The sequence below is a fragment of the Ranitomeya variabilis genome, chromosome 4 (genome assembly GCF_051348905.1).
Source record: "Ranitomeya variabilis isolate aRanVar5 chromosome 4, aRanVar5.hap1, whole genome shotgun sequence".
NCBI classification, from domain to species: domain Eukaryota; kingdom Metazoa; phylum Chordata; class Amphibia; order Anura; family Dendrobatidae; genus Ranitomeya; species Ranitomeya variabilis.
In genome coordinates, this window is record NC_135235.1 from 21726541 (window position 1) to 21848436 (window position 121896).

Sequence of the window (121896 nt, forward strand, 5' to 3'; positions counted from 1 at the left end):
CGGAAATCTATAGACAATAGAAGTGGATGAAGAAGGAATAATAATAATAAATAATAATAATAATAAAATCAAAACTACCTCAGCCCTGACATAACTGCATAAAAGGGGGGAATTCTTTAAACTTTTTTGCCCAAGAGCAAAGAAGAAGAAACTTTTTCCTCCTCCTAGTTTTAACTACTGCAGCTCTACAGGGGTCGTTCTGTGCTCCATGTTTGTCCCTGGACCACCGCATTAAGGAGCAGAATAACCACTGAGCCTAGAAAAGCTGGATGATACAATTATATAATATTACCTCCCATACATTTACATACCGAGCTCATCCTTATTCATGTCCAGGACACACAGAAATACTCCGCTCCTTATTTATAGGTCACGATACGACGGGTCTGGTGCCAGGCAGCAGCTGGAAAGCCCGTCATTATTTTTTCATAGGATTTATCTGAAGCTAATGGCCTAAGTCATGATACGGGTGATGTTTTCTTTCTGGGCTTGAGAATTTTGCATCAGATTTTTGAATTTACTGAATTTCCATTCTTTCAGTGTTTTCCCTTGACAACACTGACATTACCTCTCCTAGCTAATGTGGAACTGCATTAAAGGGGCTATTTGTGGGCAGGTTTTAGGGTCTTTTTCAAAACTGAGATAGATATTAAAACCTCCCTTTATTCTGGTTTTAGACAGTCCCCTGTACTCGGGCATGCTCCTCTGACATTAGTGGATATGCTAGGTTTTATAATTTAGTTATATTCCTGGAAACGTCCCAACAACAGGTGGGAGAGATGAGATCCGCTGGAAAGGTGCAGCACGGGAGAAGTCCTACAAGGGGAAGCAATATGAAGCAATGACAGAGTGTAAGAACTGTAGGTCACTGGCCAAGTGGAGAACACGTAGGGATTAATGGATGGAGAGCAGATGAAATGTACAGCATGGTGGACAGGATTGACCAGTATGAACATTTTCAGTATTATTCTAGAAGAGGTTAGTGACCAATGTGTTGGGGTGGAATCTTTATTCCCAACCCTACAATAATTGTTTATAAGTGGTTTAGGATGAGGCACGCTTGTAGCTTTGTAATCCCATTGTAGAATATGTGGACACTATTAGATGCTTTGCCAGGTTCCATTTTTGCAGTTCCTTACTGTTTTCTGGATGTCTGTGATCCAGACGTCTACCGTGTGAGAATACAGTCATTGTGTCCATGTGTGTTATAAATGCTTTCCTCATTCAGCAGTCGCCTATCACCCGCTTTCCATCCAGGATAGCGCACTTGTCACCTTGCATTCTGACATCGAGTCCTATAGCTGTCATACACTTTATGGATAACAGTCCTCCTTCTAGACTGGGAAAGTACAACATATCTTTTACTGACATTGCTAAATTCCATCCATCTTTACTGGGGCGCTTGAAAATCCCATGTCTAGTGCTTTCCTCACTTATTGTGCTTCCATGAGCAGGATAGATAGTTTGTTTCATTGATATTTAAGTTGAGTTGTAGGAAAAAACTTCTAGCACTTGTCATGTGTCTTCTTGCTCTGGAGTCAATGCACCATCCTTGTAGTGTTTGACTATTGGTCAATGAAAAGGTGGCATCCCGATTATTTGCACATGGATCAGAGATTGTAGCTTTCACCTTATGTTTAGTCCCTTTTGAAATTGTTTCTGCTGTTCTACTTTTTCTTTTTTAAGTATCCATGTTTGTGACATCTGAAATGAGCTCTAGTTTCCTTCTTGTGCGACCTTGCGTCTATTAGTTTAGGAGTAATGATTAGTATTACACATTATGTGGAGTCTTCCACTACCATCTACATTCTTGGTCTTTACAATGTTTAGTCAGACCTTGTATCCAGTGCATTCATTAATGCACTTTATATACAGTTGTGTGAAAAAAAATGCCCCCTTCCTGATTTCCTACTCTGTTGCATGCTTGTCACACTTAAATGTCTCAGATCACCAAATAAATATAAATATTAGACAAAGATAACACAAGTAAACACAAAATGAAGTTTATAAATGAAGGTCTTTATTATTAAGGGAAAAAGAAATCCAAACCTACAGGACCCTGCGTGAAAAAATGAATGTCCCACACTTGCCTCCTTAAGACATACATTAACTATGGTTTATCACATTTTTGGGAAGCCGAGTTCGAATTCCCTAGCCACACCCAGGCCTGATTACTGCCACACCTGTTCTCAATCAAGAAATCACATAAATAGGACCTGAGTGACAAAATGAAGTAGAACAAAAGATCCTCAAAAGCCATCCTGCCACGATCCAAAGAAATTCTGGAACAAATGAGAAGCAACTTAATTGAGATCTGTCACTATGGAAAAGGTTATAAAGCTATTTCTAAAGCTTTGGGACTCCAGCGAACCACAGTGAGATTTTTTTATCTGCAAATGGCGAAAACAAGGAACATTGATGAACCTTCCCAAGAGTGGTTGGGAATTACCCAAGAGCACAGCGATGACTCATCCAAGAGGCCACAAAAGACCCCACAACAGCATCCATAGAACTTGCAGTCCTCACTTGCCTCTGTTAACGTCAGTGTTCATGACTCCACCATAAGAAAGACACTGGGCAAAAATGGCCTGCATGGCAGAGTTCCAAGACACAAACGACTGCTGAGCAATAAGAACATAAAGGCTCATCTCAATTTTGCCAGAAAACATCTTGATGATCCGAAAGAATTTTAGGAGAATACTCTGTGGACTGGTGAGACAAAAGTTGAACTCTTTGGAAGGTGTATATCTCCAATAACATCTGGCAGAGAAGTAACACAGCATCTCAGAAGAGGAACATCATACCAGCAGTAAAATATGGTGGTTGTAGTGTGATGGTCTGAAGCTGTTTTGCTGCTTCAGACTTGGAAGATTTGCTGTGGTAAATGGAACCACAAATTCTGCTGTCTATCGTCAAGGAGAATGTCTGGCCATCTGTTTATGACCTCAAACTGAAGTGCACTTGGGTTATGCAGCAGGACAATGATCCATAACACACCAGTAAGTCCACGTCTTAATGGCTTAAGAAAAACAAAATTAAGACTTTGGAGTGGTCTAGTCAAAGTCCTGACCTTGATCCGATTGAGATGCTGTGGTGTGACCATAAAAAGGCAATTCGTGCTCGGAAACAGCGTGCTGCATTTTCAGCCCTGATGTCTTTCCTTTTTTCCAGGCACTCATTTGTCTTCCCCATTGATGTTCAGGGGTCTTCAGCAGGTGGTGCAATTGTTGAACTCTGCTAGCATCACTGTTGTTTCCTGGCCGCCAGTCTCAGGTGGAGAAGCTGCGTTTCAGGAAGACTCGGGGCTGGCATGGGGCAGTGTTGCTGCGTAGGTAGGGAATAATAGGAGGACATGTTAGGTGGAGACCTTTGGTGCGGCCTTTGTGTGCTGCAGAACCACAGATCCACGGTACAGCTTGATCTCGATAGCCAATTCTCCATCGTCTTGAATGTAGAGTCCACCTGTCCACGGACGGACTAAGTGGTTAAGGAGACATCACCAATTTTATGTGACTGTTACTAACTTGACTTTTGCAATTCCATCCATTTTTTCAAATGTACAGTTCTGTAGATGTTTCTTTCATACATCTTGTGTTGCCATTTTTCCCTATCCGCCCCTATAGTGTCCATTTCTTTTGGTTCAGCCACATTCGATGCTGCACACGCACTGATCCTGTGCAGGTAAAGAATGGCACCAAATTACCTATGAATGAACTTAGGACTGCACAAAGCATCATACTGTGTCGTGATGTGCGAACGGTGGGGACTTAGTGGCCACTGGGATCCATTACTGGTGCAACCAGCGCATGGGCAGGGCAGGCAGTGATTGGTGGTAGCTTCTCAATGACCAGTCAGACCGGCTTTATGCCGATAGTCACTTTGGCACAACCCGACTTGGTGAAAATTCCTGCGGAAATCAAGGTCCCCAACCCCTGGTTACACGACCAGTGTGAAAGGTTGTGATGGAACTGGAGCCAGTTTGTTTAATGGTTACAGTGGACAAGGCGAGAAGTGATCGGGGCTTGTAGTAGTGTGAATACTGGCAGGTCATGGGGTGAACATGGAGTTAGAGGCATGACTTCGGAGGATGAGGCTGTATACATGTCCACCTCTGGTTACAGCAAGTCCCGTCAGTTCTGCCCTTCGTGCCCATGGTCGGCCGCTCTCCGGTCCTGCAGAGGTTTCGCAGATTTTGTGTATCAGGTGAGATCTCTGTCGGACGCTCCCCTCCACCGCCTCTGAGCCTCGGATTATTCTTAAAATTATTAGCGTTAATCTTCTGAATGAAGAAGCGATGACAGAGGTCTTATATGTCCGGTGTCTGACGGTCCAGACTCTCCGGCCCCTGATATTTGCTTTATCTCCTTCATAGTGGACCACGCGTGACACCATGGCCGCCGATGAGCACCAGAAGGTAGAATAATAAGGTTCCTGTCTCTTTACAGCCATGCCTGTGGTCTCCTCTGAGACTGCTCATGTTCTGCTGTCTCTTTGCTGACTGTCTGACCCTCTGTAGGATCTGTAGTCCGTGTATACGTGGTGGCGGCGCTTCTTTCCTAGTCTCATTCTTGAATTCTCTTGTGTCCTATACTCCAGTCACATCCAAAGCTGCATACATGAACCTGTAGGTTTCCATTTATCGGCTCATTTCTGCCCCCTGTTGGTGCAATGTCTGCACACATTCCCGCCTGACATGGAAGTATTGGTGATTATAAGCTCAATCCTGCAGCTTCTTTCATGTGAACCTTGTATTGTGATGTTCCTCTGTTATTCTGCCCCTGTATCTCCACATCAACAAGGGGAATGGTAACGCCCAGTTGTCAGTTTAATCAGATATTCCACGAGGCGTATCAGAAGGACGGTGTGAGCTTGTGGCGGGGCTGATAGTATTAATAGAGGAACATGGCTCCTCCACCTCTTCTCTCATTTCCTCACCCTTCTATCTGAGCATTAGTTAAACCTGTTTCCTGGAAGCCGGGAGACCGTCAGTATGAAGATCACTACAGCTCCACCAGAGATTATCACTCAGCTCTCCCAAATCTTTCTCATTATCCGGAGGACGTAGCACTTCAGGGGGCTGGGAAAGCTGAGTGACAGATCTCCAACACAACAGGACATGAGAAGTGATGGGAGAAGCTTAGATGTTCCCGGAGGATTTCTCTATATATCTGCACTGATCCTCCTTCCATATGGTATAGTCAGGAGGGGTCCGGTCAGGGGGATCTCCCAGTACAAAGCGGGGATCTCCTGCTCCGGGTGACGTCACCTGATCCCTCAGGGATTTCAGCCGTGAGTGGTTCTAGGATTCAGCAGAACATGGAGTCTCATATTGCAGAAGTCCGAGCTCAGCCCCCGCTATCAGATTATCCGGACCCCGTCCTGCTCTATTTCCAGAGCCCTCACCATGTCCTGCCCCGTCCTCCTGTAATCCTACTATACCTCACTGATCCATCTATATATTATCTATCTATCTATTTATTATCTATCTATTATCTATCATCTATCTATTATCTATCTATTATCTATCATCTTTCTATTATCTATCTATCTATCATCGAGATTATCTATCTATCTATTATCTATCTATCATCTATTATCTATTATCTATCTATAAATCTATTATCTATTTATCTATCTATTATCTATCTATTATCTATCTATTATCTGTCATCTATTATCTATCTATTATCTATATATTATCTATCTATCATCTATTATCTATTATCTATCTATCATCTATTATCTATTTGTCTATCTATCTACAGTGAAGGAAATAAGTATTTGATCCCTTGCTGATTTTGTAAGTTTGCCCACTGACAGAGACATAAACAGTCTTCTATAATTTTAAGGGTCGGTTAATTTTAACATTGAGAGATAGAATATTATTATTATTTATTATTTATTATTATAGCGCTATTTATTCCATGGTGCTTTACATGTGAGGAGGGGTGTACATAATAAAAACAAGTACAATATTCTTAGTCAATACAAGTCACGACTGGTACAGGAGGAGAGAGGATCCTGCCCTCGAGGGCTCACAGTCTACAAGGGATGGGTGAGGATACAGTAGGTGAGGGTAGAGCTGGTCGTGCAGCGGTTTGGTCGATCGGTGCTTACTGCAGGTTGTAGGCTTGTCGGAAGAGGTGAGTCTTCAGGTTTCTTTTGAAGGTTTCCACAGTAGGCGAGAGTCTGATATGTTGGAGTAGAGAGTTCCAGAGTAGGGGTGATGCGCGGGAGAAAGCTATCAAAAATAAAATCCAAAAAATCACATTGTATAAAATTACATGAATTGATTTTCATTTTGCAGTGAGAAATAAGTATTTGTTCCCCTGCTGATTTTGTACGTTTGCCCACTGACATTAACAGTCTATAATTTTAAGCAGGGCCGGCATTAGGGGCAGGCAGAACAGGCAGCTGCCTGGGGCCCCCGCTCCCCCAGGGGCCCCCAGCTAGCGGCAAGTCACGCAGCTGCTATGGGGCCCTTGTGAGGCAGGGGGGCCCGCCTGCCGCCAGCGCCGACTCCCCCGCCGCATTGAACTATACCGGCGTCTGCCGGTACAGTTCAAAGCAATGATGGAGGAGAGACCGTCACCTGACGCTCCCTCTCCCATCATTCCCCGCTCTGCCTCTGGCACAGTGGGTGCGCGTCATCGCGTACTCACTGTGCCTCAGGCAGTGCGGCGGCAGCCGCCGACACAGGAGCAGGGAGCAGCGCAGGCTCGGGGAGAGGTAAAGAGCTTGTGTTTTGTTTTTTTTTTTACTGGACTGTGCGGCCATTCTCGGGATGAGAGAGGCGGGGAGGGAAGGGGGGATGTGGGCAGTGCTGTATACTACTGTGGGCTCTGCTGTATACTACTGTGGGCTCTGCTGTATACTACTGTGGGCTCTGCTGTATACTACTGTGGGCAGTGCTGTATACTACTGTGGGCTCTGCTGTATACTACTGTGGGCTCTGCTGTATACTACTGTGGGCAGTGCTGTATACTACTGTGGGCTCTGCTGTATACTACTGTGGGCTGTGCTGTATACTACTGTGGGCAGTGCTGTATACTACTGTGGGCTCTGCTGTATACTACTGTGGGCTCTGCTGTATACTACTGTGGGCTCTGCTGTATACTACTGTGGGCTCTGCTGTATACTACTGTGGGCAGTGCTGTATACTACTGTGGGCAGTGCTGTATACTACTGTGTGGGCTGTGCTGTATACTACTGTGTGGGCTGTGCTATAGACTACTGTGTGGACTGTGCTATATACTATTGTGTGGGCTGTGCTATATACTACATGGCTGTGCTATATACTACTATGTGGGCTGTGCTATATACTATGAGGGTATATTATATTCTATGGGGAGGCTGTGTTATATACTATATGGCTGTGTTATATATTTGGGGGTACATTATACATTATATTCTATGGAGGGGGCTGCATTATATTCTGTGGGGGGCTTTATTAGATTTTATGAGGGATGATTGCATCATACCCTTTGATGGGGCTACATTGTATTCTATGGGGGGCTGTATTATATTTATATTCTATGAGGGGTGATTGCATCATACTCTATGAGGGGGCTACATTATACTATATGGGGGGCTGCATTATATTCTATGGGGAGGTTACATTATACTCTGTAGGGGGTTACATTATACTCTGGGGTGGCTGCATTATATTCTGTAGGGTGGTGGCTGCATTATACTATATGTGGGCTGCATTATACTGTATCGAGGACTATGGGGAATACATTATACTATATGAAGAACTATGGGGTGCATTATACTATGGGAAGTGAATTGTACTACATGGATGACTATGGCGGTGCATTATACTATATGGAGCACTGTGAGGAGTGTATTATGCCATATGGAGGAGATTATTATTATATGGAGGACTGAGGAGTATATTTTAATATATGGAAGACTATGAGGAGTGTATTATACTATATGGAGGACTGTGGGAAGTGTATAATACTATATGGAGGACTATGAGGAGTGTATTATACTATATGGAGGACTATGGGGCACATTATATTATATGGAGGACTATGGGGTGTATTATACTAAACAAGCAAAATGCTGCATATTCATTGGGTGATTGGATTGTTTATGCCGGAATAAAAATCATTGTTCTCAGCAGCACATCGCCGGTGTAAACTGTAGATGTGCTGCTGATAACATGATACTGTATGGTGATCTGTTAGTGATCGTTCTGTCCCCTTTATTCTTTCTCAGATGGTGGAAAGAGGCCGGGAAACAAGCGTCCAATGACTTCAGTATTGTCAATCACACTCGTTTAGCTGCCTAAGATCAGCGCATGTAAATACAGCAGAAATGCTTCTGTATGATGTGCAATATGTTAGCATTTGGGGCCCCATTTTAAACTTTCCCTAGGGCCCCACTTTGCCTAAAACCGGCCCTGATTTTAAGGGTCTGTTAATTTTAACATTGAGAGATAGAATGTAAAAAATAAAATCCAGAAAATCACATTGTATAAATTATATACATTTATTTGCACTTTGCAGGGAGAAATAAGTATTTGATCCCTCTGGCAAACAAGACTTAATACTTGGTGGCAAAACCCTTGTTGGCAAGCCCAGCAGTCAGACGTTTTTTTGATGTTGATGATGAGGTTTGCGCACATGTCAGGAGGAATTTCGGTCCACTCCTCTTTGCAGATCATTTCTAAATCATTAGATTTTGAGGCTATCGCTTGGCAACTCGGAACTTCAACTCCCTCCATATGTTTTCTATGGGATTAAGGTCTGGAGACTGGCTAGGCCACTCCATGACCTTAATGTGCTTCTTTTTGAGCCACTCCTTTGATGCCTTGTCTGTATGTTTTGGGTCATTGTCTTGCTGGAAGACCCAGCCACGACCCATTTTTAATGTCCTGGCGGAGGGAAGGAGGCTCTCACTCAGGACTTTACGGTACATGGCTCCATCCATTCTCCCATTGATGCGGTGAAGTAGTCCTGTGCCCTTTTTGAGAACACCCCCAAAACATAATGTTTCCACCTCCATGCTTGACAGTGGGGATGGTGTTCTTTGGGTCATAGGCAGCATTTCTCTTTCTCCAAACACGGCAAGTGGAGTTAATGCCAAAGAGCTCATTTTCTGTCTCCTCTGACCACAGCACCTTCTCCCAATCACTCACAGAATCATCCAGGTGTTCAATGGCAGACTTCAGACGGGCTACACATGTGCCTTCTGAAGCAGGGGGACCTTACGGGAACTGCAGGATATTAAACCTTTATGGCGTAATGTGTTACCAATGGTTTTCTTAGTGACTGTGGTCCCAGCTGCCTTGAGATCATTCACAATTTCCCCCCCATGTAGTTTTAGGCTGATCTCTCACCTTCCTCATCATCAAGGATACCCCACGAGGTGAGATTTTGCATGGTGCCCCAGATCGATGTCAATTGACAGTCATTTTGAATTTCTTCCTTTTTCTTATTATTGCACCAACAGGTGTCTCCTTCTCACCCAGCGTCTTACTTATGGTTTTGTAGCCCATTCCAGCTTTGTGCAGGTCTATGATCTTGTACCTGACATCCTTATGAAGCTCTTTGGTCTTGCCCATGTTGTAGAGGTTAGAGTCTGACTGATTGAGTCTGTGAGGAAACACACAATAAGCACCTATATAGACCATAAATCAAACCTAAAATAGGAAAAAATGTGACGTAATGTGTCTTATATGGTCAAGGTGCACTGTGATAGCTTCAGTGTAAACCACTGATAGAAGGGACTAAACCACCAAACCACCGTAAGATAGGAAATCACCAGAGATTACCACAGTATTAGGATTAATAACATGCCTTTATTACATGTATTGGCAATACATAAAAGTTATAAGTTTGTGATAAAATATTTCATACAAGAGATTATTATTTAATAACAAAAAACCGCAGGTAAAATACAATATAATATATGGTACCCAAGATTCCCGAATATACAGGTAGCAACCCCCTAAAAATAAGAATTGCCTTTACTCGCTGTGTTGCACATAAAAAAGAGAGATATATACCCAAGATTATATTATATATATTTTTTAGAAAATGTGAAAAATAAATATGTGTCAAAATTAATAATTTTTTTTTTTTTTTTTAAACGTGCCAAAATCACATACAAAATATAACAAAACCACACTAAATAACCGTGGTGATATAGAAATTGATCAATAAGAAATATATATAAAAATTAATCATATAAAGTGATAGCAGCGTATTTTATATATAAAGTGTCTAAGTGCATGAAGTAATGGTAACTCAGCGAGGTAAATCGGGGTTACTTATTACATATGAGGTGTCCTAGTATACATATTGATATTATATCAGGGTGACTATGATTATGTTCATTACATCTATATTTGCCCAATGGCTGTGGTGACTCATGGATAAACCACCATATATACTAACAGTACACCATATATCTATATGCTTATTTGTATATTTTAGTGGCTAAATGGAACCATTACCATCAAATGAATTCCCATAAGCCAGCTGGTTAGAAATAGGGCAACGCGGCAACACCTGTAATAAGGATTGGGTCCAGGACCTGCGTGCGCATATATAAAATACGCTGCTATCACTTTATATGATTAATTTTTATATATATTTCTTATTGATCAATTTCTATATCACCACGGTTATTTAGTGTGGTTTTGTTATATTTTGTATGTGATTTTGGCACGTTTAAAAAAAAAAAAAAAAAAAAAAAAAAAAAAAATTATTAATTTTGACACATATTTATTTTTCACATTTTCTAAAAAATATATATAATATAATCTTGGGTATATATCTCTCTTTTTTATGTGCAACACAGCGAGTAAAGGCAATTCTTATTTTTAGGGGGTTGCTACCTGTATATTCGGGAATCTTGGGTACCATATATTATATTGTATTTTACCTGCGGTTTTTTGTTATTAAATAATAATCTCTTGTATGAAATATTTTATCACAAACTTATAACTTTTATGTATTGCCAATACATTTAATAAAGGCATGTTATTAATCCTAATACTGTGGTAATCTCTGGTGATTTCCTATCTTACGGTGGTTTGGTGGTTTAGTGATTGAGTCTGTGGACAGGAGTCTTTTATAAAGGTGACTATGTAAGACAGCTGTCTATAATGCAGGTAACGAGTTGATTAGGAGTCTAACTGGTGTGTAGGAGCCAGAACTCTTAATGGTTGGTGGGGATCAAATACTTATTTCTCACTGCAAAATGCAAATAAATGTATATAATTTATACAATGTGATTTTCTGGATTTTATTTGTGATATTCTATCTCTCAATGTTAAAATTTACCTACTCTTAAAATTATAGACTGTTCATGTCTTTTTGTCAGTGGGTAAATTTACAAAACACTGGTCAACGCAATTTTTCTGGCAAAAGGTTTTAAAACATTTTAAGTCAATTTTGGCTGCTGATTACGAATATGAACTCCGTTTTGGCTATCACATCAGGATTTCGAGATATTTTCAATTTTCGATGACAATTACTCCTATCTAATGTTTTATGATGATAAAAACACATGATTTTTGATACTACATTTTGTATATTTTTAATCAAGGAATAACGAAGATGACAAAGTCTATGTACAGCAAATCAAATATACTTACAGAATGAAACTACAAAATATAAAAACACATATATATGGCACACCGATGAATGACAAATTACAGTTATTGGACCTTTCTTTTCTTGGCTGATCTGTGATCTGCGGCTTCTGGGTTGTCTCTCACCAAGCTCCAGCAATAGTCAGCCATCATATGTGAGTCCCATCGGCCTTGATACCGTTCTTCCATTGTTGTAATGTCCTGATGAAAACGCTCCCCTTGTTCCTCGCTCACATCCCCAAGGTTCTCTGGAAATAAAGTCCAAATGGCTGTGTAACTAGTGAATCTTGATCCTCATTCTCCATCCCAGATTTCGCAGACTCATTAGTGGCGCTTCCACAATCTCTTCATAGTTGTCTGCTTTCTTATTCCCTAGAAAATTCTGCACCACATTACAAAATGCATTCCAAGCTCTTTCTTCTGTCTCATTCATTGATGTGATAAAATTTGGGTCTCTCATAAGTGTTCTTATTTGAGGTCCATCAAATATTCCAGCCTTTTTCTTCTCTTCACTAAGACCAGGAAAAGTTGAACATATATAGTTACAGCATTCTCCACTGTGATTGAGAGCTCTGACGAACTGCTTCATCAATCCAAGTTTTATGTGTAAGGGAGGAAAGACAATGTCCTTCCTATCCACTAGAGGATCATGGATGACATTCTTATCGCCAGACGACAAACTCTGTCACTGAGGCCATTCAGTTTTCACCCAATGCTCTGCTGTAGCTCTACTGTCCCAGTAGCACAGAAAACAAGGGTGCTATCATAACAAATGGGAATTATGCATGTTCAAAGAAAACAGAGATATTCTCACATTTATTGGGAGACTAAATGAAAACTAAATTTACCTTAGTGAACGGTATAAACCGGCACTTTTCATACACTACTTATATTTATCATGGAATTCTTGAACATGGGCTATATACCTGTAGCGCAAAAACGTGTTGTGATAGAGAAATTATAAGATCGGATTTGAATTCAGCACCCTCAAATTAGTCTAAAACTGTTCTTAAAGTCCATGCCAGAACATTTTTCTTTTTTTTGTAGACCAGTGAAATCAGCAGGGGATCAAATACTTATTTCCCCCACTGTAGATGTTCCAGGTGGTTCACGCAGTAAAAGGCTTTATTTCTGCATCCCTTGTAGTAGATGGAAGTGAATAAGTTCAATATCAGAAACCCTGGTGTTCTAGGGCAGAGAAGCATTAATATCTGCTTTCCTAGTGTTTAGGGTAGTAAAGAACTTGATTTTTGCACCCACAGTAATCTGTCATTGTGAATGGGATCAACATCAGAGTGCCTTGTTCTCTAGGGAAGGAAAATAATCTGTATCTACATCCCTGGTGGTCTAGAGGAGGAAAATAATGTATATATACATCCCTGGTGGTCTGCACCAATGAAGGAACATTTTTTAGCATCCTTGATGGCATAGGCTAGTGAACGAGTATATTTTAGTATCCCTGGTGGTCTGGGGCAGAAAATGGTTCCTATTTCTGATACATGATGTCCTGTGATCTGCGCACCTTCCCCTGACTATTTAACAGCCATTTAATTGCTATTCCGTGTCCTAAATAGAGATTAGCCGATTATTAGAAGGGTAGGCCACAATTAGAAAAATATAGCAGTTTTCATTCAGAAACAGCGCCACCCCTGACTACGGGTTGTGTGTGGTATTGCAGCCCACTGAAACCAATGGTGCTCAGTTGCACTATTACTCATGGCCCATTGATAGGAATTTTTGGAAGAACAACCTGTTTTTTTTTCTCATCTGTCCTACCCCTATTGTGTATTCTCCCCTACAGCGCACCCTGTAGGCCATGGGAAACATGACGATGTGTCAGTAGTGGAACCGTAGTGCTCAGTGGGGCTCTATGGCTTCCCATAGGCCGATGTCCAGAGACTTGTCTTGGTTTATGGTAGGTGTTCGATACATTGTATCACTGTTCCCATGAGGAGGCTATAGGTGCACGGCAATCCATAGGCTCCTGTATGATTCCGGATCCATAGAGCGCAGGGGACGGTGACGTCTGACAGTTCTGATGATAACTGTGTGACATGCGACCATTGTGGAGAAGACGAGGGAATAGCAGGGTGACAGGTACCTGGGTGTGAAGTCACCGCTGTCAAGGCTGCAGGTAAAATCAAGCCATTAATCAAATAAAAGTCAACTATAATTCCTGGCAGAAAGGGGAACATTCTGCTGTCCGGGAGGGAGCGGTCCTAGCGTGATATATGTGGGGGGAGGTAGGCTCAGGTAGGAATTGGATATAAAATGCAGAGACAAACGGAGACACAAAGTAACAGAAGTCAGTAAATGTAGTAACGAGAGGGAAGTGACCGGGGCCATAGGAAGCCATGTCCATGAGAGCGCTGCTCCCCCAGGTCTGGGTAAGTCCAGAAGTGCGATTCTCCACAGTCTGACAGCACACAACGCAGGAGGAAACGGAGAGCGACTAAGTTATAAGATCCATCAATTTATGGCTGGAGGCAAGGGATGGTACAAGGTTTGTAAGTCTCAGCGGTCATGTGAAAGCTGCAGAATGTCAGCAGAGGCTCGACAGGAAAACCCCTTTAAATTTTCCACCCTTAAATTCAATGTAATTATGGCATTCTCATACCAGTTTATGTGACCACTATCATCCCAAAAGTAGCGCTCGAGATCAGGACAGAAGATTGCAATTAACTTGCAAAGCTTAATTAATAGCATGTGTTATACTCCAGAGCTGCACTCACTATTCTGCTGGTGCAGTCACTGTGTGCATACATTACATTACTGATCCTCCTGAGTTACCTCCTGTATTATACCCCAGAGCTGCACTCACTATTCTGCTGGTGCAGTCACTGTGTACATACATTACATTACTGATCCTGAGTTACATCCTGTATTATACCCCAGAGCTGCACTCTCTATTCTGCTGGTGCAGTCACTGTGTACACACATTACATTACTGATCCTGAGTTACATCCTGTATTATACTCCAGAGCTGCACTCACTATTCTGCTGGTGCAGTCATTGTGTACATACATTACATTACTGATCCTGAGTTACATCCTGTATTATACTCCAGAGCTGCACTCACTATTCTGCTGGTGCAGTCACAGTGTACATACATTACATTACTGATCCTGAGTTACATCCTGTATTATACCCCAGAGCTGCACTCACTATTCTGCTGGTGCAGTCACTGTGTACATACATTACATTACTGATCCTGAGTTACATCCTGTATTATACCCCAGAGCTGCACTCACTATTCTGCTGGTGCAGTCTCTGTGTACATACATTACATTACTGATCCTGAGTTACATCCTGTATTATACCCCAGAGCTGCACTCTCTATTCTGCTGGTGCAGTCACTGTGTACACACATTACATTACTGATCCTGAGTTACATCCTGTATTATACTCCAGAGCTGCACTCACTATTCTGCTGGTGCAGTCATTGTGTACATACATTACATTACTGATCCTGAGTTACATCCTGTATTATACTCCAGAGCTGCACTCACTATTCTGCTGGTGCAGTCACAGTGTACATACATTACATTACTGATCCCGAGTTACATCCTGTATTATACTCCAGAGCTGCACTCACTATTCTGCTGGTGCAGTCACTGTGTACACACATTACATTACTGATCCTGAGTTACATCCTGTATTATACCCCAGAGCTGCACTCACTATTCTGCTGGTGCAGTCATTGTGTACATACATTACATTACTGATCCTGAGTTACATCCTGTATTATACCCCAGAGCTGCACTCTCTATTCTGCTGGTGCAGTCACTGTGTACATACATTACATTACTGATCCTGAGTTATATCATGTATTATACCCCAGAGCTGCACTCACTATTCTGCTGGTGCAGTCACTGTGTACATACATTACATTACTGATCCTGAGTTACATCCTGTATTATACCCCAGAGCTGCACTCACTATTCTGCTGGTGCAGTCACTGTGTACATACATTACATTACTGATCCTGAGTTACATCCTGTATTATACACCAGAGCTGCACTCACTATTCTGCTGGTGCAGTCACTGTGTACATACATTACATTACTGATCCTGAGTTATATCCTGTATTATACACCAGAGCTGCACTCACTATTCTGCTGGTGCAGTCACTGTGTACATACATTATATTACTGATCATGAGTTACAGCCTGTATTATACTCCAGAGCTGCACTCACTATTCTGCTGGTGCAGTCACTGTGTACATACATTACATTACTGATCCTGAGTTACATCCTGTATTATACCCCAGAGCTGCACTCACTATTCTGCTGGTGCAGTCACTGTGTACATACATTACATTACTGATCCTGAGTTACATCCTGTATTATACACCAGAGCTGCACTCACTATTCTGCTGGTGCAGTCACTGTGTACATACATTACATTACTGATCCTGAGTTATATCCTGTATTATACACCAGAGCTGCACTCACTATTCTGCTGGTGCAGTCACTGTGTACATACATTATATTACTGATCATGAGTTATATCCTGTATTATACCCCAGAGCTGCACTCACTATTCTGCTGGTGCAGTCACTGTGTACATACATTACATTAATGATCCTGAGTTACATCCAGCATTATACTCCAGAGCTGCACTCACTATTCTGCTGGTGCAGTCACTGTGTACATACATTACATTACTGATCCTGAGTTACATCCTGTATTATACCCCAGAGCTGCACTCTCTATTCTGCTGGTGCAGTCACTGTGTACACACATTACATTACTGATCCTGAGTTACATCCTGTATTATACTCCAGAGCTGCACTCACTATTCTGCTGGTGCAGTCACAGTGTACATACATTACATTACTGATCCTGAGTTACATCCTGTATTATACCCCAGAGCTGCACTCACTATTCTGCTGGTGCAGTCACTGTGTACATACATTACATTACTGATCCTGAGTTACATCCTGTATTATACCCCAGAGCTGCACTCACTATTCTGCTGGTGCAGTCTCTGTGTACATACATTACATTACTGATCCTGAGTTACATCCTGTATTATACCCCAGAGCTGCACTCTCTATTCTGCTGGTGCAGTCACTGTGTACACACATTACATTACTGATCCTGAGTTACATCCTGTATTATACTCCAGAGCTGCACTCACTATTCTGCTGGTGCAGTCATTGTGTACATACATTACATTACTGATCCTGAGTTACATCCTGTATTATACTCCAGAGCTGCACTCACTATTCTGCTGGTGCAGTCACAGTGTACATACATTACATTACTGATCCCGAGTTACATCCTGTATTATACTCCAGAGCTGCACTCACTATTCTGCTGGTGCAGTCACTGTGTACACACATTACATTACTGATCCTGAGTTACATCCTGTATTATACCCCAGAGCTGCACTCACTATTCTGCTGGTGCAGTCATTGTGTACATACATTACATTACTGATCCTGAGTTACATCCTGTATTATACCCCAGAGCTGCACTCTCTATTCTGCTGGTGCAGTCACTGTGTACATACATTACATTACTGATCCTGAGTTATATCATGTATTATACCCCAGAGCTGCACTCACTATTCTGCTGGTGCAGTCACTGTGTACATACATTACATTACTGATCCTGAGTTACATCCTGTATTATACCCCAGAGCTGCACTCACTATTCTGCTGGTGCAGTCACTATGTACATGCATTACTGATCCTGAGTTACATCCTGTATTATACCCCAGAGCTGCACTCACTATTCTGCTGGTGCAGTCACTGTGTACATACATTACATTACTGATCCTGAGTTACATCCTGTATTATACACCAGAGCTGCACTCACTATTCTGCTGGTGCAGTCACTGTGTACATACATTATATTACTGATCATGAGTTACAGCCTGTATTATACTCCAGAGCTGCACTCACTATTCTGCTGGTGCAGTCACTGTGTACATACATTATATTACTGATCATGAGTTACAGCCTGTATTATACTCCAGAGCTGCACTCACTATTCTGCTGGTGCAGTCACTGTATACATACATTACATTACTGATCCTGAGTTACATCCTGTATTATACCCCAGAGCTGCACTCACTATTCTGCTGGTGCAGTCGCTGTGTACATACATTGTCTGTTTATCTTCCTCTGGTCTTGGCTCTTGTGCTTTTATTACATAATAATGTTCCTAAGTTTATTAAGTCATATAACAGTTGATATCTCCCATTATTATGACTTATTCCTTCATCGGCTTCTTCCCCTTTTTCTTATTATTAGATATTTATTATTTATTACAATAATTACAGCCTCTTTGTATCTTCAATCTTGACTCGGGGAAAGTGTCGGACAGATAATTAATTTATCCCAATTGTCCAATTAATACACACGTTCACCTGAGCTGTCGTCTCGTCTGATGCATCTTCCCAGAAAACATCTATTCATCCATCCACCATGTCTTCTAAGCTGCAGGCATCCAAGTTGTTGGTTCTCAGCTGCAGTACCGGGCACAGCCTATGGGTCAGGGTGGAGCTGTTTTGCATAGAAAGCAGCCATGATTTTCTGTTCCCATACATCCCTGATTACCTATCATCGCTCGCACTTCCAGGCCTCCCTCGGTGCCCGGAGAACTCAAAGTTCAGTTGTTCCTTTTTTTCCCTTTTGTTTTGCAATTGTTATAGAAAAAGATACAATGTAACAATGTCTCGGTTTATTTCCCTGCTGACACTTTTCCATCCATGTTGCACTGAGGTCCCGGTTCAGCCCTTTTTCTCCAGGTCCATCCACCGTCCATCTTCTGCGTCTCCTGCCCGCTCCCAACCTCTCCTTCCTCACTTACTCTCTGGCGATCGCACTGATATTTAATATCTCAGGTTTTGCAAGTGGTCATGTGACACGCTATATATATCTATATACCACTATACCTGAGCTTGCACCGTTAGCCTGCTCCCTCTACAGAAGCTCCTTCACAAACATACAGGCTTGGAGTATGAGGAGTCCATAACTTTGGCCAAGAAATGTATCAAGGATAAGAAAAAAGATTAAAACTTTAAGGAGGGGAGGACAGAAGGAAGTCACTGAGTGAAGACCCCCGTAAACAGCCTACGAAGGGTATTGGGCATTTAATGAAGGGCACAAGAGACCAAGAAGAAGAAGAAGAAGAAGAAGAAGAAGAAGACACAAGACGTTTTATGAGAGACCCATTTCCAGGGACTTAGTGAGACATCTTATAGATTGGAGAAGGGCATGAGCGGCAAAGAGCGATCTGCCGGAGACAGTCGGTAAAGGATTACTAGGAGGTCACTGACAGTCTTGGGTGGTATGGAGAGGACGGAAGCCCCCAAGGAGTCACAAAACAATGGCTGCAAGTCAGGGTGGTGGGGCGATGACCCCCAATACCAATATATGCAACTGCGAGAAAGCTCCACCTATGGGATTCCCAACCAGACGCCTGCTCCAGTGCCGGAGAGTCCCGGGGAGCAGGCACCAACCCAACCCCAGGTAAGGAGAAGGCCATGACTGCGGCTTATGGGGCTAAGGGGGGCTGCATGGAAGTCAGGGACAGGTATGACTGCAGAAGGCTGGAAACCTTATCACGGGAAGCAAAGGACTATTAATAGAAGAGTGTGCGATTCTGAGAAGTGTTATCCGGGGAGCAAGACGAGGTCATGGAGAGTGGTCAAAGAAAGGTTAACGTAGGGAAATATGGAGGGCGCATGGAAAACATTAGTGGAGGGTCCCTGTGGAGACGTGGGGTAAAGACCACAGCATCTAAGAAGCCCCATATAAGTGCACGGGCTCTGTGATATGTCCCCGTGGGATGTGTGGCTACGACAAGAGCATGAACGCTAACCAAAGTCAGGACTACATAGGGGAGCGGGATGTATGTGGACAGAAATTACCCAAGGCTTTCTTGGGCAGCTTCTGTCTATAATTATATATGTACAGCTGGTATAACCTGGGTATCTCCTGTATATAATTATATATGTACAGCTGGTATAACCTGAGCATCTCCTGTATATAATTATATATGTACAGCTGGTATAACCTGGGCATCTCCTGTATATAATTATATATGTACAGCCGGTATAACCTGGGCATCTCCTGTATATAATTATATATGTACAGCTGGTGTAACCTGGGCATCTCCTGTATATAATTATATATGTACAGCTGGTATAACCTGGGCATCTCCTGTATATAATTATATATGTACAGCTGGTATAACATGGGCATCTCCTGCATATAATTATACATGTACAGCTGGTATAACCTGGGCATGTCCTGTATATAATTATATATGTACAGCTGGTATAACCTGGGTATCTCCTGTATATAATTATATATGTACAGCTGGTATAACCTGGGCAACTCCTGTATATAATTATATATGTACAGCTGGTATAACCTGGGCATCTCCTGTATATAATTATACATGTACAGCCATTATAACATGGGCATCTCCTGTATATAATTGTATATGTACAGCTGGTATAACCTGGGCATCTCCTGTATATAATTATATATGTACAGCTGGTATAACCTGGGTATCTCCTGTATATAATTATATATGTACAGCTGGTATAACCTGGGCATCTCCTGTATATAATTATATATGTACAGCTGGTATAACCTGGGCATCTCCTGTATATAATTATATATATACAGCTGGTATAACCTGGGCATCTCCTGTATATAATTATACATGTACAGCCGGTATAACATGGGCATCTCCTGTATATAAATTGTATATGTACAGCTGGTATAACCTGGGCATCTCCTGTATATAATTATATATGTACAGCTGGTATAACCTGGGTATCTCCTGTATATAATTATATATGTACAGCTGGTATAACCTGGGCATCTCCTGTATATAATTATATATGTACAGCTGGTATAACCTGGGCATCTCCTGTATATAATTATATATATACAGCTGGCATAACCTGGGCATCTCCTGTATATAATTATATATGTACAGCTGGTATAACCTGGGCATCTCCTGTATATAATTATATATGTACAGCTGGTATAACCTAGGCATCTACTGTATATAATTATATATGTACAGGTGGTATAACCTGGGCATCTCCTGTATATAATCATATATGTACAGCTGGTATAACCTGGGCATCTCCTGTATATAAATATATATGTACAGCTGGTATAACCTGGGCATCTCCTGTATATAATTATATGTGTACAGCTGGTATAACCTGGGCATCTCCTGTATATAATGATATATGTACAGCTGGTATAACCTGGGCATCTCCTGTATATAATTATATATGTACAGCTGGTATAACCTGGGCATCTCCTGTATATAATTATATATGTACAGCTGGTATAACCTGGGCATCTCCTGTATATAATTATATGTGTACAGCTGGTATAACCTGGGCATCTCCTGTATATAATGATATATGTACAGCTGGTATAACCTGGGCATCTCCTGTATATAATTATATATGTACAGCTGGTATAACCTGGGCATCTCCTGTATATAATTATATATGTACAGCTGGTATAACCTGGGCATCTCCTGTATATAATTATATATGTACAGCTGGTATAACCTGAGCATCTCCTGTATATAATTATATATGTACAGCTGGTATAACCTGGGCATCTCCTGTATATAATTATATATGTACAGCCGGTATAACCTGGGCATCTCCTGTATATAATTATATATGTACAGCTGGTGTAACCTGGGCATCTCCTGTATATAATTATATATGTACAGCTGGTATAACCTGGGCATCTCCTGTATATAATTATATATGTACAGCTGGTATAACATGGGCATCTCCTGCATATAATTATACATGTACAGCTGGTATAACCTGGGCATGTCCTGTATATAATTATATATGTACAGCTGGTATAACCTGGGTATCTCCTGTATATAATTATATATGTACAGCTGGTATAACCTGGGCAACTCCTGTATATAATTATATATGTACAGCTGGTATAACCTGGGCATCTCCTGTATATAATTATACATGTACAGCCATTATAACATGGGCATCTCCTGTATATAATTGTATATGTACAGCTGGTATAACCTGGGCATCTCCTGTATATAATTATATATGTACAGCTGGTATAACCTGGGTATCTCCTGTATATAATTATATATGTACAGCTGGTATAACCTGGGCATCTCCTGTATATAATTATATATGTACAGCTGGTATAACCTGGGCATCTCCTGTATATAATTATATATATACAGCTGGTATAACCTGGGCATCTCCTGTATATAATTATACATGTACAGCCGGTATAACATGGGCATCTCCTGTATATAAATTGTATATGTACAGCTGGTATAACCTGGGCATCTCCTGTATATAATTATATATGTACAGCTGGTATAACCTGGGTATCTCCTGTATATAATTATATATGTACAGCTGGTATAACCTGGGCATCTCCTGTATATAATTATATATGTACAGCTGGTATAACCTGGGCATCTCCTGTATATAATTATATATATACAGCTGGCATAACCTGGGCATCTCCTGTATATAATTATATATGTACAGCTGGTATAACCTGGGCATCTCCTGTATATAATTATATATGTACAGCTGGTATAACCTAGGCATCTACTGTATATAATTATATATGTACAGGTGGTATAACCTGGGCATCTCCTGTATATAATCATATATGTACAGCTGGTATAACCTGGGCATCTCCTGTATATAAATATATATGTACAGCTGGTATAACCTGGGCATCTCCTGTATATAATTATATGTGTACAGCTGGTATAACCTGGGCATCTCCTGTATATAATGATATATGTACAGCTGGTATAACCTGGGCATCTCCTGTATATAATTGTATATGTACAGCTGGTATAACCTGGGCATCTCCTGTATATAATTATATATGTACAGCTGGTATAACCTGGGCATCTCCTGTATATAATTATATATGTACAGCTGGTATAACCTGGGCATCTCCAGTATGTAATTATATATGTACAGCTGGTATAACCTGGGCATCTCCTGTATATAATTATATATGTACAGCTGGTATAACCTGGGCATCTCCTGTATATAATTATATATGTACAGCTGGTATAACCCGGGCATCTCCTGTATATAATTATATATGTACAGCTGGTATAACCTGGGTATCTCCTGTATATAATTATATATGTACAGCCGGTATAACCTGGGCATCTCCTGTATATAATTATATATGTACAGCTGGTATAACCTGGGCATCTCCTGTATATAATTATATATGTACAGCTGGTATAACCTGGGCATCTCCTGTATATAATTATATATGTACAGCTGGTATAACCCGGGCATCTCCTGTATATAATTATATATGTACAGCTGGTATAACCCGGGCATCTCCTGTATATAATTATATATGTACAGCTGGTATAACCCGGGCATCTCCTGTATATAATTATATATGTACAGCCGGTATAACCTGGGCATCTCCTGTATATAATTATATATGTACAGCTGGTATAACCCGGGCATCTCCTGTATATAATTATATATGTACAGCTGGTATAACCTGGGCATCTCCTCTATATAATTATATATGTACAGCCGGTATAACCTGGGCATCTCCTGTATATAATTATATATGTACAGCTGGTATAACCCGGGCATCTCCTGTATATAATTATATATGTACAGCTGGTATAACCTGGGCATCTCCTGTATATAATTATATGTGTACAGCTGGTATAACCTGGGCATCTCCTGTATATAATGATATATGTACAGCTGGTATAACCTGGGCATCTCCTGTATATAATTATATATGTACAGCTGGTATAACCTGGGCATCTCCTGTATATAATTATATATGTACAGCTGGTATAACCTGGGCATCTCCTGTATATAATTATATATGTACAGCTGGTATAACCTGAGCATCTCCTGTATATAATTATATATGTACAGCTGGTATAACCTGGGCATCTCCTGTATATAATTATATATGTACAGCCGGTATAACCTGGGCATCTCCTGTATATAATTATATATGTACAGCTGGTGTAACCTGGGCATCTCCTGTATATAATTATATATGTACAGCTGGTATAACCTGGGCATCTCCTGTATATAATTATATATGTACAGCTGGTATAACATGGGCATCTCCTGCATATAATTATACATGTACAGCTGGTATAACCTGGGCATGTCCTGTATATAATTATATATGTACAGCTGGTATAACCTGGGTATCTCCTGTATATAATTATATATGTACAGCTGGTATAACCTGGGCAACTCCTGTATATAATTATATATGTACAGCTGGTATAACCTGGGCATCTCCTGTATATAATTATACATGTACAGCCATTATAACATGGGCATCTCCTGTATATAATTGTATATGTACAGCTGGTATAACCTGGGCATCTCCTGTATATAATTATATATGTACAGCTGGTATAACCTGGGTATCTCCTGTATATAATTATATATGTACAGCTGGTATAACCTGGGCATCTCCTGTATATAATTATATATGTACAGCTGGTATAACCTGGGCATCTCCTGTATATAATTATATATATACAGCTGGTATAACCTGGGCATCTCCTGTATATAATTATACATGTACAGCCGGTATAACATGGGCATCTCCTGTATATAAATTGTATATGTACAGCTGGTATAACCTGGGCATCTCCTGTATATAATTATATATGTACAGCTGGTATAACCTGGGTATCTCCTGTATATAATTATATATGTACAGCTGGTATAACCTGGGCATCTCCTGTATATAATTATATATGTACAGCTGGTATAACCTGGGCATCTCCTGTATATAATTATATATATACAGCTGGCATAACCTGGGCATCTCCTGTATATAATTATATATGTACAGCTGGTATAACCTGGGCATCTCCTGTATATAATTATATATGTACAGCTGGTATAACCTAGGCATCTACTGTATATAATTATATATGTACAGGTGGTATAACCTGGGCATCTCCTGTATATAATCATATATGTACAGCTGGTATAACCTGGGCATCTCCTGTATATAAATATATATGTACAGCTGGTATAACCTGGGCATCTCCTGTATATAATTATATGTGTACAGCTGGTATAACCTGGGCATCTCCTGTATATAATGATATATGTACAGCTGGTATAACCTGGGCATCTCCTGTATATAATTGTATATGTACAGCTGGTATAACCTGGGCATCTCCTGTATATAATTATATATGTACAGCTGGTATAACCTGGGCATCTCCTGTATATAATTATATATGTACAGCTGGTATAACCTGGGCATCTCCAGTATGTAATTATATATGTACAGCTGGTATAACCTGGGCATCTCCTGTATATAATTATATATGTACAGCTGGTATAACCTGGGCATCTCCTGTATATAATTATATATGTACAGCTGGTATAACCCGGGCATCTCCTGTATATAATTATATATGTACAGCTGGTATAACCTGGGTATCTCCTGTATATAATTATATATGTACAGCCGGTATAACCTGGGCATCTCCTGTATATAATTATATATGTACAGCTGGTATAACCTGGGCATCTCCTGTATATAATTATATATGTACAGCTGGTATAACCTGGGCATCTCCTGTATATAATTATATATGTACAGCTGGTATAACCCGGGCATCTCCTGTATATAATTATATATGTACAGCTGGTATAACCCGGGCATCTCCTGTATATAATTATATATGTACAGCTGGTATAACCCGGGCATCTCCTGTATATAATTATATATGTACAGCCGGTATAACCTGGGCATCTCCTGTATATAATTATATATGTACAGCTGGTATAACCCGGGCATCTCCTGTATATAATTATATATGTACAGCTGGTATAACCTGGGCATCTCCTCTATATAATTATATATGTACAGCCGGTATAACCTGGGCATCTCCTGTATATAATTATATATGTACAGCTGGTATAACCCGGGCATCTCCTGTATATAATTATATATGTACAGCTGGTATAACCCGGGCATCTCCTGTATATAATTATATATGTACAGCTGGTATAACCTGGGCATCTCCTGTATATAATTATATATGTACAGCTGGTATAACCTGGGCATCTCCTCTATATAATTATATATGTACAGCCGGTATAACCTGGGCATCTCCTGTATATAATTATATATGTACAGCTGGTATAACCCGGGCATCTCCTGTATATAATTATATATGTACAGCTGGTATAACCCGGGCATCTCCTGTATATAATTATATATGTACAGCTGGTATAACCTTGGCATTTCCATTGGAATACAGTCTTTCTCGGATTCCTCCAGAGACCCTGTTGTTGTGCTCAGCAGAGAGCTGATCTATGTGACGCACAGTATTTTTAATGGGTGTTTTATAGATTTTTTTTACTCTTGTTTTGATATTTACACAATTATTATTTTTGTTTATGAATCTTTGATATTAAAGTTTTACATTTCTGAATGTATCTTTTGTTATGTTGATACTCAAATCATTTGTTGATATTCTTTACGGTTCGGGTGAAGATCTCGCCTTCTCTATCGGTCATTTTTCTTCACAGCGTTTGTGAACTTTTTATGTAACACTGGACCCCGAGTGTCAGCGTCATTATCCTGTAAGAAATACTAGAATCAAATGTAAAGTTCATAAAACAAATAAACAATAACAAAATCATCACAATAACACATCAACGAGGCATCATTTCCTCAGCTTACTGTCATTCACAACACGTCATAATTACCAGACAGGATCCCTCCACGTGGTGCCTCCTGGTCCCGCCACCTTGTGTGGTCCTCATCTCCTTGCTATCGTCTTTCTCTCTCAGGGACCCATCCTTGAATGACTGACAACCTTCCTTCTGTCTCTCAATTTCCTCCCTTCCATCTCCATCCATTTTCTTCTCTCCTCTTGTCCCGCTTGGGTCCTTTATATCCCATTTTGGGACTTCAGCTGTAAGCTCTCCCATCATCCTGGAGATACGATGTCTCACCTTGTGAACAAAAAGCTGCTCTGATCTACCAGTTCTTTCCCAACAATATACAATGCATGGAAAATGTCATTCAGTGTCACACACTGTATCTAAAGGACAAAGAGACATGAAGGCCAGAAGGTGTCACCCCCTAAACGTTGTAATACAAGGGGGAATTCTTGTGGACACAGGAGCCTTTGGACTTTAACAACCTGCAAACATTGATATGGACCCCTAGTGTCAGTGTCATTATCCTGTACCCCCGAGTGTCAGTGTCATTATCCTGTACCCCCAGTGTCATTATCCTGTACCCCCAGTGTCAGCGTCATTATCCTGTACCCCGAGTGTCAGTGTCATTATCCTGCACCCCGAGTGTCAGTGTCATTATCCTGCACCCCGAGTGTCAGTGTCAGTATCCTGTACCCCAAATGTCAGTGTCATTATCCTGTACCCCCAGTGTCAGTGTCATTATCCTGTACCCCCAGTGTCATTATCCTGTACCCCCAGTGTCAGTGTCATTATCCTGTACCCCGAGTGTCAGCGTCATTATCCTGTACCCCCAGTGTCAGTGTCATTATCCTGTACCCCGAGTGTCAGTGTCATTATCCTGTACCCCCAGTGTCAGTGCCATTATCCTGTACCCCGAGTGTCAGTGTCATTATCCTGTACCCCCAGTGTCAGTGTCATTATCCTGTACCCCGAGTGTCAGTGTCATTATCCTGCACCCCGAGTGTCAGTGTCAGTATCCTGTACCCCAAATGTCAGTGTCATTATCCTGTACCCCCAGTGTCAGTGTCATTATCCTGTACCCCCAGTGTCATTATCCTGTACCCCCAGTGTCAGTGTCATTATCCTGTACCCCGAGTGTCAGCGTCATTATCCTGTACCCCCAGTGTCAGTGTCATTATCCTGTACCCCGAGTGTCAGTGTCATTATCCTGTACCCCCAGTGTCAGTGCCATTATCCTGTACCCCGAGTGTCAGTGTCATTATCCTGTACCCCCAGTGTCAGTGTCATTATCCTGTACCCCGAGTGTCAGTGTCATTATCCTGTACCCCTAGTGTCAGTGTCATTATCCTGTACCCCGAGTGTCAGTGTCATTATCCTGTACCCCGAGTGTCAGTGTCATTATCCTGTACCCCGAGTGTCAGTGTCATTATCATGTACCCCCGAGTGTCAGCGTCATTATCCTGTACCCCCGAGTGTCAGTGTCATTATCCTGTACCCCGAGTGTCAGTGTCATTATCCTGTACCCTGAGTGTCAGTGTCATTTTCATGTACCCCCAGTGTCAGTGTCATTATCCTGTACCCCCAGTGTCAGTGTCATTATCCTGTACCCCGAGTGTCAGTGTCATTATCCTGTACCCTGAGTGTCAGTGTCATTTTCATGTACCCCCAGTGTCAGTGTCATTATCCTGTACCCCCAGTGTCAGTGTCATTATCCTGTACCCCGAGTGTCAGTGTCATTATCCTGTACCCTGAGTGTCAGTGTCATTTTCATGTACCCCCAGTGTCAGTGTCATTATCCTGTACCCCCAGTGTCAGTGTCATTATCCTGTACCCCGAGTGTCAGTGTCATTATCCTGTACCCCCGAGTGTCAGTGTCATTATCCTGTACCCCGAGTGTCAGTGTCATTATCCTGTACCCTGAGTGTCAGTGTCATTTTCATGTACCCCCAGTGTCAGTGTCATTATCCTGTACCCCCAGTGTCAGTGTCATTATCCTGTACCCCGAGTGTCAGTGTCATTATCCTGTACCCCGAGTGTCAGTGTCATTATCCTGTACCCCCAGTGTCAGTGTCATTATCCTGTACCCCGAATGTCAGTGTCATTATCCTGTACCCCCAGTGTCAGTGTCATTATCCTGTACCCTGAGTGTCAGTGTCATTATCATGTACCCCCAGTGTCAGTGTCATTATCCTGTACCCCCAGTGTCAGTGTCATTATCCTGTACCCCCAGTGTCAGTGTCATTATCCTGTACCCCGAGTGTCAGTGTCATTATCCTGTACCCCCAGTGTCAGTGTCATTATCCTGTACCCCCAGTGTCAGTGTCATTATCCTGTACCCCGAGTGTCAGTGTCATTATCCTGTACCCCGAGTATCAGAGTCATTATCCTGTACCCCGAGTGTCAGTGTCATTATCCTGTACCCCTAGTGTCAGTGTCATTATCCTGTACCCCCAGTGTCAGTGTCATTATCCTGTACCCCCAGTGTCAGTGTCATTATCCTGTACCCCCAGTGTCAGTGTCATTATCCTGTACCCCCAGTGTCAGTGTCATTATCCTGTACCCCGAGTGTCAGTGTCATTATCCTGTACCCCCAGTGTCAGTGTCATTATCCTGTACCCCGAGTATCAGAGTCATTATCCTGTACCCCGAGTGTCAGTGTCATTATCCTGTACCCCTAGTGTCAGTGTCATTATCCTGTACCCCCAGTGTCAGTGTCATTATCCTGTACCCCCAGTGTCAGTGTCATTATCCTGTACCCCCAGTGTCAGTGTCATTATCCTGTACCCCGAGTATCAGAGTCATTATCCTGTACCCCGAGTGTCAGTGTCATTATCCTGTACCCCTAGTGTCAGTGTCATTATCCTGTACCCCCAGTGTCAGTGTCATTATCCTGTACCCCAAGTATCAGAGTCATTATCCTGTACCCCCAGTGTCAGTGTCATTATCCTGTACCCCAAGTATCAGAGTCATTATCCTGTACCCGAGTGTCAGTGTCATTATCCTGTACCCCCAGTGTCAGTGTCATTATCCTGTACCCCGAGTGTCAGTGTCATTATCCTGTACCCCGGGTGTCAGTGTCATTATCCTGTACCCCTAGTGTCAGTGTCATTATCCTGTACCCCAAGTATCAGAGTCATTATCCTGTACCCCCAGTGTCAGTGTCATTATCCTGTACCCCGAGTGTCAGTGTCATTATCCTGTACCCCGAGTGTCAGTGTCATTATCCTGTACCCCGAGTGTCAGTGTCATCATCCTGTACCCCGAGTGTCAGTGTCATTATCCTGTACCCCAGTGTCAGTGTCATTATCCTGTACCCCCAGTGTCAGTGTCACTATCCTGTACCCCAAGTATCAGAGTCATTATCCTGTACCCCCAGTGTCAGTGTCATTATCCTGTACCCCGAGTGTCAGTGTCATTATCCTGTACCCCGAGTGTCAGTGTCATTATCCTGTACCCCGAGTGTCAGTGTCATTATCCTGTACCCCCAGTGTCAGTGTCATTATCCTGTACCCCGAGTGTCAGTGTCATTATCCTGTACCCCGGGTGTCAGTGTCATTATCCTGTACCCCCAGTGTCAGTGTCATTATCCTGTACCCCCAGTGTCAGTGTCACTATCCTGTACCCCAAGTATCAGAGTCATTATCCTGTACCCCCAGTGTCAGTGTCATTATCCTGTACCCCGAGTGTCAGTGTCATTATCCTGTACCCCGAGTGTCAGTGTCATTATCCTGTACCCCGAGTGTCAGTGTCATCATCCTGTACCCCGAGTGTCAGTGTCATTATCCTGTACCCCAGTGTCAGTGTCATTATCCTGTACCCCCAGTGTCAGTGTCACTATCCTGTACCCCAAGTATCAGAGTCATTATCCTGTACCCCCAGTGTCAGTGTCATTATCCTGTACCCCTAGTGTCAGTGTCATTATCCTGTACCCCCAGTGTCAGTGTCATTATCCTGTACCCCGAGTGTCAGTGTCATTATCCTGTACCCCGGGTGTCAGTGTCATTATCCTGTACCCCCAGTGTCAGTGTCATTATCCTGTACCCCGAGTGTCAGTGTCACTATCCTGTACCCCCAGTGTCAGTGTCATTATCCTGTACCCCGAGTGTCAGTGTCATTATCCTGTACCCCAGTGTCAGTGTCATTATCCTGTACCCCCAGTGTCAGTGTCATTATCCTGTACCCCAAGTATCAGAGTCATTATCCTGTACCCCGAGTGTAAGTGTCATTATCCTGTACCCCAGTGTCAGTGTCATTATCCTGTACCCCCAGTGTCAGTGTCACTATCCTGTACCCCAAGTGTCAGAGTCATTATCCTGTACCCCCAGTGTCAGTGTCATTATCCTGTACCCCTAGTGTCAGTGTCATTATCCTGTACCCCCAGTGTCAGTGTCATTATCCTGTACCCCGAGTGTCAGTGTCATTATCCTGTACCCCGGGTGTCAGTGTCATTATCCTGTACCCCCAGTGTCAGTGTCATTATCCTGTACCCCCAGTGTCAGTGTCATTATCCTGTACCCCAAGTATCAGAGTCATTATCCTGTACCCCCAGTGTCAGTGTCATTATCCTGTACCCCCAGTGTCAGTGTCATTATCCTGTACCCCAAGTATCAGAGTCATTATCCTGTACCCCCAGTGTCAGTGTCATTATCCTGTACCCCGAGTGCCAGTGTCATTATCCTGTACCCCGAGTGTCAGTGTCATTATCCTGTACCCCTAGTGTCAGTGTAATTATCCTGTACCCCGAGTGTCAGTGTCATTATCCTGTACCCCAAGTATCAGAGTCATTATCCTGTACCCCCAGTGTCAGTGTCATTATCCTGTACCCCAAGTGTCAGCGTCATTATCCTGTACCCCCAGTGTCAGTGTCATTATCCTGTACCCCGAGTGTCAGTGTCATTATCCTGTACCCCCAGTGTCAGTGTCATTATCCTGTACCCCGAGTGTCAGTGTCATTATCCTGTACCCCGAGAATCAGTGTCATTATCCTGTACACCAAGTGTCAGTGTCATTATCATGTACCCCGAGTATTAGTGTCCTGTACCCCGATTGCGGCTAAAGCCTATGCCCACTGCTAAAGAGAAATGAATATTCACTGCGGGCACAGTTACAGCCGAAGCCGCCACCTTCCAGCACACATCCTACTTACCTTCCCTGCGGGCCCTCGCTGCATCTTGTTCCGTGCCAGCAGCTTTTACGGCCAAGCGATGACGGTAATAAATATTAATCTCTGTCCATATATATATCCCCCATCCTGGTATATATGTCTCCCATCCTGGTATATATATCCCCCATCCTGGTACAGTTATATGAAAAAGTTTGGGCACCCCTATTAATCTTAAGCTTAATGTTTTATAAAAATTGGTTTTTTTGCAACAGCTATTTCAGTTTCATATATCTAATAACTGTTGGACACAGTAATGTTTCTGCCTTGAAATTAGGTTTATTGTACTAACAGAAAATGTGCAATCTGCATTCAAACAAAATTTGACAGGTGCATAAGTATGGGCACCCTTATCATTTTCTTGGTTTAAATACTCCTACCTACTTTTTACTGACTTACTAAAGCACTTTTTTTGGTTTTGTAACCTCATTGAGCTTTGAACTTCATAGCTAGGTGTATGCAATCATGAGAAAAGCTGCTTAAAGTGGCCACTTGCAAGTTGTTCTCCTGTTTGAATCTCCTCTGAAGAGTGGCATCATGGGTGTTGTGAATTCCGTTCTGGAGCTCCCTCCTGTGGTTGCTAATGGTATTTTTGTGAGTTCTGCCCTTGGACTCCCTCTGGTGGTTTCGAGTGGTACTGCTGCTCCTTTAGGTAGCTGTAGCAGCTGCCTTCACTAATCGCCTTGCCTGGGTTTGTTATTTAAACCTGCTCTGGGCTTTAGTTCATGCCACCTGTCAATGTTTCAAGATTGGATTTAGTCTTCTCCTTGGATATTTCTCATGGCCTGTTCATTTCAGCAAAAGATAAGTTCTTGCTAGTTCTTGTTAGTCCATTTGCTTGGACCTTATTTCTCAGTTTTTGTTAGGTCTTTTTGTACAGCTCGTCATTATGATATATTCAGGCTAGCTGGAAGCTCTGGGGAAGCAGATTTGCCCCTCCACACCGTGAGTCGGTGTGGAGATAATTTTTTGTGAACTCTGCGTGGATTTTTAGTTTTGAATTCTGACCGCACAGTATCCTTTCCTATTTCTGTCTATTTAGATTAGTATTTGGCCTCCTTTGCTAAAATCTGTTTTCATCTCTGTGTATGTTATTTTCCCCTCCACTCACAGTCAATATATGTGGGGGGCTATCTTTCCTTTTGGGAATTTCTCTGAGGCAAGATAGTTTTCTATTTCCATCTTTAGGGGTAGTTAGTTCTTAGGCCGTGACGAGGCGTCTAGGGAGAGACAGGAACGTCCCACGGCTATTTCTAGTGTTGGCATTAGGAGTAGGGTTTGCGGTCAGAAAAGTTACCACCTCCTCAGAGCTTGTCCATGTGTCCTTTTAACCACCAGGTCATTTCAGTGTTGTTCCCTAACCACCAGGTCATAACACATCCTCAAAACAACTGTCAAATGATCTGAAAACAAAGATTATTCAACATAGTTGTTCAGGGGAAGGATACAAAAAGCTGTCTCAGAGATTTAACCTGTCAATTTCCACTGTGAGGAACATAGTAAGGAAATGGAAGAACACAGGTACAGTTCTTGTTAAGGTCAGAAGTGGCAGGCCAAGAAAAACATCAGAAAGGCAGAGAAGAAGAATGGTAAGATCAGTCAAGGACAATCCTCAGACCACCTATTCTTGACAATAATGTTCATGAATCAGTGACAAAGTTGAAGTTACGCAGGGGATGGATCTTTCAGCAAGACAATGATCCAAAACACCGCTCCAAATCTACTCAGGCATTCATGCAGAGGAACAATTACACTGTTCTGGAATGGCCATCCCAGTCCCCAGACCTGAATATCATTGAACATCTGTGGGATCATTTGAAGAGGGCTGTCCATGCTCGGCGACCATCAAACTTAACTGAACTGGAATTGTTTTGTAAAGAGCAATGGTCAAAAATACCTTCATCCAGGATCCAGGAACTCATTAAAAGCTACAGGAAATGACTAGAGGCTGTTATTTTTGCAAAAGGAGGATCTACTAAATATTAATGTCACTTTTCTGGTGAGGTGCCCATACTTATGCACCTGTCAAATTTTGTTTGAATGCAGATTGCACATTTTCTGTTAGTACAATAAACCTAATTTCAAGGCAGAAACATTACTGTGTCCAACAGTTATTAGATATATGAAGCTGAAATAGCTGTTGCAAAAAAAACAATTTTTATAAAACATTAAGCTTAAGATTAATAGGGGTGCCCAAACTTTTTCATATAACTGTATATATGTCTCCCATCCTGTTATATATGACCCCCATCCTGGTATATATGACCCCCATCCTGGTATATACAGTATATCCCCCATTCTGGTATATATGTTCCTGCATCCTGGTATATATGACCCCCATCCTGGTATGTACTGTATGACCCCCATCCTGGTACATATATCCCCTATCCTGGTATATATATCTGCCATCCTGGTATATATGTCCCCCATCCTGGTATATATGTCCCCCATCCTGGTATATATATCCCCCATCCTGGTATATATATCCCCCATCCTGGTATATATGTCCCTCATCCTGGTATATATATCCCCCATCCTGGTATATATGTCTCCAATCCTGGTATATATGTTCTCCCATCCTGGTATATATGTCCCCCATCCTGGTATATATTCCCCATCCTGGTAATATATGTCCCCCATCCTGGTATATATTCCCCATCCTGGTATATATATCCCATATATCCCCCTACCTGGTATATATGTCTCGCATTCTGCCACTGTTGTCTAATTCATAGAAAGAATTAAATGATTACACCCATCTTCCCTCTGCTCCCCCACCACGTGGTGTCCTCTTCTAAAGCCGGCAGTTGACTTCATAGTGCAAGTGACGGGATCGCACCCCCAGTCACAGACACGCCAACATCAGCTACTGGCCTCTGATTGGCTGACAGCCTGTATTGCAGAACAAGGATCCGTCTGGTCCACTGCAGCTGAGTGTGCATCCGAGGACACACATCCAGTTGAAGTTTGTGCTGGCATCGGCGAGCTCTGTCGTGACCGCGATGGTTACACCCCTGGATACATTAATTGGTTATCATTCATTGGTTCTGACTAATGAAGCAATGTTGCCAGAAGTCTGGTGTAAATTGCTTTGAAAAGTCGAAAAACTTTGGTGCAGCTCGGAGTTGTGCAAACATTTTTCAACTTTTGCTATTTTCTCACCAGTTTTTTTCCAGCTTTGCCAAAATGAGACAGGGGCGCTGTGGGGGTGTGACGCCAGAGCTCCTCTAATTCATGATGAGCGGCGCCTCTCCAGGGACTGGAGTAAGGTTTGTGGCGAGGCGCACGGGGCGCTGCTCATCAGATGCTCTGGATTCATTAAGAGGCGATCCTTTCACGAAACAGAAGCTTCTGATTCCAACATGACCCTTCGTCCAGACTGGGGAGAAAATGGGTCTTGATGAAGTCTTGAAGGTTTTGATGGGATTTTTTTGACTCCTTAGGCTAAGTTCACATTTGCTTTGTTGGGCGCAGCGTCGGCGACGCATACCGACGCATGCGTCATGCGCCCCTATCTTTAACATGGGGGGCGCATGGACATGCGCCGGTATGCGTTGTACTGCGTTTTACGACGCATGCGTCATATAGACGCACAAGACAGGGCGCAGGGGACGCTACTTGTAGCGTTTTCCCTGCGCCAAAAGTCCCGATCTGTAGGATCTTATGACAACGCATGCGTCGCAAAACGCTGCATTGTGTACATGCGTTTTTGGTTGCGTCGCGTCGCCGACTCTGCGCCCAACAATGCAAATGTGAACGTAGCCTAAAAGAATCAGGTCATCTTTGATTTTCAGAACTGCTAGAAATTTTCTAGCAGTTTTTTGACTGCCAAAATGTTTTGTAGCTGATGTCCCCATGGAAGGTTTTTGATCTTTTCTTCTTGGATCCTGGTCCACGGCCACGTCTGTATTCCGTAGCTTCCAGACCCAAACTCTGCAAACTACCTATCTGCCGCCTTCCCCAGCTCCTTCGTCGCTCTGTATGTCATGGTTGTGGTGTGACGGAGTCATGACCGGCTAATCAGAATGGGTGTCGGTGATGCCGGCGAGAAGGACGCGGTTTGCAAGGTGCAGTCCACCGGTCACAGACCTTAGAAGTAGAAGCCGTAGAACTCAGAACTATTGGATGGCGGCTTAAAGGGACATTGTAACCTTATAAGAATATGACATAACACGGGATCACTTTAGGATTGTGAGGGTCCGAATACTGAGACCCCGTTGATCCAGATCTAATGCTGTGCTCCATTCTCAGATCACACGTTGTGTTTTTGCCACATTTCTCCAGCGCTTTTTTCCTGTGCATATACGGCTAAAAACCGCAGCATTGTTCCGTCCCAGCAAAGATCTCTGGAGTCTCATGCACACGTTGCTTATTTTTTCTGCCTTCAAGCAGTTTCCAACCGGCAGCATGTCAATTCTTGCAGCGTTTTCAACCATACTAATAAAAGGGAAACACAAAAACGCGTGTTTTTTATGCAGCTATTTTTGGATGCAAAAATGTCGGGAAGCAAATGCATTGCATTACTTGCACAGCACCCCCGAGGCTCCCTGGCTGTGCAGGGAACTGCGAAACTGACTGGGGCTGGCTGCACAGAGCATTGGTCTGGTGATCCGCTATGGGAAGGGGTGAAAGGGCAGCAGCTCCCTTAGGCTATGTGCACACGCTGCGGATTTTGCTGCGGATTGGCAGCAGTTTTCCATGAGTTTACAGTACCATTTAAACCTATGGAAAACAAAATCCGCAGTGCCCATGCTGCTGAAAAAAACGCGTGGAAACGTAGCGTTGTATATACCGCAGCATGTCAATTGTTTGTGCAGATTCCGCAGCGGTTTACACCTGTTCCATAATAGGAATCCACAGGTGTAAAACCGCAGGTGGAATCCACACAAAAACCGCGGTAAATCCGCAGGTAATCCGCAGTAAATCCGCAGACATCCCACCTACGTGTGCACATCCCCTCATTCTTCGGATTGGCCTTAGAAGTCAGACCCCCCTGAGCTTAAAGTGACGCCATTTCTGAACTTTATGACGTCATTTTATCAGATTAAATTTTTGCTTTATTGTATCTCCAGATAGATCGGTGACAACCAATATGGCCGCCGTTATAGTTTTCACATGATATGGAAACGAGGGATGTTATTGAATAACTGAGGTCTCAGCCATTCAGGATCCTGGGAGAGCTGGGTGACGACCTCCTGTAATGGTGATCTCTCTTTCCTTTTCCAAAATTCGTTACAAAGTTTCTATTTATTAAAGTGGAAAGTTCTTTTAGTTAAAAAAAAAATAAATATATATATATAAAAAAACCTTTGCTTTAGAGAATCACTGCCCCCAAATAGGGGTCTGGGCCCCTTCACGTGTTCCCCCTCCAGTAACTCAATTACCTTCCGCAGCGGTTACCTTTCCTGTCGCCCTGGATCTATATTTACTTGCTCTATATCGGGCTCCTAATAAGAGAAGTCATAAACCTGTCACTCCAGCTCTGACACCAGACAGCAATGTTAAAGGGGAACCAGCCCCTTATGTAACATTATTATTATTATATATTTATATAGCGCCATTTATTCCATGGCGGTTTACATGCGAAAGGGGCAAATATAGACAAGTACAATAAACATGAGCAAAGCAAGGCACACACAAGTACAGAGAGAGAGAGGAACATGGGGCCGACATATTTGGGGCAGTAACATGTCTCTCTTATATGAGTGACTCTATATATAAAAGGAGATTTATCAAAATTTGTAACATTTTGGAAGGATTCCCATATTGCACAATCCCTTTTTTTTAAAAGAAGGATCTGCCAGTGATCAGATGTAATCTGTGGGGAAACTGTTGTGAAATTGGATTCTGGGCTCCCCCGGTGGCCACTTGTGGAATTGTACTTGTGTGCATCATCCCCTCTGTTCACCTGCTCCTATCAGGATGTGGGAGTCGCTATATAACCTTGCTCCTCTGTCAGTTTCATGCCGGTCAACAATGTAATCAGAAGCCTTTCTGTGCATGTTCCTGCTACTAGACAACTCCCAGCTAAGTTGGACTTTTGTCCTTGTGTGTTTTTGCATTTTGTTCCTGTTCACAGCTGCTGTTTCGTTACTGTGTCTGGAAAGCTCTTGTGAGCGGAAATTGCCACTCTGGTGTTATGAGTTAATGCTAGAGTCTTAAAGTAATTTCTGGATGGTGTTTTGATAGGGTTTTCTGCTGACCATGAAAGTGCCCTTTCTGTCTTCTTGCTATCTAGTAAGCGGACCTCGATTTTTGCTAAACCTATTTTCATACTACGTTTGTCTTTTCATCTAAAATCACCGCCAATATATGTGGGGGCCTCTGTCTGCCTTTTGGGAAAATTTCTCTAGAGGTGAGCCAGGACTGTCTTTTCCTCTGCTAGGATTAGGTAGTTCTCCGGCTGGCGCTGGGCATCTAGGGATAAAAAAACGTAGGCATGCTACCCGGCCACTTCTAGTTGTGCGGCAGGTTTAGTTCATGGTCAGTATAGTTTCCATCTTCCAAGAGCTAGTTCTCATATATGCTGGGCTATGTTCTCTCGCCATTGAGAATCATGACAGTTTGACCGGCCAAAAAAAAAAGGGTTAAATTACTGGCTGAGAAAGGAGAGAAAAAAGAAGTCTGCTACAATTTTTTTTTTTTTTTCCTCTAGTTCTGAGTGTGCTCTTAATTGAATCACTTGCTAGTCTGCCTATACTGCAGCCTTCCTCTCTTTCTCTCCTTCTTATCCTTGAATGGCTCTGTGTTCACCTGTTTCAAATGGATCTTCAGAGTGTAGCTACAGGTTTGAATAATCTCGCCACAAAGGTACAAAATTTGCAAGATTTTGTTGTTCATGCACCTATGTCTGAGCCTAGAATTCCTTTGCCTGAATTCTTCTCGGGGAATAGATCTCACTTTCAAAATTTTAAAAATAATTGCAAATTGTTTTTGTCCCTGAAGTCTCGCTCTGCCGGAGACCCTGCACAGCAGGTCAGGATTGTAATTTCCTTGCTCCGGGGCGACCCTCAAGACTGGGCTTTTGCATTGGCACCAGGGGATCCTGCGTTGCTCAATGTGGATGCGTTTTTTCTGGCCTTGGGGTTGCTTTATGAGGAACCTCATTTAGAGCTTCAGGCGGAAAAGGCCTTGATGTCCTTGTCTCAGGGGCAAGATGAAGCTGAAATATACTGCCAAAAATTCCGCAAATGGTCTGTGCTTACTCAGTGGAATGAGTGCGCCCTGGCGGCGATTTTCAGAGAAGGTCTCTCTGATGCCATTAAGGATGTTATGGTGGGGTTCCCTGTGCCTGCGAGTCTGAATGAGTCCATGACGATGGCTATTCAGATCGATAGGCGTCTGCGGGAGCGCAAACCTGTGCACCATTTGGCGGTGTCTACTGAGAAAACGCCAGAAAATATGCAATGTGATAGAATTCTGTCCAGAAGCGAGCGGCAGAATTTTAGACGAAAAAATGGGTTGTGCTTCTATTGTGGTGATTCAACTCATGTTATATCAGCATGCTTTAAGCGTACTAAGAAGCCTGACAAGTCTGTTTCAATTAGCACTTTACAGTCTAAGTTTATTCTATCTGTGACCCTGATTTGTTCTTTGTCATCTATTACCGCGGACGCCTATGTCGACTCTGGCGCTGCTTTGAGTCTTATGGATTGGTCCTTTGCCAAACGCTGTGGGTATGATTTGGAGCCATTGGAGGCTCCGATACCTCTGAAAGGGATTGACTCCACCCCATTGGCTAGTAATAAACCACAATACTGGACACAAGTGACTATGCGTGTTAATCCGGATCACCAGGAGGTTATTCGCTTTCTGGTGCTGTATAATCTACATGATGTTTTGGTGCTGGGATTGCCATGGCTGCAATCTCATAACCCAGTCCTCGACTGGAGAGCTATGTCTGTGTTAAGCTGGGGATGTAAAGGAACTCATGGGGATGTACCTTTGGTTTCCATTTCATCATCTATTCCCTCTGAGATTCCTGAATTCTTGTCTGACTTTCGTGACGTTTTTGAAGAACCCAAGGTTGGTTCACTACCTCCGCACCGGGAGTGCGATTGTGCCATAGACTTGATCCCGGGTAGTAAATACCCTAAGGGTCGTTTATTTAATCTGTCTGTGCCTGAACACGCGGCTATGCGAGAATATATAAAGGAGTCCTTGGAAAAGGGACATATTCGTCCTTCGTCATCTCCCTTAGGAGCCGGTTTTTTCTTTGTGTCTAAGAAAGACGGCTCTTTGAGGCCGTGTATTGATTATCGACTTTTGAATAAAATCACGGTTAAATATCAATATCCGTTACCACTGCTTACTGATTTGTTTGCTCGTATAAAGGGGGCCAAGTGGTTCTCTAAGATTGATCTCCGTGGGGCGTATAATTTGGTGCGAATCAAGCAGGGGGATGAGTGGAAAACCGCATTTAATACGCCCGAGGGCCATTTTGAGTATTTGGTGATGCCTTTTGGTCTTTCAAATGCCCCTTCAGTCTTCCAGTCCTTTATGCATGACATTTTCCGCGATTATTTGGATAAATTTATGATTGTGTATCTGGATGATATTCTGATTTTTTCGGATGACTGGGACTCTCATGTCCAGCAGGTCAGGAGGGTTTTTCAGGTTTTGCGGTCTAATTCCTTGTGTGTGAAGGGTTCTAAGTGTGTTTTTGGGGTTCAAAAGATTTCCTTCTTGGGATACATTTTTTCCCCCTCTTCCATCGAGATGGATCCTGTCAAGGTTCAGGCTATTGGTGATTGGACGCAACCCTCTTCTCTTAAGAGTCTTCAGAAATTTTTGGGCTTTGCTAACTTTTATCGTCGATTTATTGCTGGTTTTTCTGATGTTGTAAAACCATTGACTGATTTGACTAAGAAGGGTGCTGATGTTGCTGATTGGTCCCCTGATGCTGTGGAGGCCTTTCGGGAGCTCAAGCGCCGCTTTTCTTCCGCCCCAGTGTTGCGTCAGCCTGATGTTGCTCTTCCTTTTCAGGTTGAGGTCGACGCTTCTGAAATCGGAGCTGGGGCGGTGTTGTCGCAGAGAAGTTCCGACTGCTCCGTGATGAGACCTTGTGCTTTTTTTTCCCGTAAATTTTCGCCCGCCGAGCGGAATTATGATATTGGGAATCGGGAGCTTTTGGCCATGAAGTGGGCTTTTGAGGAGTGGCGTCACTGGCTTGAGGGGGCCAGACATCAGGTGGTGGTATTGACTGACCACAAAAATTTAATTTACCTTGAGTCTGCCAGGCGCCTGAATCCTAGACAGGTCGTTGTTTTTCTCTCGGTTTAATTTTGTGGTGTCTTACCTACCGGGTTCTAAGAATGTTAAGGCGGATGCCCTTTCTAGGAGTTTTGAGCCTGACTCCCCTGGTAATTCTGAGCCCACAGGTATCCTTAAAGATGGAGTGATATTGTCTGCCGTTTCTCCAGACCTGCGGCGGGCCTTGCAGGAGTTTCAGGCGGATAGACCTGATCGTTGCCCACCTGGTAGACTGTTTGTTCCTGATGATTGGACCAGTAGAGTCATCTCTGAGGTTCATTCTTCTGCGTTGGCAGGTCATCCTGGAATCTTTGGTACCAGGGATTTGGTGGCAAGGTCCTTCTGGTGGCCTTCCCTGTCACGAGATGTGCGAGGCTTTGTGCAGTCTTGTGACGTTTGTGCTCGGGCCAAGCCTTGTTGTTCTCGGGCTAGTGGATTGTTGTTACCCTTGCCTATCCCGAAGAGGCCTTGGACGCACATCTCGATGGATTTTATTTCGGATCTGCCTGTTTCTCATAAGATGTCTGTCATCTGGGTGGTGTGTGACCGTTTCTCTAAGATGGTCCATCTGGTTCCCTTGCCTAAGTTGCCTTCTTCTTCCGAGTTGGTTCCTCTGTTTTTTCAAAATGTTGTTCGTTTGCATGGTATTCCGGAGAATATCGTTTCTGACAGAGGGACCCAATTCGTGTCTAGATTTTGGCGGGCATTCTGTGCTAGGATGGGCATAGATTTGTCTTTTTCGTCTGCTTTCCATCCTCAGACTAATGGCCAGACCGAGCGGACTAATCAGACCTTGGAGACATATTTGAGGTGTTTTGTGTCTGCGGATCAGGATGATTGGGTTGCTTTTTTGCCTTTGGCGGAGTTCGCCCTCAATAATCGGGCCAGCTCTGCCACCTTGGTGTCCCCGTTTTTCTGTAATTCGGGGTTTCATCCTCGATTTTCCTCCGGTCAAGTGGAATCTTCGGATTGTCCTGGAGTGGATGCTGTGGTGGAGAGGTTGCATCAGATTTGGGGGCAGGTGGTGGACAATTTGAAGTTGTCCCAGGAGAAGACTCAGCTTTTTGCCAACCGCCGTCGTCGTGTTGGTCCTCGGCTTTGTGTTGGGGACTTGGTGTGGTTGTCTTCTCGTTTTGTCCCTATGAGGGTTTCTTCTCCTAAGTTTAAGCCTCGGTTCATCGGCCCGTACAAGATATTGGAGATTCTTAACCCTGTGTCCTTCCGTTTGGACCTCCCTGCATCCTTTTCGATTCATAATGTTTTTCATCGGTCATTGTTGCGCAGGTATGAGGTACCGGCTGTGCCTTCCGTTGAGCCTCCTGCTCCGGTGTTGGTTGAGGGTGAGTTGGAGTACGTTGTGGAAAAGATCTTGGACTCTCGTGTTTCCAGACGGAAACTCCAGTATCTGGTCAAATGGAAGGGATACGGTCAGGAGGATAATTCTTGGGTCACTGCCTCTGATGTTCATGCCTCCGATCTTGTCCGTGCCTTCCATAGGGCTCATCCTGATCGCCCTGGTGGTTCTGGTGAGGGTTCGGTGCCCCCTCCTTGAGGGGGGGGTACTGTTGTGAAATTGGATTCTGGGCTCCCCCGGTGGCCACTTGTGGAATTGTACTTGTGTGCATCATCCCCTCTGTTCACCTGCTCCTATCAGGATGTGGGAGTCGCTATATAACCTTGCTCCTCTGTCAGTTTCATGCCGGTCAACAATGTAATCAGAAGCCTTTCTGTGCATGTTCCTGCTACTAGACAACTCCCAGCTAAGTTGGACTTTTGTCCTTGTGTGTTTTTGCATTTTGTTCCTGTTCACAGCTGCTGTTTCGTTACTGTGTCTGGAAAGCTCTTGTGAGCGGAAATTGCCACTCTGGTGTTATGAGTTAATGCTAGAGTCTTAAAGTAATTTCTGGATGGTGTTTTGATAGGGTTTTCTGCTGACCATGAAAGTGCCCTTTCTGTCTTCTTGCTATCTAGTAAGCGGACCTCGATTTTTGCTAAACCTATTTTCATACTACGTTTGTCATTTCATCTAAAATCACCGCCAATATATGTGGGGGCCTCTGTCTGCCTTTTGGGAAAATTTCTCTAGAGGTGAGCCAGGACTGTCTTTTCCTCTGCTAGGATTAGGTAGTTCTCCGGCTGGCGCTGGGCATCTAGGGATAAAAAAACGTAGGCATGCTACCCGGCCACTTCTAGTTGTGCGGCAGGTTTAGTTCATGGTCAGTATAGTTTCCATCTTCCAAGAGCTAGTTCTCATATATGCTGGGCTATGTTCTCTCGCCATTGAGAATCATGACAGGAAACCTAGTAATAAGTGCTCAATTTCCCTGCAGCGCCACTACAGGTGACAAGAGGGATTGCACGGTTTGGTTTTCATATGAATCGATAGTCTGCCATATAATGCAGGGATCTGCTTGGTCATACAGAGAAAAAGACATTTTTTTTGTATCCAATTTCTACTCTTAGTACGTCTCAATCAGAGGATCTTCTCAATTTATGGGTTATTCCAAACAATGCTTAGTATCTGCTTGACTATTGTTAATGTACAGTAGAACCCCAACAAAAAGTTTCTTTCTTGTATCTTGGTGACTTTTCTCATCTCCTTTTGTCCCTCTGTGTATCCAGCATTGCATATCGGAATGGGTGCTCCTATTTTTATCTGATAAAACCACATTTCCCGGCAGCACCCTGCTTCTCCTCAGTGCTGCACGTCCCTCCCTCCGCTCTCCTGGGAGCTTCCAGACACAGATAGACGGATCTCAACAGGGGCGATCATTATTTATATTATGCGACCACAGGGCATCACCGTCACCACATCCAAATCTGTGGCCAATATTCATGACTATTTAGAAACTTCCCATTGCATTGGTGGTTTCTTGTGATCATGCTCGAACCTGCATGTACTGTATAGAAGAGCTGAGCATAGAATAGCTGAGCTGAGCTACAACCCGACTGTCAGGTAAATGAGGATGCCGTGAGAGGAGATAGGAATGTTTTTTTGGACATGGTCATAGGTGCATTTATTTTTCGTGAATTAGAAAGGGTCACAAGGTGCATCTGAGCATGCTCCACCGATAGCATTAGAGCCACCAGATGATAGATCCAGTGGAAACAGATGGTAAAAAAAAGCCCTTGGAGGTCATCATTACAAGAGTGGTGGGAGTGGGGTGACTACACTCAAGTGAAAATGTAAATATAGTTTGCATTGGCACACATGATTGATTCTGAATGTATGGAAAACTGAGACCACATTATGATTTTGGGGATACCTCTTTAACTCCCTAGTAGGATGTAAGTAAATGACATGAAGGGCTGCCAGCTCACTGAGGGATCACATAACAGATGTCTATTGAAATCCATGTAGAGAGAAATGGAGAGTAAGATGGAGAGACGCACAGCAACACAGATTGTATTTCTTTTTCTTGTGCTTTAACTGACTCCAGTGTTTCTGACCACAGCATTCACAGCTACACTGCTTAGTCTTTCATGTCTATTAAATGTTTATCTCACCTCAGAGCTGTATTCACAGATACACTGCCTAGTATAGCTGTATAATATTCTCCATGTTGCCACAGCTTTTTAGTAAGTGTTTCTGGTCACCCCAGAGCTAGATTCATCACTACAATGTTCATTATTGCTGCATTGTGTCCTCCAGGCTTCTGCTTTAAAGCAGCTATTTATTTCACTCCAGAGCTGGATTCACAGCTGCACTGCTCAGTACTTCTATATTATGTCCTCTATGCTATTGATACTTTTTAGCTTCTCTATAGTGTTTATTTACTCTACAAGAATATATTGAGAGGAGCAGTCAAAATGTGACTTTCCCTTTAAGCAAATATTGGAAAGTGGCCATGGATAAGGCTGGAAATCTGTTTTTCTTTTCACCTTTATTTATCAGACATAACAGATGGATTTTGCTGTAGATTTGCTGCACTAAAGGGTGAAATCTGCAATAAAAATCCACATTGCTGCGGACTCTTATGATTTTCAGTGGGCTCCGACAGCTATTTTTTTATTTTATTTTCATTTTTTCTTTTTGGAACAAAAGAGAAATTGAGTACAGTGTAAACTATTGGGGAAAAAACAATGCAATAAAACATAATGTAACCATGTACTGTAATGCAATACTACATCATAGAGCGTAACATAATACAATATGTGCAATGATGCGATGTAATATAATACAATGTAACATTGCTTAAAGGGAACCAGTCATCTTGTACATGGCATCTGATCTGCAGGCGGGATGTTATAAAGCCCGAGGTGCTGATCAGATTCATGGGCAATTATGTGGGATAAGTTTTAGTAAAATTTGCATTTTATTTCATGAAATCCCGGGAGTTTATGAGTCCAGTGGGCGGACCTACTCAGTGATTGACAGTCTTCCCTGTATGATTGCAGCTGTCATTCAAGAGAAGGACCGCCCACTGGACTCATATACATACAAACACCAGAAATTTCAATAAAGAAAATGCAAGTTACAATGAATCTTTTCCAACAAACCCATGTATCATTCTGCTCAGATTCTTTCTCTTTGCAACATCCTGTGCATGTAAAAGGCGACAGGTTTCCTGTTAGGTCCATTATGCTTATATCATATTTTACCGTTTTATATATTTTTTATAATTTGTTGCACCGTATTACATTGAACTGTAATGTATCCTGTGTACCATGTATCATTGTATGTCATAGATTATGTTATTTTATCAGTGACAAAGAGAGCAGCCGAGGGGGGGGAGGGTGTTGCACAGATGCCATGGCTGCCACCATTTGTCACCGATGACATCGGGGAGATCATGAAGATCCCACTGCTGCCACCAGTTTGTCAGGGAGGCGCAACTCTGCTGCCTCCAATCATCAAGACAATTACGCAATTGACTGATGAGTGATGGACGAGGTCACGGCTGCTTCCACTACTAGGCCAGTTATTGGGGAAATCTCAGTGAGCGTACGGTATATACACATCCAATTCCATTGCATATAATATATATATATATATATATATATGTTCCTTGCCAACTCCACAATAACAAAAGGAACTACTCGCTGCCACCACCGATTGTTTATACAGGCTGATTGGAAACCAGTGGCAGGCAGCATATGGCTTCAGAGGTGCGGTTTACAGAGCAAAAGGAACAGAGCTGTTACATTTTATATATGTTATCTGGAAAGGTAGGCAGTGTTTCTAAAACATATACAAAGATGATACCAAATGGCTACAAACAATATTTAATGTATATACAATTGCATAGAATAAAATAGATAAAAGAAAATGTATAAACCTATGTTACAGAAATGGCTCAGCGCTTAGTGGAGGGGGAGGCACTGCTTAGGAAAATGGGAAGAGCCACAGCAAGCTGTACCTTCCAGGAATGACAAATGACCAAACACAAATTCTGCTTTTTATTAGGTCAAGGTTACGTCCACATACCTCCCCTTGGTAAGCTCAAATAGGGTCTGGTCGTGGCATGTGCTAGGTCTTTTAGAAATGTATAAGATCCTTAACTTTTAGGATATCTGTGCCCCTGGAGGTCCCATGCTGGAGATATTGTCGTCATGTTTCCTATTGTTATTTTACCTGTCTATTATTATTATTATTATTTATTTATATAGCACCATTAATTCCATGGTGCTGTACATGAGAAAGGGGTTACATACAGAGTTACAGATATCATTTACAGTAAACACGTTTACAGTGACAGACTGGTACAGAGGGGAGAGAGGACCCTGTCCTTGCGGACTTACATTCTATGGGATAGTGGGGAAGAGACAGAAGGTCAGAGGTGCAGCAGCTCTGGCGATGGCGAGGCGGCAGAATGGTTATTGCAGGCTGTAGGCTTTCTTGAAGAGATGGGTTTTCAGGTTCTGTCTGAAGGACCCGAGGGTGGTGGATAGTCGGACGTGTTGAGGCATGGAATTCCAGAGGATGGGGGATATTCGGGAGAAATCTTGGAGGCGGTTGTGTGAGGAATGAATAAGTGTGGAGGAGAGTAGGAGGTCTTGGAAGGATCGGAGATTACGTGAGGGTTGAGGACAGACTGGAGTGGTTCAAGAGAGTTAGCGGGTAGGCCACAGAGGAGGGTGTTGCAGTAGTCGAGGCGGGAGATGATGAGGGCATGCACAAGAGTTTTGGTAGATTGTGGGCTGAGGAAGGGACGGATTCTGGCAATATTTTTGAGTTGGAGGCGACAGGAGGTGGCAAGAGTTTGGACGTGCGGTTTGAAGGACAGGGCAGAGTCGAGAGTTACCCCGAGGCAGCGGATTTCAGGTGCGGGAGAGTGCGTGATGCCGTTTACCATAGCGTGATGCGGCCCTGCGCTTAGTAACCCGATGTTTACCCTGGTTACCCGGGGACTTCGGCATCGTTGGTCGCTGGAGAGCTGTCTGTGTGACAGCTCTCCAGCGACCACACAACGACGAAACAGCGACGCTGCAGCGATCGGCATCGTTGTCTATATCGCTGCAGCGTCGCTTAATGTGACGGTACCTTAAGTCATTAGTAATTTTTGTCAGGGCAGTTTCGGTGGAGTGGTGGGGGCGGAAGCCAGATTGGAGGTTATCAAGGAGAGAGTTAGATGAGAGGTGCGAGGAAATTTGAGCATGGACATGCTGCTCAAGGAGTTTTGAAGCAAATGGGAGCAGTGATATGGGGCGGTAGCTGAGCATAGCAGTTGGGTCAAGGTTAGTTTTTTTGAGGATGGGTGTGATGGTGGCATGTTTGAAGGCAGAGGGGAAGGTACCAGAAGATAGCGATAGGTTGAAGAGATGGGTTAGGGCTGGAATGAGCATGTTAGTGAGGTTGGGGAGCAGGTGGGAGGGGATGGGGTCAAGTGCACAGGTGGTGAGGTGCGATTTGGAAAAGAGGCGAGTAAGCTCTCCTTCAGTGATGTTGAAGAGGGAGGTTACTAGGGAAGGGCAGAGGTCTGGTATATGGAGTGGTTGGGGTGGTGGAACAGTTAGGGTTTGCCTTGTTTGGTCGATCTTGTTTTTGAAGTAGGTGGCAAAGTCCTCGGAAGAGATGAGGCGGGTTGGAGGTGGCAGTGGTGGGCGGAGGAGGGAGGTAAATGTGCTGAATAGTTGTTTTGGGTTGTAGGATAGTGAAGATACAAGGTTAGTGAAATAGGTCTGTTTAGCGGAGGTGAGGGCTAATTTGAAGTCAAATGTAGCTTGTTTGAAAGTAGTGAAGTCGTCTGGCAGGCATGTTTTCTTCCAACGCCGCTCCGCAACCCTGGATGCTTGTCGAAGTTTTTTTGTGAGATTGTTATGCCAAGGTTGCCTATTGGTTCGTCGCACTGTGCCATGCATGAGAGGGGCGACTGAGTCTATGGCTAATGTGAGGGTGGAGTTATAAAAAGCGGTGGCGCTGTCCGTGTCGTGGAGTGAAGATATGGAGGACAGAGGTAGAAGAGAGTCTCAGAGTCTGTGAATGTCTAGATGTGTGAGATTTCTGCGAGGATGTGGTAATGGCTGGACATGGGGGGTGGGTGAGGAGGACAAGGATGAGAAGGTGAGTAGATGGTGGTCAGATAGGGGGAAGGGAGAGGTTGTGAGGTTAGATAAGGAACAGAGGCGGGTGAAGATGAGGTCTAGTGTATGTCCGTCTGTGTGGGTGGCTGTGGAGGACCACTGAGTGAGTCCAAAGGATGAAGTAAGGGCCAGGAGCTTGGAGGCTGGTGGGTGTCAGTAGGGATATTAAAGTCACCCATGATGATGGTGGGGATGTCAGCAGAAAGAAAGTGAAGGAGCCAGGTGGAGAATTTGTCGATGAAGGCAGTGGCTGAGCCCGGTGGTCGGTATATGACAGCCATTTGGAGATTGGAGGGAGTGTAGATACGGACAAAGTGAACCTCGAAAGAAGGAACAGTTTTTAGAAAGAAGGAAACCCACTCCTCCACCATGTCTGTTGCCAGAGCGAGGAGTGTGGGTAAATTGGAGGCCACCGTAACTCAGTGCTGCAGGCGAGGCCGTGTCAGGGGGCGTCAGCCAGGTCTCAGTGAGGGCCAGAAAGGAAAGGTTGCGGGAAGTGAAGAGATCATGGACCATGTGGAGCTTGTTGCAGACAGAGCGGGCATTCCAAAGTGCCCCAGAGAGGGGAAGCAGGGTGGAGGGGGTCAGTGGCACAGGTTTTAAGTGTGAGGGGTTGCGATAGTTTCTCATAGTGTGAGGATAGGGGTGAGGATTAGTGATGAATGAGGCGGGGGGGCAGGATTGGGGGGATGTGTCACCAGCAGTGAGAATAAGCAGAGAAAGAGAAGAAGGTGGGTGAAGGAGAGTGATTGGCTTATATTATATTTTGGTGGTAGAGGTCTGAGGTTAGAGAGCAGGACTGCAGATGGAGCGAGGTGGGGGGGTAAGAGAGAGGGGGAGATAGTTATGTGGTTTGAGGGTGCAGGGGTATGGGGTTAGTGGAGGAGAGTGAGGATTAGTGGAGCAAAAACGGTGGGGGAAATGTGAGCATGGTTAAAGAGCAGGGAAGAAAAGAAAGGTAAGTAAAGTTGGAATACAGTGATTAGTCTTACCGTCTGGCCGATTTCTGGACTATTTCTGCTATATTTCAGATGATACACTTAAAATATGTCACTTGAAATTATGTCACATCTGCCTAAAGTCAGATCTGACCCACTCCATGCAACGTATACCATTCTAATGTCTATAGAGATGAAACATGGCCTGTATAGCATCATCCATAAGACCGATATTAAGTTGGAAAGGTTACAATGGCCTTAAAGTGATGTGGGTAAATGCGTTATATTCGTCCCTTTTCCACAACGCTGAAAATATATGTCCCATAAATATCGGATCAATGCAAACCCTAATATTCATTCCAGACCACTTGTTCCAAAAGGTCTGGGAGCAGTGCTTTGATCAGAGGAAGCTTATGTAATGCCTGGGAACTGTACGTTCCCACCTCTGCATAAATAAATCTCAGTCGTGGTGTATTTTTTTCCCAGAGCAAATCTCCTGTTGTAATTACCTGGTCACTAGAGGACGTCCCTACTTCAATTGAGGTTGACCTGTCAGTTCTCTCATTTCCCCAGTTATAATTAATCCCATATGTTCAATGTGAGGGTGATATGTCCACTTTCCAGATTTTAGTTTTTCTCTATGACAATCAGTATTATGTTATACTGTATAGAATTATAACAGGTTACACAGTATTGCATCATATTTTATGTAGAATTGTATCATATTGCATAGTATTGTGTTATATTATAGTGCCTTACTATATAACATTGTGTTATATTCCATTATCTATCATATATTGTGTTATGGTTTGTAGTTACCGTCAGTCCATTATTAGCAGCGCTGTCTGCTCCATCACGTCAGGTCCCCTCGCAGCACGCCGTAGTGAAGGACATGCTGATCTTTGCTCTCTGTCACTTATCCTTATTTGTGCCTTACTTTTAGATCATTTATATCTTAGGAGAGCCATGATATTCATCAGATGTGACAGACAGCTGTAATCAGCGCGTCTATCAGAAATGTTTGCTGCCCTCGGAGACCTGACGTTCTATTAACCATCCATATCTAAATACAATGTATCATATTATAATATAGTAGAACATTGTATCACAGAAATACAACACAATATATCACAACACTATATAATAGAGAAACAAGAGGACACCATACTTCATAATATACCAACTATAACAAAGTGATACATTATAATGATATAATACACTACAATATAAGATAATATAATACAATCCTGCCTCACATAATAGAGCACAATACAATATAATATAATGCGATATATGATATTACACAACATAAAATATTGTAATGATAAATAATATAAATATCCAATAAAAATAAGTGAACAATACAATATAATACAATATCATAGACTGGAATACATGAAATATGACTGCAGAATATAACAGAACACGACATAATATATTTAAATTCTATATAATGCACAACATAAAATAATGTGATACAACTATATCGAACATAATAGGGTACAATATAATATAAAGGTATAACACACAATGTGATATACTGATATTATATAATACTATAGATAGTATTATGCAATATTATATAATAAATACAACATGATATTATACTGTTTCACACCGTAGCATCATATGATTCAGCTCAGTGCAATATAATATGATAGAAAAAGAACCTCGTGATCCAGGATTCCCATAAAATGTTCACTTTCCTTTATTGGTAAATTCTAAAATCTTCCTGTTCTTCCACAAAGATATAAAAAAAAGTTTACAGATTCCAAGCGGACAAACCGTCCTTAATCATGACCTCATAATATGGTACAATATAATATGGTACAATATAATATTACATAATCTAATACTATACAAGTCATAATTACTGTTATTGTGAACGGTTAAGCAAGTTGAAGATGAAGATGAAATGATCTTTTAAAAGCGTAAAGGTAAAGATGCATTTCCTTTGTATTTTAGTGAAAAAAAGTGATTTTTTACATTTTAAAAATTAGGAAATGCGGCTGATGCAAAAGTTCAGGCACCCTTGGAGATTTGTGTCCTCAGATAACTTTGACCAAGGTTTCAGACTTTAATTAGCCTGTTAGGGTTATGACTTTTTCACTATCATTGCTAGTTGATGCAAATTTCCCAGCTCTATAAAAACCCAGCCTCCTCTAACCTTGTGCCAAATACAGCAGCCATGGGTTCTTTTACCAGCGGCCTAGCACTCTGAAAATGAAAATGGTGGAGGCCCACAAATCAGGAGAAGGCAATAAGAAGAAGTGTTTTCAAGGTGCCTTTTCCTCACTTCAAAGATGAATTAAGAAATTGCAGTTAATAGGAACAGTGGAGGTCAAGATAAGGTCTGGAAGATCAAGCAAAATTTCAGTGAGAGCTTCTCGTAGGATTGCTACAGAGGCAAATAAGAACTCCTGTTTCACTGCAAAAGACCTTCAGAAAGATTTAGCAGACTCTGTAGTTGTGGTACATTGTTCTATTGTTCAGAGACACCTGCACAAATACGGCCTTCATGGAAGAATCATCAGAACAAAACCTCTCCTGCGTCCTCACCATAAAATTCAGCATCAGAGGTATGCCAAAGAACATCTAAACAAGTCTGATTCATTTTGGAAACAAGTCCTGTGGAGCTATGAGGATAAAATAGAACTCTGTGGCCACAATGATCAAAGGTACAGTATGTGTGGAGAATAAAGGGCACAGAATTTAAGGAAAAGAACATCTCGCCAACCATTAAGTATGGGGGTGGATCGACCATGCTTTAGGTACTAACCATGCAGGGTGCCCAAACTTTGCATTGACAAATTTTCCTTTTTGTAATTTTTAAAAGGTAAAAGATTTTAATTTTAAAATGTAAAAGATGAAAATATATGCAGCGCCCCAGAGACCTGGTCGTTGCAGTAATGTTATTCTTCCACCAGGGGGAGTGATATTACGTCTGGAGGCAATAAAGGAGATCACCTGTCCAGGTATCACACAACCACACTACACACGTCACACTCCAGGCCGCCAGGGGGAGCTAAGCTTCTATCTATTAGGGCACTGCTCACATATAGGTAAAACTGGTGGTTTGGGTAGGAAGTTAGAGAGAAGCTGACTGGAGGGAGGAGGAGTGAGATCCAGACTGTGGTCTGAGGGGGACTAAGGTCCACGGAGCTGCGCCTGCCCCACGTGCGGCAGCATCCAAAGAAAGAGACATTGAAGGGAAATGTGTTGCAGTGAGTGAGACACGAAGTCATAGCAAAAGGAAAGGAAAACCAGAAGGAGTTCTGCCCTGTAAAAGGCTGCCTCCTTCTGAGGCGCAAAGATCCCGGTAGCCAGAACACCGAGGGAGTAAGGATCTCTACGCTTTACTTCAGAGACTGGCAGGACAGTCGATTCCACGTTGGCTGCCCGAACTTTATACACAGGAGGCAAGGTGACAACCTTAAAGAGGACAGGGCATTCTAGAGTCCCTAACCAAAGTCTCAAGTCACTGGTCATACGTGTTTTGTCCTATCCTATCCATCAGGGGGACAGGGGGAAAGAGACTTAACATCTCCAATAGTTGTGAGGACCTTACCAAGTTGCTCAGCAGGGAGGTACTACAACGCACAGGCGCTAGAGGAAGGCTACTGATTTCCACCTGGACAAGGGGACTCTGGATTTGCCTCCGGACCGGCCGGACTCTGCCTACCCTGTGATCTGGTGCCCTGGATTGTGGACACTGAAGCCTTCAGTAAAGGTAAAGAGACTGCAACCTTTGTGTCCTCGTTACTCACTGCGCCTCACACCATCCACCATCACCATCTACACTTTTGGGAAGCCCTGGGGATACACTTCACCTGTGGGAAGGTATGCCATCTAGCTGCCATAACATCACCCCAGTGGACCCCTGAGCAGCGTTGGTCACCCTGACCGAATACCACAGGTGGCGTCACGAACACGATTATTCCTATAAACACTTTATCTTTTATTGGACGCCCCTCAAAGGGCCACGGACCGGGTCAGGCCACCGTGACATCCCCCGAACCGAAGGACCTGGTACCGAGTACCCCATTGCCCTGACGTGGGGGCGCTCCATATAGATATATATTTTTTGCCTAAAATATAAAGGAAATGTGTCATCTGTAACTTTAGGCCTTTTAGAGATCATTTCATATTGAATGTGCTTATCTGTCCACAATAACAGTAATCTTGACCAGGCGGGTCCAAACTTTCACATGCCACTGTATATATAATAAGACGCAATACAATGTAGCAAGACTATAGAACATAATATAATAGTGTTCCCCAAACTGTTACCGAACTACAACTCCCACCGTGCCTTCACGGTCTGCATCTGTCAGAGAAAGATGGGATAGAATATACCATGATAATGAACAGTTCACAATGTAATAGTATAATATGATACATTGTAGCTTAATTCAGTGTAATATTGTATTATACCATATACACAATCTATACAACAGAAAACAGTGCAACATATTATATAGAGAGAAATTATAAGATAAAGTGTTACACAATTGTTTCATGCATTCGTGGTGCAGCTCTGTAGATCGACGGTGAATATTGTCTTACAGACGCCGTTTTTTGCCTCTACTCCAATAATTTGACTTTCTAATAAATGTGGCATGTTTGATGTCCCTTTTCTCTCTCCTTCGCTGGATCCTTTGCTTTGTGCCCCCTGACCCCCTACATTTGCTGCCATGATTGGCGCCTACTTTCTGACGATCCTTTATCTCCATGATGAGAGGTTTAGGCCACCAGAACGGCTGCCGGAGCGGCCGGACGCTGATCCCTGAGCACCGTGACAGAGGAGCGGCCATTGGAGTAATGCAGTGTGTTTTATTTTGTCGGTGTCCTGGGGATTCGGGTAAACAGCGGCCGCAGGCGGAGGACACTGCTGAGCTCGCTCCATTCCTCATCCTCGCTGCACGGGTATTTATAGCCCTGAGATTTACATGAACTCAGAGGCCTGAACTGAACCAGAAGGTCCAGATCCACCGCAGCCGGCGTTATACGGAGGTGGCGACAATCGTCCGGCCAAGGATGGCGCCAAAAACTATTACTGCCTCATCTATAACAGTAGTCTGCCAGCAACACAAATGCAGGAGGTCGTGTGTTATCAGGGGTGCGGGGGTAATCAGGGGTGCGGGGGTCAGGTAGTCAGGGAAAGTCTGAAGAAGTTCTCTAGTTTCACTTTTTTCTCCTATTATCTATCTATTATCTACTATCTATATATTATCTATCTATTAACTATCTACTATCTATCTATTAACTATTATCTATCTATATATTATTTATCTATTATCTATATATCTATCTATTATCTATCTATTATCTACTATCTACCTATCTATCATATATCTATCTATTTATCTATCATCTAATATCTATATATTATCTATTATCTATATATTATCCATCTATTATCTATGTATTATCTATCTATCTATCTATCTGTTATCTATCTCTATATTATCTATCTATATATTATCTATCTATGATCTATCTATCATCTATCTATTATCTATCTATTTATCTATAATCTATCTTTCTATTATTTACAGTAGGGGAAATAAGTATTTGATCCCTTGCTGATTTTGTAAGTTTGTCCACTAACAAAGACATGAACAGTCTATAATTTTAAGGGTCGGTTAATTTTAACATTGAGTGATAGAATATCAAAAATAAAATCCAGAAAATCACATTGTATGAATTATATACATTTATTTGCATTTTGCAGTGAGAAATAAGTATTTGATCCCTCTGGGAAACAAGACTTAATACTTGGTGGCAAAACCCTTGTTGGCAAGCACAGCAGTCAGACGTTGTTTGTAGTTGATGATGAGGTTTGCGCACATGTCAGGAGGAATTTTGCTCCACTCCTCTTTGCAGATCATTTCTAAATCATTGAGATTTTGGGGCTGTCGCTTGGCAACTCGGAGCTTCATCTCCCTCCATAAGTTTTCTATGGGATTAAGGTCTGGAGACTGGCTAGGCCACTCCACGACCTTAATGTGCTTCTTTTTGAGCCACTCCTTTGTTGCTTTGGCTGTATATTTTGGGTCATTGTCTTGCTGGAAGACCCAGCCACGACCCATTTTTAATGTTCTGGCAGAGGGAAGGAGGTTGTCACTCAGGATTTTACGATACATGGCTCCATCCATTCTCCCATGCAGTAAAGTAGTCCTGTGCCCTTAGCAGAGAAATAACCCCAAAACATAATGTTTCCACCTCCATGCTTGACAGTGGGGATGGTGTTCTTTGGGTCATAAGCAGCATTCCTCTTCCTCCTAATACAGTGAATTGAGTTAATGCCAAAGTGCTCAATTTTTGTCTCATCTGACCACAGCACCTTCTCCCAATCACTCACAGAATCATCCAGGTGTTCATTGGTAAACTTTAGACGGGCTGCACATGTGCCTTCTTGAGCAGGGGGACCTTGTGGGCACTGCAGGATTTTAGACCTTTACGGTGTAATGTGTTACCAATGGTTTTCTTGGTGACTGTGGTCCCAGCTGCCTTGAGATCACTAACAAGTTCTCCGGTGTAGTTTTAGGCTGATCTCTCACCTTCCTCATGATCAAGGAAACCCCACGAGGTGAGATTTTGCATGGTGCCCCCGATCAATGTCGACTGACAGTCATTTTGAATGCTGCTGCCAGGATCATATTCCTCACCAACCGTTACACCGATGCCTCTACCTTGTGCCAGTCATTACACTGGCTACCCATCCACTCCAGAATCCAGTACAAAACTACTACCCTCATCCACAAAGCACTCCATGGCTCAGCACCACCCTACATCTCCTCTCTGGTCTCAGTCTACCACCCTACCCGTGCCCTCCGCTCCGCTAATGACCTCAGGTTAGCATCTTCAATAATCAGAACCTCCCATTCCCGTCTCCAAGACTTTACACGTGCTGCGCCGATTCTTTGGAATGCACTACCTAGGTTAATACGATTAATCCCCAATCCCCACAGTTTTAAGCGTGCCCTAAAAACGCATTTGTTCAGACTGGCCTACCGCCTCAACGCATTAACCTAACTATCCCTGTGTGGCCTAATTAAAATTTAAAAAAACAAAAAAACAAACCATAATCAGGTTCCTCGCATCATGTTCTCATACACTTTATGCCGTTAATAGCCTCTGTGTCTGTACTGCTACATACTTAGGCTGTTACCTGGTTCATGCAGCTTTACATGAACACCCGAGCCTTACACTATGGCTGGTCCAAATAACTAAAGCAATTGTTACCATCCACCTCTCGTGTCTCCCCTTTTCCTCATAGTTTGTAAGCTTGCGAGCAGCAGGGCCCTCATTCCTCCTGGTATCTGTTGTGAACTGTGATTTCTGTTATGCTGTAATGTCTATTGTCTGTACAAGTCCCCTCTATAAGTTGTAAAGCGCTGCGGAATATGTTGGCGCTATAGAAATAAAATTATTATTATTATTATTTTGTATTTCTTCCATTTTCTTACTATTGCACCAACAGTTGTCTCCTTCTCACCCAGTGTCTTACTTATGGTTTTGTAGCCCATTCCAGCTTTGTGCAGGTCTATGATCTTGTCCCTGACATCCTTATAAAGCTCTTTGGTCTTGCCCATGTTGTAGAGGTTAGAGCCTGACTGATTAATTGAGTCTGTGGACAGGAGTCTTTTATAAAGGTGACTGTGTAAGTCAGCCATCTTTAATGCAGGTAACGAGTTGATTAGGAGTCTAACTTGTCTGTAGGAGCCAGAACTCTGAATGGTTGGTAGGGGATCAAATACTTATTTCTCACTGCAAAATGCAAATAAATGTATATAATTTATACAATGTGATTTTCTGGATTTTATTTTTGATATTCTATCTCTCAATGGTAAAATTAATCCACCCTTAAAATTATAGACTGTTCATGTCTTTGTCAGTGGGCAACTTATAAAATCAGCAAGGGATCAAATACTTATTTCCCCCACTGTATCTATTTTTTTTATCTATCTATCTATCTATCATCTATCTATCTATCTATCTATCTATCTATCTATCTATCTATCTATCTATCTATCTATCATCTATCTATCATCTATATTTCTATATCTATTATCTATCTATCTACAATCTATCTCTCTCTCTATTATCTGTGTATTATCTATCTATCTATCTATCTATCTATCATCTATCTATTTATCTATCTATTATCTATCTATCATCTATATTTCTATATCTATTATCTATCTATCTATCTATCAATCTATTATCTATCTATCTATCTATCTATCTATCTATCTGTCTGTCTGTCTGTCTGTCTGTCTCTATCTATCTATCTATCTATCTATCTATCTATCTATCTATCTATCTATCTATCTATCTATCTATCTATCTATCTATCTAGCTGTTTCATATTTTCCATCTGAGGGATGAAATGACCTGTCTCAGCCATGGAGGCTGCGATTTGCGTATTTGGTTCATTATTCCCGAATCCTCGGCACTTTCTCTCTATTTCCAACATTACATTTAGTTAACCATTAAGTATCCGCTGGGTGTAACACATGTAATAGATTGGTGACTGCCCGGCTGCCGGTAACTTCATCTATTGTTAGGGAGACGTTCGGTGCCGGTGGGATATAATCGCTGACTGCCATACAACATTATCTTCTTACTTTCCTCGAGAATTAAAGTATTCTTCCACAAAGGATTCCATGATGTGGTCATAGTGTAACCAGCGTCTACCATATTCTGTATGAGAAGTTTGCTGCTTCATCCATGATGGAACTACACATCCCAGCATTCCTTGTGTAATAAACCAAACGTTACTTATGATCCATCACTGATGGGCAAAGAGTCAGTAATACTAAATCACAGAGTCAGACATGTGTATCTCTACAAAAGGGAATAGAAGGAAAGGAGACCGAGCAACATCCGGGAGACCGAGTGACAAGACACAGCCTGTGCCCGTGGTACAGTGGTTTGGATTTCCTGTCCTTGGTTGGTTGGGGTCCTTGTTCCCGGTGTGTAATGGTCTGGTTCCCCTGTGCATGGTACACCGTGGCTTGGATATCCTGACCCTGGTGGTTTGGTGCCCCTGTCCCTGGTGTACAGTGATTTGGATATCCTGACCCTGGTGGTTTGGTGCCCCTGTCCCTGGTGTACAGTGGTTTGGATATCCTGACCCTGGTGGTTTGGTGTCCTTTTTCCCAATGTACAGTGGTTTGGATAACCTGACCTTGGTTGTCTGGTACCCCTGTCCCTGGTGTACAGTGGTTTGGATTTCCTGTCCTTGGTTGGTTGGGGTCCTTGTTCCCGGTGTGTAATGGTCTGGTTCCCCTGTGCATGGTACACCGTGCCTTGGATATCCTGACCCTGGTGGTTTGGTGCCCCTGTCCCTGGTGTACAGTGGTTTGGATATCCTGGCCCTGGTGGTTTGGTGTCCTTTTTCCCAGTGTACAGTGGTTTGGATAACCTGACCTTGGTTGTCTGGTACCCCTGTCCCTGGTGTACAGTGGTTTGGATTTCCTGTCCTTCGTTGGTTGGGGTCCTTGTTCCCGGTGTGTAATGGTCTGGTTTCCCTGTGCATGGTACACAGCAGTTTGGATATCCTGACCCTGGTGGTTTGGTGTCCTTTTTCCCAGTGTACAGTGGTTTGGATAGCCTGACCCTGGTGGTTTGGTGCCTCCCGTCCCTGGTGCATGGTGCTCTTTCTTGGTATATAATGGCTCAGGGGTCCTAGCCCCAGTTTGGGGCTACGGTCTCTGGTGTACAGGGTTGATGGGGATGGAGCTGTGGCGTAATGTGGGTTGCAAATATTTTTTGCTCCCAAGCGCCTGGGAACTGTTATCACTGATTTAGTCCTTTCCACCAGTCACAACAGTTCCTAATGCCTAAACCTAAGCCTAAACCAATCCCCTGGCCCTAGCCCAAATCCCTCAAAAGTGTAAAAATCTAAAAGCAGCCATTAGTGAGAAATGAAGACAGTAATGAATCATTGGTCCCGTACATTATGCATCACTGTCTTACTTCATTATCGCCTAATCTGCCATTTTGCTTGCTGCCTATGCAGAGTGCAGCATTTCATGACAAACTCTTCTCCCCTGATGCACTCTGCATTAGCAGCTCCAGTCGGGACAAGAAGCGGTGCGAACCATCACTAGAGCGTGGAGGCGGTGCAGAGTAGGGATACGGTGTAGGGGGAAATATTTTGCACCTTTGTAGACTTTAGAGCAAGCACCACTATGACCACCCCACACTGCGCCCCTGAGAGGAAGTACAAAAGAGTATTTATCCCATAAATTGGGGAATATTTCTGCAGCATTTTCACTACGGCTGGTGAAGAACTTCTGCCGAGTTTCCCAGCAGATTACAGCTGATCACTAGAGATCCCGGCAGTGAGGCTTCCCATGGTGCACCGCCCCTTTAATAATATGAATCCATGTCCAGGTCTACTCCGATAGAAGAGAGGAATGACAGGAGGGGGATCAGAAATTGTCTCGGGTGATAACAGATGGACTAATTGGATTTATCGTGAATTAGATGCCGCTCATTCTGGAAACTGTAGAAGCTTCTATAATTAGTAACCGGAGTCGCTGGGAGGATTAATAACGGAATAATCTCATTATTGTGATGCTGTCAGGAAGGACATTCCCCCCTGTCAGATTAAAATGGAACATGCCAGTCTGATTGGCATTCCTTCTTCTGGATCCACAGAGCCGGTGCACCACGGCCATTATCCCGGTGATTCATGGCTTGGATTGGTGACTTATCTGCAAGGTCTCTAGGAATTTCTGTCATTTCTACTTCAACCATAACATGCGGCAATAAAGAGAAAAGCGCATATGGGATTAGCACACTTAGTCACGTCCCGATGAGCTGCTCGCCCTAATTCAATGTTCAGTGAAAAACTGAAAGACGCAGTAGAGAAGCAGAAGAGAAGCAGAAGAGGAGCAGAAGAGGAGCAGAAGAGAAGTAGAAGAGAAGCAGAAGAGGAGCAGAAGAGGAGCAGAAGAGGAGCAGAAGAGGAGCAGAAGAGGAGCCGAAGAGGAGCAGAAGAGGAGCAGAAGAGAAGCAGAAGAGGAGCAGAAGAGGAGCAGAAGAGAAGCAGAAGAGGAGCAGAAGAGAAGCAGAAGAGAAGCAGGAGAGAAGCAGAAGAGGAGCAGAAGAGGAGCAGAAGAGAAGCAGAAGAGGAGCAGAAGAGGAGCAGAAGAGGAGCAGAAGAGGAGCCGAAGAGGAGCAGAAGAGGAGCAGAAGAGAAGCAGAAGAGGAGCAGAAGAGGAGCAGAAGAGGAGCAGAAGAGAAGCAGAAGAGGAGCAGAAGAGAAGCAGAAGAGGAGCAGAAGAGAAGCAGGAGAGAAGCAGGAGAGAGGCAGAAGAGGAGCAGAAGAGGAGCAGAAGAGAAGCAGAAGAGGAGCAGAAGAGAAGAAGAAGAGGAGCAGAAGAGGAGCAGAAGAGGAGCAGAAGAGAAGCAGAAGAGGAGCAGAAGAGAAGCAGAAGAGGAGCAGAAGAGAAGCAGAAGAGAAGCAGAAGAGAAGCTCGATGTCATGTAACAGCGTAAGCATGAAAATCACATGAGTGATGCAGCCATGTGATGACTGCTGGAACCAGCGAGCAGAGCTGAATCCCGACAGTGAGGATATTACATGCTGTAAGGATCGGCTACAGGGCTTAATTTTATAATTAAAGGGCTCGTCCAGGTTTGAGATGAAAGTCTGCAGTCCCTCTATGTGACCACAGGCAACTGAATTCTCCCAGCGCATGCACTGCACACTTTTAGGAGTCTCTCTTGCACAAGTATGTGATTTGGATACTTCTGGCTATATTTCGACTAGACGTGTCCAGCCTAGATCAATTCATTTTCATGGAGTGAAGCCACGCATGTCTAGTCGGCACGTGATCACATGTACAGTGTGCGAAATAAGTATTTGATCCCTTGATGATTTTGTAAGTTTGCCCACTGACAAAGACATGAACAGTCTATAATTTTAAGGGTAGATTAATTTTAACACTGAGAGATAGAATATCAAAAATAAAGTCCGGAAAATCACATTGTGTAAATTATATACATTTATTTGCATTTTGCAGTGAGAAATATATATACACTCACCGGCCACTTTATTAGGTACACCTGTCCAACTTCTTGTTAACACTTAATTTCTAATCAGCCAATCACATGGCGGCAACTCAGTGCATTTAGGCATGTAGACATGGTCAAGACAATCTCCTGCAGTTCAAACCGAGCATCAGTATGGGGAAGAAAGGTGATTTGAGTGCCTTTGAACGTGGCATGGTTGTTGGTGCCAGAAGGGCTGGTCTGAGTATTTCAGAAACTGCTGATCTACTGGGATTTTCACGCACAACCATCTCTAGGGTTTACAGAGAATGGTCCGAAAAAGAAAAAAAATCCAGTGAGCGGCAGTTCTGTGGGCGGAAATGCCTTGTTGATGCCAGAGGTCAGAGGAGAATGGGCAGACTGGTTCGAGCTGATAGAAAGGCAACAGTGACTCAAATCGCCACCCGTTACAACCAAGGTAGGCCTAAGAGCATCTCTGAACGCACAGTGCGTCGAACTTTGAGGCAGATGGGCTACAGCAGCAGAAGACCACACCGGGTACCACTCCTTTCAGCTAAGAACAGGAAACTGAGGCTACAATTTGTACAAGCTCATCGAAATTGGACAGTAGAAGATTGGAAAAACGTTGCTTGGTCTGATGAGTCTCGATTTCTGCTGCGACATTCGGATGGTAGGGTCAGAATTTGGCGTAAACAACATGAAAGCATGGATCCATCCTGCCTTGTATGGAGCATCTTTGGGATGTGCAGCCGACAAATCTGCGGCAACTGTGTGATGCCATCATGTCAATATGGACCAAAATCTCTGAGGAATGCTTCCAGCACCTTGTTGAATCTATGCCACGAAGAATTGAGGCAGTTCTGAAGGCAAAAGGGGGTCCAGCCCGTTACTAGCATGGTGTACCTAATAAAGTGACCGGTGAGTGTATATATATATATATATATATACATATATATATATATATATATATACACATAGCCACACACACATACATGTATCTATATAAAAAATATATATATACATAGCCAAACACACATGCATGTATACAGTATATATTACATAGTCTCCTTTATTTTGTATATTGCCGTCCCTTATTACACAGTGCCCTCTCTTGTTATGTACAGCACCATCCCTTACATATCGGATTATATAGAACCCTGTCATGCATTCAGTTTTGATGAAGGTCTGATGTAAGACCGAAAACGTTAAACAAACCTTGAATGCAATAATTAAAGGAACTTTATTTCACCACTTCTCTATGCGAGTGCCAAGTTCTTCAATTTGTTCTTTTTTTTTCATTGTTATCTATTTAATCCCAACTGCCAAAAAGTAACAGTGTCAGATGCTGCCGATTACTGTAACGATTTCCAGTTTCCAGTCTTAGAGTCAGTAAATGATCATAAAGTGGTAACTAATATTGTTGCCCGCTGACATTTGCTACTTGCCTTTTACATTTCCGTTGCGACCAGGCTCATTTATGAAAGCTTTATTCATGAGATACTTGGAAGGTCAGAATCTCGGGACGGGATATTTGTGGAGATACGTTCTAAGCTCGGGAATACATTTTCTATATAAACCTTTGTTCTATTTCTCCAATGGCTCTAACATAAAAAATTAAGTGTAAATGATCTTGATGATAAAATCTCCTACCACGTTGTACATGCGTCTCTCATGCAGATCTCGATTTTCGACTGCAAATAAAGCTGTGTAGTCCGAAACTGCAGTCGTTTGGGCAGATTTACGATAGTCAACCCAATCACCTGCCGATCGGCTTCATGTTTGCCGATTGCCTCTTTGGATAGGCTGACCGCCCTTCAGATGCACACAGAACGGTCGGTAATGGATCATTTTGTGCACATAGGTTGTCATTGTTCTCGGCAGCACATGTTTACACAGAGTGATTGATAAGCTGCCGAAAACAAGCTTAAGGATCATTTCACCCGACGAACAAGCGTTTTACTCCTCCATCGGTGATTGATTTTTGAGCTTTTTACTTGTGGGCTGGTGACCGGACCCTACTATGGTTGTAGCTCATGGAGCCAGAAAGATTATCTGTTGACCCTTTGAGTTTGCCTTGTAACCCGGATTGGAAACATCTTGTGTCTCCTAACAGACCTATGGCCACTATACGGAAGAACTTTCTCAATTTGCTCGTAAAGAAGCTGTCAGATTACTACAAGAGAAGCAAAGTGCGAGTGCCAGCACAACCAAGCCCCCTGATGTCCAGAAGCAATGCTATTCCAAGTGTCATGGTGAGACGTCATCACGAGAGATCATATCATCGGAGCTTTCTCCCTACGTCATGATGATTATTTCATTTTTATTATTACGTTTTTTCCAGCTTGCGCTCAACGGGTGAAGAAATATTTCATCAAAAAGTTGGGAGAAGATTGGATCTTCCTTGTTCTTCTTGGTCTTGTCATGGCGTTGGTGAGCTGGAGCATGGACTATGCCAGTGCCAAGAGTTTACAGGGTAATGCTGGTTTTGTAATTTTCTACAGGATATGAATTATTCTAGAACTTTATATGACTGTGGACTCGATGTGGTTTACATTTCTGATGGATGCAACATAAATATCTAGCTATAATTATGTTTGGTACATTAGCGGCTTGCAGTACAAACCTTTTCATAGACTCCAATGCAACAGCGCTACCCGCTATGCAGTCTCTTGCATTGTTCCAGTTACATTGATGTCCTTTCGGTGTAAGATTCATGGGCGTCTTATCACTTGGACGCCATCCTATTAGCAGTATTTATGGGCTGCAGTACCAGGTCCATCCACTCTGGTATAATGGTCACTACGTGGGTATTGCAATGAATGAAAAAATTCCCTTTCATTATCCTGATTGGTGTTGTCCCAAAGAATAGTTCTTCAATCTACGACTGATGGGCGTCCTATCATCGGTTTGCAGTGGTATGAATGTGAATGTGGCTGACTTGCAGTACCAGGCACAACCACACTGGTTGGAGGTCGCTGTGTCTGGAACTACAGTATAGAAGGCATGGCCTTTTCTTTCTGCTGATGGTTGGAGGTTCTTTAGGACAAGGCATAAATATCAGCCTGGAAAAGAAACCTTAAATATAGTAATAATGTTCTTATCCCATAACATCTCACCTTATTCCTGTTTTCTTGTTCCCAGCATATAAGTGGATGTATGAAAGAGCTTCTCACAATGTCTGGTACCAGTATATGGCTTGGGTGTCCTACCCTCTCGTCCTTATATTATTTGCCGCAGTCTTTTGCCACTTAGTGTCTCCACAAGCCATAGGTAAGTAGGTGTCATGGTTGGCCTTCTGAAGCCATTGGTCGTCTGCTTCTCTTGGCCTTAATCTTACTGTGTTCTGTATGTATCTTTTCTTATTTTATGTCATTATACCACACATAAGTCCTCCTAATTCTTTAATGTTGGTTCCATATTAGTATGTGCCTTACGGAGCCTCCGAAGCATGTAGCATAAACTTCTCAGATGGGTCATCTTTGAGGAGCGTTGTGGGCCATCAGGGTAACTGGAGACTGTATCAGCTGTCTCTCGACAGTGAATTTATCATTAAACTCTATCCCGGTGTGAGTCACTTACCCAGCTAAGACTATGGTCACCCATCGAGGCCAGTCTTATCGTGTGTCCCTACATAACCCTCTGTCTCCACCGTGGATCCAACAAACACAAATATCAACAAGTTATCCTGACTAATTCTTAACGTTGACTTTCGGCTTCTTCTTTATAGACATATATGTGAAGGGGAAGCAGACGAGCCACTCATGCCAATTTGAGGTTGCTAGTGCTCAGCCATGAGGACTGATACCCAAATATTCCAAAATAGAGCTCCTACCCTCCTCATGTTGTCTCCAAAATTGTCCTTTGTGGTGTCTAAGACTGCTCTATTTGGTAGGGATGAATGGGACAATCAACAGTTGCCAGCCATTTTGCCTATGTGAGCCACAAAAAACATACAGTACAGCTCCTCAGCACTCGAGAGATCAGACACCCAACCACCAAACGTTGACGTCCTATCCTACCACATCGCTCAACCTGTTTGCCCCATCTCCTTTCAAGGATCCTTGGATCGATTCCCCAAATCCTTTCCACCTCAATATCCTCTAAGTGTCCATAGACTGGCCAAACACGTAAGGCAAAAGTTGGCCAAAAGTATTGTCTTTGGTTGGCTGTATATGAGGTTCTCCCAATTTTTTCCTAAGGGAAGAAGAAGTTTTGGTCCTTTGTTCCCATGGGAGATAAGAAGATGCCAGAAGGGTCATTAAAAAAATATGTATGATCAGCTGAGGCCAGAGATGGGTGATTATGCCGGAGTCCATATGAACTGTTTAATGACCACTATCTCAAGGGTATAGCAGTGTTTACACGCCATTATGGTCTTTGACCAGTGGAGGACCTCTACTAATCTGAAAGTCCATATCGAGACAACTCATTACACGATTTGTCGTCTCATCAATTGCCCATTCTACTTAAATTTTTGCTAAATATTTCACCAAATTATTATTTTCTAATAAATATTTAATTTCTTTTTCCTCTCTTTTGTGCAATCACTGACTGGAGCGCTTCCATGTAAGTATTAGTAGAAATGAGACCCAATCAAAAGAGAAAAACTCTGCAACAAATTGAACCTTTTTAAGCACTAGGATGTTCTGCTTACAAATCTCCTGTTTTCTTGGACCACCGCTGAGCTGGATCATTCCCAATAAATGCTTAAGTGATTGTAAAAGTCTTTAAAAATGGGGAAAAAAAAGTTTTATTACAGTTTTTGAATCAAGTTAAATTGAGGTTCTCAACTCTTCCTGTTGTTATTTCTTCTAAGGATCCGGCATCCCAGAAATGAAAGTTATTCTCCGAGGTGTTGTACTGAAAGAATACTTGACTCTCAAAGCCTTCGTAGCCAAAGTGATTGGGCTGACGGCCTCTTTGGGGAGTGGGATGCCCCTAGGAAAAGAGGTAAGAGCATTCATGGAGATCACATGGCAAAAACAGGAAAAAAGATTTAAAAGAGATAAAATTTAAAGAATGTTGCAATGATTGAAAAGCAAAGAGATTTAAAGGGGAAATCCACTGAGGTATCATTTTTTATATATATTTTAGGCCCTTTAATTTTGAGCAAATTGATGGGTGTCCAGGTCCTGAGACCCCCACTCATCACTCAAAAGACCTCTTAGATGTCTGTAGCCAGGAAACAGGAGCAGAGTACGGATGCGATAGAAGGCCTTTGAATTTATATTGTATCCATCCTCCGCACTTCTAAAAGGTCTTTTGAGAAATCGGTGGTCTTTCAGGACCCAGGATCCCCTCCTCCACTAATCTGCTCAGAATTAAAGTGTCAAAAGGTATAAAAAAAATTAGACAACAGTTTACTTACCCTTTAAGTGGATTCCTCCTTTAAGTCTAATTTGCTTCTCAAACAATGCAACATTTTGGAAATCTTGTCCCTTACAATCAGGACTCGGACACCCACTAATCTGCTCAGAACTAAAGGGCTGAAAAAGTATTACACAATATACAAAAGTGTACTTACTCTTAAAAAGTTTCGCTCACATAGGCTTCTCAAAAGAAGACACTGATGGGAGTCTGTGAGTTCGGACCCCCCAGCGATTTCTGGACTCTTATCTGTGTGTGTTTAGTTTATAGTTTTACTATTCTGATTATCAAGAATTCAAGAAACATGAGATAGAGCTAATAATAATGAAATTACTCTGTTTGTCCTGTCCCAATCTTAATTTCTCATTTGTGCTCCAGTGGTGCATGCATATCGAGTGTTATCTTTGTGTTTAGTATTACTATTTTGCCTTTTTAAGGATTCATGAAATACAGTACAATAGAGCACTCATAATAATGATTAAATGACTCTACTCATTAAGTCCCAGTCCATATAGCAAAGCTATCAAGTGAGCTACAGATAACAGGAGATGTTAGCTTATTGTGCTCCAGTCATAACTTTAAAAGCTGCAAGACTTTAAGATTTTTCTTAATATGGATATATACATAAAACATACGATGCTGCATAATGAGCCTGTTCTGTGCATTTAGTTTATAGTGTTACTATTTGGCCTTTACAAGGATTCAAGACATACAATAGAACTCTCATCATGAAATGGCTCTGTTCATTCTGTACTAGTCTATACAACAAAGCTGACGAGTGAGCCGCAGATAACAGGAAGAATGGGCTTATTGTATGTGCTCAAGTAATAAGTGTGAAATAAGCAAAATGTCAACATTTTTGTTAATATAAATAATATAGAAAAAACAAGCAAAAATATGTACCATAGAAATCCATGAATAATGTGTTATTTCCACACATTGTCTTTACCTTCGGATCACATGATGCAATACATGTGGACAGGTCAACACAACAACTGTCTGTGTCCAAAGCAAACATTCAGCAGACGCTCTTGCTCTGGATTTCAACTTCATGATATTTCCATCTATAAATAAGACTCTCGGCAGGAGCTCCGTTACTTGATCGGTTGTGATGGGATGGAGAGATGCGCAGGGTGTACTTGGGAGGGATTCCCTATCAGGGGCCACGTTCAGTGAAAATTCTTCTGCAATAACTTAAGCACCAGCTGCCGCCAGTAATGACTGAACGACACAAACCAAAGGGGCTCAACGCAGGAGATAACGCAGCCCTAATATGGTGCCGCCATAGGGATTGTCACCTAGTTTTCCCAAACTCCTGAATGGAAATATACCAAGTTATCCAGGGAGACATTCCCACTAGCAGAGAACGCAATGACTTATATTTACTGGGAATGTCGGAGCCGGGTTCCTGGGATTTACCAAGGGAAATGTTATCACTGTACAGATGATACAACATTGTTAGCAACAAATGTGGATGGAATAAAAGACTTATTGCGGAGTGTCAAGATGGAAAGCTCAAACATGGGACTCATACTCAACACAAAAAAGAAAAAGACATTGACTACTGCCATGTACAACCAGGACATATTTGATATGGATGGTGACGAACTGGAGGTTGTAACGAGGTTCAACCTACTCAGATCAGTGATCAATCAAAAAGCAGTAACGAAGTCAATAGGAGAATCGCTATGGGCAAATCAACATTGAAATCACTGGACAAGGTCTTCAAATCGAAGAACCGTTCACTGGTGACGAAGACTCGGTTCGTACGTAGTCTGGTCTTTTCTGTGGTAACATATAGATGCGAAACCTGGGCGATAAAGAGACAAGACAAAAGAAGAATCGACACCTTCAAAATGTTGTGCTGGAGAAAGATGCTATCAATACCATGGATGGGAAGAAGAACAAATAAATCAATTTTGGAACAAATGAAGCCGGACATGTCACTCAAGCAAAGATCACCAAGATACCGCTTGTCTACTTTGGACACATCATACAAAGAGAGGAATCACTGGAGAAGACGTCATGGTGAGAAGAATAGAGGAAACAAGGTGAAGAGGAAGACCAGTAATCAGATGGCTTTATAGTATCTCGATTGTGGTGGAGAAGACCCTGGTGGACCTATCTAGGCTTGTACCAGATCGATCTTCCTACAGAGCGTTCATCCATCAAGTCGCCATGGTTTAAGATCAAGCTGAAGGCTCTTAAAAAAATAAAAATCTATAGCGCAATCACTGTACATATAGGACAGATCAGCACAATCCATAGGTTATTACTAAGGCAACCCATAAGAAGTAGACTCCAGTGGTGAGTGATTGCTCCAAAGTCACCTGTGCTAATGTTATGCTGGACTCTTAGGGCAGTCATGAAAAATATTACGATGTCCAAAAGATTAAGAGCAATTGTGTTGAAAAAAATGATGTTTCCAGACAGGAAATTGGGACTGAACTGCTACAAAATTGGCAAAACTAATTTTAGTAATCATGTCTAGGGGTAAATTGTTTATCGAAGCTTGTGCCTTCCAATGGTCAAAGCTCTGACCCTGTTATCCACATATACTTGTCAACAGAGTTGAACTATAAGACCCTGGTCTAGCGGTCACATTAGTAGTTCATTGCCGCTGGACCAGCGCACTGCAAACTTTCTACTACCGGCAATTCTTCTGATTAGTAGTCCACTGGGACGTTTGGGGGGAAGGGGGTTCTGCAACACGATGTTGCGGTGGCCAGCTAGTCAGAGGAGGAGTTATGGATGTTGCAGGACGCAGGGTTCTTTTCCAGCAGACATAGACTGCTGATGTGGCCACTGGACCACGGTCCTGGAAAATTGTTTGCTCAACTCTATTAGCCAAGAAGGCAGATTTTCCATAAGATAATTCTAGATTTACAATCAAGAGATTTAACGAGCACCAGGTGAGTGCTCTTTTTGCACCATGGTGAACTTTGCTATTTGTGTAATCTGGTCACTATAATCCAAGGTTGATGGACGACCAAGTCACACAGCTAGCATAGTGTTCCGTAGATCGAACTGAACATATAAAAAATAATCAGACTGAGAAAATCCAGGTAACTGGGGCTTCCAAAAGGCAAAAACTGGATCATATACTGAAATTCATAAAAATAAAGATTTATTAAAAAGACCACGTTTCAATTTGACTAAGCCTTCCTCATGTGTGAGATACCCGATGAAGGCTGGGTACTGCCGAAATGGGTTTGTTTTTTTTAGTAAATCTTTATTTTTTTAAATTCCAGTGAATTATCCATTTTTTGCCTTAAGTCGCACCAGTTACCTGGATTTGTTCCATCTGATTACTCTCTGTAGAAACTCTTCCTAGAAGACTTTTGCACAGCAACCAGGTTGGATGCACCCATCTACCATAGTTCACGAGTAGGTATGAGTGGACCCGTGGAAGTTAGGGTTCAGCCAAACTTTAGACCAAAGTTCAGTTTGTGTACTAGAACTTGACCCGAACTTGAACTTACCCCAGACTTAAACCCCATATAAGTCAAAGGGGACCCAAACTCCGGTGATGTAAAATGGCGGTAAAATGGTCGAAGTAAGGACTAGGGTGCTGAAAAAGACAGCAAATGGGGGTAAGAGAAGGACAAGTGCCCTGCAAACAAGTGTAGATAGGGAAATTACTAAAAATAACATAGAATAAAAATATAAAAAATAATATTGAACCAGCAGGTGGAGGTCCAAGTAGAGGTGTGTAGTTTGCTGTACTTGTTAATAAATAAATTAATTAATTAATGAAAATAAATGATGTGGGGTCCCCTTATTGTTAATAACCAGGCAAAGAAAAGCAGACTGCTGTGAGCTGGTCTTATTATGCTGGGAAGGGGACAATATCCATAGATCTTGCCAGCCTAGTAATATTGGCTCACAGCTGTCTGCTTTGCCTTAGCTGGTTATTAAAATTAGGGGAGACTTCATGTCATTTTTTTGTTGGGTCTCCCATTTTTAAGAACCAGAATAGGCAAAGTAGACAGTTGAGGGCAAGTCCATGGATATTACCCCTTTCCCAACATAACACCAGCTCACAGCTGTCTGCTTTCCATTGGCTGGTTATTAAAAACACAGAGGACCCTATGTCTTTTTTTTTTTTAAATAATTTATTTAGTTTTGTTTACACTGTCCCTTACTAGAACTATCCCTAAGCTAGTCAGAGCACAATGGTGGTGGCACCCGTGATCTAGTATTTATCCAGGGTCAGTCACGGGTGGCGCCGGCCAATCAGCCATGTCAATACTTGGCATGGCTGTGATGGCTGCAGAAATGCCCTCAGCCTTAAAGCTTGTTGATTGGCTGCACTGCAGCCTTTCAACACATTTTATGGAGTATCCGAACTCCGATCAGTAACACAGACTTCTCACAGACATTTGGGGGAAGTCCATGTCTGAAGTTCCAGCACCAGACACCGGTAGAATCACCGAACTTTACAGTTCAGGTTCACTCATCCATATCCATGAGTTTTATGGAGTTGTGCCCGAACTGCACAACCTCAGGACATGAAAGGTTTTTCTTTTAATGGTAACATTAATGCTCACCTACTACGTACAGAAAAGCGCTACTGTCTCTCATATTATTACATATAGTATATGGAAAAATAACAGCAGTTCATACTTAATGGGGCAGAGCACAATTATTGCATGTGCTTTTGTATAAAATGCAATACATGCACAATCAATACCTCATGTGCATCACACGAGTTTTCTGTACTTTGTCTTTTTGCATTGCAGAAATTAAGATAATTTTAATAATAATAATAATAATAATAATAATTATTATTATTATTATTAATAATAATCTTTTTTGGCTTCTCATTCAGCGAGCCGTAGTTTGCCTCGCAGGCAAGAATCACTTGGCTACACTGAAATCACATGCTTCTCTTACAAACATGTTTTGAACCTCATCTCCACCAAGGTTTGATTAGCACATTTTACAATATTGATATCAGATAACCAGCTAGAAGGGATGGAAACGTCAAGCAAAATTATTTTCTAATTAGATCACAGGGGCTTGTTGGGCATGGTGCCACGGGGGGCTCCAACAAGCATCTGTGCCCTGGCTAGGGCAGCAACCGATGACGAAAAGCCAAAATACAATTCTGCTCAGAACTTGAACATGAACGAACTATTGATTAGTCCCTGACTACCGGACCCAGAAGGAGTCTTAGAGCATGACCGGTGTCACAGCTGCTCCTAGACTCCGATCTGTTCCTGCCTTTTATACTTCATCAGTGCAAATTATTATTTCATTTAGCAGACATAATTCTAAAAATGTTGCTATTAATTCCTCCACTTTTGTTCTTTAAGGGCCCATTTGTGCACATCTCGAGTATCTGTGCGGCCGTCCTGAGCAAGTTCATGTCTGTGTTTTGTGGCGTCTACGAGGTAAGGAGCTAAAGTTAACCGAACGCCGTGTTTGCCTTTGTGTCGATTGGCACTTTGCCCCCTTTGCCTGGCAATGACTGGCGTGGGCTCCAGGTGCCTTGGCTTTGACTTGGCAGGAGAACGTTTAGAGTGATTTTAGCTGGCACTAATCTTGTGATAATGTGAAGCTCTCATATTAATTGTTCTACTTTCCACACGTAAATGATTCAATATAATGACATCCCATTATGTGATGATAATTGAACTAACAGTCAAGAAATGCTGATTTTTTTTGCTTCCATCGAGTTACCCATTCTCACTCCCCATATCATTTCCACATTTAAGACACTTTCATCTAAAATAACCCGATCTGTAGTAACAGTAACAAGAAATGTAACATGTTTATTTGTAGATAAAGCTGCTCATAAACTTTATGCAGTTGTTGTGTTATCGTTTTTTGGTCAGTTATTTCTCCCGACTCCCCCATATAGTTGGACTCAGAAGAGGGACCACACACCTTTGGTAAAATCCAACGTGCCAGGACCAACGTTCCCCCATATTGCTGTTCATACACATCAGACAGTTGGAAATCCCATCGGAACTGGTGTTTTTGACCGACTCTTTTCTAATGGTTGCACCTATCCAAATAAAGGGTCTCCTTTTTTATTTGGATTAATAATCCAATGAAAAACAATCATGGCACGCTACGTCACATGTCAAATTACAGAGATACTTCTAGTTGAGAATACCACCAGAGTAGGCACACGGGCCAAATAAGGCAGGTGTGGTTTCATAGTACGGAACCATGAAGGATTCATGAACCATTGTATTAGGAAACAAAGAAGAAGGTCTAGAATGTCTACCTGGAAAAATGAAAAAGCTTTCCAAAAAATCTCACTTCTCAGTACAAATTCAGCTTCCTTGTCCAACTGTTCATATCCCAGAAGATCAATCATCTGTCGATCATCTCTAAAGACAAACTTAGCAGCAAATTTCCACAAAGAACAATATCCTCTTCTCCCCTGTACGCTGCCACCACTGCCAATTAATGCCGTGTGCCCCATCCCTTGCATTCTGGAAAGTGAATACCCTTAGGCGAAATCCAATTCCTCCCTAAATGGTTGCTCCATTGGTGATTACTGGACCAGATTGACTCTTGAACGAGTGTTTAATTTTCCTGTGTCATTTTGGAAAACTCCCCCCAAACGTTATTTGTGTGCGCCTAAACATATGCAAGTGTAATAGGAAGCGGTTGTAGACAGATAAGTCTTCGCGCTTACCTGAAAACAAAGTCAGCAAACACTCAGTGGTCTCCTCTTTTCCTTGCACCTTTCAAACACTGGATATGAACCACCTTTGCCCTAAGAATATGAGTTATTCATAGAGTCTGTAACGTGCTAAAAAATGTCCTTAGATATTTCTGATCCATGATGAAGTGAATCCTTCATGACCTTTGGTGAAGACTTAGTTAGTAGCATTCATGCCGATAGTCCATTGTTGGGAAACCAGGCTGGAACGTGAGACATTGAGGGCTGATCTGCTAACTTCTCCATAATTCAATAGGCACTAGGGATAAAGTTGACATATTTAGAGAACTTTCCATTCTTTGGACCTTCATGAGATGAGAGTTGAGGTGAATCGGACTACTCGGGTCCCCTGTTGTAGTGCTCAAGGAGGATCCAGTGATCCTACATTTATCTCCTTTCACATGGATAGGTGATGGATGTTATCAAAGTTTCTATTAAGGGTAACCAGTTCCTTATCTCTAACCTTTAGACTGGAGCTACCCACAAGCTGGAGCGTGAAGATAGTGGCTTCACAATAGTTGGGGAGCTGCAAGGTGAAGACCACTGGTTTACATCACACATATTAATCAGACTATGGAGGTTCTAGCTGTAAATCATTGTGAAATAGATCAATTATTATATGAAGAAAACATGTAATAATAATAATAAATGCATCTATGAACTGCCTCATCCATTCACATATATGTGACGCCCTTACTCAGGACCCTTTTCGAAGTCTGGATCTTTTGGCCGCTGGCTGTGCTGTAGGGGTTGGATGTTGCTTTGGTGCCCCACTTGGAGGCAAGTGCTGCCTATAAATGTTAACTCTTGTGTTGGCTGTCTTGAGCTCTAAACTTTATCCCCTCTGACTACTTTCTATGTATTATGTCAAACGGAGGCAGCTACATGAGCAACACAGTGTGATGACGCAATTTGGTAAAACCACCCAGGTGTATTTCCATTCTATCATGACTCCAAGGAGGTGATTCCAAGTGACATCTGAAGCCCAATCGCAAACTGGTGCAAACCATGCAATAATCTGCTTTACTCTGTCCACAACCGCACTCCCCAAAATAGAGTTGCAAAATTTGGGTTCTGTCCTTGGAAAGTCTTGATTTTTGACATACTCAGTAACATTCTGTGTTTTAAGAGTAAGTCATGGAACTGGAATTGGTAGCAGAGATTAGGAAAAGAAGAAAATTAATGCGTTTGGGTAAATAAGTCGGTAATTAAGACATCATCCTAATGTATTAAGATGCTCATACACTTTAGACGGTTATTCCTCCCGACTCCACCATTAATATGTCTGCTTAGCTCAGCAGAATGTGTGTGGGTTTTCAAAGGGGAGAGCAAAATCTGCAGCTACCATACCTTTTTGGTCTAGAACCTCATATTAACTCTGAAGCAAGGAATGGACATGTTGAATTCCAACATATCCAGTCTTTTTTTTCATTGCGGGAAAAACCGATACTGCCTAAATTGTCATCTTCCTTTCGTCTATTTGTATAAGCACCTTCAGTCCATATTAGAAGACCTAGACTGTCACATCACACGTTAACGGTGCTTGGGTTTGGCCAATCATAATGTTGTGTCTCATGTAGATCCCTCCAGAGTGACATTGACTTCATCTCAACCTAACTTCTTCCTCTGTCATTGCTCCGTGCATCTTGCCTGGGTCTTCTTTAAACTTCCCTGCATACTGTGGTGTTTGGTTTCCACCAAATTGCTTTTCTCTCTTCCCTGAGTTGGGAGAGCATCAGCCCTTGGTCACTTGTGTCTGATATCTTCTCCAACCTTGGGAAAGGACTCGGCTGCATGCACAAAGCATTCTATGATAATCAGGCTGTCATGAGATCTTTGCTGATTTTATCTTCTTTTTCTTTCTTCTTTTTTGTTATTTGTGCTTTTGTTTTTCTTTTACCCTTTCTTTGTCTTCATTTTTGTCTTTGTTTTATGCCTTCATTGGCCATTTTTGTCCTGTCGTTGTCCCTCCTTCCACTTGTCTCCTTGTATCCATTACCGCATCTCATCTCTTTGTGATCGTCCATATCTCGGTGGTCTTTCTTTCTCTTGGCTGTGTCCTGTGGTCACTCATGGCCTATCAGTAGCAGGCGTATTATTACACTGACGTATTGACTGTGGGATGCGCTGTTGGTGTCGGCTGTTGCTTTGGAACCCCGTTAGGAGGCAAGTCCAATTCTTCTATGTTTGTTGCTGTCCTGTCTGTCTTAGGTGAGGTAGACCATCATGACATGGCAGAAGTTTTCATCGGTGGGAAGTTCTGATGCTGAGACCTTCACCAATTGTTGAGCCATTTGCCCAATTTCTTGGGACTGTCACTCAGAACCAAATATAACTATACAGAAGGTTTTTGTCCTCATTCAGCCCCCTTTCTTCCAGCAATCAGTAGGCCACCACCGATCAAAACTTTTGACAAATCAAAGAATTCCATATTCGATAAGTGCCTGAGTGAGTTGTCTATTTCCTTGTCCCGTCCTTTGCTCCAGATAAAGAGTGTGATCATGGTGCTCCCATGTCACTGTGAATTGTCCTACAGGTGTCTTGTTCAGTATTGAGGTCACATCTTCCTACTTTGCGGTGAGGAACTACTGGCGTGGATTCTTTGCAGCAACATTTAGTGCCTTCATTTTCCGGGTCCTCGCTGTATGGAACAAGGATGCAGGTCGGTTGAGATTATTACCCCAAATATTTGGAATTTTGCCCCCAAACCCACAAACATTTTGTAAATATAGACAGTAAATTTGATGAATTTGAAGGGTGTGTACACTTTTATAACTAGTTTTATTGGTCTTGCCTGGTTGTTTGCTCCAAACCATTCGATGATAGTCCACGTCGCCATGTTTTCCTACCCAGGCTCCAAGGCATCTAAAATATTGAGTAAATCAAGTGTGCAAAAAGTCTTAAAAAAAAAAGAAAATACATTTTTCCATTTTGTGTATACAGGTCTGACACAGACCGATACGTATTCATGGATACAGACAACAAATAACCATGTGTAGTCGGCTCCTGCAGCGACATTTTCCACCTCTTCTTGCAAACATTTATACATTGAGCTCCATAAGGAATAATAGTTGCTTGTCTATTTCAGTCACCATTACTGCACTTTTCCGCACCAATTTCCGCATGGAGTTCCCCTTTGACCTCCAGGAGTTACCAGCCTTTGCAGTGATCGGGTAAAGTCTCCTCCGAGTTTTAGTTCCTAGAAACCTTGAGATTTCACAATGACTATAATGATATTTTTGATATTTTTTATGTGCAGAATCTGTTGCGGTTTCCTCGGGGCCTTTTTTGTGTTCTTGAATCGACAAGTGGTGCTTGGAATCCGCCAGAACCAAACCCTGAGCAGTTTTCTGAGCCGTTAGTAAGTATAGGACTGAATTCTTCCAAAATCTATAAAATGCAAACTAGTTTCTGTAAAAAAACCCCATCAGCTCCCATCCATTTATACATGACGTGCCGATGTTTGGAAGAAGACCCTCGTGGTAACTCCCACCTTCTTTGATATGGTTTTTTTTTTCTATTTTTCCTACAAAAATGACTTCTGTTTCGAGTACGATCGAAAAATCTGTTATCTAATAATTTATCTGAAGCTTCAAAAATGTTAATTCTGTTCTTGTTTTTCCTTTTGTTCCTTAGTCGCTTCATTTACCCGGCTGTGATAACTTTCTGCATTGCAACTCTTACGTTCCCAAAGGGATTCGGACAGTTCATGGCTGGAGAGGTAAGCCTGTGTCCTACCGGAGAGCATAAAAACCAACTAAAGGGGCAATGACGTGTCTCTACCCCTCCGACGACCTGATGTTGACATGACATCGTCTACTTTCCCTTTGCCGCTCTAGTGGGAACCCAACAGAGAATTTTCTGCTGTAGTTTTTTTCTGAGAAAATTTCATCAGGATTTATCAGGGTTTTAGTAAAGTCTCATTAAAATTTTCTTTAAAAAGTAACAAATGTAAACTCTTTGACCTCTAAACTTAACCTTCCTCTAAGTGATGGGCATATGGTCTAAATGGACCATCGATGAACATGACTCAAGGAAATCTCACCATGCATTGTATATACTTGAAGTCATGTCGCTCCCAAATTTTTCAATTAAAAAAAATACAAAACATTTTCACATTTTCGGACACCCTATTTGCTCAGTCTGCCAGGAGCCTCATCTGTGAGAGTTGCTGGAAAAACAAACAAACACTTTTCTCATAGGAGGACCTGGCCTATTGTTTCAAATGGAACCATGTCATACTTTATGTCACCTCTGGAGGTGCTGCAGGGAAATTAAACACTTACTGCTAAATTCCCCAAACAATTGCAGTGAATCATTGCAAGCCCCAAAATCGGGGTACTCTATGATGAGATCATCATAAGAAGATCCTTTAAAAAAGGAATGTCCTAAGTGATAAAACATTTTAGGTAAAGAAGAACCTGACCATATGTTTTGGATAGCTGAACAGCCAACAGTTATTTTTCTAATTTCCCTTATATACATGTATACTGTAATGTTGCTGCAGTGCAGTATAGCGCAACCTCCACCAGAGGATGGTGTCAGGGAAGATAGGTTGCACACCCAGCGTAACACCACTGAGCAGCAGCACAAACGCAAAAAGTGGTCAGACGAGCCGAGTCAGAAACTGTCAAGACAGGAAGTACCAGAGGTCACAGCAATACACGTGGTCAAATACTAGCCAGAAAACATAGCCAGACGGGAGCAGAGATAACCAAGACGAGAGACAGTAAAACAGGTCAGAAGACAAGCCAGGTCACATACCAAGAGATCCAAGTACAGTGAGAGAACACTAAGACAAGTGGGGTGGCAGGAAAGGGAAGTCACGGGAACAGAGTAAACGGACAGAGGACAAATGCAGTATCAAGGGGTCAGCTGCTCTAGCCTGGGAGCATGAACTATCACTGACATTGGCCTGCAAGCCACAGCAGGCAGAAATACACCTAAAGAACCCAAAACGAGGCAAAGAAGGTTAACCCCCGCACAACCAGACCAGGGAGAGGACAACATGAAACAGTCTTCGGACTGAATCATGACATATGCTCTACTAATCTAAGCGCGCATGTGTTCTGAATTTGAACTGGAGAATAAGCTGCAATTAATATCCTCTGGGACAATTCCTTGTTGAAGGAAATGAAATGAATTGAAATCCATCTGTCTGATCCTTATCTCCTCTGGAGCCAGGAGGACCCCATGTACTTTGGATGGCTGATTGGTGCCACCAGGTTCCAGGGTGTTCGGCTGATATTCATCCAATTTTTTTGCCAGATAATATGGTTTGCTACTGCAAACAATTAAGGCAAAGTAAGAAGCATATATTCCATATCGGTGATCTCCATCTGGCGGCTCTTCATCGGCACAACTACAACTCCAGAGTGGAGACAGTTGTACGTCTCACAGTTGGAGGCTGGAGATCTCTACGACTATGTGTGCACATAATGCTCTGTCAGGGCCGGCTCTAGGCTTTCGTGGGCCCCTGGTGAAAAAGTCTCAGTGGGCCCTTTAACACATACCATGATTCATGATGCACAGATATTATATCAGTCTACGACATGACCAATGGCCTTCTGGACAGACAATGGCCCAGTGTCGGCCATTGTTAAACAGCGTTCATATAGAAATTCCAAGCCATGATTGCCTGCAAAGTGAGAATGGGACAGCATATCAGACACCATCTGATGTGTAAGAGCAGCTTACAGGCACCGCTGTGTGACTCTGCTCCACCTGGTGCCTACTGTGAACTGATTGAAACCAAAGCTATGAAGGATCCTGATCCCTGGCTGGCTCTCCATGGGGTAGAGCTGCAGGGCAGAGGACCATGCTGGAAGTAGGGCTGTAGGGATAACATATTTCATCTGGGGGCAAATGAAAAACTTTCCTGCAAACAAGACTTAACACAACCAGTGCATACCGTATGTAGGATGCTAGCAGGTGCGTAGGATGCAGTGACACACAGGAGGCAGAACAAGGGTTAACAGATTCTTTATGGATAGGAACAGTAATGGTACAAGCAGGGGTGTAAGGAATGTGATTGGAGGATAGGGGGAAAGTCAAATGCAATAGAATGTAACAGGTTAACTTATCAGTCTCTGTGCGCTGGAGAAAGGCGGCAGGAAGATCCCACGATGGTGCCTCAGGCGGCGCAAGATGTCTCCGATCTGGTCCCGCAGATGGTCGATGCATTTTCTCCTTGCGACGACGAATCCTCCGGGTTCTTCGGCACGCGGTCTCCTGATACGTGCACACGGTGAGGCAGAAGTGATGGTCGGAGGCACAGAAGAAGCAGAGAGCTCAGTGAGCAAGGCCGCAGTAGGAGCACACAGTCCAGCAGGCACAGCCACAGGTGCGGGCCGGTCCTCAGCAGACACTGCAAGGATGGGACTAAGCGGTGCCTCCGCGGTGGTGAGCGGTGCGAATGTCTGTACTCTATCCTGGTCACTACCCAGTGAGGAATTCTCTCTGGGCTGAGGGTAGGAAGCATCGGCAGCAGCAAGCAGGTGTGGGTCCGTGAAGAGGGAGTTAACCGTCTTACTACTCACAAGCTCGGTCCCCGCCAAGTGTCCTGTCTTCCCGCTCAAACTGCTATTTAAGTCCGACCCGCCCCCATCAGTCAGGTGCCCTGTACTGCTCCGGTCAGCAATTTCTTCCCCCTGCAACACTGGTGACAGCCCCGACGGTTCCAGCCCAGATACACAGGAGAGACAATCAACTTGGTTCTCCCTACACATACAAAATACATGCTGCCCCCAGGCTGAGGGCACATTCCCAATGTTATTGCATACTGGTCGCCTCACTTGGGTCTTATACAGCTTTTTCTTCACCTCTACCAACAAGTGTTGGATTGGGTTGAGGTCTGGGGACAATCCAGCACCTCTACTTCATTGTCATCTACCCATTTCTTTTTCAATCTCTACGTGTGCTTTGTGTCATTGTCCTGTTGGAACACAATGTCATCCTTTTCATGCCCATAGTACTCGAATGTACAATGTAACTTGTCTTGTAGGATACTCACCTATAGCTCAGCATTGAGACCATCAAGTATTCAGCTCCTTTGTCTGTGAAACAACCCCATATCATCAGTCGTCCTCCATCGAACATGACTGTTCCTTCAATTTCTCGCTCCGTTAGCCCCTTTTTACCTTGTTTTATGCATACCCATTTGCACCCACCAGAGCCATCTATTGACTTTCTTCTCATTGCTCTAAATCCCTCGTTTCCATTCTTCCACTTTTCATACTTGTTTGAAAACTTGAGCCGACTCTTCTTTTGATGATACTGAAGTTGAGGCTTCTTCACCTTTTTTCTGGCCACCATTCCAGACTTGTGTAATGTTCTTACATGGACGTCTGTGATCTCACTATTATGAAGCTTACGAGTCTCCTCCACTGTTGTGTTTGTCGCACCAGAACTGATAGACCTTGTGCTGAACCGACTTGTTGACTCTGATATTTTGCCTGGACGTCCACCTCTTGGCTTCTGAATGGACGGACTTCATTTCGTGTTCTTCCAGCTGTCATGGCGCTCACATGATGCAGTTTGGCAATTTTCTTGGCTAATAGACCGCTAGCGATGAGCTGGATGATGCTGTTTCTCTTTTCTTGGGAAATCAAATTCAAGGCTACTCCTCGATTCGAACCAGTGACCCCTCACTTGTGAATCAGCCTAATAACACACTGAGCTATTAGGGAATGTGAGAACTGGTTGTAATTTGTAGTATTCAGGAATAAAAGATTCTTCCAGCACCAGGAGCAAAACAACAACAATGCAGCAACATGATGAGAATCTGCATAACTGATCATATGCTAAATAGTCACAGGTCACATTTATGTATGAGATAGAAAAGATGATTGTCTATAAAATGACAGTTGTCTCACGTTAGAAGCAGAAGTGGACGGTGAGATATGGAGCCTGAAACATACCCTTTTGCTCTTCACTGTAGATGCCGATAGTGGGCGGTGAGTGGGTTCCCCTGTTTGTCCAGCGTCCTGGCACTTGCCTGGGTGTGTCAGGTGGTGACGGCGGCCCTTGGCTCTGTCTATCTTCATGCTAAGGATCTGCAAAGTACAGATTCATCTCCACCATAAACTGGCCAATGTATCATGGAAAGGCCTCGCGTAACCAAACGGCACCTTTCTCCTTCCCACCCAATGAGTCTCTCTTACTTAATACCCAACCCCTGGTTGATACATTAATTTCATTGTCTCTCGTAAGAACTAATAGACCAGCGCACATTGTCCATCTCTCCTTTGTCTTGCTCTTGATCCCACTAACTCTCTGTTTCTTACTCCAATGGTCTCGCAGATTATGCCTCGGGAGAGCATCAATGTGCTATTCGATAACTACACCTGGACCAAGGAAGAGGGTAACACCTCAGCACTGAGACACAGGAACGCCTTCATCAACGATACCGTCAGCGTCTTCGTCACTTTGCCTCTGTTCTTTGTCATGAAGGTAATGTCCACAAGGAATTAAGACTTGTGATTCCCACATTCTTCACGTGCAAACTCACATGGGTGCGAAGAAAATATCGGTTAGGTCATCCTTGGCCAACATGGTTGACATCAACTGTAGATGTTTCCTAATTTGTATTGGGCACTGCTGCCCAACTGGCAGCCACGGTGAGACGATGAGCTGTGGAGGTGATTGCAAAAGCAAAAATCCTGTGGCAACCCCAATCCCAGTTGCCACGATCAATAGCGACCGAGCCACCATAGTGGTCTTAAAAAAATTTGCTAAAATAGTTGTGGAAAAGTAGTAAAAAGGCAGTGTAAGTCAAAGTAGTTTTTGAAGGTTTTTCCAAAAGTTGTGATAGAATAGTAAATAGTCACTTATGTCTTCAATCCAATGTTGCTCCAACATTGCTCCTCCGGTGGTCCCTGCTGGCACTGAAATTGATGGCGTCCTATCCATCAATCACCACATGACTGATCACTGCTCTCAGCAGTGGGGTTTTCATGTATGACATAGGACCACTGAGACCAGTGATGGACCCCATGGGTGGCATAACTGCCAAAATCGGCACTGCGGGGGCGGAAGATGCAAGGATAAGTATTTTGTAACATTCCCTGTTCTGTCTCAGCTTTGGACACTTTCTATAGTGATCATTTATTTCATTATTCTCCCCCCCCCCCCCCCCGCCCTTCTCCCCTTTAAAAATCCCCAACCTTACAGAATATAGCAACAAACAAAGTAATTCTACATCAATAGAAAACTAAAAAATCATGATTTTCAGACTTCGGAAGCAAAAAACAAAAGAAGTTGCAGCATACATAAAGGGATATTTCCATCTTATACGCTTACAGCATAGCCACAGGATGGATAGATTGCTCGGCAATTTTCAAGAATACAATGCCAATCAATGGAGAAGGTAGCGAAAGTGGGCAGCACCTCCCCCTATACTTGAGAGGTGCTCAAAATGGGGGCCCAGACGTAAGACCCTCATCTATCATACTTTAATGGCTTTTCCTAGGGATATATTATAAATGTAAAAGCTTGGACTAACCCTTTAAGGCCCAACCTGCACCCTTGAGGGGTTAAAGTATCGGTCTTGTTCCATTTTCTTGATCCCATTATTTCTTCCTCTCCTTATTTGCCTGGAGGTGGATTTTATTTACTGGAGAATTTTTACAACTGTTTCCCTATAGTGACAGGTTTATGATCTCTGTAATTTATGGTTTCCAATTCTCCTTTTTATTTGCACCAATTACATTTCTATGTTAAAAGTAAACTAGAAAGTCACAGGAGTCCGATCATATTAATGCAAAGTGCTGTAGATGAAATCTGTAGATGGAGACATGTCAAATCTGGCAAAAATCCAGCGATAAATGGAAATTTCACATAGGGCTAGGTTTAGAGTTAGGGTAAGGGATATGGTTAGGGCTAGGTTTAGGGTTAGGGCTAAGTTTAGGGTTAATGAAAGGGATATGGTTAGGGCTAGGTTTAGGGTTATTGTTAAGTTTAGGGTTAGCAAAAGAGATAGGGTTAGGTTTAGGATTAGGGATAGAGTTAGGGCTTAGAATGGAGTTACAGATAGGGCTAGTGTGATAAAATGGCCACATAAAAAAATAGTAAAAAAATCAAATGTGGTAAAAACATAAAAATGTATAACTATTTATTTCTTAAATTTTATGCCTGATTTCGACAGATAGGTGAAAAAAGAGGGCCAAAAGGCAAGCTTGAAATATGTATTTTCTTAAAATACAATACATATGCTTGTGTGATACTAGACTGGTGAAAGTCACTCCAGAGCGCTACTGGTCCATGGCTTACTGGTTTCAAAATATTCAGCAATCCTTGCCCCGGGTGCTGGTAGCCACGCTGTGCCACTGCGTTGTTCATATAGCGAACTCTTGTTATCACCAGACTTTGTCTTACGTAATGAATCTTCTTAAATCCAACCTGAAGTCATCCCTGGTCGTGGCCAAAAATTGGTCATTGACATCCGAGGACGGTCTCTGTTTCCAGCCCCCGAGGACCTACATTCAGATGTCTCATGTTTTGCACATATTAGTTACATTTCTCGACCTTGTTACTGATTACTGGCCGGTTATTGACATTGTTCTTTTGCTTCTGTTTCTTTTCCAGTTCATGATGTCGGTCATCGCTACCACAATGCCGATACCCTGTGGGGCCTTCATGCCGGTGTTTATATTAGGTGAGTTGTGTAGAAGATGATGGCTTCAGCCGGACGTTGATTTCCCAGCCGACCTCCCATCTCACCATAGATTAATATCTGCATGCTGAGCTCTGCGAGCCCTCTACTGCATCACATATCGCCTTCTCTCTAGGGGCCGCCTTCGGGAGAATCGTCGGAGAGTTGATGGCCTATCTCTTTCCCGATGGAATCCTCTTTGATGGGATTGTCTACAAAATATTACCGGGGGGCTACGCCGTGATCGGTGACTATCTCCTGACTGATAGAAGTTCTCCAGCTTTATAGTTTGCAGTCTGATAGGATAATAACTAACCTGTAACTAATGTTACATTCATGTTATTAATAGACAAATAACGGATCCGAATCACAGATTATCTGTAGACAAAACCGGAGAAAAATCATCACAGAAATATCTATTCACCGTACATACGGTATATACTGCATCCCAGACAGTGGCATGGGCCCTTGTAGCATTCTAAATCCTATAAAGACATATGTGGGGCCTCCCTCATAATGTAATTATGTCCCCTATCCTGACCCCTCGCAGTAATATATGTCCCCCGTCCTGGACCCTTCCACTAATATATCCTCCTTCCTTTTTTAAACCAATAAATTTTTATTAGGATTATACCAGTAACATGCATATAGTATAAGAAAGATCAAATCAAATGTCAATAACAGCAATCATGAACATAGATCATGAAGGTAACAAGTAAAGTGATCAAAGTAAACAGGGAGAGAGGGAGAAGGGAGGAGAGCAGCATCACCATTTACTAAATATGTATAGTATAAAGTAAGAGAACCATAAAATAAAACATTCACAGCGTAGTCTAGTGAAAATAAAAGAAGTGGGACCAAAGAGAGTCAGGGAGGAACCTTAACTGTGTTATGAACAGATGATAACCAGGGGTCCCACCAATTCAGAACTTTAGTTTTTTGGTCTAAATCGTGTGCAAGCATAATTTCATAATCACAGTGAGAATTTAAACGTGAAATCGTTTCAGATAGCGTAGGGAGAGCTGATGATCTCCAATGCGCTGCTATAGTTTGACGCGACGCAATTAGGGTATTTGTTATAATGGGCCTAAGTATACAAGGAAAAGCTTCCAAGTTTAAACCCAATAAAGCTAGGGAGGGAGTTAGAACTATGGGAAGACCTGTGAGGGAACAGAGGAGGTCACCCACAGAAGTCCAGAAACGATTCACCTCGGGACAGAACCACCACATGTGAACATCCGAACCTAATTCAGAACAACCCTTCCAACATGTAGGGGAGAGGGAAGGGGTCGGACCACGAAATTTGGCAATTCGAGCTGGGGTTAAATACCAATTAAACATAAGTTTTTTCGATTGCTCCAGATGATTAATGCAGCGAGTAAAATGAGCAGCATGGCCTGAAGCAGACAACCATTGTTCTAAGGGGGCAGAAAAGCCAAGCTTGGACTCCCACCTAACCATATAGGGGAGTTTAGTCACGTAACGTGAGGCAAGGAGGGCTTTATATATAATAGAGACTCCGCGGCAGGATCGATTATTTTGACCAAAAAGGGCTTGTAGCGATAGGTTAATTTCAAACGGGTCATACACTGGAATGGATACCGCATTTAAAAAATGTCGGAGTCGAAGGTAGGAGAACAAGGCTGTGGGAGGAAGGGATAGTTTAGCAGAGATGACATTAAAAGGGGAGATACTGCCCCGCTCCAGAAGGTCAGACAAGAGAGTTATGGGAGTGAGATCATTCACCTAAGAGGCAAAGGACATCCCTCCCATAAGGGCACTCACCGCCTGCAGTGAAATATACTTAAAAAGAAAAGGAAAGTGTGAGTTCTTAAATTTTTGCCAGGGCGCGAGGGTACTTTGAATAGAACTAAGGGTGAAAGGAGGAGAGACTCGACGAAGAAGGCTCATTTCCAAGAGAAGTCTAATCGAACCCCGCGGAGAATAAAATGATTCAATTTGTAGCCATTGTGAGGGGGGGGATTCTAACCACCAAATTCTAGCTATATCTAAGACGATTGCCGAATAATACGCTGAAATATCAGGCATTCCAAATCCGCCTTTAGAGAATGGGAGGGTCAGAGTGGACATCGCAACTCTGGGAGTTTTGTTATTCCAAATGAAACGACTCAGGACTGATTGGAAGAGGTTTAAGTATTTTTTAGGGAAAGGAAGGGGGATACATCGGAGTAGATAAAGAATTTTAGGGAGAAGCATCATTTTAACAATTTGAATTCGAGCTACCCAAGATAAATTATGGCCAGCATAGTCCGCGCATAATAAACGGATAGAGGAGAGCAAGGAGTCGCAATTAACTCTAATAATATGTTTGATGGGGGAGATGTGGATTCCCAAGTAGCGGAATCCGCCATGAGTCCAACTGAAGGAGAATTGTTCGGAAAGAATTTGTTGAGAGGAAGAGGAGAGGTTAATTGGAAAGATCGAGGATTTAGAAAGGTTGAGCTTATAGAAAGAAGCATTAGAAAAATCCGAGAGAACAGACATGATAGAAGGAAGAGAAATAGTAGGATTCGTGCAAGTGAGAAGGACATCGTCTGCGTAGAGACTAATTCTATGATCTAACGGACCCACAGATATGCCTGAGATAGCAGGGTGAGTACGGATAATAGCAGCTAAAGGCTCCATAATAAGAGCAAAAATTAGAGGGGAAAGGGGGCAGCCCTGGCGTGTCCCATTTGAAATTGAAAAGGTGGAGGAGGAAAAGCCACCAGCTTTAACAAAAGCGCCAGGAGACGAGTATAAGGCCATAATGGCTGACTTAAATATACCACTAAAAGCAAACTTATCCAGGACCGCATCTAGGTACCCCCAGTGTACACGGTCAAAAGCTTTTTCAGCATCCAGGGAGACGAGTACACCGGGGGAACCTCTCTTCTCAAGAAGCTCCAGGAGATTTATAGTCCTTCTTGTGGCGTCTCTGGCTTGACGTTCAGGGATGAATCCCACTTGGTCCAGCCCCACCAGAGACGGAAGTACTATTTTGAGACGGTCCGCTAATAGTTTAGAATAAATTTTTAAATCACAGTTAAGTAAAGCTATCGGACGGTAGCTGCTCGGGTCTGTGGGGGGTTTCCCCGGTTTTGGTATTGTAGAAATGGACGCTCTTAGTCCTTCAGGTTTAATGCGACCTTCACATTGCCAGAATTGGAAAAGAGATAACAGATGAGGAGCTAAAAGAGAGGAGAAAGAAGAGTAGTATTGATAGGGGAAACCGTCTGGGCCAGGAGCCGAGCGTTTTTTAGAAGACCGAATTACATCTAGAATTTCGGAAAGGGAAAAAGGTTTGTTAAGAAAATCTAAGTGCTCTGTGGACAAAGAGGGGAGATTAGCTTTTGAGAGGAAATCAGAAATAACCACAGGTGAGGGTTGCGGGGTAGAGGTGGAGGAAGACAAGTTGTAAAGATCGTTATAGTAAGATCGGAATTGTTCGGCAATTAGAATAGGATTGCGAATTGTATCTCCCTGAGGAGAGATGACGTGGGAGATTCTAGAACGGATCTCCGTTTTTTTAATTCGACGGGCAAGGAGGGCACCAGCTCTATCTCCCATACTGTAATAATTGGATTTGATCTTTTTCAACTGGAGTTCAACACGCGAGAGAAGAAGGGAACGAAGTTCATTCCGGGTTCTCATTAAATCCGCAAGAGTTTTAGTATCTTGTGAAGACAGCAGAGAAGTTTCAAGATCTTTGATCTTGGATAGGAGGGAGTCCAAACTCGCATTATATTGCTTTTTAGCATAAGCTGCCAATTTAATCAAATGACCACGCATTACGGCTTTATGAGAGAACCACAAAATATCTGGAGCAATATCCTCAGTTTTGTTGAAAAGAAAGAATTCTTTTAGGTGAGAGGTAAGAGTGTCAAGATTAGTCATTGAGGTTAGGAGGTGTTCATTCATTTTCCAGGAAGTTAGGGGTGAGTGGGGAGTGGAGTCAGAGAGAGTTAAAGTAATAGGCGCATGGTCTGACCAAGAGATAGTATCAATGCTAGCCGCAACACATAAGGGGAGAAGAGAGTCATTTACTAAGAAGTAATCTATACGACTAAAGGATTTATGTCTCGGGGAAAAGAAGGTATAGTCACGTTCGTTACTATGGAGGTAGCGCCAGATGTCGTGTAAATGAAAAGAGGCGGTAGTGGGGGCCAGGTCAGATCTAAACGAAAGGGGATTCGAACAGTCGAGAGCTTTGTTAAGGGGGGCATTAAGATCGCCCGCAATTAACTTGTGTCCCACCATAGAGGGAGATAGATCATCTAATAATGATTTAAGAAAAGTGTTTTGCTTGGAGTTCGGGGCATAAATCGCTAGTAACGAGAACAGAGCTTCATTTAAACGGCAAATCACGAGTAGATATCTTCCCTCAGGGTCTGGTAAAACTTTAATTAGCTCAAATGACAGATTAGCGCTAATAAAAATCGCCACCCCAGCTTTTTTATGCTGTGAATTGGAAAAAAAACGGTGCGGATAAAAACGTGAGACTATTCGGTGGTTATCTGCACTTAAAAGATGGGTCTCTTGTAAAAACACTACATCTGCGCGCGCTTTTTTAAGTTGACCATATAGGAGCGAACGTTTTGAGGAGAGTTGAGACCATTAACATTCAAGGCTAATACCGATGTAGGCATAATGAAAGACTGGTTGAACTCCTGTGACTCCCATTGGATCAAAAACTAATGCTATCAGTGTGCTGCTTAAAAGGAGGGACAGGTGAGGGAAAAAAAGGAAAGGGAACATAACTACAAAAACATAACACAATAAAACAGTCGCAGACAAGCGACAATGAGAGCATAGGAGATAAAACCTACAACAAAATCTCAGAAGTGGACAGAGAAATGCAGGGTCTCGTGCCCTATGACAGGGGAGATCCATTTCTCTTAGACATTTAACGGACTTAATTACAAGAAGTAGTTTAAGTAAAAAAAAGAAAAGGAGAAACAAAAACAATTTGGAGCGAAAAAAAAACGCTCTGCGGGGCATTGTTTCCAGGTGTAGGTGTTAAGGAGAGGAACGGTGAAGGGGGGAGACAGGAAAGGGAGAGATAGAGGGAGAGAGGGGGTTGAAAGGGAGAGAAGGGGGAGGGGGGGGAGAGAACAATATTACAACCTAGAAAGCGAGAGAGAAAATTAACAAATAAAAAAAAAGACAATCAAATCAAGAATTAAACAGGAGACCAGGAAGACGGTCCCCTGGGCAAGGTAATCATAAAGAGAATATAGACCAGATCAGCCAGGGATTACTTAAGCGATCCTCCACTCTGCATCAATCCTTCTTCCACTAGAGCCAGATTTGTCAGAAGAATCGTTTCCCGGGCGGTGAGAAGCTTTAGAAGGGGAGGCTGTGAGAAAGTTCCAAGATTTCAAAAGTTGCGCTGCTTGAGCCGGAGTAAGGCAGACATGAGTAGAATTGTCTCTCCGAATAATAAGGCGTGTCGGGTGACCCCATCTGTATGGCACGTTTTTGTCGCGAAGCAATGCTGTATAGGGCTTAAACGTGCGGCGTATGGCAAGGGTGCCTGGTGAGAGATCCGGATAAACCTCCAGCTTTGCGAAACGCTCAGAGAGGGAGGACTTTGCCCTTAAAGCTTTTAAAAATGATTCCTTGGCTTCAAAGAAATGAATCCTTGCGAGGACGTCACGAGGGAGATCCGCACGGAAGCCAGAGGGTTTCTGGACTCTGTGAATTCGGTCTATTTTTAGGTCTCTGGGATCCAGATCAGGCAGTACTTCCACCATAAAATCCTGCAGAAAGGGTCTCAGTTCCTCAGGAGAGATCAGTTCCGGAATGCCTCTAAGGCGGACATTATTCCGCCTGTGCCTGTCTTCCAGGTCACAGTTCTTTGCTTGCAGAGCTTCCACCGCGAGCTGAAGGTGATCATGCTCGTCCAAGAGGGTGTTATGAGACTGGACTAGTTCGCCCATTTTACTTTCCAAATGGTCTGTGCGATTGCCCAGATCTGCCACTTCTCCTTTAAGTTCCGTAACAATGGTCTGTATATCATCGTGGATGGAGGAGCGCAGCTCCGATAGCAGCCCTTTCATCAGGGAGAGTGTGACCGGCGTATCTGATGCAGGGTCAGGCAAGGCTGTGTCCTGTGCTTGGGAGTCTCGGCGCGAAGCTCGGACAGAGCGGGGAGAAGGGGGCGCCATGTTGGAGAGAGGCACCGCGTCTGAGCGGCCTGGCGGGAAGTAGTCTGAAACCCGCTTAGGAACCGCAGAATGCAGGTTTTTTAGTTTCCCCATTAGGAGGAGGGAAGAAGAGGTGATTCCCTTGATGAAATGAGAATAATAAAGCTGACCTGGGTGCTTTAAAAGATGCTTTAGTGCCCAGGGGAACAGGAGCTCCTGGATTAAGCAGCCTCCACCATGAGCAGTCAGGCCACGCCCCCTATATCCTCCTTCCTGACCCCTCCCAGTAATATATGTCCCCTATCTTGGCTAAGAGGCCTGCAGCTGACTTCAGCGTGCAAGCGACGGTCAGCGCATGACGTCACTGCCATGTGCTGCCTGCATGATGAGATCAGCTGCAGGCTTCTGATTGGCCGGCAGCGTGTATTGTGGAGCAGGGACCTGGCAGATCTCTGTGCCACAATGCATCTAAGGTAAATGTACGTCCTCGGATGCACATCCAACTGACATAAGCACTGGTGTTGGCGGGCCCCCTTCCCGCACGGGTGACCATGATCATTACGCCCCTGATCCCATGTCTATTATGTAATTATTATCGTTCCATCTATTTCATATCTATGTATAATATTCACAGTATCTATGTATTATCTATCTATCTATTTATCATCTATCTATTATTTATCTATTATCTATCATCTATCTATCTATTATAATAATAATAATAATAATAATAATCTTTATTTATATAGCGCCAACATATTCCGCAGCGCTTTACAGGTTAACAATTATCTATTATCCATCTATCTATTATATATCTATTATCTATCTATCTATTATCTATCTATCTATCTATTATCCATCTATCTATCTATCTATTATCTATCTATCTATCTATCTATCTATCATCTATCTATCTATTATATATCTATGTACCTGTCTATTATCTATCTATCATCTATCTATCTATCTATCTATCTATCTATCTATCTATCTATTATCTATCTATCTATCTATCTAGTATCTATCTATTATCTATCTATCTATCTATTATATATCTATGTATCTGTCTATTATTTATCTATCTATCTATCTATTATCTATCTATCTAGTATCTATCTATTATCTATCTATCTATTATATATCTATGTATCTATCTATTATCTATCTATCTATCTATCTATCTATCTATCTATCTATTATATATCTATGTATCTGTATATTATCTATCTATCTATCTATCTATCTATCCATCTTTTACTAGTGAGGGCAGTTTTCCTATGTTAGCACTGTCAGGGTAGCTGGATCTTCTATTATTCAGCGGGTGATTTTGGTGCCAATACCCTGATGCCCAGCACAATATGTCAGCTCGGAGGGTCCGGCCCCGGGGAGTTGCATTCTTCAGTCAGTTAGACATGGTATTATTATTCCTGGGATTCCCCTGACTTCTGGAGTTTGGCGTTGATAGAAGCTGCTTTGTTCCGTGGTGGCAGCTGTTTGCAGACGTTCAAACGCGGAGACATTTACTTTACGCAGATTCTGATACATACCCTGTAAGTCTACGTTCACATTTGCGGTCTGCACCGCAGCGTCGGGCGCCGCAGCGTCGCCGCATGCGTCATGCGCCCCTATATTTAACATGGGGGCGCATGGACATGCGTCGCACTTGCGTTTTGCGCCGCATGCGTCCCTGCGGCGCACGCGTCCGGGCACAGAGGACGCAGCAAGTTGCATTTTTGCTGCGTCCAAAATCAATCAAAAAAAGGACACATGCGGCGCAAAACGCAGCGTTGTGCATGCGTTTTGCTGCGTTTTTGTTTGCGTTGTGCGTTGCGGCGCCGACGCTGCGGCGCACAACGCAAATGTGAACGTAGCTTAAGAGTGGCGGTAATGGCGGAATACTGTGGCCTCCTTAAAGTTGAACGCCACCTGAGACCTTTAATTTAGATTAGATGTCGATAAGATCAACAAACCGAATATCAGAAATGGAAGCTTTCATATTCTGTTAGGGTACGTGTCCACGGTCAGGATGGCCGGCGGTATCGCCGCAGCGGCGAAGCCGCTCGGCGCTAAGCCCCGCCCCCTTTCTGGGACGCGATCATGCCGGATGTGTTAACTGTACACATCCGGGATCATCGCTCTCTCCCATAGGGCCCTGTGATATGCCTTGTGGGGACGCTGCGTCCCCGCAAGGTGTACGGACATGCTGCGATCTGAAAAGACGCGCAGCATGTCCGGAGTCGCAGGGAAGACTGATGCGGGTTTCCACGCATAGTGGACACGGGATTTCATCAAATCCCCTCCACTATGCTGGAACATCTGGACGCTGCGTGTTTGACGCTGCAGCTCTGCGCAGCGTCAAACACGCAGCGTTAACTGACCGTGGACACTCACCCTGACTGACAACCACTCTCCTCTCTACAGACTGGGAAGTTGTCAGCGCCCGCCCCTGCTCAGCGGTAATAGAGAGGAGCTGGAAATCTGCGGCAGATGATGACAGCTCCGCTCTCCGCCCTGTGTGCTGGGATCGGTGCAGGCGGATGTTAGCCATGTGCATGCAGATTGATACATTCCGCACTGTCAGTGATACATTGTTACACGCCGCCTTCTTGTCTTCATGCTGTTTCCTAGGGGCGGCTGCACTCACCGGAGCTGTCACTCACACCGTCTCCACCGCTGTCATCTGCTTCGAGCTGACGGGCCAGATCTCTCACATCCTCCCTATGCTCATCTCCGTCATCATGGCGAATGTGGTCGCTCAGAATCTGCAGCCCAGTCTTTACGATTCCATAATCCAGACCAAGAAACTGCCGTACTTACCCGACCTGTCCGGATGCCACGTCAGGTGGGACACAGCGCGTGGGACGATGCAGCGCGTGGGACGTGGGTCCTGTATATATGTATTCTGTATATAGGTATTACTAGTCTAATACTGATCCTGTGATAAACTCCAGAGCTGAAATCATAATTCTGCATTCTTCTAATTTCACATCTCCCAGCACCCCCTGCTTGTTCGGCATCTGCACAGAGCACGCTCTAGAGGTCCCAAATTAGTTTATGAGTCCCCATTGTGGATTACTGTAGTCTGGTTTTATTTGGGGTGTTTCCACAAACTAGTGGGGAACAAAGTATGAACACAGAGGGGCAGAATTATCTTCACTGTGTAACTTTCAGACAACACGAACTACACTAGAGAGTCATAGCCATTTACCATTGAAGCAGAAGCCGTATTTTTCCACTTTTTTAGTTCCAGGAGTAATAACTTTTATATTTTTCCATCAATGTAAGGCTATAAGGGTTTGTTTTTTGAGTTGTATTTAACAGTGGCATTATTATGGGGTACTTATAACTGGATAACAAACTTTTATTAATTCTTAGGGGTATAAAAAACAGCAACTGTGACACTGATTTTTTTGTATTTACAACTTTACATTATTGATCGTGCTACAAAAAAAGGGTTAATTTTGTCCTTTGGGTCAGTACGATTCTGGCTGCTGTTTTATTACTTGTGTGCAATAAATATTTGTATTTGTTTTTGTGTCACTAAGTTCTGAGAGCCGTTAGGCTGCGTGTCCACGCTCAGGATGGCCGGCGGTATCGCCGCAGCGGCGAAGCCTCTCGGCGCTAAGCTACGCCCCCTTCTGGGACGCGATCATGCCGGATGTGTACTGTACACATCTGGGATCATCGCCCCCCTCGCCATAGGGCCCTGTGATATTACCTGCGTCGACGCAGCGTCGCCGCAGGTAGCACGGACATGCTGCGATCTGAAAAGACGCGCAGCATGTCCGGAGTCGCAGGCCCGCCGCGTGCGGGTTTCTACGCATAGTGGACAGGGGATTTCACAAAATCCCCTCCACTATGCTGGAACATCTGGACGCTGCGTGTTTGACGCTGCAGCGTCAATCACGCAGCGTTTACTTACCGTGGACACACACCCTAAGTTGTACAATTTTCCATTAGCAGAACTATGTGATGGCCTCTTTTTTGTGTTTCCGTCGGTCCCATTTTAGGGCACAGACAACTTTCTCATCGCTTCTTATTACATTCTTTGAGAGGCAAAATAAAAAAAACATTCAACAATGGATATAACTGATGTCATCCTCATTCTGTGGACAATATGATTAAGATTATACTAATTATATATATATATATATATATATATATATATATATTTATATTTATTTATGTTTTTTATTTTTCCACTTTTTTTTTGCCGTATTCTGTAATTATTATGTGCTTCTGTGGCTACCATGTTGTTATTATTATTATTATTATTATTCATTTTTATAGCGCCATTTATTCCATGGCACTTTACACATGGATGTTTGCAACATATAAGGGTGAGTGTCCACGGTAAGTAAACGCTGCGTGATTGACGCTGCAGCGTCAAACACGCAGCGTCCAGATGTTCCAGCATAGTGGAGGGGATTTTGTGAAATCCCGTGTCCACTATGCGTGGAAACCCGCACGCGGCGGCCCTGCGACTCCGGACATGCTGCGCGTCTTTTCAGATCGCAGCATGTCCGTGCTACCTGCGGCGACGCTGCGTCACCGCAGGTAATATCACAGGGCCCTATGGCGAGGGGTGCGATGATCCCGGATGTGTACAGTACACATCCGGCATGATCGCGTCCCAGAAAGGGGGCGGGGCTTAGCGCCGAGCGGCTTCGCCGCTGCGGCGATACCGCCGGCCATCCTGAGCGTGGACACGCAGCCTTAGATTTTCGTCATTTTTTATTTAATTTTATAATAAGAGGCAGGACCGAAAGAAAAGCACAAAAAAAACTATAAATCCGGAATAAATGGTGTTTTTTTTACCGATTTCATTATATGGTGTACTTGACATTTTGTAATGATATATTTTTTTTTACATTTTATGCATGTGGTATAATTGTCATTTTAACTTTATTCTGCGAGTTGAAATTGTTGTGATGAGGACATTTAGGTTGTATTTTCCTATTTTACTACTTTTTGCACAAGAAAATAACTTTTTGTCACATTATAAAAGCCCTTTCATTTTCATATGTTTCTGTGAGAGCTCGTTTTCTGCGTAACAAACTGTTGTTTATATATATATATATATATACAGTATATATACACTCACTGGCCACTTTATTAGGTACACCTGTCCAACTTCTTGTTAACACTTAATTTCTAATCAGCCAATCACATGGTGGCAACTCAGCGCATTTAGGCATGTAGACATGGTCAAGACAATCTCCTGCAGTTCAAACCGAGCATCAGTATGGGGAAGAAAGGTGATTTGAGTGCCTTTGAACGTGGCATGGTTGTTGGTGCCAGAAGGGCTGGTCTGAGTATTTCAGAAACTGCTGATCTACTGGGATTTTCACGCACAACCATCTCTAGGGTTTACAGAGAATGGTCCGAAAAAGAAAAAAAATCCAGTGAGCGGCAGTTCTGTGGGCGGAAATGCCTTGTTGATGCCAGAGGTCAGAGGAGAATGGGCAGACTGGTTCGAGCTGATAGAAAGGCAACAGTGACTCAAATCACCACCCGTTACAACCAAGGTAGGCCTAAGAGCATCTCTGAACGCACAGTGCGTCGAACTTTGAGGCAGATGGGCTACAGCAGCAGAAGACCACACCGGGTACCACTCCTTTCAGCTAAGAACAGGAAACTGAGGCTACAATTTGTACAAGCTCATCGAAATTGGACAGTAGAAGATTGGAAAAACGTTGCTTGGTCTGATGAGTCTCGATTTCTGCTGCGACATTCGGATGGTAGGGTCAGAATTTGGCGTAAACAACATGAAAGCATGGATCCATCCTGCCTTGTATGGAGCATCTTTGGGATGTGCAGCCGACAAATCTGCGGCAACTGTGTGATGCCATCATGTCAATATGGACCAAAATCTCTGAGGAATGCTTCCAGCACCTTGTTGAATCTATGCCACGAAGAATTGAGGCAGTTCTGAAGGCAAAAGGGGGTCCAACCCGTTACTAGCATGGTGTACCTAATAAAGTGGCCGGTGAGTGTATATCTACTATATAATTGTCTAAGGGTCACTTCCGTCTTTCTGTCTGTCCTTCCGTCTGTCACGGAAATCCCAAGTCGCTGATTGGTCGCGGCAAAACAGCCACGACCAATCAGCGACGGGCACAGTCTGGCGGCAAAATGGCCGCTCCTTACTCCCAACAGTCATATATACTCCGTGGGCTGTGCTATATACTACGTGGCTGTGTTATATACTACGTGGCTGTGCTATTTACTACATGGCCGGCCGCAAACAATCAGCGACAGGCGCAGTCCAGCTGCGAATTGGCGCGGGATTTGAACCACGCTTCGCTAATTGGTTGCGGCCGGCCGAATCCTGTGTATTCAATGTATTATTCTAAAATCTTCATAAATAAACTACATACATATTCTAGAATACCCGATGCGTTAGGATCAGGCTACCATCTAGTGTATATGTATATACATATATATATATATATATATATATATATATATATATATATATATATATATATATATATATCTAATATATAAAGCTGAATGTGTGTATGTGTGTATGTCCGGGATTGGCATCTGAACCGTCGCAGCTACAGCCACAAAATTTTGCACAGTCACACGTCTGGACCCCGAGAGCTTGTGATATATAAAGAACCTGGCACCAACTTGAATTTAAGGTATTTATTCTGTAGTACGATCAAAAAACGTTTCGGCCTGGTGTGGCCTTCGTCAGTTACGTACAGTAGAATGACTGAGTGTCCACTCAGTAGATCTGATGGTTCTTATAGTTTGTCTGAAGTCTGCTTTTTGTAGCGAGCAGAGAGCACGTCTGAGTGCTGACGGTGTGCGGGTCTTGACGCGGTGTCCACCGCTGTCGGAGTGATGCCCGGGCTGAGTGGACACTCAGTCATTCTACTGTACGTAACTGACGAAGGCCACACCAGGCCGAAACGTTTTTTGATCGTACTACAGAATAAATACCTTAAATTCAAGTTGAGTGCCAGGTTCTTTATATATCACAAGTATATGGTTTGGGAACCTACCTGTGCACCACCGTAGCAGTGCTCACGTGTTTTGACTTACTGGACCCCGAGAGCGTCATAGGCTATGTTGTGAGGTGAAATTTTAACCCTGCGCTTTCCAATTCACCAAACAATTTTGCCCCTATCTACATAATGGGGAAAAAATGAAAGGAAAAGTGTTGGAGGCAAATTAACAGCTGCCAGATGTGATCAAGGGGGACTTAAAGAATGAGAGCGATGGCGCCAAAGAGTATACAGTTAGGTCCATATATATTTGGACAGAGAAAACATTTTTCTAATTTTGGTTATAGACATTACCACAATGAATTTTAAACATAACAGTTCAGATGCAGTTGAAGTTCAGACTTTCAGCTTTCATTTGAGGGTATCCACATTAAAATCGGATGAAGGGTTTAGGAGTTTCAGCTCCTTAACATGTGCCACCCTGTTTTTAAAGGGACCAAAAGTAATTGGACAATTGACTCCAAGGCTATTTCATGGACAGGTGTGGGCAATCCCTTCGTTATGTCATTCTCAATTAAGCAGATAAAAGGCCTGGAGTTGATTTGAGGTGTGGTGCTGCATTTGGAAGGTTTTGCTGTGAAGTAAACATGCGGTCAAAGGAGCTCTCCATGCAGATGAAACAAGCCATCCTTAAGCTGCGAAAACAGAAAAAACCCATCCGAGAAATTGCTACAATATTAGGAGTGGCAAAATCTACAGTTTGGTGCATCCTGAGAAAGAAAGAAAGCACTGGTGAACTCATCAATGCAAAAAGACCTGGGCGCCCACGGAAGACAACAGTGGTGGATGATCGCAGAATTATCTCCATGATGAAGAGAAACCCCTTCACAACAGCCAACCAAGTGAACAACACTCTCCAGGAGGTCGGCGTATCAATATCCAAATCTGCCATAGAGAGAAGACTGCATGAAAGTAACTACAGAGGGTTCACTGCACGGTGCAGCCACTCATAAGCATCAAGAATAAAAAGGCTGAAAACATCTAAAAAAGCCAGCACAGTTCTGGAAGAACATTCTTTGGACAGATGAAACCAAGATCAACCTCTACCAGAATGATGGCAAGAGAAAAGTATGGCGAAGGCGTGGTACAGCTCATGATCCAAAGCATACCACATCATCTGTAAAACCCGGCGGAGGCAGTGTGATGGCTTGGGCATGCATGGCTGCCCGTGGCACTGGGTCACTAGTGTTTATTGATGATGTGACACAGGAATGAATTCTGAGGTCTTCAGAGCCGCCATACTGTGTGCTCAGATCCAGCCAAATGCAGCAAAACTGATTGGTCGTCGTTTCATACTACAGATGGACAATGACCCAAAACATAAAGCCAAAGCAACCCAGGAGTTTATTAAAGCAAAGAAGTGGAATATTCCTGAATGGCCAAGTCAGTCACCTGATCTCAACCCAATTGAGCAGCATTTCACTTGTTAAAGACTAAACTTCAGACAGAAAGGCCACAAACAAACAGCAACTGAAAACCACCGCAGTGAAGGCCTGGCAGAGCATCAAAAAGGAGGAAACACAGCGTCTGGTGATGTCCATGAGTTCAAGACTTCAGGCAGTCATTGCCAACAAAGGGTTTTCAACCAAGTACTAAAAATGAACATTTTATTTAAAATTATTGAATCTGTCCAATTACTTTTGGTCCCTTTAAAAACAGGGTGGCACATGTTAAGAAGCTGAAACTTCTAAACCCTTCATCCAATTTTAATGTGGATACCCTCAAATGAAAGCTGAAAGTCTGAACTTCAACTGCATCTGAATTGTTTTGTTTAAAATTCATTGTGGTAATGTCTATAACCAAAATAAGAAAAATATTGTCTGTGTCCAAATATATATGGACCTAACTGTATACTGTACAGTTGCTAAGGTGGGGCCCCGACATGGGATACTCACCACACACGGGGATATGAACACACACACAAAATGCGCCACACACTACCACGTGCTCGAACACATATACCACCCTCAGCGCACATTTCACCACACATACACCAACCTCGCCACATAAAAGTCGAAACACAAAAGTCGCCGCTCAAAACTCGCCACGCGCAAAACTCTCCACATGCAAAACTCGCCACACGTGCAAAACTCACCTCATGGAAAACTCGCCACACGCAAAACTTGCACACGCGGAAAAATTGCCACATGCACAAAAGTTGCAACACATGCAAAAGTTGCCTCACACAAAACTTGCACATACTCAAAAGGCACCACACATAAAACTCGCCACGCGCAAAACTCGCCATGCGCAAAACTTGCTGCACACAACTTGCTACACTAACCTGTCACATGCAACTCGACACACAAAAAGTTGCTACACACATGTCGCCACACAAAACTCATCTCACAAAAGTCGCTACATGCATGTCGCCACACGCAACTCAACACACACAACTTGACACACGAAACTCGCCCTAAAACACACACAAGTCTGGTATTATCCTTCAAAAATAAAAATCTGATTAATAAGCAGACAAACTACAAGAGCAACAAATGTACCATATAGGAATCTGGCAGCTGTCAGTCACATGACCAGTCTATTATGTGTATGTGTGAGCTAATATATACTGCCAGGGGGTGGGCTCACTGTTGGCTGGCGATTTATCAGGCTGCCAATTTAGCTTACAAATACTGAGGTAAAAATACTGACCAAATAATGTGTGAACGAGGTCTAATACAGGAGGAGATGACATACAGATATATACTATATACAGGAGGAGATGACACACAGGTATATACTATTTACAGGGGAGATGACACACAGGTATATACTATATGCAGGAGGAGATGACACACAGATATATACTATATACAGGAGAGATGACACACAGGTATATACTATATACAGGGGAGATGACATACAGGTATATACTATTTACAGGGGAGATGACACACAGGTATATACTATATACAGGAGGAGATGACACACAGATATATACTATATACAGGAGAGATGACACACAGGTACATACTACATACGGGAGGAGATGACATACAGGTATATACTATATACAGGAGGAGATGACACACAGGTATATACTATATACAGGACCAGATTACCTACAGGTATATAGTATATACAGGAGGAGATGACATACAGGTATATACTATATATAGGAGGAGATGACATACAGGTATATACTATATACAGGGGAGATGACACACAGCAGGTATATACTATATACAAGGGAGATGACATACATGTATATACTATATACAGGAGATGACATACAGGTGTATACTATATATAAGGGAGATGACAAACATGTATATACTGAGGTGAAAATGAGAGGTGTGAGGTGAAAATGAAAAGGTGTGAGTGCAAAATGAGAGGAGTGAGGGAAAATAGTGGAGTGATCGGAAAATGACAGATGTGAGGTCGAAATGACAAGTGTTAGGGGGGAATGAGAGGAGTGAGGGGGAAAATAAGAGGAGTGAGGGGGAAAATGAGAGATGTGAGGGGGAAAATGAGAGATGTGATGGGGAAAATGAGAGGCGTGATGGGAAAATAAGAGAAGTGAGGTGCTATAACTAACCACAGATATTTACTATGCCCAGGCAACGCCGGGCTCTTCAGCTAGTATATATATATACATATATATATATATATATATATATATATATATATATATATATATATATATATATATATATGTGTGTGTTTTTGTGTTTTTTGTTAAATAGCAATTCTGGCATTTTCTTGTATTATTTTGTAACAGTATCCACCTTGCAGGATACATGATGATATAATTTTATAGGATTCGTCGTAAAGGATGTCACGATGCCAAATATGTGTGAATTTACAGGCATTAGTTTTTATATATAAATAAGCCATTTTTTGTATTAATAAACTAGGATTATAGGTTTTTGGAGGTTTTTTTACATAGTTTTTTTGCATTCATAATAATAGTCTCAATACCTCCCAAAATAATGATCACTATGCTGCCCCATAACAGGACCCCCCATAGAAAATACATTACCCCCATAACAGGCACAGTCCTATAATGACCCCAGCACCCCCATAAGTGGGACAGTCCACCATAAGGTCAGAATACCCCCATCATATCATTCATAGTGCGCTAATTAGCAAATTACCCCCATATTGTGCCCCCATAACGGACACATGTGTCATTTGCTGCCCAGCAAGGTCATCACTACATACGCAGAGATCCCGCCGCTGCCTTAGCTAGAAAGTAGTTATTCTGCGATGCGCCTCGTGGGGACGCGTGGACGATAATTAGATCATTCCCCAGGGCTTCCATGGCCGCTCGTAAGATTTATTTTATCTGTGTCTATAAATACGCTGCACGGGGATCTTCTGGCAGATAATGTGATCATGTGACAAATTGCCGTTAGGTTTGTCTACCTGCAAAAGTCTTAAGGGGATAGTGACTTCTTTTTTTTTTTAATAACTCTTAAAGGGATTTTATGTTTTGTTTATTAAAATTATATTTTTGAAATTTCTTCTAAGTATTTATAGATTTTTTTTTTTTAATTCTGGCAGTAAATACAACATTTTCGTGGAGGACATCATGGTGAGCCAAATCCGTTACGTGTCTTCTCACTGCACTTACAAAGATCTTCTCAATGTGCTGAAGACCTGCTCTCACAAAACGCTGCCCCTAGTGGAGTCCAGTGGTAAGACAACGGAATACTTGAGGTTTTGTCACGGGGTATATGCTGCATTCTCTTAGCGTTACACTTTTTTTTTTTTCTAGCATTTTTTTTTTTTCATAAAATGTCTGCTTTTTGGCTGCGGCTTTGGAGTCCTCCTACTCATGAGTTGCAGCTCCCACCGCCAACCTGTCGCTGATTGACAGCTGTCTCCCTATACAGCTCATAGAGAAAAAGCTGCCGATAACAATGACAAAACTGCTGGGAAGTATTAACCCGCTGGGAGGCTCAGCATTCAGTGAAAACTGCAAGATTTCTCGATCTTTTTTTCAACATGGAAAAAAAAAATCAGCTAAAATTAATTTAAAAAAAAAACAACCTCAAATTCATCATTTGCGGATTTTTTTCATGGGGAGAACATATAAACTCATTCCGGATGTCGTTCTTGGTGCAATTTGAACCAAGTTGCAATGTGGCACCCAAAAAAAAAAAAACAAATTGCAGAATTGCGACCAAACTTTCTGGCGTAATCAAATATACGCCAGGGGGGAAATAGAATTAAACTGCATCAAGTTTTGCAACTTTTCAAAAAGTCGTGACTGATAAATCAGCGGAAAACACCCGAAATCACTAAACTCTGCTCACAAAGAGAAAAAAAATCCGGCGAGCACATAAACTGGACTTAAAAAAAGGTGCAAATAAAATAATGAATTGGCTGCAAACAAAAAAATAATGTACAAAACACAGAAAACGAGACACAAAAATGCAATGATGAATCAAATCTAAAAAGTAACCAAACTTATTTTTTTAAGTAAATTATTTGTTAACCTTTGACAACTTATGAATCTTTGTGATATACTCCATTACTGTATTTTGCTTCTTTCTCTCCAAAACTAACCCCCCACCTTCGCTGAAGGTGCTGTTTTAACTGCTTAGTTCACTTTAGAAGCTGCTTTGAATTGCTGCTCTAGCAAGAATCTGTACTCAGATACATTTACAAGTGCACTGCTGGTGTAAGTGTCTCTGCCCCTCCACTCGTCTCCGCTCCCCTCCCACAATAGTGTCTGACCACTGATTCATGCTAGAGCAGCAGATCAAAGCAGCTTCTATAATTAGTTAGGCAGTTAAAACAGCATTTTCAGAGGGGTAGGGGGATTTTATTGGTTTTAGAGAGAAAGAATCAAAATAAATTAATACAGTATGTCACAAAGATTCGTAACTTTACGAACGCTGATAATTTGATCAAAAAAATAGCTTAGTTACTCTTCAAATAACATTAATCTTTAATTTTCTGATTTTGCTTTTAAAGGATATATAATGTCAATTAGGACTTTAATTTAGCACATGAGATACTTTTCTCATCCTTACGTCACTTCACATCTCATCTTAATGCAGCGCTCCATCTATGAAAACTGGAGTGCAAAACATCAGTCTTAGTGAATGGGGCCAAAGGGTTTCCTCTAGGAAACCATCAACAAGCAGGTTATCTCATGCTGAACGATCTTATTATGCTCTTATTTTGATTCTAATTGTGGACAGGTCAGCTCATAATTAATTGCCGAGAAATAGCCAAAAAAGTCAGATGAACATGTGAATATATACCGTAACACTTGCGGTATATATCAGCTTGTTGGCAGGGGGGTTCTGCTTGGAGGGGACACCTCAGGACACTTGTGACCACCAAATATCTCAATATTAATTGTATATCTTATCATATATGTTGCTACAAGATTAAATATGGAGGTGCTATTTGGTCACGGTGTGTTGGTATTATTTGAGCACCACATGGCGGTACTTACCCAAACATGTGACTCTATACACTGTACAATGTGCTATCAGTGTGGGGGTCACACCACTGTATAGCAATTAGGGGACACTACGTTGTGTGGTGGTATATATGGCAGAAGTTAGTGCCGTCCAGATACCACCTAATGCAGGGCTGCCTTGGGGACTAAGTCCTTGCTGCAGGGCAGTCTTGGGGACTAATGACTAAATGCTTGTTGCAGGGCAGCCTTGGGGACTAAGGACTAAAGTCCTTGTTGCAGGGCAGCCTTGGGAACTAAGCACTTGTTGCAGGGCAGCCTTGGGGACTAAATCCTTGTTGCAGGGCAGCCTTGAGGACTAAATCCTTATTGCAGGGCAGTCTTGGGGACTAAATCCTTGTTGCAGGGCAGCCTTGAGGACTAAATCCTTATTGCAGGGCAGCCTTGAGGACTAAATCCTTATTGCAGGGCAGTCTTGGGGACTAAATCCTTGTTGCAGGGCAGCCTTGGGGACTAAATCCTTGTTGCAGGGCAGCCTTGAGGACTAAATCCTTATTGCAGGGCAGTCTTGGGGACTAAATCCTTGTTGCAGGGCAGCCTTAGGGACTAAGTCCTTGTTGCAGAGATCTCTCCGTGCAGATACCTATATTATATTCACATTTTGCAGATTCTATGGTTCTTCTGGGGTCGATCGAGAGATCAGAGATTGCAGATTTACTGGACAGAGTCCTAAGTAAGGAGAGACGACTCCGCATGTCTTCACCCCCCTACAAAGGGCAGAGGACTGCAGGGCCCGAGGGCAATCGAGATTCCTTCCGATATGTAGATGAAGAGGAGACCGGTGCCGAGGAGGAGGAGAAGAAAGAGGTGAGAAGGAAGGAATAAGAAGAACACTGATTTACGGTAACCAAACGATCACTCAATCGGAGCATTATAATATTGAGGAAGAGCAACGTCAAAAATAAAACTAAAACTTTCCTCGAGACCAAAAAGTTCCTCAGGTCCAAAGAAGGTTCGTAGAGCGAGAACAGTCTGTAGACAAGAGCTCGATGAAGCGTCATGACCTTTCCCGTTTTGGACACTGAGGATCCTTCTTGATACATTGTACATGTTGGGTATCTCCGACTAATATTTTGATGCTCGGCCATGTGATATTTTTCCACTTGTTGACACATTTGTGGTCAATGATAAACCAAGAACATGTAGGTTTGATGCCTCATCTTTCAGGTCAGCAAGTTGACTTCATCTTCCATTTCTTGCTATACAGGTCCTTCTCAAAAAATTAGCATATAGTGTTAAATTTCATTATTTACCATAATGTAATGATTACAATTAAACTTTCATATATTATAGATTCATTATCCACCAACTGAAATTTGTCAGGTCTTTTATTGTTTTAATACTGATGATTTTGGCATACAACTCCTGATAACCCAAAAAACCTGTCTCAATAAATTAGCATATTTCACCCGTCCAATCAAATAAAAGTGTTTTTTAATAACAAACAAAAAAACCATCAAATAATAATGTTCAGTTATGCACTCAATACTTGGTCGGGAATCCTTTGGCAGAAATGACTGCTTCAATGCGGCGTGGCATGGAGGCAATCAGCCTGTGACACTGCTGAGATGTTATGGAGGCCCAGGATGCTTCAATAGCGGCCTTAAGCTCATCCAGAGTGTTGGGTCTTGCGTCTCTCAACTTTCTCTTCACAATATCCCACAGATTCTCTATGGGGTTCAGGTCAGGAGAGTTGGCAGGCCAATTGAGCACAGTAATACCATGGTCAGTAAACCATTTACCAGTGGTTTTGGCACTGTGAGCAGGTGCCAGGTCGTGCTGAAAAATGAAATCTTCATCTCCATAAAGCATTTCAGCCGATGGAAGCATGAAGTGCTCCAAAATCTCCTGATAGCTAGCTGCATTGACCCTGCCCTTGATGAAACACAGTGGACCAACACCAGCAGCTGACATGGCACCCCACACCATCACTGACTGTGGGTACTTGACACTGGACTTCAGGCATTTTGGCATTTCCTTCTCCCCAGTCTTCCTCCAGACTCTGGCACCTTGATTTCCGAATGACATGCAAAATTTGCTTTCATCAGAAAAAAGTACTTGGGACCACTTAGCAACAGTCCAGTGCTGCTTCTCTGTAGCCCAGGTCAGGCGCTTCTGCCGCTGTTTACCTGGGGAATGCGGCACCTGTAGCCCATTTCCTGCACACGCCTGTGCACGGTGGCTCTGGATGTTTCCACACCAGACTCAGTCCACTGCTTCCTCAGGTTCCCCAAGGTCTGGAATCGGTCCTTCTCCACAATCTTCCTCAGGGTCCGGTCACCTCTTCTCGTTGTACAGCGTTTTCTGCCACATTGTTTCCTTCCAACAGACTTACCATTGAGGTGCCTTGATACAGCACTCTGGGAACAGCCTATTTGTTGAGAAATTTCTTTCTGGGTCTTACCCTCTTGCTTGAGGGTGTCAATGATGGCCTTCTTGACATCTGTCAGGTCGCTAGTCTTACCCATGATGGGGGTTTTGAGTAATGAACCAGGCAGGGAGTTTTTAAAAGCCTCAGGTATCTTTTGCATGTGTTTAGAGTTAATTAGTTGATTCAGAAGATTAGGGTAATAGGTCGTTTAGAGAACCTTTTCTTGATATGCTAATTTATTGACAGGTTTTTTGGGTTATCAGGAGTTGTAGGCCAAAATCATCAGTATTAAAACAATAAAAGACCTGACAAATTTCAGTTGGTGGATAATGAATCTATAATATATGAAAGTTTAGTTGTAATCATTACATTATGGTAAATAATGAAATTTAACACTATATGCTAATTTTTTGAGAAGGACCTGTAGACTTCCAGGCAGAATTGATAGATGTGTTGTAAAGTAGCTGAAAGAAATCTACTAACAGCAACACAAACTAGGGTTTTGGATTTTTCACAATTCAATATGGAAGGTCCAAATCCAAAAATCCAAAAAAGAGCTCTAGGCTGAGCTTCCACAATAGTTCCAGCTGATATTGATCAATGTGTAAGTCTTGGACAACCTCTTTGATCTTGCTGTGCATTACATTGTTTCATGGCAGCTTTATAAAGTAGATTTCAAGGCTTGCATTGCTGGACACGTGACAGCCCTTGATGGATAAGGGTCCATTTTAAGAGATGATAGGGACACACAGATAATTAGGGAACGTGTAAGAGGCTCCAGCTGCAGGGACCGATAAACAGCGAGACCTGGATGAGGGCGCCGGATCCGAATCTCATCATCGTCATTGTGTACTTCTGTGTCTCCATCAGCAGCTGGTTATAGAGGGAATGCAGATCAGTGCCAGGATTAAAATCCAGATTGGGGGGGGGGGCGGCTGGTGGAGCGGGAGAAAGTATTCACACCCTCTGTGTCTGTTATTCCTTACAGCCCATCGAGGAGTGCAACGGCCCCATCGCTCCAAATAGTTCTGGAGAGGTGCCCACAACTCCAGCAGAGCCAGGTAACACCCCGCACCTCCACATTGGGGGGTCCCTCTCTTGTTCTCTGTCCTCTTTTTGTAAATAATGGATTATGGTGGATTCCAATAATTCCCATGGGGTCATGGTCTTGTCCATTGAGGTCAATTGTTAAGGGGCTGGACAACTAGATGCATGGTCAGGTGATGCATGGTCAGGTGAAGACACCGCTTTAGGACTTGTAGTTGGTGCTCGGAGGTGGTGAGATCTTCGATTGCCGTGGGGTGGGTAGACTTACATCGGACCCTATTATGACTTTGGCCAGATAAAAGCTACCAAAGGGAAGATACCAACAAAAGACTATTCATGATTATGAGAAAAGAATAAGTTGATGGTGCTGCTTGTTCAGTGTCTTGGAAATGGTAAAGAGCCTGATGGAGATTCTCCATCTGGCTCGTTACTAGGTTTACAGGCAGTTACTTAATTACATGTTGAAAAAAGCTGATTGGTCGGGGGTGCTGGGTGCCGGACCCCCCACAAATCTGATATTGATGACCCTTACTATCTAATTCCTGGACACCCCCTTTAACACTTAATTTAATATTCCAATGAGTGAGTCTGCCTGAGTTCTATGTTAAAGGGGTATTTCCAACTTAGACATTTAATAGTTACGGGTCCATGATTACCAAAGCAAAGAAAAGAGAGAAGACGACCTCCGCCGTGATCCTTCATCCAAAAAGAATGGTTCCATATCCTCTTCATAAGTGTCAAAGTTTGAAGTAGACTTTAAATAAAGCCGGTCGCCACTTCTGACTTGTTGATTTCATTTCATACTTGTATTTCCCATAAAATAATTAATTTAAAAACTGTAAATTGTGTTGTTTCTCTCTCATTCCTCATGGAAATGTCTGAAATAAATAAACAACTGGGTGTCACCATTCCCTTTGTTCAAGAGGTTTGTCTCTACATGGTTAGTACTGATTGGACACTGCCAGGGTGTATTGGAACACGCCCCCTACTAGCAACACCCACTTGTCAATTTATTTATAAATCGCCAGAAGAAATAACAGATGAACAGCAGAATGCAGAGATCTAAGAAAAGATCCTCCTGCCGGGTGGTAAAATGATTCAGTTGTTCTTATGTCTATAAAAGGTCAATAATTCGTTAATCTCCAAGTAACAAGAAATTGATCATTTGCTCCAACATCGTGTCACCCATTGCCCCAAACAACCAATTTAGTAAAATCCATACTTCTCCTTCCTTTTGAAGGCCTTTTTTAAAAATGTTTCAGATTTTGAAAAATTCTATTTTTTCTTTCCAGAAAGTTGCTGCCGGAGATTCCGCACTTCACTAGCGAGAATCTTCTGTAGATCCAAGAAGGATCATCCTGAAAACCCTCCACAGGTCAGTAGGGCAATTTTGGGTGGGAATGACATGACAGCGGATTGTGACCCGCTCGTTATATACGAAGATGTTCTAAAATTCCAAATTTTCACATGCATTTCCCAAATTTACAAATGCTCCATCTCATGTAGCAATAATGGACATCTACTGATACTTTACTTAATGAAGAACCTCGACATAAAATCATGCACTGAGGATTACACAGGCTCTTGGTCTTAGGGGGCCCTCTACTCTACCCCATAAAGATGGGAGCCCAGAATGCAGATTTTTCATTGGAGCAGAGGAGCTGGAATCCTTGGTGAAGACAAGACCGGTCACGCGAGGACAAGTCTCAAAGTTTCATCTTCTTTTCTCTCTGCAGGAAACTGATCTTGAAGACCCAATGACACCAGAAGAGGTGAGTGCCACATAAAGACATAGATCATGGGCCGGATAGACTTTATGCTTGAGGAGACCACTAGCCGGTCTCATAAGTCAGGCAATGCTCTCTGGGGACCAAAGGTATGCAGATTAGCTCCCCTCCAGTAGGGAAGAAGCTGCCACATAGTGGAGGTTGTTACCCTTTAAGTCAAAGTCTGACACTTCTCTTTTCAGGACTATTTGCCATATGACCAATTAGCTAAACCAAAGTCTTCTCCAAAAAGAAAGGAGTTGTAATATCATGTAATGTCCTTTTGATCAATACTCTTGCTCATGAACATCAGGCAGAATATAGAGGATCTCTCACCAGGTGAAAAGTGACAGCTTGGGCTCTTATTTTACTCCCACTGTTCCTCTGAGTTTTCTGCTTTTTGTTGTAGTTAAATCTGTCAAACGGTTCCAGAGATACCGGCCTTTTTATTTAGTGCTGATTTTATTTTACCAAAAAGGTGTGTCACACAGGGTGATTTATGCAGAGCAGCCTAGAGACACACCCAGGAGGATCCTGTGAGCTACGCCACCTTGGTAAAAAACATTAAAAAAGGCAAATATCTCTGAAACTCTATGGACGATTGGAAAAAAAAATACTTAAGGGACCAGCGAGAATAAAATAGGAGACACTAGCCACTTTTCACCTTGTGACAGGTCCCCTTTAAGAAAGGCAATGGGCAATGAACTGAAGAGGGGTAAGGACTGGGGAATGAGAACTTCTAGATGAAGAGTAGCGGAGCAAGGAGTATGATGGGTCAGGTATTTGAGTACAATAAGCGGCACTCTACAGGTGTGTGGCTATGGTTTACCCCTTGAACATAGAATTAATTAGTGAGTGTGAAGAATATTGGAGATGTAATTTCATGTCAGTCATTTGTATCCTATCTGGCATGGGATGATAAAATCATCTCTAGCGTGCAGCTGTACCAGACAGCTGGCACCTAGCTCAGCAGAGGGGTCAAGCCTCAAAGGCTGTAAGTGACAACTCTCACACCTTGACCAGGTCAGAGCAGGACAAAGGCTTGTTTGCAATAGAGTCCTTCTGAAGCTGCAGACACCTTCTAGAAAGATAATTCCATAAGGAGTTATGAAAATACTATACATCCTTACATCGTGCATATTTCTGAGATTCTCAGAACATAGCGAACGCCCACCTGGGTCTCGATCTGTTCTAGCATCCAGGGATATGGAAATACATATAACAGCTAGTAGAAAACAGATATCAAAGCTGTGTTTAGTTTTAATGCGTAGCAGGGGCCCGGCCGGATCTGATGGTGCCAAAACCGCTCCTCTAGGACCGTGTATTAAGGAATTATGACCCATCTTAGGTTGTGGAATTTTTAGCTGCCAAGGCAAGGAGAGGGGATTTAGGTTCAGTCCAAAAGGCAGAAGGGGAGTGACCCAAAGGGGATAAAGGCTAGTGTAAGTAAGTCCAATTCGACAGTGAGGGACGCGTCCTGTAAAGAGCTGTGAAGGACCTAAGAGCTATCTGGCAACCTGTGCCTCCTGTGGCCAAGCGCACACATGATCGAACATCACCCGGTAATTGACATGATCCGTCTGCTTATATCTTTTGTCCTACCACTATCTGTATTTGCATATCTGACCATTGTATATGTATAACCATCGTGGATATAGTATATTGTCTAGTGTGCCATTAAATATATAATTTGACCTTGGACTGCTCTTTTATCTTGATCCATGAATCCACACATCAGTTTCCCGGTTTAACTTTCCATGCTACCGGGGCTGGTTTCTGGCCCGATATAATCCCTAATCCCGTTAACGGGCCGGGTTTATATCTAATGAGGAACTGGTGTAAAACTGTACCAGGCTGACCTTACGTGTTGCCAGGGGGTGATGAAATGGTGAAACAAGACAGTAAGAAAAGATCTTCCATTTTCAGATTGCGGTTTGGGAACAGCAAGAGCTGGGAAAGGTCGCCTCCTTCGATAGCTGTCTCATTGACCCCTCGCCATTTCAACTTGTGGAGAGAACGTCACTTCATAAGGTATTGCTGGAAGTTCTGCACAAACCTACTTCTTTATTGTATATTTTACTGGTAGTGCTGCTACCTGGAAACCATCAGCAAGTAGGCTAAACAGTGCTGACTGATAATATAACAACTTCATTATTGGTATTATGATGACTGTTTCTGTAGCTGCCTACACTGGAAGCCATCAGTAGGTAGTTTAGATTTTACATACAGATATAACGGTTTGCTATATTTGTGGTTTCTCTCCCTACTGATATTGGAAACCATTAGCAGGTAGGGTAGATTTTGCAGACAGATATTATAATGGTTTTATCATCATTATTATTCTTTTTAGACCTGCTTATACTGTAAGCCATCAGCAAGTAGGTTAGATTTTGTAGACCGGTATTATAATTTCGTTTTTGTTATATTCATGGTTTTTGTACCTGCCGATACTGGAAACATTCAGCAAGTAGGCTAGATACTGCAGATAGATAGAAATAATAGCAATTTTCTTACTTATATTATGGTTTCTGTACCTGAGTTAACCTATAATTCGGGTCATTAACCTATGGACACCCAAATAGTCAGGTTATCACCTAACGCCCCACTGGGGACTCAAGGGTTAAATAATCAGGGATGCTGAGTCATTGAAGGGTTAATTAGCCAATCAAACCTATGACCTATTTATAATAGGAGAGATACAGAAAGAGAAATAGATCTGACGACAGCAACTTGCTGATGGTTTCCTATTAACAACAACAGCTTTTTATTAAGCAATAAATTAAATGAACGGAAATGAAGAGGCTGAGAAGTGAATGTGGATATTCTATGTATGGGCCGGTATTAGGGCCGTCTCCCGGGTCGTGTTATTACCTATGTTATATAATCAGGGATTTACACTTTTGGGTCATTATTTTTCATGATACTTTTGAATGTTTTTGTGTTAACATTTCGCGTTTTCGCGTTTCCTTCCAGACGCACACGCTCTTCTCCCTCCTCGGCCTCAGCCAGGCGTTCATTACGAACGGAGGAAAACTGAGAGGAGTGATCGCCCTGAAAGAGGTGAGAGAAAGACTAGAGGAGCGTCAGCGAAATGGAGCCCAGTAAACACGGGCCGTAATAATGTGACTGCTGCTAAAAATACTGCTGGACTCAGCAGAGCGCCGCTTATATCTCCTGCTCCAGTCACAGCCAGAGCTGCACTCGGAATTCTGCCGTCATCTACGGAGCTGCGCTTTCCGCAGAGTTTTGGCCGCAGCTCTATGTGTGACTGGAGTATAAACCACGATGAATACTACAAGGTCAGTCGTATCATACGAGATCCCCAGCAGGCTAGTTACTTCTCACAGCTGAGAGGTTGTAACAATTGCATCCACTCCAGGAAATGTTCAAAGCCTTCTCTGCTTTTAGCGTGGACCATGGAACGGTCCGAAGCATCAGTCAATCAGGAGCACGTCGCCCCCCAGCACGCAGGAAGCAAGAGGTCCGAGGAGCGGTGCGCTCCTGAGGACAGAAGACGAGGACAAACCCTTTAAATCTCAGAGAGGATTGTCTAGACTAGATATCATTTTAGCAAACCCTCAGCTGTGAGAAGTTTTAGGTCATGATGAGTTTTTTCACCCCTCAATATACAGTGTCGTGTAAAAGTTTGGGCACCCCTGGTCAGTATTTCTGTTAGGGTATGTTTCCACGTTCAGTTTTGCTTCAGGCTTTGGTCAGGATTTTATGCAGGTAAAACCCTGACCAAAACTGCACCTGAGGTCACTGGCAGGTCACCTGCGGTGTGCCTGCGTGTTTTGCTCATAGTAGCAACATGCTGCGTTTAAAAAAAACGCACCACGCATGCGTTTTCGTGGCAAAAACGCATGCGTTTTTTAACGCATAGTGGAGTCTGGATTTCATGAAATCCCCTCCACTATGCTGTAACATCTGGACGCTGCGTTTTTGACGCTGCGGAAAAACGCAGCATCAAAAACGCAGCGTTTCCTGAATGTGGAAACATACCCTTACAGTGAACAGCTAAGCAAGTTGAAGATGAAATGATCTGTAAGAAGCCAAAAGTTACAGATGATGCATTTCCTTTGTATTTTAGGCAAAGAAAAATAAAATTAAATATGTGTATATATATATACACTCACCGGCCACTTTATTAGGTACACCATGCTAGTAACGGGTTGGACCCCCTTTTGCCTTCAGAACTGCCTCAATTCTTCGTGGCATAGATTCAACAAGGTGCTGGAAGCATTCCTCAGAGATTTTGGTCCATATTGACATGATGGCATCACACAGTTGCCGCAGATTTGTCGGCTGCACATCCCAAAGATGCTCCATACAAGGCAGGATGGATCCATGCTTTCATGTTGTTTACGCCAAATTCTGACCCTACCATCCGAATGTCGCAGCAGAAATCGAGACTCATCAGACCAAGCAACGTTTTTCCAATCTTCTACTGTCCAATTTCGATGAGCTTGTACAAATTGTAGCCTCAGTTTCCTGTTCTTAGCTGAAAGGAGTGGTACCCGGTGTGGTCTTCTGCTGCTGTAGCCCATCTGCCTCAAAGTTCGACGCACTGTGCGTTCAGAGATGCTCTTAGGCCTACCTTGGTTGTAACGGGTGGCGATTTGAGTCACTTGCCTTTCTATCAGCTCGAACCAGTCTGCCCATTCTCCTCTGACCTCTGGCATCAACAAGGCATTTCCGCCCACAGAACTGCCGCTCACTGGATTTTTTTTCTTTTTCAGACCATTCTCTGTAAACCCTAGAGATGGTTGTGCGTGAAAATCCCAGTAGATCAGCAGTTTCTGAAATACTCAGACCAGCCCTTCTGGCACCAACAACCATGCCACGTTCAAAGGCACTCAAATCACCTTTCTTCCCCATACTGATGCTCGGTTTGAACTGCAGGAGATTGTCTTGACCATGTCTACATGCCTAAATGCACTGAGTTGCCGCCATGTGATTGGCTGATTAGAAATTAAGTGTTAACAAGAAGTTGGACAGGTGTACCTAATAAAGTGGCCAGTGAGTGTATATATATATATATATATACAGTGGGGCAAAAAAGTATTTAGTCAGTCAGCAATAGTGCAAGTTCCACCACTTAAAAAGATGAGAGGCGTCTGTAATTTACATCATAGGTAGACCTCAACTATGGGAGACAAACTGAGAAAAAAAAAATCCAGAAAATCACATTGTCTGTTTTTTTAACATTTTATTTGCATATTATGGTGGAAAATAAGTATTTGGTCAGAAACAAACAATCAAGATTTCTGGCTCTCACAGACCTGTAACTTCTTCTTTAAGAGTCTCCTCTTTCCTCCACTCATTACCTGTAGTAATGGCTCCTGTTTAAACTTGTTATCAGTATAAAAAGACACCTGTGCACACCCTCAAACAGTCTGACTCCAAACTCCACTATGGTGAAGACCAAAGAGCTGTCAAAGGACACCAGAAACAAAATTGTAGCCCTGCACCAGGCTGGGAAGACTGAATCTGCAATAGCCAACCAGCTTGGAGTGAAGAAATCAACAGTGGGAGCAATAATTAGAAAATGGAAGACATACAAGACCACTGATAATCTCCCTCGATCTGGGGCTCCATGCAAAATCCCACCCCGTGGGGTCAGAATGATCACAAGAACGGTGAGCAAAAATCCCAGAACCACGCGGGGGGACCTAGTGAATGAACTGCAGAGAGCTGGGACCAATGTAACAAGGCCTACCATAAGTAACACACTACGCCACCATGGACTCAGATCCTGCAGTGCCAGACGTGTCCCACTGCTTAAGCCAGTACATGTCCGGGCCCGTCTGAAGTTTGCTAGAGAGCATTTGGATGATCCAGAGGAGTTTTGGGAGAATGTCCTATGGTCTGATGAAACCAAACTGGAACTGTTTGGTAGAAACACAACTTGTCGTGTTTGGAGGAAAAAGAATACTGAGTTGCATCCATCAAACACCATACCTACTGTAAAGCATGGTGGTGGAAACATCATGCTTTGGGGCTGTTTCTCTTCAAAGGGGCCAGGACGACTGATCCGGGTACATGAAAGAATGAATGGGGCCATGTATCGTGAGATTTTGAGTGCAAACCTCCTTCCATCAGCAAGGGCATTGAAGTTGAAACGTGGCTGGGTCTTTCAACATGACAATGATCCAAAGCACACCGCCAGGGCAACGAAGGAGTGGCTTCGTAAGAAGCATTTCAAGGTCCTGGAGTGGCCTAGCCAGTCTCCAGATCTCAACCCTATAGAAAACCTTTGGAGGGAGTTGAAAGTCAGTGTTGCCAAGTGAAAAGCCAAAAACATCACTGCTCTAGAGGAGATCTGCATGGAGGAATGGGCCAACATACCAACAACAGTGTGTGGCAACCTTGTGAAGACTTACATAAAACGTTTGACCTCTGTCATTGCCAACAAAGGATAGATTACAAAGTATTGAGATGAAATTTTGCTTCTGACCAAATACTTATTTTCCACCATAAAATGCAAATAAAATGATCAAAAAACAGACAATGTGATTTTCTGGATTTTTTTTTCTCAGTTTGTCTCCCATAGTTGAGGTCTACCTATGATGTAAATTACAGACGCCTCTCATCTTTTTAAGTGGTGGAACTTGCACTATTGCTGACTGACTAAATACTTTTTTGCCCCACTGTATATATATCTGCTACACAACCCCAAAGCATGATTGATCCGCTACCATACTTAATGGTTGGCAAGATGTTCTTTTCCTGAAATTCTATGTCCTTTTTTCTCCACACAAACCTTTGATCATTGTGGCCAAAGAGTTTTATTTTACCCTCATCAGTCCACAGGACTTGTTTCCAAAGTGCATCAGGCTTGTTTAGATGTTCTTTTGCATACTTCTGATGCTGAATTTTATGGTGAAGACGCAGGAGAGGTTTTCTTCTGATGACTCTTCCATGAAGGCCATATTTGTGCATTTGTCTCTGTACAGTAGAACAATGTACCACGACTCCAGAGTCTGAAAAATCTTTCTGAAGGTCTTTTGAAGTCAAGCAGGGGATCTGATTTGTCTCTCTAGCAATCCTATGAGCAGCTCTCAATGAAATTTTGCTTGGTCTTCCAGACCTTATCTTGACCTCCACTGTTCCTGGTAACAGCCATGCCTTAATTACTTTTCAAACTGAGGAAAGGGCAACTTGAAAATGCTTTGCTATCTTATTAAAGCCTTCTCCTGCTTTGTGGACCTCCACTATTTTCATTTTCAGAGTGCTAGGCAGCTACTTAGAAGAACCCATGGCTGCTGTTTTTTGGACACAAGATTAGAGGCGGCTGGGTTTAATAAAGCTGGGAAATGTGCATCACCTGGCCTTTCCTAACAATGATAGTGAACCGTAACAGGCTTAAAAATGAAAATATATATCTTGTTTTGCCTAAAATACAAAGGAAATGTGTCATCTTTTGCTATATTACTAGTGTTTTGCGATTTACATTGATCTTTTTTTCATTTGTGTATTGTAATTATTTGAAAAGTTTTGCTAATGAACCAGTTTTACTATGGGGTTCGATAATTTTGCATCTACTTATCTCTACTTCCCATATAGACATCATTACTGTCCTGTCCATATATACGTCGGTCACACGTGTAACTTTGGAACCTTCTTATCTTTCCATTAGCTACAAAAAGCCATCCAAGGAACGGCTCAGTCCGGTGTTCGCCTCCGTCCCCCCTTTGCCAGTTTCCGTGATGCCAGTCGCTCCCTGTCTCGAAAGGAATCCCACAGACCGGTTCCCAAGGTTCCTCCATCTCCTGACCCTTCCATGATGCCCGATGACCCCATAATTGTAGCTTCTCCAGAAGTGACTCCAGATTCGGAGCTGGACGACCTGTCGGGTCAAGGATCGGAGAACGTATCGCAGATCCTGAAGGACTTCCAAGGGCTTTCAGAGCACAGTGAGGAGGATGCACCTTTGTAACCTCGACCCAGAGCACCTCGAGGGCCTAGGAGATAGAATCCAGCATCTGTTTCAGATGACTGAAGAAGTTGGATCTACCACTGAGGACTTTCTGAAGGCTCCTAGAATGGAGGTGATGACGCTTGTACATCTGGTGCCCGGAGATCCCAACACTTGCTCTCCATACTTACATTAAGGACGCTTGAATTTTGAAGATTTCTGATAATATTCTTCAATAACTTTTTCTTCTTCATGTCAACGCTCTGCATTCCCCAACCAGAAGCTGAGTCCTAAACATCATTTCTGGGGGTACTGGATCTCATTGAGGAGATATATCTGAGGTCATTGCAGTCTGGGGAAAAAACTCTCCACCTGGAAGAACAACGTCTCTCTAGCGCCACCTATAAGTAGCAACCTTGTGACTTACAGATTAGCTACACATAGGGGGCGCTAAAGAGAGGGGCTAAGTCATAAACATCAAGTAATAGAACAACCAGTAACTACTGGACACCTGAGTGGTCTGTGAGGTCTTCAAAATGGTTACAAGAGGGTGTCCCCCCAATAATGAGGGATACATAATGACGAGCTCAGACAAATCCAAACTGCCTCTAATAATGCAACAAATCTCATTATCCAAAAATATTTTAAAAAAATGTATATTTGATTGGTTGCATGACTGGAGGGGTGTAACTATAGGGGAAATAGATGGCCCTGGGTCCTGGCACCCAATGCCCCCTCTGCCATATAAGCAGACTCCAGTCTTATAAAAGTCACATGGCAGGGATTTTGCTGCACGATCCTAAGGGTACGTTCACATGGAGTTTTTGACATGGATTTTAGTTGCTGAAAAATCCAGATCTAAGAAAACTCTCCCAAAGAAAAATGTCATTTTTGGCGGTTTTCTTTAAGAACACACGGGGCGATTCATTGTTGCAATTGCATCTTTTTTTCCGGGGTTTTTGGATTTTTTCGCCTGTTTTTTATTCGCGCCTTTTTCTTCTTTATTTTTTTTTATTTTTTTTTTCCTTTTGTCTATTTTTCTTCTTTTTTTTTTTCATTCGGCAATCTTTGAGGTTTCCAGATCTTTCTGTCTTATTCATCAATTGCAACTTTTTTAAACAATCACAAAATTTTTGGACTTTATTGGACGTCAGATTTTTTTGTTGCAAATTTTGCCGCATTTAGATTAGCAACGGTTACGGTTATTTTGTGCAAATTTCATGAACTGCCGGCGCCATATTGAAGAATTTGGTGCAAAAAATGTAAACAAATACTAAAAGACAAGATAGAAAAGTTACTTACAAAACCCGGTAAGAGATGAATTAGGCCCATGCTTTTATGTGTTTTTTTTAACGCTTTTTTTAATTTAAAACATGGGGGGTAGAAATAAAGTGCGTTTTTGTCTCTTTTCTGTTGCAAAAACCTTTCAAGAAAAATGCACCAAAAACGCACCTTTTGCTGTGATTTTATAACACAACCAAAGAATTGATGCTTTTAAAGGCCGAGTTCAGATGCGGCTTTTTTTTTCTTTTACAAGTCGGCCCACAATGCTGCACTATTCGAGGGTCTCAGGCCCCAACTTCCAGCCTCATAGATGCTTATGAGTACGAGGCTGGAAATCTGAGTCAGGAGACCGTGCAGGTATTGTGGTCCATATACGAACCATGAGAAACGTGTATCTGAAAACGTGCGGACTGAACAAGACGTGCGCGGTCGGGGCAGGTTTTTTGAAGCTTGTTGAAAGCGCATTCTAAGCTTTTTTAGGTGGATTTTAGCTTGAAATCAGCACCAAAATCTGCTTCACAAATGTGTGTGTGAACATACCCTTTATATCCATTGAGGTTCTGCCAAAATGTTGGCATTGCTGCAATATAACAACTTATAAGATAAAATGTAATTGCCCATATAATTACTACTTTCAGCCATGACACCGGCTCCTTCATGGGGGGATTATACCAGATCCATGGCTTTGGCAAGTTCAGGAGCTGGTCCATAAGAAAGCGGGTTTTTGGGTCCAGATGAATGGATTGAAGCTACTGGAAACAATTTGGAAACCTCTTTGCTACTTTAATGTGAGACACTGATGAAAACCCACATAATATCACCAGCGGCTCAAAGCGACTCACCAGTGGCTCCCAGCGACTCACCGGTGGCTCACAGCGACTCACCAGTGGCTCACAGCAGCTCACCAGTGGCTCGCAGCGACTCACCAGTTGCTCGCAGCGACTCACCAGTGGCTCCCGGCGACTCACCAGTGGCTCCCAGCGACTCACCAGTGGCTCCCAGCGACTCACCAATGACTCACAGCGACTCACCAATGACTCACAGCGACTCACCAGTGGCTTACAGCGATTCATCTGTGGCTCAAAGCGACTCACCACTGGCTTGCAGCGACTCACCAGTTGCTCACAGCGATTCATCCGTGGCTCGAATTGACTCACCAGTGGCTCACAGCGACTCACCAGTGGCTCACATCGACTCACCAGTTGCTCGCGATTCATCCGTGGCTCGAAGCGACTCACCAGTGGCTCACAGCGACTCACCAGTGGCTTTCAGCAATTTATCCGTGGCTCAAAGCGACTCACCACCAGTGGCTTGCAGCGGCTCACCAGTGGCTCACAGTGATTTATCCGTGGCTCAAAGCGACCCACCAGTGGCTCGCAGCAACTCACCAGTGGCTCACAGCGAATCACCAGTTGCTTGCAGCGACTCACCAGTGGCTCACAGCGACTCACCAGTGGCTCACAGCAAATCACCAGTGGCTCACAGCGGCTCAACAGTTGCTCGCAGCGACTCACCAGTGGCTCGAAGTGGCTTACCACTGGCTCGCAGCGGCTCAACAGTTGCTCACAGCGGCTCACCAGTGGCTCGTAGCAGCTCGACAGTTGCTTGCAGCGACTCACCAGTGGCTCACGGAGTCTCACCAGTGGCTTGCAGAGGCTCAACAGTGGCTCACAGCAACACACCAGTGGCTCACAGTGGCTCAACAGTTGCTTGCAGCGACTCACCAGTGGCTCGCAGCAGCTCACCAGTGGCTCGCAGCGACTCACCAGTGGCTTACAGTGACTCACCAGTGGCTCGCAGCGGTCCACTTCCTAACCATAAAGCCACTGTATTGGCCAGACTGTTTGTGTGGGGTTAGAGTGTGGGAGACATGTAGGATGGGTTGGGGAAGTAACTGACCCTCTGCTTGTACTAAAAACCTGCAGATTTATATTTTGTTTTGCAAAATAACTTAATATTTTGCTATTGTAAATTTGGGGAAAAAATTTCCAAAATATTTGAAATTTTTCGATTTTTTTTTTTCAAAAACAGCAAATGTTAAGATTATGTGTAATGGACACTAAGAAGAAGGACTTTATGGATTCTAAAGCCATTGTTCTCCATTTTTTCATCCTTGTACCCTCAGTCTTCTGGTTGTATGGATAAGCTCATGTCCTGGATGTTACCGGTCCGGTTGAGATAATTAAGGACACCCCAAGTCTTACTACAAGGGCAGCCATTTTTAGAGTGTTATAATGCTGCAGCCGTCCTTCACATTACATGAAGGCATTGAAGAGATTGCGAGGTACGCAGCCATCCCGCAGAGCAATGTCACAACACACTGATGTATTATATGGTCTTATTTTTCTACTAAGTTGCAAAATGCTTTTATAGAATCTTGCACTTGTTGATTTTGTGAGATAGTGAATCAGTAGATTTATTAAAAAATACATGTTACTTATAATGACCAAGACGGGAGATTACTCTTATTAGGCTTTGTCCAGTGAGCCTTCCCAACTGTCAGGGAATTTGTTAAATCACGGGCATTTCTTAAAGGATGAACAGTTGGAAAAACATAACCGAATGGATAGAAATAAATATTCTGGTTTTATCCAACGCTTTTAATGGTAGAAAGGCATCGGATTGTAAAATGCAGTATGCACAGAGCATGCAGCTCACAATGACTGCCACTAGAGGGCAGCAAAAGCATTGTTTGTCTATAGGTAATAATGGCCAATATCCTGCTGGGAATATTTGTGGGGTCTTGTCCTTGGCGACCTTTTAGGGTCCCTATTGAGGTCACGGGAGGTCACAAATGTAGGCGATAATTATGAACCGTTAAAGGGGTTTTCTCAGATTTCATCTTCATACTTGAACCTATTTTCTTTCCTCCCGGAGTCTTGATTGCCGGGGGATGATGCCCTCCAGTAGATTGATAGGTTGGGGTACATTTACCCGGCACACTACATATTGCATCAAAAACTTTTATTAACTTTTATATCCATCAAAACTTTTTTGTAAATTAATGCCTAAACGGAAATAATTATGGAGGATTCTGTTAGGAGCAAATTTGCATCCATAGTAAACTTTGAAGTCTCGCGCCCTCTTCCATCCATTCATTCTTCACTTACGTTTTTCCAGCTGTGACTTTTTTTTAAAAAACTGAAATCAATTGCACAATAGATAAAAATATTGATTAAAAAAAGCAAAAGTTTATTCTAAGTTTCATTTCAAGTTTTTCCACCTGTGACTTTTTCCATTGAAATCAATTGAAGTTTTTTTTTTCCATCTGTGACTTTTTCCATTGAAGTCAATAGGACAATGAAAGGAAATAAAGATGAAATTGAGAACAACTTTATTATCCGTTGCATCAAACTGACTTTTTACTTGTCCTTAAAAGAACGCCCAACCCCTTTAATTTAGTAAAATTTGTTACTGTATCATTATAGAAGTCCTACCTCAGTATTCTGTTACATTATGAAATGTTCACTTCCTGCAGACACCACAAGGGGGAGCTCACTGTGTATTAGCGCTCAATGCGTAGAATGTTTCCTCTTGCTCCCTCTAGTGGTGTCTGCTAGAATTTCATCATTTAGCGCTATATCTAGGCAGGGGAATATTATAGGAGTTCTGCATAAAATAAAACTGAACTCCAACCTTTATCATTTTTAATTCATCTTAAAGGGGTTCAGCAGATAGCTGCTGAACAACAAGGACGCCCTCTAGTGTCTATCACTGTAAATGGATTTTTTTTTGCTAATTCATAAATCCTGGTATATCAGGAATGGTGCTGAAAAATGTTAATGAGGTCATTCTGCCTTATGGGACACCACAGCCCCCCGAGTTTTGGGCAGTAGGGGTGTCATTGATAGCTGTAATGTTAATGGCCACGGTCTGCTTACAATGGACACTAGGGGCGCTATTCTCTATAACCCAGCCCGGTATACATTCTTAATAAAGATGATGCAATTGCATTAATGCCA

At 42.9% G+C, this 121896-nt stretch overlaps 1 protein-coding gene across 2 annotated transcripts; it reads left to right on the forward strand.

Annotated features, from left to right (window-relative positions):
• Positions 1 to 18387: 18387 nt before the first annotated feature.
• On the forward strand, positions 18388 to 121065 carry CLCN1 (chloride voltage-gated channel 1). Of its 2 annotated transcripts, none has more exons than XM_077258088.1 (23): positions 18388 to 19095; positions 63355 to 63493; positions 63583 to 63714; positions 64383 to 64511; positions 66058 to 66191; positions 71927 to 72004; positions 73992 to 74070; positions 75827 to 75952; positions 76379 to 76463; positions 76550 to 76651; positions 76927 to 77011; positions 81592 to 81741; positions 83875 to 83944; positions 84078 to 84188; positions 92719 to 92932; positions 101616 to 101749; positions 104156 to 104355; positions 106908 to 106980; positions 108259 to 108341; positions 108703 to 108738; positions 110659 to 110763; positions 111706 to 111792; positions 116372 to 121065. In XM_077258088.1, the coding sequence occupies exons 1-23, from the start codon at positions 18916 to 18918 to the stop codon at positions 116669 to 116671; spliced, it is 2832 nt and encodes a 943-aa protein (XP_077114203.1). In that variant the 5' UTR covers positions 18388 to 18915; the 3' UTR covers positions 116672 to 121065. The 2 variants fall into 2 exon arrangements, with proteins under 2 accessions (XP_077114203.1, XP_077114201.1); XM_077258086.1 differs by lacking the exon at positions 73992 to 74070 and adding an exon at positions 75378 to 75456.
• The last annotated feature ends 831 nt before the right edge of the window (positions 121066 to 121896 follow it).

Coding starts and splice junctions, on each gene's coding strand:
- CLCN1 (XM_077258088.1), top strand. CDS start 18,916: ATGGAGAGGACGGAAGCCCCCAAGGAGTCACAAAACAATGGCTGCAAG. Junction 81,742..83,874: donor CTCTGTTCTTTGTCATGAAG/GTAATGTCCACA, acceptor TTTCTTTTCCAG/TTCATGATGTCGGTCATCGC. Junction 110,764..111,705: donor AGAGAACGTCACTTCATAAG/GTATTGCTGGAA, acceptor GTTTCCTTCCAG/ACGCACACGCTCTTCTCCCT.